The 130,210-nt window shown below is 38.5% G+C and overlaps 6 protein-coding genes across 8 annotated transcripts; 3 read left to right on the top strand and 3 right to left on the bottom strand.

Annotated features, from left to right (window-relative positions):
• Positions 1 to 6,692: 6,692 nt before the first annotated feature.
• On the bottom strand, positions 6,693 to 24,258 carry clic5b (chloride intracellular channel 5b). The gene is made up of 6 exons (XM_041976733.1): positions 23,595 to 24,258; positions 13,078 to 13,187; positions 12,854 to 12,979; positions 12,292 to 12,398; positions 11,862 to 12,043; positions 6,693 to 8,268 (listed from the first exon to the last, which is right to left on the bottom strand). The coding sequence occupies exons 1-6, from the start codon at positions 24,168 to 24,170 to the stop codon at positions 8,104 to 8,106; spliced, it is 1,266 nt and encodes a 421-aa protein (XP_041832667.1). The 5' UTR covers positions 24,171 to 24,258; the 3' UTR covers positions 6,693 to 8,103.
• Positions 24,259 to 25,547: 1,289 nt separating this feature from the next.
• On the bottom strand, positions 25,548 to 32,961 carry enpp5 (ectonucleotide pyrophosphatase/phosphodiesterase 5). Its single transcript, XM_041976732.1, has 4 exons — positions 32,704 to 32,961; positions 29,947 to 30,819; positions 29,557 to 29,733; positions 25,548 to 28,568 (listed from the first exon to the last, which is right to left on the bottom strand). Exons 2-4 carry the CDS (start codon positions 30,794 to 30,796, stop codon positions 28,150 to 28,152), a joined length of 1,446 nt encoding a protein of 481 aa, XP_041832666.1. The 5' UTR covers positions 30,797 to 30,819; positions 32,704 to 32,961; the 3' UTR covers positions 25,548 to 28,149.
• A 5,722-nt stretch (positions 32,962 to 38,683) lies between these two features.
• Positions 38,684 to 47,808, top strand: hmgn3 (high mobility group nucleosomal binding domain 3). Of its 3 annotated transcripts, none has more exons than XM_041976734.1 (6): positions 38,687 to 38,858; positions 41,144 to 41,194; positions 41,440 to 41,472; positions 44,186 to 44,236; positions 44,640 to 44,738; positions 46,937 to 47,808. In XM_041976734.1, exons 1-6 carry the CDS (start codon positions 38,844 to 38,846, stop codon positions 46,976 to 46,978), a joined length of 291 nt encoding a protein of 96 aa, XP_041832668.1. In that variant the 5' UTR covers positions 38,687 to 38,843; the 3' UTR covers positions 46,979 to 47,808. The 3 variants fall into 3 exon arrangements, with proteins under 3 accessions (XP_041832671.1, XP_041832668.1, XP_041832670.1); XM_041976736.1 differs by having other exon boundaries at positions 38,689 to 38,858; positions 41,443 to 41,472; XM_041976737.1 differs by lacking the exon at positions 41,440 to 41,472 and having other exon boundaries at positions 38,684 to 38,858.
• A 6,128-nt stretch (positions 47,809 to 53,936) lies between these two features.
• Positions 53,937 to 94,061, top strand: LOC121633577 (pleckstrin homology domain interacting protein). Its single transcript, XM_041975692.1, has 40 exons — positions 53,937 to 54,099; positions 54,213 to 54,271; positions 54,359 to 54,388; positions 54,542 to 54,601; positions 57,947 to 58,097; positions 58,179 to 58,277; positions 58,405 to 58,565; positions 62,318 to 62,539; positions 64,277 to 64,377; positions 64,581 to 64,651; positions 67,054 to 67,154; positions 67,401 to 67,441; positions 67,935 to 68,033; positions 69,055 to 69,211; positions 69,612 to 69,746; positions 72,806 to 72,934; positions 73,047 to 73,272; positions 73,782 to 73,916; positions 76,420 to 76,603; positions 76,685 to 76,787; positions 76,905 to 77,042; positions 77,344 to 77,441; positions 77,548 to 77,755; positions 77,910 to 78,020; positions 78,268 to 78,375; positions 80,214 to 80,338; positions 80,729 to 80,811; positions 80,961 to 81,072; positions 83,251 to 83,312; positions 83,397 to 83,552; positions 84,212 to 84,332; positions 84,416 to 84,541; positions 84,851 to 84,926; positions 85,223 to 85,282; positions 85,936 to 86,088; positions 88,776 to 88,928; positions 89,233 to 89,444; positions 89,529 to 89,761; positions 89,891 to 90,034; positions 90,127 to 94,061. Exons 1-40 carry the CDS (start codon positions 54,060 to 54,062, stop codon positions 90,834 to 90,836), a joined length of 5,493 nt encoding a protein of 1,830 aa, XP_041831626.1. The 5' UTR covers positions 53,937 to 54,059; the 3' UTR covers positions 90,837 to 94,061.
• A 295-nt stretch (positions 94,062 to 94,356) lies between these two features.
• Positions 94,357 to 97,737, top strand: si:dkey-261l7.2. Its single transcript, XM_041975694.1, has 7 exons — positions 94,357 to 94,506; positions 94,924 to 95,065; positions 95,216 to 95,305; positions 95,399 to 95,493; positions 96,716 to 96,876; positions 96,968 to 97,084; positions 97,165 to 97,737. Exons 2-7 carry the CDS (start codon positions 94,941 to 94,943, stop codon positions 97,273 to 97,275), a joined length of 699 nt encoding a protein of 232 aa, XP_041831628.1. The 5' UTR covers positions 94,357 to 94,506; positions 94,924 to 94,940; the 3' UTR covers positions 97,276 to 97,737.
• Positions 97,652 to 99,139, bottom strand: irak1bp1 (interleukin-1 receptor-associated kinase 1 binding protein 1). Its single transcript, XM_041975693.1, has 4 exons — positions 98,790 to 99,139; positions 98,320 to 98,401; positions 98,105 to 98,235; positions 97,652 to 98,003 (listed from the first exon to the last, which is right to left on the bottom strand). The coding sequence occupies exons 1-4, from the start codon at positions 99,062 to 99,064 to the stop codon at positions 97,745 to 97,747; spliced, it is 747 nt and encodes a 248-aa protein (XP_041831627.1). The 5' UTR covers positions 99,065 to 99,139; the 3' UTR covers positions 97,652 to 97,744.
• Positions 99,140 to 130,210: the final 31,071 nt, after the last annotated feature.

Below are 130,210 nucleotides of genomic sequence, written 5' to 3'. Positions count from 1 at the left end.
TATTGCAACAAATGTCACCTCACGGTACTTTAAAGAGAAAGTAAATAAGTTCAATACGAATCCAGTTTAATTAACAGTTAGTATTAGGTATTGATATAAAAATAAGATTAAGATAATCTAATTCCACCTAACTTATTGTCATGATATTATAATCAAAATTAGCCCAATTCATTTCTTCCAATTCAACTAAATTCATTTTAATCTGGTTAATCCAAAGTCATTGTAGTCCAATACAATAATTATTTCAGTAAAGTTCATTGTAACCAAAAAGCAATCCAGTTTAGCCCAAATAATTTAATCCAATTAAGCATTATGTAATTCATCCAAATGCATGATAGTCCAATTCAATAAATATTTTGATACAGGTCATTGTAACTAAATAAAAATCCAGTTGAGCTCAGTTTATTTCATCCAGTTCAATCTAATTCATTATATTCAGGCATGTCCAGTTTCTTCTAGTCCCGTTCATTCCAGTTTATTCTTCAGTTCTTCATTTTACAATACTTTACAATCCAATTCAGTCTAGTTTATAAAATTCCAGTTTAATTCAAGTCATCATAATCCAATTAGTTGGAATTCATAACAGTTCACTTTCATCAATTTTTAAATCCAAAATGCATTATAGCCCAATTTGATTTAAGTTATAATAAGTTCAACTGAATATTATCTATAATCAAATTCAATGCAACCTGTTATTGTCCACTTTAATTTCTCACAATTCATAGTGAATTGTGAGATCATGCTGGGACTTTTTGTGAAATTATGTGATCATAGCTAAGTGGGGCTACTAGGCATAAAAGAAAATAAAGGATGCCCTCCATTGTGTCTGGTTCTGCTTAAAACATTCATCCTCTCCATCTCCAATGATCGTAGCTCATGTTAGAGGCAGGTTTTATGTTTTATGACTGGAAAATAAAATGCTATGTGTTTCCTGCAGGCAAAGCCCTGATTTACAACTATGAATGATAAAGTGAGCGCCTGCCTGCCAGTGAGGATGTGTGAGGGCTGCTGAGGATCCAGACATGTCCGACATGTGGATGTGAGTGTGGCGGCATAGTGAGTGTGGTCACCTCCATGCAGTTACATACACTGGAACACAGCTTAGGGGGAAAGGTTTTGGCTCACAAGTAGGTATCAATACCTGACATCATCATCTCCCATAATTATCACAATGTCCACATCCTTTTCCAGCAGCCAAGGATTATTTCATGTGGTTCACAACTGGAACAAAACCCCTAACCAGTAAATCTAACCAAGAGCAAAAGTACCTCTGGGCTCTGCTGTCTACAAACATGGTTACTCGCTCCAGCAATTCCTCTCCAAAATAACATCTAATTGTGTTTACTACTGTTTTCTGCCTAACTTTGGCATAACTATTTAAGTACCTAGAAAATGTCTTGATCACCTGAATCCAAGCTGATGTAGTCCATTCTTCACGCCACAGCAGGCCAGTCTCAGCCTATGCAAATGATCTAAGACAGGGGCCGGTGTGTGCCAAGAACTCTCTCTGGTGAGGTCGTCAGTCTTTTGCCGAAACCGCAGGCGCGCGCCAGGCAGATCAATAATCCCCATCAAGCTTCACCACAAGCCACTCAAACCTCTGAGGATAGGCAAGCAGATGAGGGTTGGGGGACCTACAGAGAATTTGATATTCTCTTAGATGCTCTCTGTCTCAGAGAGGAAGAAATGAGGACTCGTCTTTGGCAGCTCTGTCTCTCTTTTAAACACAATCTCCTGTTACAACATAGTTCCTGTGCTGGTTAGACATTTCAGGGAGTTCAGATGTCCCAGATGTCAGACATTAACAAACATGGAGAATCACAGGAGATGATGAATGGAATAAGTGTTTTAGTAGCAAAGAAAATTATTGAATTTCTGCTCCTAGATCATATTTTATTTTAGTTTATTGTGTAAAAATAGTGCCTGCTTTCTATTATCATTGCACTCTGTCTCACAGAAAAGTATTTAACCGTCTGAAAAATTAATACTAACTGAAAAAACGCAGATGATCACATGAGTTTCTTTTGTCTCCAGTATCGCCAAGTGTTTGCTCAAATACACATTTTCAAAAATTTCTAGATATAATGGGGCAATGGCTGCACCTGAATGTCTCTAGAAACTGTCAATCTATCCTACATATCAGTTTGGAAGTATTTCTGCCCATTCTTCTGTTCAGATAAACTTAGTCTCTGGGATGTTCAGTTTCCTGGCATGTACTGCTTACTTTAGGTCTTTCCGCAACATCTCTGTTGAATTAAGGTTCAAGACTATAGTTTTAATACACTGAATTCTTCCTCTTTAACAATATTTGGTAGGCCCGGTGTTCTGCTGAAACGTGCTACCTTATCAAAACGTGCCACTGCAGGATCTGTCGATCTGTTCTACCCTATCAGAACAGAAAATTGTACATATTTTTCATATAATTCTGTTTTTTGTGATCAAAAATAGTTTAAAGATCATAAATCCACATATTTGTGAATTAATGATCATTAAACAAATTGAAGTATCCTTTAAGTATGATCTTATCATGGTTGTTTAAAAATTAAACTTTAAATTAATTAATGAAGGTAGAATGTCTCAGCAGTATAAATTATACTATAAAAGTACTTTACCTTATGCAATCTATGTTGTAGATTAGTGAATGTATTCACTATGTAATCAAACACTCAAAATAGTTGAAAGAATTTGTAGTATACAATTTCCATGAACATGCATATAAATAAACAAAAATTAAGTTAATTTCACAACGAGAAAATGTCACAACACGGAGGTACAGCTGTGACATCTTGATAGTATAAAATAATCCATGAGAGTAAGCTACCTATATATTTAGGATGATCAGTGCAAATTACCCCCATAAAAATGTGCTACGTTATACAGTAGACTGTATTTTCGTGCAGATAGGATGCCACAACAGTATAAATTAATGAAAGCTTCTATTGTCAGGCTTTCACAATAATTAAAAACTGAAATTACTTTAAATATAGGTCTACAATTTATATGAAAATACATAAAATACATATACTGAATTAAAGTTGTTTTTTTTTCACGGGGTACAGCTGAAGAGAGCCTCATAACACATAGGTACGAAGAGAAAGACTTTGAGGGTAGCATGGATTGATGGGCATGTCCTTACAGCACATTGAAATTACATTTTTGTGTTGTGTGCATGTGCGGAAGGCATAGGTAGCACATCTTGATGGGTAGGATGAAATGTTATAACACTGGTCTTCCCAGGTGTCAGGCAGGCCTCTGCGCAGGGACGTTGGGTGGGTCTCTGAATCGAGGAGCTCTGGGTCCTGCCTTTCACTTATGCTTGGATGGCTGTTGTCTGGCAGGACCAGTGGGCCTGCATCTCTGACCCACTGGGACCCATGCTCTGTGGCTGTGGGGGCTCTGGCTGGGGCATTCCTCTGTTGTCTTCTGGGTGGGAAGGTGCTTGTGTCTGTGTGGACTGCCTAGGTCCCATGATCCACAGTGACTACTGGTTGCTCGGGTCTTGTAGCCTTCTATGTCTGCTTCAGATACTTGAAAGGGTAACGGTTGCAAACGGTTGTAAATTTCAGATATTTTGTACTCATACTCTAACTCACACAGACACACACATTCTCATTCACTAGCATGCATGCTTATACAGTTATTGTGTTATCCTGCAGGTTTAATCACCAATAACTACAGTTATTCATATTCTTGCTGCCGTGGTTTTTGCTGTACTCAGTTTGGCGTGTTATAGGTGCTACTAATGATTCTCTCTCTTTCTCTTAAGGTGGCCTTAGGATGTTTTCTCTTAAGTTTCTTTACATGTGTAGCAGCTGGTCTGGTTTTTCTTTTCGGGTTTGATTGTACCATTGTTGCCTTTTGTTATCTTTTGCATGTTCATCTCATTTTTCTCCTCTTCAATCTTTCTTTTTCCCTTCTGTTTACTTTCCCTTTTTTATTTTGTCCCCCCTAACAGGTTTTACTATTAATATGTAATTCAGTAATGACAAAAAGAATAAATAAAAAATAAAATTTAAGTTTCAAGGGCAACCTACATCCACAAAGCTTTATTCCATTTATATCCATAAACCTCATATTAGCAAAGTAGAGTACAATGCGAGAGCCAGAGCATCATTCTGGTCATGAGGTTGGACAGGAAAGTGTTAAAAAAAATTTTAATATATTAATAAAACAAAAATAGATTGGTTTTTGGCTTCTGATTGTAGTTTGACTGAATATCCCATTTACCTTTAGAATTCAGGGCAATAATTTAGGATTCATTGTTCCATAATTTATTTTAAATGGCCCAGATGCCCCGATGATACCACCAGCATGTGTCACAGCTGGAATAAAGTTTATATTTAGAGGTGATTTTCTTTTTTACAATAACAGTCCTCTGACTTGTCCACATGATTTTTAGCTATTAAACTGCTGACAGGCAGCTTTTTTTTTATTTTTTTGTTTTTTTTCCAGAAAAGCTTTAGCCTTCTCCTTGCAGCTCTGCCATGCATACCACTATCTCGTTATCTGGGCTGCTGGCTGTTAGAGAGGCCTTTAGCTGTGTAGAAGTTAAGTGACCCTACTCTCAGAGTAGCTGATAGAAAACTCGACTGGCTATTTTACTGTCAAATATGTACCTTTCCTTTCAGTGAAAAAACTTAAAACACAAGCTATATGAATGAGCTATATTTAACCCAGGGGTGGCCAACGTCGGTCCTAAAGAGCCACAATCCTGCATGTTTTCCATGCATCCATGCACCAACACACCTGACTCAAATTAAATGGATGCAACAGCCTATAAGGATTTGCACAATGACTCATTAGTTTCAGTCAGGTGTGTCGGTGTAGGGATGCATGGAAAACCTGCAGGATTGTGGCTCTCGAGGACCGACGCTGGCCACCCCTGATTTAATCAATATTTATTTTTTGTGAGGGCATAGCAATGCTGACTCAACAGCAAAGTTGAGCTAATTACACAAAGTACTGGAGGCAACATAGTGTTTTAGTGTTGATGAGAATTTTCTGCCAATAGCAAAGCAAAAGAAAAAAAACTTAACAAAAGCATTTTGACTTTCCACTTCTGAGGTACAGTGAAATCAGCATGATGTGAAGTTGAAGTTGGGTGGGGATAAAAATGGGGAGGCTGGGTAATTCCACTCTAAGCTGAGTCTCTGGCATAAAAATCCCCTCCAAATTTGGACCACTCACTGAATAACATGTTTTTCAAAGCTAAGGGACCACAAACAAAGCGTGTGGATTGTGTTTTTTCAGTCTTTTAAAAGTCAATAGTGACTGTCGACATCCAAATATATCCTCTCAAGCACAGATTTTTTTTTTCCCCATGATTCAGCATGTTCCTTTGAAATATGTGTAAGATTTTCCAGACAAGTCTTTTTCCAAAGTCCTTAAAAATCTTCTTTGTTTGCACCATGATATCAGGCTTTGAAGAGTCTATGTCATTTTACCTTAGAATATGTAATATTGGTTACCTTGCTGAACAATTAGAATGAAGTACTATCTACTTTGAGAATGCATGAAATTCAAAAAACGTTCAAGAAAATATTTACTATAAATAGTCAAACATTAATGTACTCACGTATTACAAGCTGGAAGGAGGTTATTTTCATTGCATTTGTCAGAAATAACTCATTTTAAACAACAATTCACCATGGAAATGTTTGTGTTTGGTTATAAAAACACAAGTTCTTTCTAAAGTTTGAAACACGTAGCATGTGTCTTTTCAAGGGGCAATATCTATAGTAAGCAGCAGCTACATTGGAATTGCTGTTGCAAGGAGCACTGACACCTCTGTGGCAGTATTTCTTAAACTATGGCTCTGGCTCTTAATTGGATCACAGGGTTGTTTCTGGTAGGTCCTCAAACGTCAAACTCACCAGTTTGTTTTAATCAGCTCAGGTCTCAAAGCAAGACTCAATTTACCCAATGTATGCCTGAACTGAAAAGGTTTACTAAACCTGGCTATAAAAGTGCACAGTGTGTGAGTCCCCATCAGCCTATATGGTGGCTAAGCCAAGGCCAGCGACTGGTAGATCCACTGGGAGTGTAATAACAGATTAATGTGGCGTGCCAGGCCCCATGACCAGACGTGTTTGACGTTAATGCTCCACTGTATATTATCCAGCTTGCAGAAATGTTGGATGTGAGCGATGGGATCCAAGGACAGGGATGTTTAGGTACTAATTACCAAACAGCAAGGCACAAGTCTCGCTCCATATTTCCTTACTCCTGTGGAAACACTAGGCAGGCTCCATTTATTTTCTTTGACTGTTGTTTCTGGCAAGGCCGCGTCTCAGTAAACACCACTCGCCCACCATTGTAAATCCGACAGGCGCAGATCTTTCAAGTTAGACTCCTTTGAGGAAAAATGGAGACAGATCGGATGGCGGCGCTCGGGTTTTCCGTCTTAATGAGAGAGTGGAGAAGAGGGATGGCGTTTGATCCCTGGCATGGAAGCCTCTATTTAAGCCTGTCAGCGGTCATCACTCTCTCTGTGTTATGGATAAAGAAACAAACCTGCACCACTGGATTTGATCAGCTCAGTCAGACACACTTAACCCTTTTGAGGAACAGGCTCGTGTGGCGCCGTTGCTATCACAGAGAGAGACCTCTCACCCCAACGTTCCTGACAACCTGCAAGATCAGTGTTGATTGATCACGTCGCTGGAAAAGAAAAGAAAAGGCACAAGCAAATCTGTGAAAATATTATTTTATTTGTAGAGCTTTGCAATGAGCAGCCCTCTCAGTCATCATGCTCCAATTTCATATCATATGTTTGTCCAAACCACACAAGAACCTTATGGCTCTTTGAGGAAGTCTTACTGTAATTGCAGCCAAAGACGATAAGCCCCAAGACAAGTTTCCATTATTTTTCTGGGTGGACAGTGAAACTTTTAAACTTTAACTTTTAGGCTGCAGATGTCGATAGACCTATAAGAAAAGAGGAAATATCGTTCTGTTGAAGAGCTGGAGGGCAAGGCTCATGACCGTTGTGGACCTGGCCTGGAAGTTGCTTTTCATCGCAGCACTTATGGCTCTACCTAATCAGGCCTGATTGGGGCTGCTAAATAAATAGTCTCTCCATTTATAATATCATGTGGTAACTTAAGACAAAATCAATACCCAGACTGAACACTAATAGCTAGAGGTGAAACAAACGTCTTGTTCTGGCTGCAATACATTTGTCAGAATGAGTTCATCAGTGACATTGGCATGGATTTTTGATTCTTCCTAACAAAGGCACCTAGTTGAGGAGTTTTCACATTTCAAAAGCTTCTATATCAGCTTTAATTACAACAGATCTATGCATGCAAGCAATTCAGACACAAACCGTGTAAAAGCCTTCACTCATCAGAAAACATTTTACAATTATTTTCTGCAGGGACTAGTCTAAGGTTAGGGTTAGGGTTATATATATTTAAACTTAAAGAAACAGGAGTGAATCTCAAGACACACATAGGCCTGTGGAAAATCTACAGCAACACCTACGGTAATGAATGACAATCGAAATGAAACTGCAGATTGGAACAGCCGAGTTTGGCAAAACATTTTGCATTAATCATCAATCACATATGAAACAAGGTGTCTCCCCAGGAGCCAGAGCTTGATAATAAACACTGGAGGCAGACTACACTTCTGTGGGCTTGGGAATAAATAGAGTGAACGACCTTGACATCAGCTGCGAGTAAAATGTTTGGCCCTGTGGTGGAGTGTGTATGAAAGAGAGCTTTGTGTTATGAGAAATAAATGTAGACAGACACAATCACATTTGAGTGAAAAGGGTTATGTCAGAACTTTCACAGCAGAAAACTGCTTTTGAATCAAGTTAAATGAGTTTGATTCATCCTTTGCTCCACTTGTTTTGCCATGTCTGCCCATGTGATTGAAATACAATATAAGCTGAGCGCTAAAGAACTACAATTCCACCTATATGTAAAGAGACAGCTGAGCTGTTTGCTATGACAGACAAAGATCTTAGGTTTATGAAAATGTCACTGGAGATGACACAAACGGACAGGAACATACACAGTGTTCATATGTGATGGGGTTCTTTTGAAAGTTGTGTGCTGTTAGTTTATTTTGTTGGAGCTCAGCTCAGTTGGCGAGTTACTTATCCAGTGTCCTCGCCACGTCTTTATAGGCGAGCTCAATCTCTAAGTCAGAAGCGCAGGTGGTGATGAATTCGTCTCGTGCATAGGCGTTCTTCAAGTACCTCCATACCCCTGTCATCTGTGATGGGATGTCATAGTTGCGGTACTTCTTAGCGACAATCTACAAAAAAAAAGACGAAGTTGTAAGCACACAAACTGAAACAACACCCCTGAAGAACAGTGACACATCATCTGCAAGGGTCAGTGGCCTCTTGCAGGAATTTTTGATGTATGGTATCTTTCTAAACACCTAAAATGTGTCAAAAGCTGCGTTTACATGGAGCATTTTTAACTCGATTGAACATCCAATCAAAATAAAATGTGTCATGTAAACTTGTCAGCTGATCCAATCAGCCTCGATCTGAAAGAATTTTCCGACCATCAAGGTTTAAACCTTTTCACAATCAGATCAGCAGGAAAAAATAACCTTGTATACGCTCATTCCGAGTTTTGTAATGTAAATTTTGTAATTTATGTTGTTTCTGATGTGACGTAATGACTTTCAGGGAAGACTTGAAAATGGCAGCAGCAAACCAACAGGACTGTGGCGGATACAACGTTTTTGTTAGAAACTTAAAGATTTAAGGATGTATGACATGCCATGGAATAGTGTTCATGGGAAACGTATTGATAGTACTGGCAGGACAAATAACCAACATGATTTACTTCATTAATCACCTGCCAAACTGGCCGGTAAAACTTCATTCATACCTGCCAAAATTCCTTTTAACCTGCATTTGGTGGGTTGGCAGATGTTATTAACAACCATGGCAGCCTTAAATTTAAAAACTTAAAGAGTTAAGGATTACTGAGAATTTGATGATCAAAAGGTTCAAAATAAAAAAAAAAGCCTTCTTCTTACAAACTAGCATATCAAAAGCGTTACAATCGTAATAAGTCTGTCCATCGTGTAAATACAACTGCTCAAATCACTTAATCTTGCATTCATGTAAACGTGTCAGCTGGAATCTCTGATCAGATTGATTTCAGACAGATAGATGGAGTGTTTGATGTAAACATAGCTAATGAATCATCTTTGCTTTATAAGTCAATGGGGTAGTTACCGCAAGTAACGCTGTTGAGACAGGATTTGGGGTAGGCTGCCATGCTTGTTAATAATATCTGCCAACCCACCAAATGCGGGTTAAAAGGAATTTTGGCTGGTATGAATGAAATTTTATCAGCCAGTTCGGCAGGTAATTAATTAAATAAATCATGTTGGTTATTTGTTCTGCCAATACTATCACTACATTTCCCATGAACACTATTCCGTGGCATGTCATGCATCCTTAAATCTTTAAGTTTCTAACAGAACTTAAAGATTTGAGCTGGAAGAAACGTGCATGTTGGAATAAGATCTTTTTGTTTCAGTTCTGAGGGACTGATTCAAGACCTTAAAAGATGTACTAGAAATAATCTGAAGAAATACTATCATGTACATTCATTAAGAATGATGCTTGAGTAAATTTGAGTACTTCCATTTATGCAGCTGTTTATGTTACATGTTAATTTGACAGCTTTTGTTGCTTATTCTTTTTAATATTAAAGTTTTATACAGAAAATATGAAGAGTTGTTACAATACCTTGTTTTAGATTAAAACATTAAAACAGTGGACCCAAATAACTTTGGCTTCTAAATATGAACGGTTAACACAAATTTATGTGTAGTTTCAGACAGTGATGCTGAAATAAAGGTTGGGGTTCTGAACAGAAATGGACACAGAATGGGTATTACAGCAGCTTTGCTTTGAAGCTCTGCAAGATGGTTCCCTGGACAAGACTAAGGTTATTTTTTTTATCTTCTATTGATGTGATCCATAGTATGACATGTCTCAAATACCCCATGCTGTGCAGCATGCAGCTGATTCAGAGACCCCTCCTCCTCCTTTAAAGACAGTCCGTGATGAATAGCTTCCAGCGGAGATGTCCTGATAATTCTGCAAGGAGCCTAGATAGATTTCGGTTTGTGGTCTTTTTCTGTTCTTTTGTACTTTCTATTTGGTTTTCTTGATTTCATGCTGTAGTTTCTAAGGTTCATGACTTGCATTTCGTTTCAGTCCTCTAAGTGGTCTTTGTTCATTGAATGTGAGGATTTCGTGCTCTGGTTTAGTTAACATTTAATCAACAAGCTTCCGGTTTTATTTGGTAGAGTTTGCCTGCTTAATGTCACACCAGCTCCTCAGTTGTTGATTATCAAATCTGTTCCATATTTAGTCGTCCCCTCAGTATAAATACTCCTTGGTTTCCTTTGCTCATTGCCAGATCCATGTCTATCCTGTCCTGGATTGTCTTTATATTTTCCTGTGTTTACTTTGTCATTAGTCTGTTTTGAATTTTGTTATTTAGTTTTGGATTTTAATTAAACTTGACACAAAAAGTACAAAAACTTGTACTTGGTTGATTATTTCACCGCTTTAATAATTTACCAACTGGTGTTGTATTATACATCATTGGAAAGCCTGATTCAATGTCTTTTAAAGCATAACTCAAAAGGATTGTGCTTCCGTGGAATGAGCAACATACCGAAAAATGAGCGAAAATATTTTCATGTTCACCTGGTATTCACTATATTTTTCACTTTGTCAATTGTATACTATCAGAGGCTTCAGTGATATGTGAAAAATCAATAACAAAAATCAATAACCAACTGTTGGTTTGGCACCTCCTCCTCAAGCTGGTCATCAGCCTGGTCACATTTTGCTGTGGGATAACATCCCAGAGTTGGTGGAGGTTAACCAAGAATAAAATACAGCATGTACTGCACGACCAAGCAGTGTTCAGTTGGGTTGAGGTGCACTTCTATCCTCTCCATTCCCAGATTTTGGAGGCACTCTGTGGTTTTGGCTTTTTGGGGCACAGTATTGTCATCCTGGGGGATGTTGTTGGTTCCCAGATTCTGGAAATACGGAGTTAGTCTCTTCCCGATATGTCTATCAATTATGCACCAATCAGACGCCAGTTACTGGCATACACCTGGCAGCACTTGAATCTCTAAAAAAGAATAAACACCAACATATTGCAGGGGATTTTGCCACATTTTTGGGGGGGACTACCCACACATTTAGCTGTGTTGCTTGTTCCACAGAAGCATGATCCTTACAAGTTATACCTCATTGTACAGGTGACTAATCAGGCTTTCCAACAGTATATAATATAAGCATAACTGGTATTATTTAAGGGGAGTACTAATCAACCAAACACCAATTTCCTTACATTTTGTACAAAGTTCATTTATTTGCTACGTAAAAATGTATAGGGCTTGAATATTTTTACATTTCTTTTTTAATATTGAGTCAAGGAATTAAATATGCTTACTGAGTTTACTACAGTTTTCTCTATATGCTGACATGACTAAACCTAAATAAAGTAATTTTGATAGCAAAACAAGGAAATCAGAAATCAGAAATAACGGCCTCCTAAATTTGACTGAGAAAAGTTGCTTTATTAAAAGTTTCCCTGTAGCTCAAGAATCTTTCCAGTAACCTTCACAGCAAATGATATATTTGAGCCCTGAATGGTGTTTCATCAAATATTTCGCTAGCTTATATTAGCCAGCCTTATATTTGAGTATTCTGTTTTATTGTGATTTTGTTTGTCTGATATACAGCAACAGTTAGATAAATGTCACAAATATCCCAGTAAATGACCAATAATTAGCAAATAAACATTTAAGTGTGTTAGTCTAACAGCATTAACAATTACTTTCCTCCTTACCTTGAGTATGTGTAGTTTGGGCAGCAGGTTGCAGTCTGCTAAAGTGAGCTGGTCCCCATCTAGAAAGCTTCGGTTGGAGCTCTTCTCCTCCTCCATACTATTAGCATCAATCTCCTCTGGCAAGGGGGTGTTAAGATAGTCATCAAGCTTCTTCAGGGCCTTGGTTAAAGCTTTTTCCAAAGCTAAATGCACAAATAACAAATATAAATACAGGCAAGGATTGATAAAGCTATGTTGACAGGTGAAAGTGTTGAGAGATCTGTTGCAATATCACTAGGTGGCAGCAAAACAAACTATAGTCTGAGTGAACTCCTTAAATAATGGACTCTGCTACAACCTAGTGGAGAAACATAGTAATAACTGTCATGTAATTGTTCCATCTTGCTCTGTTGTGCATGTGAGTGCAAATTTCACAAAATGAGCAGCCCACCAGCATTGGCCTGAGGGCTGGTGTTCCTAATGTATGCAGAGAACTTGGCGAAGATGTCATTTCCAGCTGTATTGGACTGTCTCTGCCTGGCAGCCAGTCTGGGATACCTGAGCAGACATAAGACAGAGGCAAGAGACGTAGAGTCAAACCAAACCATCTGGATGGCATTAACACCTGGACTGAAGCTCAACTCAAACATAGAACATGTTACACACTCACAAAGTGTTGGCCACTCGCCCTGAACCTCTCTCACTCTAAGGTCTGTTTATAATGTAAAAAACTTTACAGACAATAAAAAAGATTTTCTTAATCTAAAATGTTTTTCTGCAACTACTCATACATCAGTTTTGAGTTTTTAACTACACTTTTCTCAGCTTTGGTTTGTACAAAAGCAACTGAGACGCAAACATATGAAATTAACGTAATATTTATAGCACCTAAAATAAACAATCTTCCTGTTCTTTTAGTGATGTTGCAGAAGAGAAATAAATGTAACCAAAAGCAGGAAGTCTCATGCATGATACAGCACACCCTTTGTCATAAAATCTTCCATCTGAATTACTTTGGAGGGCAGAGCATGTCCTCAAGAAACTCTTCAATCTTGGTAATATCTGTCTTAACCTCTCCATTGAAAGTAAGGAAAGGCGGGTGCGTTCCCGGGGCCAGGTTGTGCACATCAGCTGGCTTTCTGTCAAGGACACAGAGAAAGCAGACCATCGTGAGCAAAATAGTTCGCACATGAAGAAAATGTTTGTGCTTTCAAGCTTGCATCTCTCATGTGCTGACCTCTTGAGGTCAACAGTCGTGACGTTGAACACAACTCCTTTGAGCCAGAGGATCATGAAGAGACGATGGGAGAAAGGACAGTTGCCAACGGTTTCTCCATCACTGCCTGCCTGCATGCAAACACAGGATGACAGAAAAAAAATGTCACATTGATGACTTATGACATTCAGGAAAATATAGCCTATAAAAGGCAGTATGCAGTCTAACCATCCCACTTTCCATTCTTCAAACTGCGTAGTCCATTGCAGGGTTGGAGTGGCAGCAAGGGGAGCAGAGACATCCCGGCCTCCCACCCACAGTAAATGCACGGCAAAATTGAAATACTGTCAATTACACTAATTTTATATGGTTATCAAACTTGTGATTTATTTCCTCAAGAAATAAAGAGTGCAGGTATTTCTTTTAACGTGTACTGTAAAACATTAATGCCCTTTTGGTTTATTGGAGTAGTATTGTTGCATTAGCAGTTAATTGAAACAGTACAGGCCAGAGCCAGATTTTTTCAAACTATGAGTCATGCCTGGCGGGGGTTCCCAAATCATTTCAAGGGAAGCTCACTAAATTCAGATGAGAAAATATTATATTAGTTATCATAAAAGTAAAATAAATGTTTAATGCAGTTGAAGTTAAAAAAAAAAAAATTTGCTTTTAGGTTACATACTTGAATGCAAAATCTTAGAATACTTATTTCCACATTGGTCAAATAAGGACAGGTCACATCATATGACTTGTTTCTGAAAATAAACTATACAGAATGACTTCCATACAACTCTTGTACACATGCAGTGATATCGTGTGTCGGCATGTGGAGCACCAACAGTGTCACCTGATCCACTGGCTCAGCTGAATTATACATATTGATTCCATGACCTGGTTCACTGGCCACTGGGGCACAGAGTGCAGGACCTGACCTGCTGGCCTGCAGTCACACAAATGCCCACAATAGAATAGGTGCACTGACCTCATGTTTTACTTGGCTGTTATTACATCATGAGAGAATACTATAGAGAGGTGGATGTCTCTTTGCCATTCAGGTCATTGGTCCATTTGTATGCAGCACAGAGCAAGAACCAGAAAAATGAGCTGTCAGTCTGAAAGCAGCTGAGCCAACTGTATGTACGCCAGCCATTGATGCCGTCAGTGCTGCCTGTGTGCATGTGATGTTTCTGTCTAAGCATTGTTATAGCTAGGCTCCCTTGCATGAAGGAAACACAATACATAGCCTGCAGATAATGGCCAATCAGCATCTAGAACATAGAGGACAAAAGCTGTCGTGCACAACTAGACCTGTAGGCACGGGGAATGTGAGTGTATGGAGTCACTGAGAGATCTGGTGTTGAGAGGGGTGTCCTGGAGACAAAGCTGCTCCATATGATCCATCAAATACTACATTTAAAGACATTCTAAACATTTAGTTAGAATAAATACCAATGTTAAACATATATAAAACTATTTTTCACACTTCCAGGTCATTTAGTTTTACATTTCCACAAAGTTGTGGATTTGGATCATGCACATCCCATGATACAATAGTTATTTTACTATTGGGGCCCCACTACCTGGTGAACATCCAAACGTTTCCCAGTTTCAGGAACTTTCTAGCATGGGACACTTTGTGTTTAAGGTAATGAGAGGGAAAATAATCTCATTTTTATCACATAAGAAAAAGGAGAGTGAGAACATCTGAACTGGAGCAAAGAATTAAATCACTAGAAGATGCCTACAGGCTTCTCCAGAAGAACACATGCTGAACAGTATAAGGAAAGCTAAATTTGAGAGGAATGAAATAATTGACTAGAAAATACTGTTTTTGCTGCAAAGACTTTGCTTGGAGAACTTTCAACATAACAAATCTGGAAGATTCCTGGCTAACCATTTAAAAGCAAACAAGGAGAAAACAACCATCTCCTCTGTAATTGATTCAGCGAGAAAAATTTCACCTATGATCCTGACAGAATAAATAAAACCTTTACGAATTTCTATAAAACCTTATATTCATCTCAAATTGATTCACCAGACAATAGCATTGAAGAATTCATTAACTTTGTTAAAAAGCATGCCTAAACCAACCACAATTACAACAAGGAACAAGGAATGGTTCTGGATTCATCCATCTCGATGGGTGAACTCCATGAACTCCAGTGCATGTCCAGCAATGAAATCCTAGGTCCAGATGGTCTTCCAGCATAATTTTATAAAGAATTTTGGACTATGCTGGCACCAACATTCCACAAAATGGTTTCAAGAAATTAAGGAAAATGGTAAAATGCCTCAAAACATGGCTTTGGCTAATATTAGAGTACTATGAAAACCAGGAAAAGACCCCACACTCCCATTCAGTTACCGTCCAATATCATTAATAAATGTAGACCTCATAACAATCAGCAAAGCGCTCACCAGAACATTAGAAAAGTAACTCCTCTTATCATACATCCTAACCAAACAGGCTTTATGCACAACCTGGAAACCACAATAATCTGTCTAGATGCAAAGAAAGCATTTGACCGGGTAAACTGGAAATTTTTATTTGCAACATTAAACAAATTTGGATTTGGCTCATCTTTTATTGACTTGATAAAGATATTATATAGTAATACAAATGCATGTGTTAGGACAAATGATCAAACTTCCCCAAGCATCAGTCTGCAGAGTGGGACCAGACAAGGCTGTTTACTCTCCTCTCATTTTTTTCAATGTTTATTGAACCCTAAGCAGCAAGGAGTAGTCAAACTAAAGAAATTAAAGGTATCGTCGACAGAAATAGAGCATAAAACAAGTCTTTACGCTGATGATGTATTACTTTTTCTCCAAAACTCACAATCATCTCTTTGTCAGACAATTACAGTCAATAATAAATTCTCATCAATCTCTGACCACTCCATTACTTGGTCTAAAACTGCTGTTTTACCCATTAACTGCACTTTCCAGAATATATGTCTAGCTTCTAAAAACAGTTGAGGATGATGTCACATGGTGGAAATCCTTGCCCATATCACTCATGGGGAGAGTTGCCACTAATAAAATGATGATTCTACCAAAAGTCAAGTATCTATTTCCAGTGATTCCCAATAAACTTTGGTTAAGAAATAATAATAATAATTAAAGCCGCAAGCGGCATCCATCGGGTCCGAGCGGCCTGGACCCCGCCACCCGTCTCATACACCTGTTCCTAGCATGGTAGGTAACCTGGTAACATGGAAGGTAAAATGGCAAAACACCCAGCTGAAAATCTGAAATGTTGATATACTTAGTAAGCATTTTTTGCTTGCATGCTAATTCTGCTAGCTAACATGCTATGTTGCCATGACAACAGGTGGTGTAATGCGTCAAGGACCGAACAAGTATGAATCCTGTCAAGTTTGGTGCAGTTCCAATGTATTCCTATGAAGATATGGGCAAACCGTGTATCATGGCGAGAAGGCTTTTTTCCATGGTTGCCACGGCAACATGCTTTCTCCTATTAGAGAGATTTGAATAGCGTTTGGTCCCCAACTTGTCAGGAAGGTTCCCACCATGTTTGGAGTCAATTGCATGAATCCCCTCAGACTAGTTAGTTCAAATGGCAGTGAAATCCAAGATGGCGGTCACCCCGTTGCCATGACAACATGTGTTGGATTGACTTCTTTGGTGGACTTGGGGTGTCACCAGTATGAATACTGTCAAGTTTGGTGCAGATCCCAGCTATTTCTATGGAGATATGAGCAAACCGTGTTTCATGGCGAGAAGGCTTTTTCCGTCGGTTGCCACTGTTACACGCTTTCTCCTATTAGAAAGATTCGAATAGCGTTTGTTCCCCAACTTGTCAGGAAGGTTCCCACCAAGTTTGGAGTCGGTCGCACGAATCCCCTCAGACTAGTTCGTTCAAATGGCAGTGAAATCCAAGATGGCGGGCACGCCGTTGTCACGGCAACAGGTGTTTGATAGACTTCTTTGCTGGACTTGGGGTGTGACACGTATGAATACTGTCAAGTTTGGTGCAGATCCCATGTATTTCTAAGGAGATATGAGCAATCCGTGTTTCATGGCGAGAAGGTCATTTTCTGTCGGTTGCCACGGTAACACGCTTTCTGCTATTAGAAAGATTTCAATAGCGTTTGGTCCCCAACTTGTCAGGAAGCTTCCCACCAAGTTTGGAGTCAGTCGCACGAATCCCCTCAGACTAGTTCGTTCAAATACGATGTGTGTAAAGTGCAAAAAAGGGCAAAAAAATGGCCTCACACGCCAAGATGGCGGGCACCCCGTTGCCATGGCAACATGTTTTCAATTGACTTTTCTGCTCAACTCGGGGTGTTACACGTGTGTGCCAAGTTTCGTCTTCCTACGTTGAAGTAGACGCTGGGGTCCCCATTCATTTTGGGGAATTTTTTTTTCCTAGGGGGCGCTGTTGAGCCAATTTTGCATTGAAGTGTATGCGGACCTTATAATATCCGAGTTACGCCGGTCTGTGCCAAGTTTCACAACTTTTCATGGGTGTTTAGGGGGTCAAATTTGGGATCGAAACGCTTAGAAGAAGAAAAATAAACATTACAACCACAATAGGGTCCTTCCATACTTCGTATGGCTCGGACCCTAATAAAAAAGGGGGCATCTTGACATTTATAACTGGGGCGCTTATATATACCTAAATAGATTGTGCTCAATCCCTGAATATATAAATCCCATGATTTGTTTTTGTCATGTGGTTCAAAGAATGCATTAATAATTCCAGATATTTAGTTTTAGAAATTCAAAGTCTACTTCTGCTCAGTGTACAGCTGGTGTTTAGCATCACAGGACATCTCACTGTCCAGCTAGGTCACATCTCAGATGACAGCAGCAGGAAAAGACTAATATTAGGATTGCAGCTACTGGAAACCACTCTACATTCTATATATAGGTTAGTTCATCCGATCTAACACACAACAAAATGTGTCCAGCTCCACAACTTTGCTTTCTAGAACTATTCATAAAAACAAAGCAGGAACTTTAAAGGCACAGCCTATGGTTTATGATCTTGTCTTGTTATCTGCATCAGTGAACTTACAGTTACCTAGTTGTCTGGTTTCCTAGGAGGTGGACTAACTGAGGTCTGCCTTCACTCATCAGCTCAGTGCATCCTCATCCAAGCTTTGCCACCTACTTCCACCTCATCTGCTTTTAGCTTTACTCATCTGCCTCAATCAGTTCTCAGGGGACCTGATGTGCATCTAGTTGACGATAAAACACTGCTGCTTTTTCACTATGGCATTTCTGAAATAAGTCTTCTAACAAAATGCATGTTGACTCAAAGTGATGCCTTTTTTTCTTAGGATTCTGATCCCTGCAATGACTTAAATCAATTATATTAAAGCTAATTAAAGCTAATAAGGCAGTCCATCCTGTAACAAAAGATCTGCTGGAGTCATGATAACCGTGCAGTGGCTGACAGGAGCTTCCCAAAATCCGCACTCAGCTTCAGTATGATTGTCACAACAATCCAGGATCAACACACAGAGCAGTGTGCTGCTGTAACTCTACCCCTGCTATTGGGTTGCACAAGTTTTCTATGTCACACAGTGATGCCCAGCTAATAATTCTGCTTATATACTGTCTGAAAACTGAAAAAAAAAACACACAAATTGTTATTATTGTTCTATCTTACCTTGACAAAAAGTTCAATATCAGGGTCTCTGTCTTCACTATTTGTGGACATGGCACTTGGCTCTGGATGTCACCTTGAGTCTTGAGATTTTATTTTCGGTTTAAATTACTCTTATCTTTGTAGGTCTACATCCTCTATTAAAAAGTAAAAAAGGGGAAAAGATATCCTCTCTTAGGTTATCCTCTCTCTTTAGGAGTGATGTCTCACACCTTTGGAAATAATCCTCCCTTTCAGTTCCTGCTCCTGATTCCAGACAATCACCACTACTTGATCCAATGAGGGCAGTTTCTCCCTTAATTGTATCTTCTGGGTGACCCCAAGAACCAGCCGAGGTGTTAGTTAGAGCCTCGTGCTCTGATTTAGACACAGATGGCGAGCAGAGCAAGATCTCACTGACACTAAGTGGAAAACAGGTGTCAGGATAAGCCAGCGGGGGTGGAGCTCCATCCTTTTCTTCCCACCACTGCAACCAAGCTCCCAGTGATAAAACACACCACTAAAAGCACTTACTCTCTTACCTGTTACACTTTTCCAAAACCTTATCATTTTCATTTTTGTGTTACCCATTGATACACATGTTCTGCTTCATTTGTTTAGGTAAATAAAAAACACAAAGACAAAAAGAACACATCCCATAACATTTCCAAAAATAGGATATTTCTGACCCTTCAAGTCTCTGTGGATGTCACTCCGTAGATTTTATGAGTGTTGGAGCGAAGGCATCCATATTTAATTCATGCAGGTTTTTAAGCAAGCAGCAGACCTGGAGTAGATTCTTCTGTGAATTATTGATGCCTTACTCTGGCTTAAAGGCAGGAAGTAGCCTTGTTATACAGAGAGGGGCTTTGTAGGACAACAAAAGATAAATGCAAACAATGTGTAAATGTGTCATGATTACTAGAAAAGGCACAGTGCTCAGAGGTGTTACCAAAGTGGGAAAAAATTCTACCTGAAAGTGAGATGAAAGAAGGGAGCCAGATGGAGTAGATGGGGATTTTTTTTAACTGTCACTATTTATAGAGCAGCTCCCTCTCCTGGCTGACACACTAAGAGACAGTGCAAACCAAATACTGGGACATATTGAGGAAGAAGGTGATTATAATCAGTGTTTATTAGGGAATCAGAGCTATTGGGTCTTTCAGACACATTTCTGCAATCACATTTTGATATTTTTGTTGAGTTTTGTGATTTGATACAAATGGAAGTGACTGTGTTAAATCAGCATGTTGTCTCATATCGATCGATCGAAACAATTTCTATTGAATTGTTTCAAGGTGGAATTTGTGATATGCGCAACAAACATGAAATTGTTATCCACTGAAACTTATTTAACCCTGTATCGTGATTAAACCCGTGGTTTATACCACTACTAATGGAGTCTTGAGATGAAGTTCTTTCACTGAACAATCTGACCGTCAGGTGAACTGGCTCAAATGTCTGCTTCTGGGAAGATTGGGAACTGTTTAGACTGTTTTCTTTGACTGAAAATGTCCTTATAACCCTTCCCAGAATGATGGGCAACAACAGTAGCTTCTATACGATTACTGCTAAAATCTTCCCTCCATGGCATTGCTTTAATATGATCATGATCAATAACTCCAGTGAAATGTTTAGCAGCACCTGCTGTAACTCCTATGGAAGTAGTTAAGCTTTAGTTTTTCACTGCTGCACTCAGGCTTAGTTTTTGTGAATGAAGTAATCACATGGTGTAATATTTCTGAGGTTTTAGTTGCCTAATTTTACACCTTTTACAGAATCATAATCATGAAAATTTATAAAGTGCTTTTATAAAGGCACCCAAAGTGCTTTACATAAAATCCATTCTTCATCCGCTCCACATTCACACGCTGGTGGTGATAAGCTACATTTGTAGCCTCAGCTACTCTGGGGCAGACAGATTGTGTGGCACCACTGGCCACTCCAACCACCACCAAATATCCATACACATTCACACATCCAGGGGAGTGAAGTTGCTTTCCCAAAACTCACAATGATGGTTTGACCATGATGAAGCAGGACTCAAACCTCCAACCTTCTGGTTATTGGACGACCTGCTGGACTGACTGAAAAAACTCTCAGATCTGCTTGTTAACTGTAAGAATGAGCAGCTGATTAGCTCATAAGGTGCTTATAAAGGTTTGAAAAACCTGTTGGAATAATCAGCTCTATTAAGATAAACAAACAAATGTCCTGGCACCTAATTTTCTTCTTCACCTTACTACTTATTATTTTTGTTATTGTTATTGTTATTACTGATGCTATTGCTATATGTTACATAGTATAATAATCTTAGTGGCACTGTTTCTCCATTACAGTTCTCTGTTTTTAAAATATAATGACATATTTGATTAAAAAATGGTTTTAAACTAATGATAATGATCTAGAAAGATGGATTTTACAACCAGTAGGTTAAACTTACCATGCAGACACAACAGCTTTATTTTTTTCATCCAACTTTTCATGTAATGCAATAACATTTTTCTTAAGTTGATTAACCCTTTTGGCATCTCCATGAAATGTTTTTTTCCCCTCTAGAGTCAAATGGAAGCTCAAACCACTGACTTCTTGGGCTAATCATTCATTATTCATTATCAAACAGTAACTCACACTTCTGTCTTTGCAGAGCCAAGGTGAAGGGGAGGGTTTGATTTTTTTTCTTGTGTTGTTACACACTCACATAATGTGCTTAACCACACACTTTTATATTGATTATCTTACTTTTTAAGTCATGATATGAGCTGTCAGCAATAATCGACACTGTGAATGTGGACTTCTGGCCAGCCAATCTTGTGTAATTAACATTATCTTTAAAACAAGCCACAGCATTAAAAAAAAAAAAAAAAGCATTGATAGCGTGTTTTGCAGAAGAGGAGTCACATTAGCTGTCAGCACAAGCAATGTCCTAACTCTCCTCCCTACTTTTATAGCAGCGCTTAGTTTAATTTAAAGCAGTCATTGAAGATTAAGCTGTTGGAAAATGTTAACACACGCTGGATTTGCTCAGATAGGGAGGTCAGATAGAGAGGAGAGGGTGGGGCGATGTAAGGAGAACGGGCCGAAGATGCTGTCATTTCCATGATAGGTTATGGCCCAAGTTTATCTTCTGTTGTGATATAAACACACCAAGATAGCATTGGTTCAAAATGTGTTCTTTTATCTGTCTGAGCTGTACAAATGTTCACTTTTGACCTCTGTGATAGCAGTGTTATGCTCTGCTATTATATTCATGAGAAATTTCTCTTGATAATCCTATTGTTTTGCATTTTATTTCATAAAGCCTGTAACAGTGAATATTTAGTATGTTATTTGCAGTGTTTCTGAATGTGGACTCTGGTGTGTGCTCAAACTATTTGGCAAAGTGTTTCTGATCATTTCAAGAGTTTATCATCCAGATCAGAAAGCTGCAGTCACTTCACCAGTTTCCGTGTCATTTTTGGCTATTGTCCAATGTAAAGACAATTTATGCATATTTTATGTCTTAATTACCTTTTTACAACAAAGCCTTTACTAAGCTCTCTGAGTCCAGCTGACTGCTTCGATCTCAGCAACACAATTAGCAAAGTGACCCCTGCATTAGCTGATAGCACACTCCACAGACCAGCTATCACACGAGAAAGCAAAACACAGGATGATTTGCAGAAGCATGGAGTTTACCCCGGTTACTATGGCCTTACAGCAAACGGATTACTTATTAGATCAGACGCCTTCAGATTAAAGTGACAGACAAAAGTTCTGCCACGTTGTTGCTACACATGTCTAAAATTAATACTTTAGATCAGTGGTTCCCAACCTTTTTTCCTTGAGGACCTCTTTCATTAAAAAAAGCTATGGACCCACTGCCCCACCCATGCTGAAACCATGCTTGGTTTCATGCTTTCAAAAGGGAGATTTTCACCATAAATACTGTATTCTGTCTGAGTCTTGTCCTTCGATAAAGCCAAAGTTAAATGAACAACGAACACTTTTACTGCTTTGTTTTAAAATAAAGACAATGTGTGGACATTAATCACAATGGCTCTGAATGTTCAAAGCCTCTGGGAACCCCTGTGTTCTTTGAGTGACCCCCATAAGGGCTCTCGGACTCCAGGTTGGGAACCACTGCTTTAGATACAAAAACATTTCTGATAATGATAAAATATTACTACTTGATTAACATATAATTAGTCAAGCTCTTTCATAAAAAATATCTAACTGTGGCTTTACAGATAAGATTTATTATATTGCAGTAATTTCATGCTGGCCCAGATTAGGCAGTTACTAAAATATTAAGATTGTATACAATTTTGTATTTATGAAATTTATTTTATTAATACATTTTTAAATATTTTTGCAATCACTTCTTATTTGCAATTATTTTATATAATCATAAGAAAAGAAGATTTAATTAAATTATTCGTTTATGCAATTCACTTTATTTTAAACCTTTAAACTGTTTCATGTTGTACAATTAGAAGATATGAAGTCTATTAAATTATTTAGGTTTTTTTTTTTAAATCTGTTAAACCCTTTTAAAGACATATAGATTTTAAATTTGTATTTATTTCAGACAATAAAAAAATATGTGTGCATACAGACTAAACTTTATGGAAAACATCCTGAAAACAAAACTGTAATTTTTTTATGCTCATGGGCTGATCTTTGAAAAATCCAGTATTTATTAATGCCAGATATCACAATGCTGCTGGTTTATCAATTATCTCTGGTACATCTTTTTTTTTTATATATTCCAGAGGGAATCTTCTGGCCTTTTATTGTGACAGATCATGCCAGTTGATTCTTGTTTTTAGTGGGAAATCTGGTGTTTATTTCCTTTTTCAATAATGCCTTGAGTTAAACGTTCAGGGTGAGGCCTGCTGTAGGTCAAACCTCCAGAGACTTCCACTGATCTATTTCTTACCTTGACGAATACATGGATGCTGGGTTGGCTGGGTTCATCCAGAGTGACAGTCTCCATAGTTTTGAGGACGAGGTCCACCGACTCCACAGGCTCCTGGGTGTCCACCATCTCATCCTCGGAGCTACTCTCATCCTGGATTGCCTGCTGGATTGGCGGGTCGTCGCACGGGTCTCCGTGGGAAGAAGAGGATTGTGAGGAGACGGATGAGCGCCTGGATGAGTCGTGCGCCTCGCTGCTCACCTCCTCGATCATCACCATAGGTACATCTACCATTTTCATGATTTCCTCTACCACTACTGCCGCTTCCTCAGCTTTGGACTCTTCATCGTCGCTGGATGATGAGGAGGACGAGGAGGACGAGGAGTTGTGCTGGTCCGAGCTCCTGACTTCCATGTAATCCGGAGAGTCGCGCCCTCCCTCCGCAGAGGAGTGGACCTGCACCTCGCTGAGCAGCTGCTCCCTCTCCTCACCTGTGTTCTCGTATTTTGGCTCTCGGTCGGGGTTGTCGGCTCGCGCAGGCTCCCAGGGATCGGCCTGCGCGTTATCCTGATCGACGGTGTCATAGAAGTTGTCCATATTTGCTCGCTTTGCGTTGGGGCTGTTTTTTAAGGTGAGGAAGAGCTATGTGGTGGCACACAGTCAGTCAGAGGCAGGTGGACAGAGTGCCTGGGCAAACTCCAGAGATAACTCATAACAGACCTTTGATCCTGCAAGTTAACAAATGAACAAGGCCAAAAGCTAACCATGTACCTTCAAGGGCATTGAGGCAGGGTAAGAGAAATGCCACCAAGTGTTACAGACTTTAAAAAAGAAGATACAGATTAAAACTTTAAAACCTTCCTGCTGTTCTGTGCCACAGCAAAAATTAATACATCTAAACTCATTTGTGTTAACTGTGTTTGTTCACTTATTTTACTCTTTGCTTTAATTTTAAGACACTTTGACCCTTTGCCACATATTATTAAATACTAATCACGATAATCAGCTCCTGTATTTACAACCTTGTATGGGCAGATTAGGAAAACGTATTGCTTTTATGTTGCACCATTATTTATTTAAAGGATCGACGGGTCAACAGAGGCAAACAGGTCCTTGGTGAGTGACCAGACCAAAAGCAGTTTTGTACACCTGGACACCAGGGCTTCCTCCTCTGGACCTGAGCTCGATGGTGAGCGCCTGCTGACCAGGCCTGCACCCATGGGGTTCAGCCGGTCATAGTCTGAAGAGGCAACAGGGGTCCCCTTTACATTGGCTCACCACCCGAGAAAGGAACCAAGGTGTGGGTTTGCCAGTGGCCAAAGGCAGGGGCCTTGGAGGTCCAGTCCTCAGCTAAAAAGCTGGTCCAGGACTGGATGCTTTGAGCAAATTCTCCAAAACTCAACAGAAATAGCAGGAGCTACATCCCAGACTCTACTGGCCTCAGTTAGCATTTTATACATTAAAATTATTGACAGCACAAGAGAAATACCGAACAAGTATGGCCTATATGTAAGAGTTTGCCAGGAGAAAATCCTCATCTCTTTAAAGGATATTGTTTGAGAGGTTTTGAGGTGTGTTCAAGTGTAACTTTACAAACATAAGGTAAGCCGCCATGGTCTTTTTTTTTTAAGAGAGAAAACCAAAGGAGACTTGGTCACAATGCACAGACCCACATTTGGATATAACCAAACAATATATCAGGAGAAATAGCTCATATAATTGTCATGCATGGTGGTGGAGAGGTCATGATTTGGGCTTGTTTTACTGTCCAAGGGCAAGGGTTTTAAAGTCAAATAAAACCATCTGTCCAACACCTATAACTTAACAATTATGATGTTCTATTTAACTAATCTTAAAAACATTAAAGGAATAAGTGATTTCTTTAAGTCCCGGTAAGAGAGTGTTTCATTATTTTAAATCAGATTTTACTACACAACTACACAAAAAAATCAAAAACTCCCAGTGCAGTTTTTTTATAAGTCCCTTTATTTTCAGAAGACTCTTTAATTGCACCAACATGGCAAATATAGTGAATTTGTCAGTCATATTAAACATCCACATTTCAAATCCAAGGCAATTATAATAAAACTGATATTTATTCTTTTCAAACTATTTTAAAAGAATGATATTGAAATATAGTCTGGATATATTTTATTTACCAAGTCTGGGGAAATTATCAGACAACACATTTTTTTTTACTAAAACATTTAAAATGATCAGAAAATTAGCAATTTCTTTATAAACCTTTTGAATTTATGAATTTCAATCTCTTAAAAAGTATATTTCACAGTGATGTCTGTCATTTCATTTTTGGCCATGAGTTTCACTTAATGCATCAAAAAAGCAAAACAGAGAAAATTAAACCAATTCTTTCTTTTTTAGTCAATAAGGTGCTGAAAAAATTAATTCATTTGGATTTAACATCTTCTATTTCATTCTATAATTATACTAATTAAAAAAAAAAAAGCTTATAAGCAAGAGGCACCAACCTCTATTTCTTTTAGTTATTTCAAATAGCAACTAAAAATAATGGAGTGCAAATTAGAAGCTACATGTTCTATAACTATCCAACGACTGCCCCTTCGTCCGCCACCATTTCAGTCCTGTAGTGCAAATTAGGGGATCAGTTCTTGCAAGTCGTGCCATTAAAAAAATCTTCTCAACCAAACAACGATAAAACCTAAAATCTCTAAGACAATATACTGACCAATAGCAATTGCACTTCACATTTCACCAACAATATGGCAATGGTTATGACAGTCAACACATGAATAGTAGGGCAGTGAGCAGTCATCTATACAGAAAAAAGGCTACATAAACAGACTGACACACGAACAAATGGAGTCTTTCAAGATGTGTTTTCTGTTAAGTTTAAAGGCAAATGGTAGCAGACTAATGAAGAGCAAGGTAGTGATGTGATTTAGCTCATGAAATGAACTACACACACAAGAAGTAGCCTGACATCGAGTGAATCTTATAATCGAAGATCTTCTTTCAGGTTAACATTCAAAAGTAACAGTAACAGCGGCCGTTTTCCTGAAACTTCAAGAGGCGATTGAATGCTTCAGAATAATCACAGCATTTATAGATTAAAGTAACATCTTATTCGGTGCTCAGACCACAAGAAGAACAAGTGGTGGGAAATTCTAACACGACTTTGGTCCTTCTTGATTTCGTGACACACAAATCTGTTTTGCATAGATTTGAAAATGTCGATTAAATCAAACTGACTGCTGCCGTCAGGGTGCGAAGGTGTCGGTATGCCCCAAAACAGCCTTTGTTAACTTTCGATCATGTTCTCCGGAAATCAAACACTGACAGCAGATGAACATTAGTGGAGTAAGTCAGTAGCCCAGGAATAAAACTGTGCAATGATATTTCAGCTGCTTTTTGTCATTTGATACAAAAAGAAGTTGACTGTGCTGAATCAGAATGAAATATTGTCTAATAACAATCACTTGCCACTGAATAAAGTCATATCAAATTAAAAAAAAATTTATGGGTGAAATTTTTAAGGCTGCCAAACAATCAATCCATTAAACTGATATATTATGATCAAAACTGTGATTTGCATTTGATGCATGTGCAGATGCAAAGCATGCAGTACAGCTAGAAGAGCTTATTTGCTCTTTGTAGCGGATGATAGAGTGAAAACATGAGATGAAAATAACATCATGAGCTCCCTTGTCACCTAAAATCTTTTCAGGAACTGATTTAAGAGGATGGTTAAAGTGAAATAAGTGAAAGTTCAACCTATTTGTTTAGTGGAAAAAATCTTTTTATTTTCAAATCCAATCGGCTCAGAGCATGGGCACCTAAGGAATGAGGTCGAAAAGTGCGGTCTCTCCACTTTTTACTCTCCTTTTTTCTTTTGTTCACTCTCCGTTTTTTCACCCCATCGCTCAGGTCCAGCATTAATATATAAATTCAGCAAAAAGCAATTTATAATAATAAATAATACTTAAGTTTCAAGAGAATCTTTATATCCATAAAAGCGCCTCTTGGAAAAACAAATTTGTTCAGCACAACACGTCAGACCATCATTCAGCTTGCTATGAAGCTGTCCAAACAGCCATAAAAAGATCTGACACTCGCTGTTGTGGGGTAACCACATATAGGAAAAATTTTACTGCACATGGACCTCTACAAAAGGGTCAACAAGGATTTTTTTGGAGCATACTGACACCTTGATAAGTCGTAGTTTTGGCCACCAGTTTATACTTGTCACAATCACAGGATAGAATCTCCATTTCTTAAGTGACAATGTAAATGCTGAAATGATGAGGCAAAATTCACAATCAAAGCAAAGCCACTAAAAAAACCCTTGTTAAGGTTTATTATTTTGATTAAGCCTGCACCAGAAGCAAACCCTACAAATCTTTCCTTACACGTGATAATTACGTATCGCTACACATGATTAGGAGGCTTGATTAGACTCCTTTCATCTCCGATCAATAAAAAGAGCAGCTCAACTGCATTTAATAGTGTAAGGGAGGAGTTGCTTCTGGACAGTGCAGTACCTTGGGGAGCAATACCTCCTCTTCTTTTATATCCGCCATCCATTTTGTTCCTTCGGCTACAGATGAAGGTCCTCTTGCAGTAAAGGCTGTGACATCTCCCAGCTTCTGTGTTTCGGCACAGGTCGCTGTTTGAGAGTCACCAGTATGATATAGACCACCAGGAAGCACAGAACCATAACCACACCGATGAATGAACCCACGACCGGAGCGTAGGAGTATCCATTGACGTTAGGAGGAATAGGTGAATGGGATGGAGTGGGCGTGGCAGCAGTTGGCTCTGAGGACAGGAGGTCCTGAATGTTAAGGAGGGAGCCGTTGTTTGGTAGAGGCTGAATAGACAGGATGTGGCACATGAGAGGGTAAAGGTCAACGGAGCGAATGGAGTCCTTGACATAATTCTGCCGAAAGGCCGGACCACGGGCCACAAACACAGGCTGCATGTTCCGTAAAGTGTTATCATAGCCATGGTTTCCCACTGAAAGGAAAAAAAAACAGTTAATATATTCCTAAAATAATTTCTTTCCTTTATTTTCACCTTTACAAACATATAGAAAATCCTTCAAAGGCAATGAACCACTGGACCAATGGGTCAATGCCTGAACCTTAAGAGCCAATGGATATCAGCAAAAGATAGTATCCTAAGGGTTTAAAGATGAATCAGTATTAAATGGAATCTGATTAGAACATTAATGATGTAATTTTTGGCATGTGGATCCCTGTATTGAATAAAAAGTGCTATGAATCAGTCAATAGTCGGATTCTACCATTTAAAATCAGCTTAATAAACTTTTACTACAAATCCTACACAGGTTCAAAGCAGGACTTTAAATGCAATTTAAGAGAGAAACATAAGAATGGATCCAAATTATCACTACATAATTACAGCTGTAATTCATAAAGTCTTTCTCTGAATTTAACTGTAATACCACAAAAAGTGCCTACCTTTAAATACTTCCATATTTAGCTGCATTTCTCTACTAAATTCATGTAGATCTAAATTATTATCTGTCCAACAATAATCCTTAAACCACTGAAAAATAACAAGACACTAACAGCTATGATCTCATTAAGATCAAACTTCACATTTAAACAGAAAGACCAAAAAAAACTGCCTCAAGAAAATATAGCTAAACCTTGCATTACGTTATCAGAGATAATGATCTCCTTCCAGCTGCAGACTACATCTGCTAATTTTACTTATTAACAAGCTTTCAACCAGGGAGAAATAATTAAGAAACACAGTCTCTCTGATAGATACTCTGAAGCTTCAGATGTGAAAATAAGCCCCTGATCTCTATAAAACTAAGAAAAGAGAAGTGCATTTCTAGTCAATGCAAAAAAAAAAAAAAAGACACATTTTTTCAGATTTGAGGACTAAAATAAACCTTCAGCTAAGCTATTTTTAGAACAGACAAAGCTGCCGAGCCACAGACCAGAATAACATATGGGGCCTGAAAACTTACACATGAAATGTCCGGTCCTGTTCTGCATGATGGTCCAGCCCTCCTTGGCTTCTAAGAGGATGGGCATGATCCTGATATTGTGTTGATAATGAAAGCGTTCGGGGATGTTCTCCTTCTTGTATGCAATCATGTTTGGGTTTGCATCCATGAGCAGACCATACACTTCATCCAGCTTTCCTACAAGATAGAAGACATGAGAAGCTGCACACTTTCAAAACCTTATGGTTAATGTCCAAAATTCTTCAGCCAGCTTTAATTTATTTGTATATTGCCAGAAAAATAGGTAATAAATAAGGCTTTGCTCATTTCTGCCATTAATATGGAGCTAAAGTCAGCGGTCCATTATTAGAACTTTAAGTAATTAATTTTCCAAAATATTTCCCCCATTACCTTCTTTGGGCAGGATTCCAACCACTGGACTCTTATCCACCCAGGTGTACAAGTCTCTGTCCACATACTCATCTAGTTCTATGATCTTTTCGGGGGAAAGCTGTGCCATCCCGTGGTCACTGGTCACAATAAGGTTTACTTTCTCAAACAACCCAGCCTTCTTCAGCTCATTCATGAGAAAACCGAGCTTCTCATCAATTCCCGCAATTACCTCATCCATGAGGGGGCTTTGAGGTCCCAGCAAGTGTCCACTTTCATCCGGCTCCTCCCAATAAAGAACTCCAAAATCCACCGCTTCTCCATTGGGAGCAGAAAACCACTCAATAATCCGCTGCACCCTGGTTTCGAAAGACACGGAGGCATTGTATTCAAGGTACTGAGAGGGAAACATGCCATGGATCTTCACATCAGACCCCGGCCACATTGCTGCTCCGCTCCGCCCTCCTGCTTTCTGAATGGTCACCCAGAGAGGCACAGCCTCATCCCACCACCTTGAATCATAAATGCTGTCCGTCTCCATAGAAAAGGACAGGTTTAGAGCAGGGTCGTACATCTCATTGGCCACGATGCCATGTGTCTCAGCATTCAGCCCCGTCACCAAACTGTAATGATTGGGGAAGGTTTTAGTAATGTAAGCATTCTCCACGTACTCCACCTTCACCCCCTCATCCATGATGCTACGGAAGTTAGGTGTCGGGACACGGTCAATGTAGTCCCAGCGGAAGCCATCGAAGGACACGAGCAGCAGCTTGGTTCGGTGGTTCAGACGATGTGAGGAGACCAGGGGCAGAAGCAACACCCAGAGGCAAAAAATAGGACGACAGCTTCTATGTTGTGAGCAGCCCAGCATGGTGTGATGTGTAATGATCCAACCTGCAAAAAACAGACACAAAACCAGCTCAATAAGGGTGGGGCCATCCAGATTCTTATCAACACACAGTTCAAAAGCAATCATCCCCTGATGGTTTCGGGGAAACATTAGTGCACACGGCATTGCTTACTTGCACATCTGTGAAGGTATAATTAAGGGAAGGATTTAAAAACATCACTTTTGCTTTGCTTGAGAGTAAATATTTTGATGTTTGGAGCCATTATGAAGTCAGAAAACACAAGCAAGGCATGTTTGTGCTGCCTTGGTATGAAAATATCTCATTTGGGGAGCAGTTAAGATTTGAAGGTCAGAGTAGAAATTATTAAGATTCTTCATCCACTTTAAACTTCACATAATGTTGCATTGGCTGTACCGTAAAAATAAGAAGTAGAAATTCTTTTGCTATGGTGTTTTGCTTTGCCATTAACAGAAAATTCTCATCAGTAGTTATGCTGAATTAAATAAGCTAATGAAGTTTATGCAGAATAATGCTCAGTAGTATGTTTAACATTTAACATTCAAACTAGAAAATGCAACTTCTATTTTTTACTTTCTTCTCAGAGAATGATTATTCATTATTATTATTCTAATATTAAACAAACCTTTATGTGTCTTTGTGTGACTCCTTTCACATAAACCAATCAGCTGACCAAACACAGAATCCCACATGATACCTACTACCACATTTACCCAATTCTTTAACTATGGCAACTCAAAATTATCCTCTTTTATCAACCCAGACTGAATAAGAAACCATTTGATGCATTTGGTATTTAAATATGTCCACTAAAAATGGATACAAGCAATGGGAATACTGACCCATGCCACCTTCAGAATATACATAAATTTAACCAGTTTCCCCAATGCACATCTCCAAAAACAATGTTGAGCACTCACTGCATAAATTGTCATTCATATGCTACACACCATTTCTTTTACACTTTAAATCTAATCTCATTCAGGTTTACATTTCACAATGTCCCAGTTTTTTTTTTTTTTTTTTTTGTTTTTTTTTTGTGTGGTATTACTCTCAGGATTAGTTACTCAAATAAAATTGATTTTACTTAAATAATCAGAAAATAGGAAAACAATGTCCACTGCAGCACCCCTCACCATAGTTTTCAAATGAGATATTCAATCATTTGATCAAAGTAAAGCATCCTAATTATTTGATAAGTTGTCCATATATATTTCATCACACTACTCATTAACAGGATATTTTCAACAAACTATGCATCTATAAGGTGATAAGTACTTTGAAGAAATTCTGAAACTTTTATTCACAACACATGAGGAGCTAAAATATACTTCGTTGGGCTTTGGGGGCTTGCATCACATAATTATTGATTAAAAATAAACCAAGCTGAATAATAAATAATAAAATTTGTTGCTGCTGTAGCCTGGACATGACAATGAAGCATGAGTTAGAAATATTTAAATTAAAAAGAAGTAACATTTGGTCTTTTAGTGACATTTAATTAACATCCAGAATCTAACCTTATGGCAGGAATTTGGTACGTGAACGCACCATCGTTAAATAGAGTACAGCAATGATGTCATTGGGAATTTGTCAAACTAAGGTTACACCGGCTGCAATGCACCAGTGAGAGCGACACGATTCCACATTAACTAAAATAACATTCATATGAGAAACACATTAATGAGGAAGCAGACGCTGTTTTTGCATCTGTGCTGCAGTGCTAACAGCTAAAAGGCGCAGTTCTGCCTGCAACAACATCCACGAACAGCAGCGAGTCCAGCTCACACAGATCAGCGGCTGCAGCTTTATTCAAAGATTATTATACTCGTAATAAATTAATTTTAAAAAGCAACACAAATGCACGAATTCAACATGCATTATACTGAGCAGCTGTCAACAAGCTTACCTTGTAATCAAACCCAACACTATTGGCTCGATCCCTGCGCTGCTTCACGCGGAGAGATAAACAGCCCGGACCGGTTTCGGTTGTGCTCGGAGGAAGTCCCGCCTTTCAACCTGTAGTGTTTGGGCCCTTTATGCCAGTTTATTTTAAGTCATCATCAGACCTGAGCGGAATCATGTGAAAACAAATGCTCTGAGCTGTGTTCCCTTTCTGCAGGTGCATGCTCCGTCTCATGAGGAGCTGCACCGCTCCAAAGCAAGTGCTTGGGTCTCAATGACGTAATGTGGATGGGTGGAAGTGATGGGTGGGAGCACGAGATAAAGGGGGAGGATGAACAAGCACAACAGACATCTTAGTGTATGACAAGTATAGTTGTGTTTAATTTACACTAATTTTCTTGGCTAAAAATTAACATTTAAAAAAAAGGAGTAAAATTAGAGTGAAGTGTGGCTTCAAGCTCTTAATCAGTTTTCCATGATGTTCAAACAATGACAGTTAAAAATACCCTCATAATCATGACAAAAACTGTCCACAAGGTGTCAGTCAAAGCCTGTCTAATAGATTTTAAAATGTAGGCTACCCTTTTTGTGTCCTAACATTGCGTTTGAGACAAATGACAGCTCAATAATGTTGCGGCAGTCTGAGGGATTAGACGAATTTCCATCTCAGCTATGCATAAATAAATAATTATATATCTCCTATTTAGAGCTGATCAATTTTTCAACACTTCTTAAAGTTTAATACAATCGGTAGCTTTGTTTACAAAACTCATCAGCAGCTAAATTTATTAATATCAGATTAATTAAAATCTGTCCTTTTTCTGCTGCGACATCCTGGACAATAACCTTTTATTGCAATTATTTGATAAAATGCCACTTCATTCAGGTACAATGTATGTGTGAGCTCATGTTAACTGGAATTTGTCTCACTGGCCACTTTATTAGGTCCACATTGCTAATACCAGGTTGAACCTGCTTTTGCATCTGCTAAGAAGTGCCCTAATTCTAAATGGCATAGATTCAACAAGTTGTTGGAAACATTCTTTAGAGATTTTGGACCATTTTGATTTAATAGCATCTCACAGTTGCTGTAGATTTGGGCACCATTTGGCATGTCATGTTCAAAGGAACTTAAATAACCTTTTTCCCTATTTTGATGCTCAGTTTGAACTTCTTGAACATGTCTAAATGCATTAAGTCACTGCCATATGGTTGGCTGATTAGCTATCTGTGTTAACAAGCAATTGAACTGGTGGAACTTATAAAGTGGCCAGTGAGTGTATAATGTCATCTGCTGTCCAAAAGGTCAAAAATCAATATTTTATTTACTCAGAGAACAAGACTTGAAAGCTTTGGTGTAGCAATGGCTCATTGGAGCATTATTGAGCTCATGTAGACATCTAAGAAGTGGGTGAAAAATTACAGAACAAATACAGAAAAGGCAAAAAAAATAAATAAAAAAAAAAATCTAATTGAGTAACAGTCCTGTTATATCTGTTGCTTTTTTGTTTTTCCAAAATTGGTTAAAATTAAATTATGCCTTAACAAAGATGGGTCTGATTCCTATTTATCAGAGTATAACTCATGTGACTTGTGTATGTTGCTCACAGTTGAGTATTTGGTGTCTAATAAATTATTCAAAGCCTGACATTTTTTACCATACTTTTATTACCTTATAAACAGTATAAACTTAAGATCTGTCATGTGTTTTAGGCCCCAAGCGTCTTACAAATAAAGTTTTTCCAAGAGAACTAATACAACTTTACTATCATACAGCCAGATTTTTGGACTTATTGCTGACAACAGTCTGAATGTCTCTTTGTGGCTTTGATTCAGACCATGTGTCATCCATTTCTTCCAAAAAAGATATGGAATACTGATTGGTCTGTCCACAACAATTCTTTTATTGTCCAATCTAGATGCGTTAGGCATTATAAAGAGAGAACCATACAAATCCTTTCAAATCTATCCTTTTTTACTAGCCCTGAATCTCCCTACATCCCCCTAACATTTCTGAAGAGCATTAGAGGAATGAAATGCAAAAATTTGTGGATTTTACAAATAAAAGGATATCGCACTCGCTCTGCACTTACAACACTACACAGTCATCAAGTTGTAATTTCCACTGGGTTTTTTGTTAAAATCAACATGTTCATGTGGTTTATATATAAATATCAGGCATTTTCTGGCATATTTTTCAGATCTTCTGAGCACATTTGAAGAATTTTGTGTCTTTTTACACTGTTAGGATACCACGTGGTTAAATTTAAGACAGACAGGGTAGGATATGATGTCAAGTTTTAAAAAAATACTGGGAACTGGGAATGGTAACACCTGAGCTGAGAGTGCTGCAGTTGTAGGTCAGAAAACTGCTACCATCACTAATCTGATTGACTATTATTAGTAATACAAGATGATAACAACACATTACTTTACACTTTGCAAATGCTAGCACCACTTAAAAAAAGTGTTAATAAACAGCTTATTACTGGAATTTTCCAAACTTTTTATGCACTGGGCAGCCATGCTGGATTTTGAAGTAGGGGCTGTTGAGGTTCCTCCAACTTCAAGGTGAGTTTCAGTTCATTTTTCTGAATGATGCTCACGGTTCAAAGAGTCTTTATAATCCCCGTGGGGTTACTTGATGAGCAGCAAGCAGTAAAACAATCAGTCGCTGCAACAATCGCACAGAAACAACAATAAATAGCAAAAGGACAATGATAAATACATAAAAACAGAAAATAGAGCTATTTGTTCAGAGAAATGACAGTAGGAACAAAAGAATACTTGTATCTGTTAGTCCTTCCAGATAAGTTCATCGGTAAGTATTTAAGCATACTATTGTTAGCATTTAGCTACAAAATGAATGTCCCCTATGGCTTGCCTCACATATCAGACCTGGTAACTCCTGATCTTGTATTATTAGTATATTTGTAGTTCACTGATTCTCGAGAGTTGATCATCTGAATGTTAAAAATCAGGAAATCTACAGAGAACAAACAATTCTGTATTTACAAGAGCTGTGTATACCCAGGTTAACATTTTTTTCTCACATATTTTTACATTAACACTTGATTTTTAAAAGATTTGCATAGATAGATAGATAGATAGATAGATAGATAGATAGATAGATAGATAGATAGATAGATAGATAGATAGATAGATAGATAGATAGATAGATAGATAGATAGATAGATAGATAGATAGTCTTTTGGCTCTTTAAGTTAAATATATTTTAGTTGCACTGAATTAGAAAATACAACACACACACACACACACACTCTCACACACACACACAGATGACAAACCACCAAACACCTCCAGCTGAAAGACAGCTGGTATACTTGAAGCGGTGCCTCTCGTACTGTATATGTAAATGTACAGTTCTTTGTCACGTTTTTCAACCATTTAGCTGACCGTATGAACTGGAACAGTGAAGCATCCATCAAGCTACCTGCTCCTGTGTGTTCTGGGTTGACTTTTAAAACAACTGTGTATTTAGATCTATGTAGAAAAGGTGGGCTTTGTTTGTGGGAGCAGGAAAGCTCTGTCTATTGTGAGATTTCTATCTCTCTCTCTGTTTCTTTGTGTTTTGTCATGTTGCTCCAAGAGTGTAGAGGGAGCTTTTGTTGTCTTCTGCACAGTGTTTTTATGGTAATTGTTTGTTTAAAACAGTGTGATATATGCTGGGGTGTATGCATTTGAATATTGTAAATCACTGGGAAAATCCTTGTTTCGTAGAAGAGGTTCTGGATGTTTATTGTTCAGAAGCTCAAAATTGATTGATTATACTGTGAGAATGAGCTGCTCAGGTAGATGACATAATTCCTCTGGTTATTATCAAAGTTTAAGCATGTATTTGACTTTTTTAATTATCTATCACCTTACTGGATTTTTTTATTCAAGTCTTCCTTGGAATTGCTGTAAAACACCTTGCGCAATGAGACATAGCAAGAAATATTCAGACAGAAGAAGACAAAGTGAGTCACATAACGCAAACAAACATCATCGATGTACACAGTCAAGAAAACAGACTGAAAAGAAACACACCCCAGCTTCACTAAAAATGGTGGCAAATAAAAAAGTTTTAACGGCACAAATGTTTAGAGCATATTTCAGGTTTTTTTGGTTCCAGACATTAGGAGTATAAAAACACTGATTCTCCTTGTATGGTTCAGACTCTCACGATGGAAAGAAAACTTGACCCAGATTATCTTAAGCTCCTATTGGCTGGACCAAATGGTTCTGGACAAAAATAAGTATCAGCAGATAATATATATATATATATATATATTTTAACCCAGAACCATTCAGCGCCCTGTACAGTAGCAAACTTTTAAATCAATTCTTTGGATGACAAGAAGCCAGAGTAAAAATCTAAGAATCAGAGTGATATATTTTTCCTTTCTTGGTCTTTATAAGGACCACAGCAGCATTCTGGATTAGCTGTAGTTGTGATTTCTTAGAGAGGCCTGGAAAAACTCTATTACAGTAGAAGCTTGAAAACACATGCATGAGTAGGTCAGCAGCAGATCAACAGCTGATTTTCGGACATTTATCAAATGCAAACCCTCCCTGGAATCAGCTTCGTATGGTGACCTTGTCATAAAGCAAACTGAAATGATTAGTTCAATTTTTTTGTATTTTCTTCGCTCATTACAATCCAAGAACATGATTTTTTTTTTTTTTTTTTTTTTTACTTTTGTTTAACCAGGGAGGTCAATAGAGAACCAGTTCTTATTTACAATGACAACCTGGGCCAAAGGATACAGTAAGACTTAATCACTTAGATCTTTTTCTTTCTTTCTTTCTTTCTCAGTCAAAGAATTAGCAAATGCTATTATTATCATAAACAATCATATAGTTGTCATGACAACCTCTTGCTGATTTAGCATAACAAACACATTTGCTCACCAAAGATTTTCCCATGTTGCCCTTCTAATAAATCAAATACTTATTGTTTTTAACACAGCAAAAGGAGTCATTTGTAGCTTGTAATTGGCCCGTTTGTCAAACACTACTTTATCTGAAGAAAACTGGGTCCTCTATCATAAGTTTCAGTAGCTTTGTTGGGTTGATCCTTTTGTGCTGTCTACTGTAGATGCTGAATTTCACATTCATTATGTGTGTGTGTAAATAAACTACACGAAACCATGCAAACACAGTGGTTCTATGCATAGGAAAATAATTTTAATTTGTTCTGCACCTGGTTCTAAAGTTGATCATTTGGACAAACCAGAAATTAGAATCGACTTCAGAAATAGGAGCCTCCATTGCCCGAGCAAAGGTGTCTCAAAAGATCCGAAAAGGCTCGACTCCATGCAAAAAAGCTTGAAGTACAGAAAAGTCCCATTTTGACATCCTGTTTACAAAGAACAAAACAAAACTAACAACAGCCTGGTTAGTTCTGTCCTGGTTCTGAAGCATTGTTTATTAATAACATGTCCATAATGAATGCAGAATGTTGGTGGACTTGCTTTTATTAAAAACACTGTGTCCTAGTGACTCAAATTAAAACAGGCATGAGCAGGTGTGTTCATCAGCCTGTTCATTGTCTTATTCAGCATGTCCTACACGGGTGGGTGCCTTTGCTCTACCAGTATATATATTTTTTTTAAATGCCCACAATGACACAAGACACAATGCCCACGAGCTTTTCTGGAGAACGTTTATGGTCGATTGTGCCCGTTTTTTTTCTGTTCCATTGCATTTCATTTACATCGATCTCCCTCTCTCTTTCTTTCTCACGTCCTACATTACCCAGATCCACCGAGAGCAGGCCCCGCTTCTATTGGCCTGTCTACACTTTCCCTCTCAGCCTTCGCCATCTAGTGGGATCTGCGCACAAAGCGCGCTTAGCCAATCACAGGCTGACTCTATCCAATGTCGGCCAATGTCCGCGAATATCTTATTTACATAGAGACCAGCCGAGCCAATCGGGAGTCAGCACAGCGCAGGATTTTGACCCCTCTACCCAATGGCTGTGTGAGGTACATAGTTTTGGGGAGTGCATATAATCAACATATTATCGAAGGTGCTTAGATATTGATCCAGTATTTCGAGGTAGTTCAAATTCACCTCCCTTGGCGCTTTGGGTTTGACCTCAATTTCCCCGAGCTTGGTTGAGAATAACTGACGCGTAAAATGCCGAAGAGAAAGGTGAGTTTCGTCGCTGCCATCCGGCACACTTCACTGTAGTTTTCCAGCTCTCGCATTTGAAGGGAAAATAGCGGTGCGCGATTTCTGTGGCGACGTCGAGGCAGGTGAGGCGATGCCAAAGTTTGAGGAAGCGTATTTCGCCTCGCAAACCTTTTCAGTTGCTTTTTTTAAGCGCACTATTTTGCTCACATGACAAATACATTGGACGTCATTTTCTGTCTTTATCCTCCCCACACTAGAAACCCTACTGGTTTCATCTCCATTGCCATTTTTGTGGTCGTTTTATTTGCCACTTCCCTGTCCACAGTGCGCACTGGTGAATGTCAGACAGATTCGCCGGATGGATAGACGCGTGAATTCCTAAATAAACGTGTGGGCTCGTTTCCGGCATACAAGATACTTCTCCTTTTCTAAAAAACGTTTGATGTAATATTGAAGGGAAGATGAGGGGGGGGGGGCAGGGAGCGCATTCCTGTCTAATTTTGCTCCTGTGGTGATAAATGGCAGACGGCAAGCCGAACGAACAAAACATAAACCCTGATGAAGAGAAAGGAAGAAAGAAAGAATCAGAGACAATTGCCTGTGTGTTAAAAGAGGCCGTGACACTATCTAAAGAGCATTACACGTCGAACTCCAGCGCATTGTATCAGTGCGTACATGGAAACTGGCTTTTCTGCCACCTAAAATCTGCTATTGTCTGCGCAGATTCTCCTTTGAGGACAGAGAATGGTGGGGCCTCCTGGGGCGGAGGTCGCACACATGCAAATGATGCGATTGCCAACCTGCAGGCTAAAAGCAACATTTTTTTCCCTCCACGGTGGGGTGGACTCTCCTGTGCGCCGTACCTGCAGCCGGTATAAACTGTAATGGACGAAACCCGCGTTCTTAGTTAATAACCGCGTTTGAATCGAGATTTGCAGCATTCATCAGGGAGGTCACTTGTGTGGACTGTAAGCAAAATACCTCGGTTATTAAAATGGAAACTACCAGAGGGATTCCAGCTTCACCTTAATATTATCATCACGTTGGGAAATTACAGTTTTGGACCTGAAATATTACAAAATTGTGGGTAACCAAGCTAATTAGGTACAACTTCTGACAGTAGATCTTAGTAATGATGCTACATTAATACCTATTAAAAAAAATAATAAGAATCATTATCAGTATTGTAATGATTTGGCCTAACTTGAAGGCATTTAGAGTTTTATATTAGGACATTTTAATACCCTTAATTTAAGAATAATACACAGTCACATACTTTTATTGCAATATAAGAAGCTATATTAATGGTGAATCGCTAAGGATGAAGTTTAACGTCTCCACGTTCCTGTGTAGTCCTTCGTTTGTATGATTTTACCATTTTTAACTAACCTGTTGAATTTCTTTAAGTAAAATACAGAAACATTGCTATTGTTAACAGCTTTACTATGGGTAATTAACCATTTCACAACCATTTCTAGATAAAAATGACTGGTCAGCACAATGTGGACAGAATAACAACCAAATGATTCTGCCATTACTTTTATTTAACCCACAGTCTAAAACCCTAAAATGTACAATTTAATGCCATAAGAAAAATGAAAATGAAATAATGTTAAAAAAAATCAAATAATTGAATTAAATAGAGCATGGAAATTGTTTCAATTAAATTTTAATTTGATAGATAGATAGATAGATAGATAGATAGATAGATAGATAGATAGATAGATAGGTGAACTCTGGTAGGATTTTGTATGCAATCACTTCATTTAGACACTTTTTTAACACTTCAATATCCATTTCTTGACATTTAGTTTACAAGCACAACATAAAAAGTTGCACAATAAGAAATTATAGTAAAGTGATCACATCCAAGTAACCTAAATATTTCAGTACAGTATTTATTATTGTATCTAAGCAAAGCCATTGAAAGGATGCATTTTAAAGAGAGCTCCTTGTATAGAGTGTATCTCAGCCATTTCAGTTTAAGGTATTGTATGACCTGATTAAGACACTTTGATTGCTTTTTTTATTCATTTGTCTCTTGTCTTCTCATGATGTGATAGTTATATATAAATGCTATTTAAAATCCTTCTGGAAACTTGCATACAACTACCTGCACAGCTGTGTGTGCTGTGCAACATGTGCTGCAGAAAGTGCTTTTATTAGAAAATCATTTGGCAAAACAAACAGGTCTACACCAATTCATCCACGATAGAACATTGGCCTACAGATATGTTGGTTGGGCTCTTGTTTAGTGATGATAATTAAGGAAATTTTCAACACTGATGTTTAATTTCCTATAGTCTCCAGAGGGTCCTGAGGGGAAGGAAGCCCCCAAAGTCACAAAGCAAGAGGTAAACGTTTCATGTGCACACGTGTGCTGTGTGTTGCTGTGCAGATGTGTGTTAAAATGCTGTGTATTTTGTTTTCTTATTTTCCACGACAAGTGTGTATTTGAGTGAGAGAATAGGCACATGATAGGTTAATCATTTATTTCAGTCACTAGCTAGATCAGCTTAAGATCAGCCCTCAAAGGTACAACTGATATCTCTCTCTGTCACAATTTCTCTACCTCTGTCTTGATCATCCTTTGCTCCAGCAGCCCACCAGAAGGTCAGAAAGATTGTCAGCGGTAAGTTTCGTTCTCCCCTCCCTGTCCTCACCTCTGTTGCTGTCCTTTCTTTTCTCTCCTAGTCCCTCATCATAGTGTCATATTATCACCGTGATTCAGAGTAAAGTCCTCACCCAGTTTATGGTTTGATCAAGGCAATCAGCATTTACAAATTCCATAAACATGCTCCCAGAGGATTGGATCTGGCTTGGTCTGTGTGTTTTTTCTCTGTTCTCTGTGGCCTGCTTCAACACAGGGCTGCATGCTGTAAAAATAATCTGGCATAAATGGATGCAAAGCATGTTGTCACATCTGTAATAATAAAGTAGTTTAATTTTGATGAAAGATGAGATTTACCTGAAATGTTTTTATAAAACAGATCTATTGATTATGGATGGTAACCATGCCAATACCGTCAAACAAATGCATCATCAGCATGTTAGTCAACTTGTGTTATTATACTGTGATCATGCAGCTCTGTCGTACAGGCCACATGTTTCTATGTGTGTTGCACTTTGCATGTTCAACCGCCTGTTCAATCCTTGATTCTTTGCAAGTATTTGTACATTTGCATGTCTGCTTCAGATAAAAAGATAGATACTTTATTAATCTTTGAGATTAATTAAGCTTGTATAGCAGAATCTACCGCTATCGGGGGGATAGCGTGATATTTTGGGAAAATTTTATTGTCTCCTACTTGTCATATGTTTTATTAGAGAATCATTACTGGTAAAGCTTTTATTGAGGCAACCATGTTGGAAACACCTGTTGACATGGTGTGATTAAAACCAAATCCGATTCCCGATTTTAATTGATTTTTTTCCCCCCGTTTCTCTCTTAAAAACATATAAAACTTATTAAAAACAATATTAAACTTAAAGCTTGCATGCAAAATGTGTTTATTTATTTATGTGTATGAATGAATGACAGCAGAGAACCCTAACCATAACTTCTCCTTAAACGGCTTCATACCTTACATAGAGTTATGCAAAACAACTGCATCCGCGATCTCTTTCCATGTGGATCCTTATCATACAGGATCCACTGTGGAAATAGTTCACCTGATGTAGGTCATCTCTTAATGAGAGTTTATGGGCTGAAGATGTCTTCTGCATCTCAAAGACAGCAGCATTTCCCACTGCGGTTATACGCACAGCTAAATTCCAGGCATTGATGACGGCTCACTTCACTGTAAATCTGTTAGTCTGCTTTCAGACAAACACCATTCTGTTGCTGAGGGAGGGCTGAGGCTGCTGCAAGCTATGGAAGCCCAAGGAGTGTTTGTGATGCATATAAAAGACGGAAAGATTTTCAGATTTTCGTGAAGATAAATTGTCAAAAACCAGTCTATCTGGAATAGTTACCCCACAGTTACATAAGATGATTCTGCTCATATTGAAAATACCTTCGCTGAGGTCGGCATTAAAAAGACTTTGCAAAGAGATTTCTCTGAACTATGTGGGAATTAAGTTCCTATAATGCAGAAGAAAAAAAAAAAACAGGAGGCTATTTTCTGTGATACCTATAAGATTTGTTAAAAAGTTTCTGGGTATTCAAAGTAGGTACTAGCTAACAGTTAGCCTCAGTGTTGCTAACAGTTAGCCTCAGTGTTGCTAACTTCATGATTTTGTTTCCTTAACTATGTTTCAGACAGTCAACAAGCCGTTTTAAAACTGTCTGAACTGTTTGCAGCTGTCTTGTCATATAAGTAACGGACAGCAGATTCCTCATACGAGTTCTCACTTTTGAATTATTTTTATGAACTACTCCAGAATATTTTTAAAAGTAAAGCAGGAGGAAAATCAGGATTTTGGGGGAAAAAATATGTTTTTGTTTACTGCACACCAAGGGTGACAAACAATGGTTTTTCCTGATTAAAAACAATATTTATGATTATTTAAGGGTAAAACATGTATTTACGTACTCCGTGTAATGTGACCGCATGCTATCAGTAGCTTTTAGCATGTTATGCTCTGAGTAGCAGCTTCTTTTAACAGCTAACCAGCACTGATACATTATTTCGAGTTTACTGTTGCATTTGTAATAAGGTGAAACAATATTATTTTCTAACTAACCTTTCTCCATTTTTTAAGCTCTATTAAAATATTGGTTATTTCCTATATTTGACTGTAAGTGTTATTAAGCCCCAGCACGGCTTATCTTGGCCTAATATTCTGGCTTTCAGTTTAGATCTCATGTTCAGTGTAAGAGTTTCTAAAGATACTCTCAGAAACAAAAATCACATGACTTAATTTTGTGACAGCAGTGTTACTGTAGCTTGTAGCTTCAGGGTAACGTGGTTCACTCTCAACAGCCTGGAAAATCTCTACAGCAAACTCTCTTAAAGTGAGCGGCTAGGATTCATACTCCCAATCTGATAAAAGTCATTTCAGTGTGATTAAAGTTTGCTATTAGAGGATGCAGATATTTACAACAACTTAGCATGAGATTATTGTCAGAGCCAGTTGCTTAGGGAATAAAGTCCAAGCACTTCATCATATTTACAGTGAAATCCAGGGCAGACATTCCAATCCTCCAGGAGTGCCATGTTCATCAGAATGAATTTGCTAAGCAGCTCTTGTGGCTAAAGCAATATTATTTTTAACAGTACTAAAATCACTCAGCCAGTGAGGAGAGGAGGGGGGACTAAATATAAACTATTATTTCTCTAACAGCTATGAACTCTGAAAGCACTCTTAACAGTTTGTTTGTTTGTTTTATGTGTAATTTGTAGAAACCTGCTCCTCCCAAGCCTGAGGCCAAACCCAAGAAGGCCATCGTGAAGGTAAAAACATCACCGTCAAACACGAGATTGTGCAATACTTCACCATCTGTGTACATTGGGAGACATTTACAAGAATCAGAAACACTTAAACTCCTTGCATGCATCCTTATTTTACAGACTTGTACATTATTTAAGATTTATTTTCCATCTTAAAAAAATCTGTGAATTCTGTTGTATTTATTCTAATTTAATGTATTGAAAGTAGAGTCTAAGAGCAAAATTTGTATATTTTTTCTTGTTGTTTGCGTGAACGTTTTAGTTGAATATGAAATTTAAAAAGAAAGTAAAGGTGGATCATAGCACACATAGTATGTGATTTAGTTGACAGAGAACTTTTAGCACAAACAATGTGCTTCATTTTTTAGTTTCCATGCAATGTATGGTTTTATTTTTGTCTGTGCAGAAGGTGGTGGATGATAAGGCGGCAAAGCCAAAGAAAGGTGGTGCCAAGGGGAAAAAAGAAGATGGTCCTGCCCAGAATGGAGAGACTAAGGCCAATGAGGTACACAGAGTAAAATTAAAGATTGATGCAGAAACAGATAATAATTATTTCTGTTCCCAAAATTTGTCAATGTGTGTGCAAATGTGAACATTCCCGTGCATTAACTATACCTTCATTCCTCCATATCCCACTTCACAATTACATCTGCTTCATGCTCACATCACACACACACACACACACACACACAGATCTATGTGTCTCGTCCATCTGTTAGCGTGTCTTCCATCAGAAGCATGGCTCCCTCCTTGATGTCAGTGAGAGGGCAGAGTGTGACAGTCAGAGTTAAGGGTATCGTTGAATGTTTCTAATTGCTACCTGGTTTGTGTGTGTTTTGCCACTAACAGCTAATTTATCTTAACAGAAGAAAAATTCATGTGTGCTGTGGAGTGCTGTGTTTATCAGTGGGTTTTTTTTAAGAGCAATGCAGGGTGTAGAAACCGCAGTGGGTGAACAAAAAGGTGAGGATGTCTTCTCTGCTGCGCAGTGAAGTGGGCCAAGGACAACTTTTTACTATAGCAGAAAGGTTTGCTGCATCTCACAGAGCTGGCGTGTGAAATGTGACTGGCTCACTGTGTTCATAGACCCTTGCTCCACCAGTAGCCAGACAGAGGAAGTAGTAAGATTTCACAATGGACAGATTTTATTCTCTTGTCAAGACTAATGTTTAATCATGAGCTGGCACAAGTCTTTACCTGGGCTTTGTAGATCTTAAATTAAAGTGGAGCTAAATCAAATAAGTTTACTGACAGTACTGGGTTAAAAAATCAGCCACTCAGAGAGATGAATGAGTAAATGTGAGGTTTTGTTTGGAAAGTGAATTAAACCATTAAGAAATAGCTTCACATTTGGGGGTAATGTATGTTTGCTTTCTGTTTTTGACAGAAGATTTATTTCATTGATTGATTTTTGGACAAATTAAATTAGCTCCCAGAGGCATTTAGCATAATTTCTTTTAAAGAAAAACTGGCAGAAACACCTTGCTGATAAGAATGCAAGCAATAGAGGGATTAGGGGTCACTGACTTGGACTTTTATAAACATTGTATACCAGTTTTAGGCTCATTTTACACATAATGTCATATTTTTTGCTTGTTTCATCACTAAGTATAATTTGCCATATTAAATGACAGAATAATTTTTAAAAATTCCAGCTTCAACTCAGTCCAACACTCACCCTTTCACTGCAAAAATGTCAACCTTTCTGGATCCTTACTTGGCATGTTTCATACAAAATTTCACATGTTTGTTTGGTCCTGGTGAAATAAAGCCAGTGGTCACAATTGCATAGTTTGGTGGTGGATTTGAGGTGTTTTTATGCTAACCTAATGCCTACCTTCTTTGATTGAGACACAAGCTGAGGCGTTTTAACAGCTTAGATTAGATGAGTGTGCCATGAAAAATAAGAAAGCTTAAAAAACAGTAAATATTTGGATTTATCAGGGCTGGAAATTATCATTGGAGGAAATATTTGAGAAATATTTATGAATGCATGTTGCCTTAAATATCTATCAGTTGCATGGAGCGAGGATGAATTGGGATAATAAGCATAGATAAACAAAATACTGTTTAAAGGGATATTCAGAGTTTTTCAAAGTGTACTTCTGTGACTGACTTGTGGGCAGTGATTGCATATCCTTCAGTAGACAGCGGTCAGAGACTAAGAACACTCTGACTTCACACTCAAATTGTTCTCTAAATTGAACTCTAAAAGCTTCTCATAATGAGGTCATTAGAAATGAGAATTTTAACCAACAGCATGTGATTTATTTTTTCAGTTATTTTAGGCGGTTAAAAAAAAGAAAAATACATTCCTATGTTCAAAACAGAAGGCTCTTCTTTCTCCTGCAGACTATATACTGATCACACAATTACAATACACTTAGATATAAAAAAAAAGGAAGCAAAATCTTGTCAAAAGCTTGGTCCTGTGTGGATTTAGTCAGTATAACTCCTTAAAATAATCCCACTTCTAGGAAAATTTAGAATGAGAAGACTAGATATGGCCGAATCAAGCTGTGCTGTGCAGAGTGAATTTGGCTTCAACAGAAAACTACTGAGTCTTGAAAGGCCCAATTAAGTCGAGACTAAGTTGCTGTGTGGGATTTCTAGGATATTTGATCCCATTCTGTTTGCCGTGGAGTGAGTGATGATTACAGCTGTATCTTTGTCTTTAAGTTTTCCATCTCTTCTTCCCTGTAGGTAACTGAAGCAGCAGAGGAGGCGACTGAGGAGAAGGCGTAAAAAGTGGCGCATCCATCGACTCGTCCCCTCCGACTCCATGGCAGCAAGGCATCTTTTTTACTGACGATTTTTGTACCATGCTGATTTTTTATTATTATTATTATTTTTTTTAGACTTGTGATAGTAGAGATGGACGACCAGCAGGCCCGCCCCATTTCTTTACCCTCTTTTTAACTTGTTTTTTGCTCGATTCGCCACCTTCCTCCATCCCGTACGGCTATAGAGTACAGTATGCCTCTTCGAAGCAGAAAGGCAGAATGACGTGGTTTTATCAGATGACTGCAGATGTTCTTTGTTTTGCCTGAAGGGGGGCCATTAACTTGACTGTTACGATCTTTAAACCAGCTCTGCCTTTGTTTATAATTAATCTCCTCTTTAAAAGATGATCACCACAATTGGCAAGCTGCCATTAATGGGGAAAAGCTCTGATTCTTCTCCCCTCTGATGGTTATGTTGAAGGCTTTTGGGCATGTATCAACAGTTAAAATGCAGAGCAACGAGAAACCAGTCTGACGGTCGGCATGGGGAACATCTGCAGCTTTTTAAAAATCCTAGTTTTTAGAATCACCACTACTGTTTATCACATTGCTCCTTTTGTATGTGTGTGCTGGAGTGAAAGTGTTTGTGGGTCTCTGTGTTTGACTTTGTTCATTTTGTCCACCCCCGCCCCACTCCCTCCCCATTAACGCCTTGTCCTACAGCAGAGTGACATAGCAATAATGAGTGGTGCTTCTGTTCTAGACGGCTCTATTGGCTTTGGACCCTCTGGGCTTCTCTGAGTTTCATCCTGTTAGGGGAACATTTTGAAATAAAAGAAGAAGTTGATGTCATGTGTGGGTCTGTTTTTCACTGTCTCTTCACATAACTGTGAATAAAACATGTTTATTTTCCTTCAACGTTGGTTCTTTGGAGTTGCGCACGTATGCTCGGAGTACATGTTCCCGCTCATGTTCGAGGGCTCCTTTTCAATGTGTTCAGGTTTACAAGTACTTTTTAAAACCCACACAAAGCCACCGCTGTGTCTGTGTATCATCTTTGTGTGTGTGTGGGAGGTCGCCAGGGGCACGTGGCTGTATTAAATACAACTGCTGTGTCAGGAAGTGAAAGGTCAGCATTTGCCAAAGTGGTGGGACCTGTGAAACCATTTGGTCTCTTCATTGAGGGATGATCTGCCACTCATAGTCATAAACCAATGGCCGTTTCTTTTATTTAGCATGTAAAAGTGTGGAGTGATGATGTATGAATTCCACTTCAGAGGCCTCTGTCAACTACATGATGCTTTCATAGTCACTGCAATCTACTAGCTACATTAATCCCAAAAATGAGTACAATTCAAATGTTGGCACACTAGAAATATCAAAACTATGAAGAGTAGCAGAACTGCACCTGCTGCACAAGCACTACTGATGAGTAATAACTTGCATTGCAACAATTGCATAAAGAGAGGAAAACGAATAACTGGCTGTGACTTCTCAGAAAGGAAAGGACTTGAATGTAATTAAATAAAACCACTTTTCAGCATTCAGTATGTACAGGATAAAGAGGCATTGAGTTGATTTCAGTACTGAAATAATCTCAGTGGAAATTGAACTGTTGCAGTGTGCAAATATGCCAACAGAAAAAGTACAAATAATGAGGGAGGTCGATTGCGCTTTTCAGCTTAAGTGAGTGGAAACAAAAGGAAGTCGTTTAAAAGTCGATGTATTTGATCAAGGCAAATGCAAATTAAGTGTATTTACTCAAAATGACTAAATATTGTATGTTAGAAAGAAATAGCTTTGGTTCAGTGATCAAAATAGGAAAATAAGTTGTGCAAATAATCATTTTTCTGTCCTGTGCTGTTAACCTTTGATTCTTCTGTGGCCCCAGAATCAGCTGAGTGGCACAGGATGAGGTTGCCTCCTTGTGGTTATGTCAGCCCTCACAATTACACATGTGCTAGAGGATCCAGAGTGACGAATAGAAGTCACCCACGAGACTTGAAGACACAAATTTCAGGGAAGGCAACTTGTTGATCACCAGTACTCGTGGTTACACTAAAATCAGTAAAGTTCAAGAACTTAAAAGATTAAGTTTATATGATTCGGTGCAAAAATCAAATGTATGATGCAAAGAAATCCTAATTCAATTAACTGCTAAAAGAGCCTGCTTGTTCTCAGGCAACACATCAACATAGTTTGACGTCTTTGCTCTCTAGCTAACCAGCATTGCTCTAAGTAAAATGTGGATTTCTTTTTACTGAGACTTGACTTTTGTTTGGTGATTCTTCTTTTGGCTGACCTCAGGGAGGCCTATCCACAATGACTTTGTCACTGTGTGAGCTCTGAGTGTTGCACATGCTTTACACACAGTGTGTGATGGTGGCTGCTTGATAATTGTACAGCTCAGTAATGTCCTAACAGCGTCATGGATTCAAGAAAAATTGTCCATCTGCGTAGTCAAAGGGGGTTTAATTACTGCAGAGAAGCAATTTTGAGAAATTTCTTTTTTAAAATTCTTTAACTTTCATGACACAAATCAATAAACAATTTAAGTGTTTGCAGTTAACTACAAACGAAATGCTAAAAAAAAAATTATTCAGTGGATGTCTCAGAATTTAGTAGGAATACTAACAAGCTATCAGATATGCAGTAAAGCTTCTGGTTTAATTACATGTACTTTACTACTTCCCAACACCGGTGGGTAGCTGGTGTACATTAGTGGATGTAAAAATGCTAAAAGATGATGACTTCCTTTCCCCAAAGTAAATACTACACTCATATCTGCACCTGACACTGAAAAAAAATCTTTGATTTAGATTTAGTGTGCCCAAGTCCGGTCCTAGAGATCTACTTTCCTGCAATTCTTATATGCAAACCTTCTCCAACACACCTGAATTAAATGAATGACTCGTTACCAGGTGTCTGCAAAGCTGACTGACATGCGGATGAGAGAATTCATGCATTTGATTCAGGTGTGTTAGAGAAGGTTACATCAAAAAGTTGCAGGGTATAGATCTAGAGGACCAAACATGAGCACGCCTGATTCAGATGGTGAGATGCTAGGTTCTAGTCTATCTGATATACTTTCTACGTTAGCCTTTGTGTGTTGGCATCGTGAGGAAAAATCCATAATGCTTGACTAAAACAAAATTCCAGCCTCATTTTCAGATAAGTAAGGAAATTTTCCTTAAAAAGAAGATGTGATAAAATTGTGATTTATTAATCTTTTTAGAATCTCTTAATCTATTTAGAAAATATAAACAAAATTGAAAAAAAACACACATGAAAAAAAACAAAAGAAAAGTCAGGTGAGAGGCAAATGAAGAGAAAAGTATATTGTCTGTACAGTGAACAATCAGCAGAGTAGTTATTCATGGGTAAGGGTACCAGGAGTGGGTATGTAAGGAGAATAATATGTAAGTGTGTGTGTGTGTGTTTGTGTATATATATATATATATATATATATATATATATATATATATATATATATATATATATATATATATTATATGTCATCCTCATAAAGTAAAAACAGTTTGGACAGACAAAAATCACCACTGTAGGAAGTTGGTGAGATGAGGCTGTATGAATGCTGGGTTATAATAAAAAACAAGGTAGCGCTGTCATAGAACAGAGAAATTCATTACATACTGCCTCACATGCTTCAATTACCATTTGAAGACACTAGAAATCATTAATTTGGACTTCTGTCTTAAATGAGCTAATAAAGTACACATTAAGGTTTGTTGCATCTATTGCTAAACTTTCTGGCATTGTGTTCATGTAAAATAAAAAATAAAAAACAAAAAAACTTTATTTACCCCATGAGGGAAATTTAAAATTTTTTAAAAAGTAATGTTTACACTCAGCATTGGACTGACATTTCTCTGATTCATATAGCACAGGGGTGCCCAAAGTTGGTCCTCGAGGGCCGCTGTCCTGCAGATTTTCCAATGTTTCCTGCTTCAACACACCTGACTAAAATTAAATAGATCCAACAGCCTATTAAGTTTTGTACAGTGACTCATCAATTTGAGTCAGGAGGTTTTGGAGCAGGGATACATCAAAAACCTGCAGGATTGTGGCCCTTGAGGACCAGAGCTGGGCACCCCTGATATAGCAAAATGTTAAGTGTGTTTTGACAACCCAAATTTGACTGCATTTCTTCTAAAATAAAAAAGAGAGAGAGAATGAGAGAAAAAACATTTAATGTGCATTAATTTCAGCCATTATTTATAATATGTATTTATCTCATTTCCGCTCTCTAAGCTACAAAGTGGGAGAGACTTAAGGAAGTCCCAGTTTAAAGGCTATAAAACACAATAGTTTCTTCTACATGACTGTTTATTTGATTTTAAATAACACAATACAATTTAAAGTTAATATTCTAAAATATATTATGCAGCAGCTAACATAACATAATTATTGAACACATCTATTTTTATCTCAGTAAATATATTTCTAATGGGGCTATTGTAATGCTTATTGAAATGTATTTAGTTCACACAACTATCTTTTTTTGATGACAGCTTCAAGGTGCCTCCTGAATGGAGAAACTAGTCAGATGTGTTGCTCAGATGTGATTTTGATCCATTTCTCCACACAGTCTTCAAATCGTGAAGGTTCTGTAGGCCTTTTCTGTGAACTCTGATCTTTTGTTCTTTCAATATTTGTTGGATTCTAGTCAATAAATTGGCTGGGCCGTGCTTGCAGCTTAGGTTCTTTTCACTGATATCAATTAAATGTCCTTGGCTGGGTGTTTAGAAACAGTCTTGCTGAAAAGTCCACCCTTGTATAACCACCATCATCCTGGTAGATGGCAGCAGATTTTTATCAAGAATGCCTCTGCATACTTTTCCATTCACGCTTCCTGTACCATTTACTGAAAAACAACCCCATACCATGGTGTTACCACCTACAAACCTAACTGTTATGTGGTGATTTTGGGGTGGTGTGCAATGCCATTTGTCCTCCAGACATGGTGTGCATTATGGCATCAAAAAAGTTTAATTTTGGTCTCATCTGAACAGACTATTATCTCCCAGTATTTTCCAGGTTTGTCCAAATGTTATGTTGCAAACTTTAAAATGAGCTTCAACATGTTTTTTTTTTTTTAGCAATGGAGTCTTGCAAGGTGAGTGTGTTAAGTACATTACTTATTATCGTAAAAACAAATTTATCTACTAATTTCAAGTCTTTCTAAAGCTCTCCACAAAGTTGCCCTTGCCTCTTGGACAACTCTTCTTTTCATTCCTGTAACTTAGTGGTGTCTGGTTTATGGTGAAATGATGTTCTTCACTTCCTGGTACATATGTGCCCACCACTGTTGGGACAAGAGTGCTCAATGGAACATTCAGAAGTTTAGAAAGGCTTCTGTAACAAATGCCATCAATTCTGAATCAGTAAGTTTGTGAAAGGTCTTGAGAGAGCTCTTTGCTTTTATCATGTTTCCTGTATTAAGGCATCCTGTCATAGGCCATCAGTTGGGAATGAACCAGATGATGCTCATAGATTTCAACCGCTGACTTAACTTTCCATGTTTGTTTGTTTTTTGGCACCTTACTTTCTTCTTGTGTTAAATACTTTCCCCCTGTTATTCAATTAATTTTTGTACTTATTTGATCTTGTTCCTTTGTATGTATGGATTACTTCGACCATTTGGTTAAAAAATATCTGTCAACAGCACCACAACAAAAATATTTACTGAGAAAAAAGTTGACGCATTCAGTACTTATTTTATCGGCTGTTAAAGTTTAGAGGTCTAACAGGTAGATCTATACACCTGTGCTGTAATTAAAAAAAAAAATAACAAAAAAAAAACTTACTCATAGCTACATAAATATTTCACTTTAAATTCTTTGTTGCAGGTTCCCACACTACGTTAGTTTATGCAAAGAAAAGGTTGTTTTAAAAATAGCAAAACAATGCCTCAGGTATATATATATATATATATATATTAAACGAGCCAATTTGTAAGTGATCTAACTTCTTACATCTAAAATAACATACACTTTACAAGGTATCTAAAAAGAGACAAGTGCATTGTTTTAGTTAACTGTTGTTTTGTTAAAATTATATGCAGTCTTTAAACATTATAAATTTACGGTCAAAACTAACAGATGAGTTGTTCCTTGATATTCTCAGTTGTTAAGTGTTGAGAGTCTGTGTGCTTTATGCATCTCCTTGATAATCTTCCATGATGGCCTATCTTGCATCAGTGTCTCGTAGCCATTAAATTGCTGTAACTCAGGGGGTTTCATTCATTAAGCTGCATTCCCCTTCTTTCTCCAACCCTTCCCCCATTTTACTGCCTGGCAATATTTGGAAGAGAAATGGACGACTTCCCCACCAAACGGCTCACGGACAGAGTGGGTGTGTTATCTACACATCGTGTTACACAAGACGAGTCAAAACAAGCGAGACCAACGTGGACACTCGGCTTTAATACAATTAACTAGCTGTTTTGTTAAACTAAACCTCGCTGAAACAGATCGGTTGTAAATCCCTCACAAACACGGGAGCCATATTCTACACCCACAGATACACATTTAGAAAAAAAAAATGTAGTAGAAGCTACGTTTTGCCAATCCACTACGAGCTTTAAATTAAATAAGGGTAAAACACCTGTAACCATTTAGTTTACAAAATACTGTAAATGTAGTCTTGATACAAAGTAACAGCCATGCTGCAGCAATGTATCCACTCCTTTAGCAGGCTGCCATTTCTTCCTCCCCTCAACAGGGGCGGGCGTGAGACATGTATGCTTCCGCAAAGGACTTATGCTTTGAGGGGGAGGGGGTGCAAACAAACATACCCCTACAACAGCCTAAACGCAACTGAAATTCAACCTGAATAACATTCGGTAGAATTATATTTTAACAGTTCGATCTCTGCCGTAGGAAGACCGTGTTTTCATGGGTAAACTATACAGCGCGCACTAATTGTCGCTTCGCGGAGGAATAGTCGACGCAGCCGGGACTATGTGTGAGCGAGGCTGAATGGAGGCAGCCTCTTCCTGGTGGATAAACAGTGACAGCTACAGGGCAGCCACCTAGACCCAGCACGCAGGCTCTGGCGCTGCCCTGGCAAACAACACCAAAATGGCTTCAGACAGTACACACATCGCGCAGTTGACTTCTGGTGAGTAAAGGAGAACGGAAAATATGTCATGGTTGTTTTAATATCCCCCCAATTTCCTCGGTGCCCTCTTCTAACGCAGCTCCTGTCCTCTTCTCCCCCTCCAACCATACTAGAACTGTACTTCCTAATAGCCCGATTTCTAGAAGCTGGACCGTGCCAAAAAGCAGCCGAGGTTGGTGTTTTTGCATTTTAGAATAATTTATAATATGTCCGAAATTGTCACGAGGTGTAATTTGTGTATTTTTTATCCTATTTTCAGACCCTGATAAGGGAGGTGGAGGAGAAGGAGGTAAGCAGTCAGCACTACGAGAGAGAGATGCATTTCTCCACACTGTACTTTGTGATGTTGCTTTTACTCTGATTTATCATTTACTCTTTTAAAACATCACTTGATACATACATGAACTGGATGATCACAGTCGACACTATTTTTCCATCTCAGCTGCTTCCCAAAAGGCTGGACTGGACAGGGCTGGAACACCCCGGGACATACGAAAATTTGGTAAGGGTGCTCTATAACTGAGGAAAAAGTTTTTAGAGAGCAAAATAAAAAATTGAATTTCCCGCAATTTTTAAATCAGGTGGTGGCGAAAAAAACTCCAAAAGACTCGCAAGGCGAGTTGGCAGTAGGTTTGGGGGTTGTTTCGCAGTACCGAGGAGGTCAGGTCCCAACCTCCTGTGCGGCATGGTGTGCGAGTTTGGTGCCATGCAAGTCCTAAAGGTTTAATAGTTGTTGAAAAATTGTGTGTGAAATGTTGATACGTCATGAGTGTTGTGGTGTAAGAGCGCCAGGATCCGGAGGAGGGACTCCCTGCGCCACAAGCCTGAGAGAGATGGAGGCGCTCTTGTCCTGCAAGAAGCATAATTTGTGTGCACGGGTTGAAAACACACAGGGGGGCACGAGTAAAGAAACAAACGGGACTTTTAGAGGGGAATATAAACAGTAGATTGAGTAAAGCTGGAGTTACATCTCTCATTTGAGGCTCTGCTGCTGCCCTGTTGCTGTAGATGGATTTATTTAACATTTTATTATTTTTTTCCGAGCACTTCTGGGAAATTGCTGCAAACTCGTGTGGAAGGAAAGAGGGAGATCAGTACACGCGGAGATGATAGGTAACTTTAAGCTATCTACAATCGCGCTATTAATTGACGTGCTAATTTTCACGTAAACAAACAGGGGCTCGGCTGGAAAAAAACGTCGTTTACGCATGGGGGCGTGGAGAGAATTCATCATAGCTTACACATTTGCTTCTTAGCCAGACTGCTTAAGCCGCGCGATGCCTTTTATCTATTTTTTGCTATTTTATAAGTTGAATTTTAACAGTAATATAAGAGATGATGACACGTGGTTCGCTCGAGCCTTAAAATAACGCATTATATATATACAATTTCGTGTTCGGAACCACAAACCTAAACCGACGACTATCCACGATGGCACGAGCTTGAGTAGCATGTTAATATAAAGGTTTTAAAAATTATTGACGGCGTCTTTCTGCCCTGCTGCGTCTCTGTTTTTTTTCTCGCCCCTCTCTCTTCCTGCTCGGCTCGTTGGGCTATCCGTTCCTCCTCCCATCCCCAGCCCTTCAAGCCTACCTCCTGTTTGTGCATAATTTCTCGTATTAGAAAAATGACACAAATAAAACAGCGGATGGGGGTTTTATTTATTATGCTAAAAGGAAACAGGGAGTTGAGTAGAAGCCCCGGGGTCTCGGTTATTTATTTATTATTTTTTTTTTATCCGCGCTTGTAGTTAGATCTGTCGGCCGCTTACAGAAGGGGGTTGGGCCGCATGCAGGAATAAACGCTGACTTCAATGATATTGTTGTAATTAGCAACATTAATTGTGGCTAATTAATTAAGGCTGATTAATTAGATGTTTTTGTTTTTATTTAGCATTTAAAAATCGAACAGGACCACAACACGATATATGAAATATGGTTTTTTTTCTTTTTTGTGAAAGGAGAAAGTTATTAGAAAAAATATTTACAACGTTTTATTAATTTCTGATCGCTGGCTTTATTTAATAATTTTAACATGGCAGGGCATTTCAGTTAACATATTGAATTAAAGGCTGTGTTGTTGTTTTTTTTATTAGGTAAAATAAATTTAACAGTGTATTAGAAAGCAAGGCGATATTTAAGACAGATTGTAAGTTGCAGTGGTGTGTGTGTGTGTGTAGCACCATGTGCACTGTGGTGGTGCAGTTGTGGCTGCAGGAGTGTCATCCATTATCTTTCAGAAGCAAAGAAAACAGAACAAATTTATCTAGGAATCATTTATATATAGGTATTTCTGTGTTTTGCTCTTGAGATGTGGCTTGTGCATGCACTTATTAACACTGATCACGTCTCCTAGTCAGCAAGGATGTTGAAAGCAATTAAGGGGTCATTAATTTTGTGTGTGTATGTGGAACAGAGAAGGAGAATAAGAGTTATTGTCAACACTTGGATGAAGAAAAGAAAAATTCAGGCGTGGAAAGATCAGATGTGACTGATGCAGAGCTGATTGCAGCATGTTTATGAGCACATTTAAAGTGATCCTGCTTCCTAAAATAAGCGCACACACACACTGCTGCATTCTTTTCCTTTTCATCCTGTGGTGTATCGTGTGCTCTTCAAATAATTCAGACAAGTGTGTGTATATTTCCAAAGTAGGCCATGTAGGAGTCTCACCCCATGTGTCAGTGGAATCAGTGACACACTGTGTTTATAACAGTGTGGGTTTCTTTCTGCCTCATGCTTATTTTGCGTGCCACACCCCCCCGCTCCCTGCTGCTGTCATCTGCATCTGTAGTCATGTAGAGAGGGGGAATATAGATTCCCCATGTTTTTATTTATTTATATATATATATATATATATATATATATATATATATATATATATATATATATATATATATATATATATATATAATTCACGCATTTAAATGTTGTTCTTTTTAAAAGCTTTACTTACACCACTTTCATGCAAATGGCATGTAATCAACATGTGCAACAAATAAAGAAGAAATAATTTAAAGAAAGGTCACTTTCTCTTTCTCTCTTTTTTTCCTTTTTCTCTCCTGCTGTCTCCTCATCACTACATCACTTTAATTTATATATTATCTTATTTGTAGATCTCTTCCGTTTAGATCTCTTCATATTTCTCATTTCTGGCCACAGCAAGGATGCAGTTTCAGCTTCTAATTTGGCTTGAAAAAGTTTTGTATAAGTGTAAAGCTTTAAAGTCAGTTGTTTACCATTAGAATTAAAGACACAATAGTCTTGAGTGTGAAATAATATTTTCAGCTGTTTGAAATAGTTTTTAAAGGAGTTTGTCTTCCCTACAAAATCATTAAAATAATTTGTTTCTTTTCTAGCAGATCTGCTAAAATCATTTCTGTGTTTTACCTTTTAATTCCCCTTTTTCTCATAAATCGTAATGAATCTGTAGGACAGTGGAATGATCTGTTCAATAAATGTTTCCATAGTTAATGATTAATAACCTTAAATAATCATGATCTTGATAATGACTAAAACATTTTAATAAAGCAGTTCTTCTGCAGGCCATAGTTAATTGTCCATTGTTAGCTTTTTTTAAGCTTTAAACTCACAATGTCAAATATTTAATTCATTAAAAGATAATTTTCTGTTTGCAGCTGTAGTGCTGATGATCTGGTTCCATTTTAATCTTTTCAGGAAGCTTTTTCTCACCACTTCCAACAGGGTTTAGTTTCAACAAAAAAGCTTATTTAAAACATTTTTTCCCTTATCCCTCCAGTTTCCTTTCTAACCAATCTGCTGACCATGATTGCTGTTTTCTGATCAGCCTGACTGCAGACTTACCCAGGGTGTATGCCTCTGTTCAGGTCAAACTCTACAGACACATCAGCCCAGACCACCTGCTGCAGGTGTGCACCAGAGTCTGTCCCCTGCTGGAAAGGGAGGTCCCTGCCAGCGTGCCTGGACTCACCAGTCTTTTGGGGGCCGGCCGACAGAATCTCCTCCGCACCAGCAAGAGTGAGTGGATATGCAGTTTTATGCAATCACACTAGTGCACGTGCAACAATATGAATGTTTGTGCATCTCGTCTTATTCCAGGTTGCAAGCATGTCGTGTGGAAGGGTTCAGCACTGGCCGCTCTGCATTGTGGAAGACCACCCGAGCCTCCTATTATTTATGGGAGCCCCCCCAACATAGGTAAAAAGAACAATCAGAGTGGGAGCGAAAACATTTATATGTAGTCTAAGCTTTCAGCATGTCAGACAGATTTTCTCTGCATACTTAAAAATAAAGTTGTCACTGTGTTTGTTTACTCTGCGTGCAGTGGAGACGAGCTACAGCCGCCGGCTGAACGGCTCCTACCGTCTGCGGCAGCTGGTGCCCACGGCTGTGTACCAACACATGAAGATGCACAAGAGGATCTTGGGACATCTGTCGTCAGTGTACTGTGTGACGTTTGACCGGACGGGGCGACGCATCTTCACCGTAAGGCTGCAGTTTTTGTGTGTGATTTTTAATGGTGTCTGCTGAGTCTGAATTTAGTGGTGCTAAGTTGTGCTGATTGTGTTGTTTCCTTAAAGGGACATTGTGCAACATTTTCTGTTGTTTACTGGCCAAAATCATTGTATGCATATGTATGTGTTATCATTGGTGTATTATGACCTCCGCTAATGTCTGATACATTCTTGTAAATGAAGAATTTTAGATTTGTTCATATATATGATGGGTATGCCGGTAGGAAAGGAGCCATTTTCACCATCGGGCTAATCTTCCCCAGGTGGAAGTTGCTCAAGAAGGAGAAAGGTTTTAAAAAGGATGTTGAAGTTGCCAGCTTTCTACTCGACAAGTAATTCAACGGTACTGCCTAAATTAGCCTAAAACTAGCTTTGGTTTTGTTTGACGCTGTTGCTCGTTAACATGGGCAGCATAACAGTAGTTTCTGCTAAAAATACACCAGCCTCGTAGGCACAGACGTGTATGTTTACGTGGTTTCAGCCGCTTTCATAGTCACTGTAAACGCTGGCTTCCAGTCAAAGCCGGACGAAAAGCTAGTGGGAAGGTTTTATAAGCTGGCTTTTACGGTGACACAAAGCCGGTGCAGTGTCGAGGCCAGTTTCCACGTCAAGATCCGTTCCCCCCTGTGAGAACCATTCTCTCTTCTAAACACAGAGGAACCATATCTGACAGTTTTATGGGATGCAGTTTGCAATATTATTGAAATCAGAAACCTCTTCACCTGAGTGAACACTCCAGATGGCATGCTTTTATTTGTGTTATCAAGGCTTTCTGACACACTGCGGCTACTGTTGTTGCAATACATCTGAGAAGTAAGACGCTAGTATATCCTACACGTGACAATGCAATACACAATTCTAACATTAGATGAAAGTAATTCTTACACATTGTTCCTTTAAGTCACCTCCTATGTGCTGTTTGTGTTTGATTGTTGCACAATGTGTTTAGCTTAGCTCGGCATTTAAACGACTGTATGCCATGCTGTAACAGTTCTGGTAGGAGGTAATTAGTGTTTATCTGACAGAGATGGGACACTGTTCTCTGACTCACAGCTTTAAGATGTAAGAGAAAGTGATCACACAGCTTTGTAGTAATGATTGTGTTTTAAAAAAAAAGATGGAAACCGAACTTTTACTTCTTTATGCTTGTTGTCTGCATGTGCAAAGCAGCTTTTTTGTGTGATTTATTTAACAAACAATAAGACAATGTTGGTGTGATGTTGCCATCATTCTGTTTGGATCCTTGAGTCAAACATTGCCTGCTGCTCTACACCATTTTCAGCTTTCACTCCTTAAATCTCCAAAAATGGCTGGCTGCTGTGAGGGAGGGAAGGGGGGGGTGTCTCTCAGATTGACTCTTTGAGTCTCTCTTTCTGTTATCTCTCCCTCTTTTTCCTTATCCCGTGTTGCTCCTCCTTTTGTTCCCTTCCCTCTCTCACCCCTTCCCTCTTCATGCTATTTCTCATCATAACTGAAGAAAATGTTTCCTCTGAGGCGCTGGCTAAGTGCCAGTATTAAAATTCATTCTTGGTCTCTGTCACTTTCTCTTTCTCTCTCTTTTTTTTTTTCTTTCTTTTTTTCCCTTTTCTCTCCTGCTGTCTCCTCATCACTACATCACTTTTATTTATATATTATCTTATTTTTAGATCTCTTCAGTCTTCTCGCTGAGGTTTTGGTGCAGCTGCATTTTGATATTTTGATTGATTTTTGTGCAGCTTAAACATTCTCTGTGATCATTGCGTTTAATGAGCACATGCATGTGGGTTTGGTTTAGCCATCATTGATCGGCTATATCGATTTGCATAATATAGCTGAGTAGGAGTTCATTATCACGGTCATTGGAAATGACAAATTGAGACTACTTGGTATGGATTAAGGGTCTCCTACTGCAGTTAACATCACCTCTACAGTGGGACGGTCAATTCTTTTCTTTTCTAAACCTGGAACCTTATTCAGGACCAGCTATCATTTAGTTTGCCGCTCCAGTCATGCTATCAAATAGAAACTATGCAGACACTGTGGCTTTTTCCTAAAATGCTTTGCAGATATAAAAGAATGCAATTTTTTAATTAAGACATCACAATCTGAATTGTGTGTACAGTAACCTGTTGGGTTGGAGAATTATTTTGAGATTTTAATCAAGGCACAGATGGGTAGATGGCACCATGTCGAATCACAAAACATTTGAAGCCCCCAACAAGCTGGATTCCAGCCAGGAATTCTTAGCTGAGTGCTCAAAGGCAGGTTTTGAGTCTTAACTGAGCTCTTGATCTTCAACAGAGACTTAACAAATGTTTGAGCTTGCTCTACGCTACCGTCTTTTCTCCCTCTCTCTCTTTAAATGTTGGATCTACATTTTTGGTAATTTTTCTTTTAGCTTTTTTAAAAAGTTTTATGTGTAAATTTGATTTCTGTTGCTTCAGTTTTTTCTTTTTCTTTTATCCAAATGAGATGTCCTCTGACTTCTTTGCCCCTGTTGTTCCTCCACTGTCTTAGATTACTCTGTTTTCTTGGGTTCACTTCTGTTTTCTTTCATTGGGCTGAACAATATCCAGAAAATGGGCAGACTAGCCCATCTTGCACTGGTATGAAAAATCCAGTTAAGCCAGCACCTTTTTGTTTTTCCCACTATTCATGTTGAAATATTTATCTGCACACTCCAGCTCTGTGAACGACTGAACAGTTGTATAGTTTGAGGGCAGGAGTCTGACTTTTAACAACAACTCCAAATTAGACGAGCTGTTAAAATTACAGGTATTCCACAGTTTATTAAGAGGATATCATTACGATAAAGGAAGACAAAAGATCTCTGCTAGAAGCACTCAAAGTTGTTTCCTCTAATTTAGCTAAACTGCAGCTTGTGTATAGAAATACAGCTTTTAGTACTTACGTGTATGCACAGTAAATCAAACAATCTATTGAGTTTGATTTAATCCTTATTTATAATTCAGAACAGAAATAATAATCTGAGTACTTTTACAGAAAATGTACATAAGTTCAATTTAAGTCCAACTAAATGAAGTTTCATAAAATCTAGTTCAATTAATCCGGTTCAGTTCACTATTTTATACTTAAGGCAAAGTATCAAATTACATGTTTAATTTATCAGTGTTTGCTGTTTCCAAAGCCAGTTAAAGCATTAGTCTTTTTTTTTATTACGGTAATAATCGGTTTAGTAGGTTAGTTGGTCACTCTAAATTCTCCCTAGGAGTGAGTGTGAGTATTTCTTGAAATTTATGTGCATTAGTTATCTGTGTGCTTATTGAAAATAAAAAATGTGTTGTTAGTGCTTTGCCTGGTAAAATAAATGTTAAAGAAAAGCATGGGTGGTTGTTTGTCTCTCTGGGTTGGCCCTGCGATGGCCCTGGTGTCCAGGGTGTACCTGCCTCCCGTCTGCTAATTGCTGGGATGGGCTCCAGCTTCCCCACAACGCTGAACTGGAATAAGTGATTTAGAAAATGGATAGGTTTAAGTTCATGGAGATAAATGCATTGAAAGTGAAGTACCTTGGAATAAATGTCACACAATGAATCATGAATCTCATTCCTGTTTTGTTTGTCTTCAACAGCTGAAAGCTTAAGTGCACCTAGATATTTAATATTTGAAGTCTTTTTGAAACTGACGTGTAATTTATATTTTTTTAACACACCACATCTCAGTTTGTCTCAAATTCTTGTAGTCTCCCGCATTTCAGTCATGTTGGCATGCTCTCTGTCTCTCAAGGGCTCAGACGACTGCCTCGTGAAGATCTGGGGTACAGACCATGGGCGTCTGCTGGCAACCCTGCGTGGCCACGCCGCTGAGATTTCTGACATGGCCGTCAGCTATGAGAACACCATGATTGCTGCAGGATCCTGTGACAAGACCATCAGAGTGTGGTGTTTACAGACCTGCGCCCCTTTGGCGGTACTGGAGGGACACGCAGCGTCCATCACCTCGCTGCAGGTACGAAGTGCTTTGGTTTGGAGGCTTGTCTGTGTCTGTTTACCTACCAACTCTGTAAAGCTGATTTGAAATGGTACATCACGGCTTGTTGAAGCATACATTTACACGATTGGGAATAATGTTACATTGTTTGGCACAACAGCTAGGAAGTCTGATAGGAAGCCATTGCATGATCATGTGACCTTTTTCCTTTTTGTTTTTGTTTTTTCTTTCAGAATGAAATAATTTTGCCAAGTAGAAAGGGTTCAGGGTTTAAAATCATCAGTCTGGTGTTTGTTCTATAGCTCCCAAAGCATAGTCTTTTCTTGGAGTTACTGAAGAACTTGTATGTTAATATTTTCTGTGGTACATTGCCCCTTGGAAAGTGAGAAAATAAATATTAGCATAATTTTACCTCTGGATGTACATGTTTTGAAGATTTGAAGTAGTGTTTACAAGAACTATGCGACAATATACTTATTTGATATCCATTATGTAGTACAAATAATATTTGCTTCAGTAGGCTGAAAATTCAGTGAATACAACAGAAGGTGATGGAGTCTGTTGTGTTTATGAAAGCAGACAAAGTTAAAATGAAATCAAACCTAAATAAACTTGTGTTTATTTAAATTAAGCTCACCTGGTGCAGCAGCTGCCTCACATACAGAGGCTACAGCTCCTCAACCCAGCTGGTTTGAATCCTGGCCAGGGAAATTTTTGCTGCTTGTCACCCCCCCGTACCCTTCCCTCTCTGACCACCTTTCCTGTCAAGCAAATTTATATAGAAACAAAAAAAAACCACAAATAAACTTTAATGGCCATCACCAAGATCAATAGTGTTGTTAATTCATAGCTGGAACACCGTGGGAGGCTCAAGACCTCGCTTTAGCTTAGCTTTATTTTATTTATTTATACATAAATATATTTTGTATTTAGTCTATTTTTTTTTAAATCATTTTACTGTCTTTTGCTTATTTATTTATGTACCTATTTTATGTTTAGTTTTTGTGATTCTTATTTGTTGTTGTTTTTAGGTTTATTTTGATCTTGTTCTTACTCTTTAACTGTTTTTTTTTCTCATGTAGATCCTCCACATCAGGGGCTATGCCTACCCGATCTGTAGGTCATTACTGTAGAGATCACCCTGGTCGGGGAGGTTGGGGGACCCTGCACTGCAGCCTTGGCTGTGGTTTGGTCCCCGGCCTGCCTTGATCTGGGCAGTTTCCTGTGGTGACGCCCTCTGTAGACCTTGGTGAGGTGGCTTCTGATGTGGATGGATCCCCACGATATTGTTTCCTCACCTCAGTTTCAAGCCAGATGTTTATCTCCAGTTATGCATTTATATTGATGTTTTAGTTAAAGAGACAGAAACTCAAAGCCAAAAATTTGTTTGTTCAAAGAACAGCGTGTGTGTGCGTGTTTTTATTTTCAGCCATGTGTTTTTGTGCTTTGACATTTTATACTTAAGTGTGTGAAGGTTTTTTTATATATATATATATAATCTCAATAAAGTTTGATTTGGGATAAGCTGGTTGTACATTTTGATGTTAATTGATGATTAAACATTTGTTAACATGCCGCCTTTTTTATTAGTTTTTTTTTTTTTTTAATCTGTGCCCCTGTGTATTATAAGCCTACATATTTTATAATGAACATTTTACAAATTCATATAAATAAATTGTCCATTAATTTCAATGCAGCGATTTTATTTCATTGCTCCCTATGCTCATTTTAACCTCTATCTGCTTGTGTTTGCAGTTCTCGCCTCTTTGTAGTGGCTCCAAGCGCTACCTGTCCTCCACCGGAGCCGATGGCACCATCTGCTTCTGGCAGTGGGATGCTCGTACGCTCAAGTTTGGGTGAGAAAAATTAACAAGACATAGTATGCACACTGTCTCACCTGTGACTTTCACACGTTTTGCATCAAGCGACTTGTCATCACATTACTTAAGAAGTAAGAATAATATATGGACATTCATATGTTGACACTAATAAGTATTATTAGTCTTATCTATACATTTATTTTAACTGTATGCTGGTTTGATATTCTTTGTGTGTCCAGCCAGAGGCCCAGTAAATTCACAGAGCGCTCCAGGCCTGGTGTCCAGATGATCTGCTCCTCCTTCAGTGCAGGTGAACACAACTCACTTTGATTTTCATGGTCAGTTTAAAACCACTGAGGAGAAATGGCCAAATAACGTGAAGGCGTGTGCATAGTTTGCACAGATTAAAAGGAAGATTTAGAATAGCAGGCAGCTACACTCAAAAGCGCTCCCAGCTTTTCAGTATATATTCAATATAAATTCTCGAGGACAAACACCACCCAGCCCATACACTGTTCCAGGTGGTGGAGTCAGATTACAACCTGAGGCACCGCAGGCCTGAGAGCGTCAGCACTCACAGGACCCGCTTCCACAACAGCTTTTTTATAGGTTCTGTAAGGCTAGTGGCTCAGGACATCAAAGAAGGAAAATCTCACTTTCTCACTCAGACACTGAACAATTAATTCCCCTTGCTGGACAATTTGTGCAAGAGCCTACACTACTTTAAAGCAAGGTAGTGTAGCCTCAAAGTGTGCAATATCTGTGCAACCATTTCGGCCAAATCCAGTTCTGTGTGTGTATACCTGCTTTTATTACTGTTTTTTAATTCGTTAGTGCTGTTTTATTGTTTTATTTAGAATGTGTAGTTTATTTATAATGTTTAGTTTCTTTACCTTATGCACCTTCCTGTCTTGAATGCAGTGTTTTTGTTTGCTACTCAACTCAGGGACATGCACAAGAATTCCACTGTTCCTGTTTTTAACTGTACAAATGGCAATAAACTTCTATTCTATTCTATATACAGACCCCATCAGTTTACCTGTGTGAAGTTGAACCCTTACAACACAAAGACCAAAAGATTTAGTAAGCTTTGTAAAATGTAAACAATAAAAAAAAAAAAAAAAAAAAAAAATTTAGGATTTGGTAAAGTCATAAACCCCCTTTTTTTTCCCAACAGACAATAAACAACATATCAGATGTTTAAATTGAGGCCTTTTACGATTTCTTGCAAATGGTAGCATTGGGACTGTGGATGCAAATTAGCTTGTTAGCTATAATCTGGCATGCTTGCATCTGTTGTTACTGGATGTTCAAAAAACACTCAGAAATGAAAATGAGATGAAAATATTAGCTGATTTTGAATATGGTTGTGTAGTTGCTGGAGAAGATTGTTATCCATTTTTGTCTGATGCAGGCTTCTAGTTGTTCGACTGCCCTGGACCTTCGTTGCTGGATAATTTCATGATGCTTCACATGTTTGCTGTTGTTGAAAGGTCTGGACTGCAGGCAGGCCAGTTCAGCTCTTTTCTCCTGAAAAGCCATGCTGTTGTGATGGATGCGGCATGTGGTTTAGCATTATCTTGCTAAAACATGCAAGGTCTCCACTGAAAGAGATGTTGTGTGGATTGGAGCAGATGTTGCTCTAAAACTTCCATGTACCTTTCAGCATTGACAGATATGTAAGCTGCCTATGCCACAGACACTAATGCAACCCAATATCTGCATCAGAAATGCAGACTTGAACTGTTCACTGGTAACAAGGTCACAAGCTGTGGACCAGAGATGATGGCTGTGCGTCTGTATCAAGTATGGTTTCTTTTTTGCATAATAGAGAATTAACATTTGTGGATTTCAGGGTGAACGGTGTTCACATACAGTGGTTTCTGGATGTGTTCCTGAGCCAATGCAGTGGTTTCCAGTAGAGAACCATGTTTGTTAAGTGCCACTTAAGGGCCTGACTCACAAACATCCAGTTTTGCCCTTTGGTCTTGTTCCTTGCACACAGAGATTCCTCCTGATTTTCTGAATCTTTTGATGATATTGTACACTGTAGATAGTAGGACCTGCAAAGTCTTTGCAATTTTACATTGCAGAACATTTTTCTAACATTTTTCCAAAAGAACCTCTGCCCATCGTTACATGTGAGAGACTCTGCCTCTCTAAAATGCTCCTTTTTTATACCCAGTGTTACTGATCTGTTGGGAACTAATGAGGTTAACTGACTATTTTTTATCCATTTTGTTTTTAATTTGTGTCCATTGTTTTTACTCCTTTTTTTTTATGTCCCTTTTCCAATTTTTCCGAGATGTGTTTCTGTCACCAAATTCAAGATGACTTAATATTTTATATTAAATTCTACAATTTCTCGGTTTCAGCATCTGATATGTTGTTTATGTTTTATTAGGAATAAAATGAATTTTTGAGATTTTCAAAACATTGGATTCTGTTGGTTACATTTTACGCAGCGTCCCAGCTTTTATGGAAGTAGAGTTAGAGTAAATTCATTAAATGTTTTGCACATTTTGCTCTTGAACTCATTTGAAAGCTTCTGAAAAATGTAAACTTAATATAAAACAATTCAGACATCACTGCTTATATGATTTTTTTTTTAATATGCATGGAAATCTAATATTTTCTTTTTTTTAAATAAAGATTGATGTCAGCAATAGCAACTCCAGCATTAATCTGGTTCCCTTGTGCGTTTGTGTCCAGGTGGGATGTTCCTCGCCACAGGAAGCACTGATCACATCATCAGGGTGTACTACTTTGGGTCGGGTCAACCAGAAAAGATTTCTGAGCTTGAATCCCACACTGTGAGTCGCCATAAATGTTCATTTTTATTTGTAGCTTAAAACTACTTAATGTTCACATTTCTATTTAGTCTGTTGCAGACTTTTTGATCTTTTTTTTTTTTTTTTTTTTTTTTTTTTACTAAAGTCATTTGTCATGGAGTTTTTTTTTTTTTAATTATTATTATTATAGAAAAATACCTATATTGTGTCATGATTGTACAGGTAGGGGAAATTGATATAATTTTTCTTTTTTGTTTTTCCTACCAGGACAAAGTTGACAGCATCCAATTTTCACATTGCAGCGACAGGTAAGTTTTCAAAGGTTGAATTTATCCGTGTGTGTAGGAGAGCTATATAGTAAGTGTAGTTAATTTTTGTCTTGTGCGCCAGCGTTGCATAGCTTGTTTTTAATAGAACCTCAGGGTGCTGCGATGTGACGTGATTGTGTCAGCAGAAACACCACCTTTACTTGATGTCTGAAACATGCTTTAACACACAATTTCTCACACTTACACATGTTGTGTGCTCTGAGTGCTGAGTTGTGTGCTCGTCGATGGTGTTTGCAGGAAAATTTGGCTCAGCTGTAATTCCCAGTGGTTTGTGTAATCTAAAGCAGTGAAGACGGATCAGTCTATGCAGAAAGAAGGAGAGTTAGAGGGGGACACAGAGGGGGGCATATACAATCATTAGTGTATGGTGATGTGCAAAGGAAACCATTATATTGTAGTTAGCCGAACGAGAACTAAGTGTTTATATTTGGTTGCATGAATCTGTGCCCCTGTGTGTGTCTCTGTGTTGTAGGTTTGTGAGCGGCAGCAGGGATGGTACAGCTCGAATCTGGCAGCTGCAGCCTCAGGGTTGGAGGAGCGTTCTGCTGGACATGCAGACCAAATTACCGGGGTATGTGTGTGTATGCAGGAGTGTGTGTGTGTGTGTGCTGTTGAGCTCCAGCCTGTCAGTTTAAATTCTTACCAACAAACAAAAAAAATAAAATAAAAACTGTTTTTGCAACTTAATAAAATGAGTTTTACACTTAAATTTAGTATAAAGATTTTTGTGTGTTTTAAACCTTTTTATAAAGCTTTTTATGTCATTCCTACTTGAATGAATCCAACAGACTTGAAATAAATTAACTAAAAAGAACAACTCTAAAACATATCTGTATTGATGATTAAAAAAGGTTAGTCAGGTTAGTTTGTATTTAAGCTTAGATACTTGTTTCTTGGAAATATTTTAATGACTTGATGCTTCAGAGATTGAGATGCATTAACTGATTTAAGATGTTAATGAGACCGATCTAACTTAAATGAAGATTGTTGGTGCATTTTGATATTTAAAAAGCCTGTGGTTTCTTCTTTTTATTTTGTTAAGGTGCTAAAATAATCTCCCTGCATATTCTCTGAAGTTTAAAGGGCCTTGTACACCAAAACAACAGTTGGAGCAACAACTGTACTGTGGGAAGCGTCAGTGTTTCTTTGGCAGATACCGCATATTGAATTGGTTTTGGGTTTACCAGCCGGTGATATGATTCCAAAAAGCTTATCAAAACTGCTGGAGAATCCACAATATCACCCATGTGTTTCATCTCTGCTTTTTCTTACTTCTCCCATAATCACCCTTTCTTCCTTCCAACCAGGAACAAGTTTTCTTTGGTAAAATTTTCTCCTCTCTGAAACAACCCTCCAAAATGTGCCAGATCTTGGAAGGTTCCTGCTGTTGAAATGCGTTTTCCAAAACTATCAGATTGAATTTGCACTTCATTAATAATGCAAAAACTTAAAAAAAAAAAAAACGTGTGAATAGAATGAGTTGGTTGAATGGTTATTTACTCATTAAATTAAATCTTTTTTCATTTGTCATTTATCATCAGTAAACTCATTGTCTTGTTCTTGTATTGAATTCTTCTTCGTCTTCCCCTCAGGAAGTACAACCCCCCTCCACTTGAAGACAAGGTGACTAAGCTGAAAGTTACCATGGTAGCATGGGATCGCCATGACAGTACAGTGATCACAGCAGCCAATAATCTGACGCTGAAGGTGTGGAACTCCATCACAGGGAACTTGGTCCATGTGTTAATGGTGCGTAGCAGCTGGACATCCAGACGCTGATGTATTCTAAGATGAAATGGGTTAAAGAACATTGCTAATTGTTCCATCCTGATGTCTCTTCTAACTTTAACCAGCGCCACAATCAGGACAAAATTCCAGTTGGTTCAGCATTTTTGTCTTTGACCAGATACATTTCTGTAACACAACTGACTTATCTGTATTTGTGTAAAGACAAAACAAAAGTTAAATTTGAATAGTAGTAAAAAGAAATTGTGCTGCTTCTCCAGTTAAATGGCTTGTGGTTTGTTGGCCAATAAGTTGCTATCTTGGACCTCACATAACCATTTAATACATTTTAAGAAAGAACACATTATCATTATTATTAGTATGTCTAATTTTAAGAGTTTGTTGTCGTCCTGTTTGTTGACAGGGTCATGAGGATGAGGTATTCGTCCTGGAGCCGCATCCTTTTGATCCAAGAATCCTGTTCTCTGCTGGGCATGATGGGAATTGCATCGTGTGGGACCTGGCCAGAGGAGTAAAGATCCGCTCATACTTCAACATGGTGAGGTTTTAGACTGTTGCTCTGTTACTGAAGTAACAGCTTACCAGATCCTGATATTTGTGCCCTGGTTGTGTAAGACAGATGTCATGCTGGCTTGAAGAATCTGCAAAAGATGAATTTATTGTTCTACTTTTTTCTAAGACTGCGCAAATGTGTGCTTAGAAGAAATATTCAAACGTTAGAAGAAATTCTCAACCGTTTGCTGCTTTCCCACTACACATTCTTTTCTCATTCTTTCACCAGTGTTGGCCTTTGTCTGACATTCTTTCCCTTTCACCCACTATTACTCTCACTCTCCTTCGCTTTTACTTTCCTTTTTAGTTTTCACACTGTTTTTCCTCTTTTATTTTTCCATTTCTGTCACAAAAGGCGTTTAGTGTTTTTATAAGTGTGCGCACACAAGCTCAACATGTAGTAAAATATCAGGGGGGGAAGTACATATGCGGGTGTGTATATTCATCTAGTGTGTTAATCATTTATTGTATTTCCTGTCTTTGTCTCTATGGCAACCAAGGACAGTGATAATCACAGTCTCAGATTATGATTCATCAGGGAGCTGGTCATTTGGCCAAATTGGGGTGTCGATCGTTGTGCTGTTGAACAGTGCTGTGTGGGAGTTGAGAGTGGAAAAGGCCTAGTTTGAAAAGGGTTGTGAGATTCTGTGCGTTTTGCTAAGTAGCAGCTCCTGAGGACATGAACGAACAAGTAGCAAGTACAGGATAATTCATCTAAATGTTGCTAATGTTAGTACACCATGCTCTGAACAGGAACTGAACTTTTGAACCTTGACTTGGTTGTTTTCATACCACCTCGATATGAGCCATCTTGGATCACATCAGTCAACGTAAGTCACTGGACATACCAGAGAAAGTAAGATCTTAGCTGTAAACAGATCACGTAGAAGTGAATATGTGACGAACACTGCTGTAATCTGTTTTTTCTACTTTAATAAACTGAAGCCAAAATATCATATGAATGAGTGCTGCCATCTGTCAGCATGTGCTAATGTTTTGATTTTGCATCTTCTCACACTCATTCATTTTTTTGCCGTGTTTATTAATAGTCTGTGCATTTGATGTCATGACATGCAGCTGAGTGAAAACAAATGCACAGTACCTGCACAAGCCTGCAGCGCATTAGGCTTGTTTGATAAGCTGTGTGCTAGCTAAGTTCAGAATTCTGGTTATCTTAGTAAAAGCGACTGTGACACTGACCCCACCCCCACCCCCAACCCCACCACAATCAAGCTAAAAATTGAAAAAGTTTCAGTTTCTGCAGATGGTGTTCTGTGTGACTAGTTTTCATAGCAGATGTTTATTTCAGCAAAAGGTTTTCAGCAACTTTTATTTTCATATATATGTTTTGTGTCAATGGAGCCAGATTTTGTCTGGGCTTAAAGTATTTTAAACTTTCTGAATGTCTTCCACTTTTTTTTTTTTTTTTTTGTTTTGTTTTTTTTTGGACATTTTTGCATATTCTTACTCCAGTCCTTGTACTTGACCATTTTCAGATATATACGGGAGTATTTCCCTATCTTTAATCAAGAGCATAATTGTTTTATTTGAGAGCAAGGTTTCTTGTTTTCATGCTCGAATATATTGCTGATATTTGAGGGTGAAAACAAGAAATCTTGCACTTAAATCGAACATATTGACAGACAGCTCATTCAGCAACCCAAGAGAGAGGAAAAAATATCCAAGAGCAGAAGTTTTGAGAGTGCAGAGAGTACATAGAAGTGTGAGGGGAGCAGAGTGCTCGAGTGCAGGAGATTTGGACCTGCAACACTAAACTTGAGAAGAGGAGCAGAGTTTTGAAAGGAAGGACAATATATTTGAGAGGAAGAAGGGACCTTTTGAGTGTGAGAGCAGAGTTTTGAGAGGGAGCAATATGATATTTGAGCTTAAAAACTCTCAAATCAAACTCTCACACTATTGATTATAGATGAGGAAATAACCCCCATAGATATGTTTTACTTGTTAAACCACTTAAAACTCATCTGTGAATAATTCAAGCATGAATGAAAAACCTAACTCAGAAGGAATCATTTGTGTGTGTACACATTGGTGCAGGATCTAAGAAATGCATCCGACCCTTTAGTTGATGCATCTACTGTTCACTGAAACCTCATCAGAAATGGTCTCCATGAAAGGGTGCCTGTCAAAAGCCATTTTTAAGAATGGGAAACGGAGAAAAGGCTAAATGACACAAGAATTGGACTGAAAATCAGTGGCAACAGGTCTGATGGAGCGATCAGCCCTCCTCGAAGCCGTGTGGGATCATCTGAATAGAGAACATAACAATAAGACAGCCAATATTCAAATAAGAGCTTTGGATTGAATCCTGAAAAGTACTTAAATATTCCAACTTGTCCTGAGAGGGTTCACACTGTTGAAAAATAAAGGTGATCATACCAAATATTGACTTTAAGGCTCATTAAGATAAGATAAAATAATACTTTATTTACTCTGTAGATTGAGAAATACAGTGGAAGTATTAATATTTAAATTTCCAGCATAAAATGTAAAATAATAGAATATAAAATGTAATAAAATAGATCACAAATAGCAGGAATTTGAAAATATTTCAGGGATAGACTAATTTAGTGAGATGTATAAAGTGTGCATTATGGCCTGACTAACATAGTCAAAGTACAATGTTTCTGTATGTTTGGTTCAAAACAATAGTGTCCTCAGACTAATTTTTTGCCTTTTTATATACCAGATTTACTTTTATTTTTGCATGTTTCAGCAGATTGCTGCATTTATTTGTTTTCTATAAGTAAATGGAGGATGTCCAAAGAGCTTTAGAAGAGCTTGTCGTCCTGCTCACTGTCATGGTTTGACATTTAGTGGAAGCAAAATAAAATTTACTAAATATTTTAGTTACTGCTGTAGAAAACCATTTCCTATCAAATATTATTTGTATGTGCCATGGTTGGTGCACTACTGGATTAGTTGTCTTTACTGTACAGTTGCTACCATTTCCTGCAATTTTCTGTACTGGAATTAAATCATCATTTACAGCTTGCACCCTTTCCCTGTCTCCCTCTCTGTGGATAGATTGAGGGCCAAGGGCATGGAGCATTATTTGACTGCAAATGCAGCCCTGATGGGCAGCACTTTGCAGCCACAGATTCCCACGGTCACCTGCTCATCTTTGGCTTTGGCTCCAGCAGCAAGTATGATAAGGTATGCCACCAGGTTCATCTTTAATATGTATAGACATGCCCAATAAGTCATGTAACTGAGTGTTCCTGCTAACAAAAATGCCCTCTACCTCCTAATTTTAAACCCAATTCAGATTGCAGACCAGATGTTCTTCCACACTGACTACCGGCCACTTATCCGAGACGCCAACAATTATGTGCTGGATGAGCAAACTCAGCAGGCTCCACACCTAATGCCTCCTCCCTTCCTGGTAGATGTGGATGGGAATCCTCACCCCCCGAGATACCAGCGACTGGTGCCCGGCAGGGAGGGCTGCAGAGATGAGCAGCTGATTCCTCAGATGGGGGTCACTTCTTCTGGTACATAGGCTGAGATCAGACTGTTATGTACATGTCTTCTTCTTTATGGCCCGAGGGCACAAACTCGGTTGTATTTCCACTCTGCCCTCATCTGCTTGTACTCGTCAGATCAGACCTATGCCTGCAGGTGTTGCTGTCGTTTTCTGACTCATCAGAGCCCATCTGTCAGCTAATCAAGATAACTTATTTTCAAGCTGATCATTCTGCTCTTGTCACCTGGGAATAGCAATGACAATCCTCAAATGTGTACAAAGGGGGGCTTTAATAAAGCTGTTTTAGCACCCTTGAAGGAATGTAAACAGAAATAATTAGTATTTAATAAAAGGTATCATATAACACAGTGGAAACTGAAGAATGCACGAACTGAAGAACCTTTTGCTGCTTTTACTTCTTCAATGTAAATTATAGAGGATTTTAATATGCAGTGTTGCACTGTGGAAGCTTCTCTTTTATTTCTTCTTTCATATTTCATGTTTCTGTCTTTCTTCTGCTGCTGTGCGGTCTGTCAGGCCTGAACCAAGTGGTGAGCGAGCAGGCGGTGGATGGGCCCAGTCCTCTGGACACCATGATTCAGAGGCTGCAGCAGGAACAGGACCAAAGGCTGGGAACCAACGATGCCTCTGCTTCCACTAGGGCTACCAGAGGTAAGATACTACCGCAGTGTGATGGTTCATATGCTTTTCAGATGATTTTTATTATCTGCTGCATCTGCCTCTTGTTAAGACAGACATGTTGTGGCTTTATGAGTCTACTAATGCAGGTTAAAACAGGATCATGTTGATCCACATATGACTTTTATAATTTCATTTTTATTGTGCAAATTATTACCAACTTATTATTGCTTACTCAGTAAAAGTTGTGCCTATGGGAATCATGTAAAATGTTAAAGATGGCTACCAGAAAGATAAACATACAGTGGGACAGATATAATTACTGTACAACTTATATAAAACTAAACAAGGCTAAAAAAATAATAATAAAAAATACTGTGTCTTAGTATTTGTTTGCAGTCTTGTAGAAAAATCGATGCTCCCCTCTTACAGTATGCATTGAAGAACATTATGGCCTAGGGGAACAAAAAACTATATTTTTTTCATATAGGAAACAGGAAACATACAGAAAATGTATTTAAAGTTAGCATTTGGACAGGAAGCATAGAAAAGTTCAATAACTGAGAAAAAGCAGACAAACTTAAACTGACATTGATTTCCCCTCTTTGACTCTTAATGCTAAGAGTCATCAAAAGCAAATTCAGTGATATTCTCATAACTGAATTCATCCGCATTCATCCAGACACATTTAGGTCCCATATTTCCGGACTAAAAGCTGCACTTTTTTCATAGTTTGGCTGGTTCTGCAACTTAATAAATTTTTCTGGTTCTGATTCTGATAAAATTTAACATGTTAATTACTGACACGAACCACAGAGTTACCATTACTGTCCACAGCTGCGAGAGGGCGCTCTAGGTTTGCGATAACTACGGCATGTTTCTCCTGTACCACTGAAAAAAATAACTGAAGCATTAACTTAATGTGCAAACGTTAACTTAATACAATGAGACAACGGAGAAAGACTGAACACACACAAAGTGCACCTGACAGAACATCCTTTTCTGCAGTTTACAAACTGCAGGTAGTAAAATATGCAGCTGAAAATATGGTAATTTAATTCTTACGTGTGGTTTAAGGATAATGTTCCAATTATTTTAGTTCAGTTTACGCAGAACTTTCCCCCAGTGGAGCTCCTGATAATTTCCCATGCTTCTTCCATTTCAAGTCAAAATGGCTGCCATGAAACGTTCAACACCTTACCATTACTAAACTGTCAAAAACAGTCAATACTGTATAGTATATGTAGCAAAATGTGTAAAATAAGGAAAAGGAAAACCTGTAGGTCTTACCCAAAAGCCAGATTTACTGCTGCTGATTAGCCACCTCTGGGATATCATTAAAAGCTCAGAAAAATGGCAACATGTGGGTAAAAAAAACTGTTAATGATTTAACAAAAAACATAAAATATAAATGGTTGCACAGATTGTTGATGCAACAGTTGTGCTGTGACTCTTTAGTTAGAAGGATTCAGACTTCCTGCAGTCAGTTAAGAATAAAATAACTGTTTTCTCTCTGGTAACTCCTTCTGGCACGCTTCCCCTTCACAAACTCACATTTACATCTTCTGTGCAGTACCAGTCAAAGCTGAATCAAGTATAAAATTGAAGTAGTGCTTTTATTCTGTGGTAAATAATGATGCAGTTTGTAGTGAGCTGAGCACAAAACTTCCTAAATAAGTCCAAGTGATTTCATTGAAGGAATCTCTTCCTTGATTTTGAACTCCAGTAGTGAAAATCAGGACATCTGGATCAGGGCTCAATAACAAGATCCATGTGACCACGCTTTTCAGGCATTATTCAGTGGTATTTTCCTGATGCTAAAACAGAGTTTGCACCAGTCACAAAGCAATAGTAAATCTGTCATTCAGTCTGGTAAAATCCTGTCTGAGTATTAAAATTCAGATTGGCTGTAAGATTAAGACTATCAGTGCAAACTGATCGGTTTCCATCAGATGGTGCAGAGAACACATAAGTGTTCTGGATTTAAGTGATGCAGAAGATCTGAGTCATGTGCTCTGAGGCTCCATACTAACATGTAAGCATGCAGGATGTTAGACAGCTACGCAGAGCAGGCTTAATTTAAAGGAAAGAAATGTCCTAATAAAAGTTGTTATTAGATAAGCTATGGATTCTATTAAGTTTCCCAGCTCAAGTTTTTAACTCAGTAACTGACTCGGTTAAATCAAATTATTTTTACTTGAGTTTTCCAGTGAAAAACAGAGTTTCCAGTCTGACTGCGATAAGGCTGAAGCAGTTTATTAATGAATTGATCAGAGAGTAAATAATCAAATTGGCTTTTTTGTGGGCTTTAGGAATATTTGGGATTTTTTTTTATTCCCATTTGCCTTATATACACACTGACATTTGAAAGATTTTTTGTGTTATTTTCTATTATATTTGTATTTGGGCTCACTTTTTGGATTATTTTAAACCTTCCTTTTTGTAGGAATATCAGTGTCCTTCAACAGGTGTTTTTCTTTGATATTTCTGACAAAGTGCAGGAAGTTGTTCCTTAAACTATGCATTTTTCTCTCAGGATCTGTAGGTTCACCCACAGAGGTACACTCCCCACCCAATGTTGGTCTCCGACGCAGCGGACAGATTGAGGGTGTCCGACAGATGCACAGCAACGCCCCTCGCAGCCAGATGGCCACAGAGGGAGACCTGGTGGCCTGGAGCCGCAGAGTGCTGGTCCCTGAACTGGAGGACGCCTCAGTCAGGTATCTTCCCCTCACAGATACTTGCCGTACATCGAGTTACACTAAACAGAACTGTAAGTTATAATCTGTGCATGTTTGCAGGAGGCAGGTGACCTGGCGCGAAGCTAAAGGAGAAGAGGAGATCAATATTTATCAGTCAGAAAGGAGGAGACGTACAATCCACTCTCTCCCCAAAGAGAGCAGGGTGTGTGAGATGCAGCTCGCAACAGGAGCTGCTGTTGTAACTTTCAACCTTTTTTTTTTAACCCACAAACATGGTGCTTTGTTTCCACTCAGCCTCCATCACTGTCTGCTTTTGCAGGTTCATCCAACATCAGAATGCGTTGTGGAGGAAGGGAGGAAGAGCCAGGGGAACCACGGCTATCACACTCGAGCAACCATGGAAGAGACCAGCCGTCAGAGTGCTGAGGGTGCTGATGACGATGAAAGCACCTCAGAGGTAGATAGCGCACTTCTTTGTTTTTAGCTTCAGGCTTTAGTTTTCTCTCTGGAATTTAAAACACATGATTTGTTTTTTTTTTTTTGTTTTTTTTTTTTTTTATTTCTATTAGGGTTACTTTTATTAAAAAAAAAAAAATTATTTTTATTCCCCTTTCTTTCTTTCTTCTTCTTCTTTTTTTTTTTTTTTTTTTTACATGTTTTACACGACACCAGCTTTAGATTGATTCTGTTTTTGATTTTCATCTATTTATTTATTTATTTTATTTGGCTTGCTGACATAAAATATTGTGCATCTGAAGGGTGAAGTGGAGGTTCGTCAAATTAACGGACACTCCTCAGAGGATGAGAAGGATGAGGAAGAAAAGGAGCCCTGGCCAGATGACCACAGCAGTTCAAGGTAAGATTCATACATCCTATGACATCCTGCACATACATGTGGATAAAATATGGAAATTAAAAAGTAGCACGAGTTGACTCTTTAAATCTGTGTTTTAAATCTACAGCGATTACTCCAGCGATTATTCTGACTGGACCGCGGATGCAGGGATCAACCTGGAGCCACCCAAGAAGAGCGTCAAGGTGAAAAAGAAAAGCAGTGGCTCTGAGGAGGATGCAGAGAAGAAGAGGGAGGGGAAGAAGGAGAAGAAGAAAGACAAACCAGACAAAGATGGTGCATTGCCAAAGAAGAAAAAGCCAAAGGAGAAGAGGAAGGTTTGTTATCAGTAATTCATGAATTTCTAACTGCCGCGGTTTCAGTTACAGGAAGACTGACGTGAAGTCACTATATGATTCAGTTATTCCTGTTAGTTTCCATTGGTGAGTCACCACAGAGTGTGCAGTTTTTATCCTGTTGTGTGTCTTTCAGAGGACTGAGTTTCAGGAGCAAGGTCTAACCCTGGAAGAATGGCTTCCCTCTGCCTGGATCACAGACACAGTCCCCAGGAGATGCCCTTACATACCCCAGATGGGAGACGAGGTACACAGCATCACACGTACACCACATTTCTGCTCATCCCAAAACACTGGCTTCTATTTTACATCAGCACTCTAAAACTTTAATGTTCATACAACACACAAAAAAGAGCCAGTTATAAATGTTGTTTCATGTGTGTGATAAACATGTTTTCTGTCTTTAATTAGCCTTTGGTCAAGACTTGTAAGATAAATAGTGTACAAGCTGCAGTTAAAGAAATGATCTGTTTCATATTTGGGATTGTGTGCAGGTGTACTACTTCCGACAGGGTCATGAAGCTTATGTGGAAATGGCCAAACAAAAAAAGATTTTCAGCATCAACCCTAAGAAACAGCCATGGCACAAGATGGAACTACGGGTGAGAAACAGTTTTGACAATGATGGATCTAACGCTCTCTAAAGAGGGACTTGTTTCTTCCCCCCCCCCCCCCGTTTAGTTGCCTTGTATATTTATTGTCTCTTTATTTGTGGGCCCACGACCATTGAGTAGAAGTACAGGAAAATAACAGAGTGTAGAGAGAGGAAGTACATGCGGTCAGATCTAATCACTAAGACGTCTAATCACTAGAGCTGGAAACCTAAAGTGAAAACTTCCCCTTAGTATAAAATATGCATCAGCTGTAAACCATGTGCCATTTGAGATCTAACATTTTCGGTGACATTTCTCTGTTAAGAACTCTGACTGCATATAATAATGATTAAAAGGTGAGCCCAAAAAGAGTGGGGAAAAAATTATACCATGTTCCTGAGAATGTATTTCACTTCCTAGAAATTTGTGTACAGCTACAGCCTGCAAGCTTATCATTTTTCCTGCACACCTCATCGTGGTGTGTCGTTGTCTGATTTCACTATTATGGGGAGGTTATATGTCCTAAAAATGTCTCTACACTGATAGAACAATTTTGGCTGTGTAAGTCTCATCCTTGTACAAGAAGAATCCATATACTCATGTTGAAATGGCAATTTCTATGCATGCAGCAGAAATGAAAGCATCCATTGTGGCAACACTATAGCTCCTGTGAGAATCTGAAAAACTATCCCAACCTCCACACAACCTAAACATACATGAATTTGGTTTTTCCTTTTAAAAAAAATCGCAGCAACATAACACTGCACATAAGACAAAGTTTGAAATATCTGGAAAAAAAAAAATCTTAAATTTGCTGATAGAAGCTGGTCTTTGCTGTGTTTACCACTGTGTAGCATCACCTCCTCAACCCTTTAAACATATTTCTACTTCTCAACAGGACAAAGACAATTAGTGGATGTAGTTGGAAAGCCTGTAATGTTTTATATGTATTGTAACACAGTTGTCATGTATTGCTTTTCCTGAATAAAAAAAACATAAACAAAACAATACATATAACAAACATTACAGGCTTTCCAGCTGCATCCACTGATTGTCTCTGTCCTCCTGCTGAGAAGTAGAAAAATTGGATGAATTTTTTTTTCTAATTCAAATGAACCATCATATAGTTGTAAATTGTCCAGTTTGCAGTCCAGGTGCAGTCTGAATGGGATCATATGTTGCTCTAAAATCTCTACATTTCAGCATTCACAGTGCCTATAAAGATGTGAAACACTAATACCCTTGACCCTTATACCGTCAGAGTTTTTCACTTAACACTTTTTTAAATTAACCACAGATTGTCCTTCTTCCCCTTTTAGTTCACAGTTCACAGCAAAAATCATGTGTCTGACCACAAAACATTTTTCTGCTTTGCCTCAGACCATTTTAAATAGGCTTTGGCCCAGAGAAGGTGATAGATCATGTTCATATATAGTTTCTTGTTTGCACGATAAAGCTTTAACCTGCAGTTGTGGATGGCATCGTGAACGTTAATGTTCTATAATTGCTCCACAACTTTATAGAAGCAGTTTTTGCAGATTGTTTAACCTCTGTCTATCTCTACTTCTGAGAGACTCTGCCTCCTAAGATGCTCTTTTTTTTATACACAATGATGTGACAGACTTGTTCTTAATTTAGCCAAATAGGTGCACCATGTCTCTGTAGCTGTTTCTTCTTAGTATTTTTTTTTTCCTGAGTTCATATTTTTAAAATGATAAGGTGTTCTGTTTTCAACTCTTTTTGTATTGGGTTTGAACATCACTGAAATAACTAGATGCCAGATTATATTAATGAGCTTTCTGTTATGATCACTTATATTTTCTTTTTTGTATTTTTGGGATGTTTAGGAGCAGGAGTTGATGAAGATAGTTGGCATCAAGTATGAGGTTGGTTTGCCCACTCTGTGCTGTCTGAAGCTTGCTTTTTTGGACCCTGACTCTGGCAAACTGACAGGTGGATCATTCTCCATGAAGTAAGCATCTCATTGTGCACAAGAACAAATGTTGCTGCAAATTAATGTGCTGTAGAGAGATATAGCAATTACTTTTCACTTTTTTAAGATTAAGCGATGACCCTTTACTAATATGACATATTAAATTATAATATGACACATCTTGTGCTTAATTAAGCTGTTGGTGCCACCAAAGTTGAGAATTCACCTTCAAGGGAATCTATAGAACTCAAATAGAACTCAAATCCAGCTAAATTAAAAGAACACATACTTTTTCTCAGTAATTCAGTTTCATAGGGCAAGATATTTTTTTTATAAACGCTGAAACAAAAAAATTATTGTGACAAGTACACCGTTGTGGTGTTAAAGTGTGTCTTCTGGACTATTAGACTGCATTCTGTGTTCTTGCAGGTACCACGACATGCCGGATGTAATTGACTTCCTGGTTTTGCGGCAGCAGTTTGACAACGCCAGAAAGAGGCAGTGGAGTATAGGTTGGACCATTTAACTTTTTATAAACTTCACTGGAATCTGCTATTAAATACCAAATGTGTTAGACATGTTGTGTAACTCAGTTCACGAAGTCTTTTTCTTTTTTTTTTGTTGGTAAAGACCTTAAAATTTCTTTGTTGTGTGTGCATAGGTGACAGGTTTAGGTCAGTGATTGATGATGCCTGGTGGTTTGGGACCATTGAGAGCCAGGAGCCCTACCAGTCCCAGTATCCTGACAGCTTGTTCCAGTGCTATAATGTCTGGTATGCCCACAGCTTGGATTATGTCCATTCAGTCTAATTTTTGACATGTTGAAACACTTGTATTTTCAATAGTATTAAGCCAACAAATGAAAGTACTAAATTCCCGTGATGACATGCTGAGCTCAAGCAGAAAGGATTAGAAATGAAAATGTGGTGTGTTTCATGGGAGCAAAGAAAAATGCCTGATGAGGGACAAATAAAAGACCTGAATAAATCAGGTTGAGAATGTGGAGAACAAGAAGGTAGAATAAGGAGGGACATTTTCTGTTATGAGACGTTATGCCTACTGTATGAGTAGTCAGTGTATATAGTAGGTATAAAAGATGTGCATACCCTTGTTAAAATGCCAACATTATTAAATTAATTAAACAAAATCTGTTGGAGATTGAGGATGAAATAGTGTGTGTTTGATTTGATTACAGCATTCAACATTGTATGAGGGTGCAGTCCGCCAGAGATTTTCAATTGTATGGGTGTCCAACTTTGGTCCTCAAGGTCTTTAAGGTGGATTTTAGATGTTGCCCTGTTCCAACACACCTGATTCAAATTAAATGGCTCTCCTCAACAGCTTGTTGTCCAGTGATGAAGACAAAACAAACCAGGAATCTGGTGTGAACAACAAAAATTTATGGTCTTGAGTTTTGTAGACAAACCAATTGATCTGATTGGGGTGTGCTGCTGCAGGAAACATCCAAAACCTGCAGGATAGCAGTGTTTGAGGACCAACTTTGGACACCCCTGGTCTATTGCATTTAGGTCTGGACTCTGGCTGGGTCATTCTAAAACTTTCTGTTTCTTCTTGTGAAGCTGTTTTTTGTTGATTTGGATGCATGCTTGGGGTCATTGTCATATAGAAAGGTGCAATTCATCTTCAGCTTGGAATTGTTCATAATTCCCTCCACCTTGACTGAAGCACTAGTTTGAACTGGAAAAAAAGCAACCCCAGCACATGACACTACCACCACCGTGCTTTACTGTGTGTATGGTTTTCTTTTGGTAGTGCAAAGTGGGTTTTTTGCTCCAGACATACCTTGAATTTTGGCTTAAAAGTACATTTTTTAACTCATCAGATGATACGGCATCCTAAATAAAATGACCCTACATGCATTTTCTATCTTAGTCGTTTTTTTCTTTTTAAATTGTAGCTTGGTTTGGATTTTTGTTTCATAGTCAGAAAAAGTTTTTGTCTTGCAACCCAGACTCATATGGAGAATACAGGAGATTGTCATATTTAATGCACAACTAGTACTTGTCAGAAATTCCTGCTGCTTTTTCAGTGTTGCTGTAGTTCTTGGCAGCATCTCTGAAAAGTTTTTGTCTGGTTTCTCATCAGTTTTCAGGGAAAAGTCCAGTTCTTTGCAGTGTCATTGTTGTCCCAAATTTTCTCTACTTTATAATGGATTTATTTATAAGATTCCATGGTATATCCACTGCTAAAGAAATTTTTAATATCCCTTCTTTTGAGATCCCTTCAGTGGTTTTGCTGGAGCAGCAACTGAGTACATGCCAGGAAAATCCTAATAGGAAAAGTGAATTTATTTGCAATTTTTTTTTTAAAGACTCTTTAATTGATGGTAAGTTTTAGCAAATCTGTTTAAAAACAATTGGCCAAGTTATAGGATGCTTAAAAATGGGAAAAGTTTTTGAATTATATAATGGGGTTTCATATTTTTTTACATCACAAAACCCTGTAATTTTAACATGGGTGTTTACACTTTTTATATACACATTACTAGCAGTGTTATACCATAGATATTACAAACCCTTTTTTTCTCAACATCACCGAGTCTAGTGAAAAACTGATTTGCTATTTTATCAACTTTGGATCTGGCATTGTGGGATAAATATTCATAATGTCTCCTGCTTGTTTAATTTAATGACACTGTGGTCTGACATTTACAGACCATTTTAATTCATATGAATTACATGTAACACTCCATTTCAAGGAAATGCATTGAAATAGTTTATTGGGATTATGTTGCTGGGATGTCCTCCTATAAGCCTCATTACCCACAGAAATGTGTCATGATTCATCAGTACAAACTAAGGCTGCCTTTTGTTTCCAGTGTTAGTGATATTTGAGCCAACTTGTTCACAAAATTTTAAATAAATGGTTTAAAAAAAACAAAAACAAAGTATTGATGCTGAGATATAGTGTTGGTTTTGCTTTCTATCCAGCTGGGATAATGGAGACACAGAGAAGATGAGTCCTTGGGACATGGAGCTCATCCCTGATGATGGTGGGTATAAGATGCAGCCATACTAAGGCATTTGTTTAGACCCTTCCTCTCTTTAAAACAAAACGTTCTCTTCTGTCTCTGCAGCCACATTTCCTGATGAGTTGGGCCTGAGCGTCCCGCTGACTGAGGAGGAGCAGAAGGAGCTGCTGTACGTCCCTCTGGATGGAGAATGGGGCTGCCGCATGCGCTCAGAAGAGTGTGAACGCATCATCAAGGCCATCGACCAGCTTTGTACACTTGGTATGTCATCAAGCCCCGTTTAAAAAATAATATAGAAATGCTGTGTGAACAGGGATGTGAAGTTGAGTCACTGAGGCACATTTCCCATAAATGAGCAGCAGCAGCAGTGTTGCTTCTCATAACATGAGTCAGCACTCTGAACTCATCAGCATGAGCCTGGATCTCATGTTTAAAGGGATACGCTGCTAACACACTGAGCTAAATATTGAGTGGTGTGTCTTCCCATTACGTGATGTCATATCATTTTAGACAAAGACTTTGGTTTACTGCAATCCTTTCAGTGTTAGAAAACCAGTCTGAAGACTCCCTCTAGTGGACGTTTGGGGTATTAAAAACACATCCAGCTCACTGAAAATCTCTCAAGTAACACCTATGCTTTGAGCTGCAGTTGGCTGACAGAACAGAATGATATTGAAGCTTTTTGGTTATTTCTGAATTCTGCATTTTTTCGTTTTGAATTTAGACTAAAGTAACCTCTCCTTTAGCTGCCATGGATTAAACATAGACCCTCACACCTTCCTGCCATTTTGTTGTAGACTTTATGCCACAAAAAGGAGCTCATTTCACTTTTTCTTTTGTTTTCTTAAACCTGAAATTCCCCAGTAATCCCTTTTTTCTGTAATTATCTTCCAACTAATAAACAAACTGGGCAACTTTAGATGTGGCAGCACCATTTTCCTTCCCGGTGGACCTTCAGGCTTACCCGACATACTGCACTGTGGTGGCCTATGTCACTGACCTCAGCACCATACGCCAAAGGCTGGTGAATCGCTTCTACAGGTATCTCACCTCATCTTAAGGTAACTGCAGCATGTGTTATGTGAAAGGGGAGAGATATTAACACAGCTGTATCATAATTTCAGACGGCTTTCCTCTCTGATGTGGGAGGTGCGTTACATAGAACACAACGCACAGACGTTCAACGAGCCGGGATCTTTCATCGTCACCACCGCTAAGTTCTGCTCTGACCTCATGCTGGCGTTCATCAAGTGAGTTTGTTACATGTGGAGTGTCATTACACAAATGTCTATGTTGTTTATGAGGTAATGTGGACTTCTTAACGGGGTAGATTTCTAAAATGCATCTTGTTTTAACTAAAAAAGGTCAAACTTGCTGTTTTATGTGTTAGATGTAAGTTTGAAGCTTGTTGTTATTATTAATTAAACTTATGAATTTAGAAACCCATATAGCACGAGTGAATGTGGAACTGTTTCACTTTGATTTCCTTTTTTATTACCAAAACTTGGATCATGGATTGCCTCCTGACCCCTTTCTCCTCTTCCTTACTTCCCCCACAGGGACCAAAGTCTAACAGACCTCATGCCTCTCCACAAAACTATGAAGAAGGCCACCTTCTCGGACTCTGAAGATGAGGTGTGTTTCCATGTACACTGAGCATCTTTACACTGCATTATCATTACATATGAAAACATATGGCTTCCCTTCTCTATGCCATTGTTCCTTCATAAAGATGCATTTGACTACATCTAATGCATAACAATGTCTGATAATGTGCACTAGCCCTGTTTTATGAACAATGATGCTAAAAGGTTTATGTTTGATGTGGAAGCTAAGATTCCAGAAGGCAACAACATTTTATTGCAGAACAGCAATGCATAACCTTTAGTAGATAAGTGTTGACTTTACATACATATTTTTCCCCTACGTAGGATGATGAAGAAGAGGATGAAGACATTAATACTCCTGGAACATCCACAAGAAACAATAAGGTGACATATCTGACAGCTGCTATGTCTCTTTGTCCAAAGGCTCATTTCTGCTTGACACGAAAGACTGATACGCAGACATACGGGCAGTTTGGTCCTTCTTCTGCATTTATTACGCATAATTTGGTCTGTTTTCAGGGAGCTTAGCTATCCGTCGCTTGACGCAGAAAACGGAGCAATACCAGTTCGTTAGGGCAGTGCTGAGCAGAATAGCTGACATGTGACCAGTGGATAAAAAAAAGAAACAGAGAAGAAGAAGAGAAACAGGAGAGGAAAAAAGCATAAGAAGAATGAAGACGAGAACAACTGTAGAAATTGAGCAAGCTTTTGAATAAAGACTGTATGCGACTGTTTAGGGTGTCTGAAACTTGCGTCTGCTAGTGGGAGTAAACTCTGAACTCAGCACTGCTTACTAGAGGAGGAACTGACAACCATGGCAACACAAAAGGTGCATGAAAGGATGAGGATGGTGACATATGACAATGTTTGAAACTGATGTCGCTATTTACGTACGTAAGGGAGCATAATGGGCCTTAAGATGGTTGCTTACGAAGGGAAACAAAAGAACCTTTATGATCTCTAACAAATAATCCAAATATCACACATCGCAGTTTCTTTTATTTACTTGTGGTTTTTTGTGTGTTTTTTGTGTCTAGGGCCGTCGACCCATGCAACGCCAACTGCGAACTCGTCCTCCACTGTACGATCCTCATGCCTGGAGAGGACGCTGTAAAGAGTTGTTGGATCTCATTTTTCAGTGTGAAGATTCTGAGCCCTTCAGAGAACCTGTGGACCTACAAGAATACCCGGTACCTATGGGACAAAAACTTGATTCATATAATGACTTGCATCCACATTGCATGTGTGTTTATATGCAAGTTGACAGAAAGTCTATTTAGTCATATTGGAATCCCTAAAATCCCACAAATGTCTTCCTAATTTTACTTTTTTATTAATTCCCTTCTTGTCTGGAACTAATTTAAACAATCTTAAAAATAAAGATTGAAATGGATTTCAGAAGAAACAGGAAAATGAATATACATAGGACGCATTAACACCAGCCTTTTTGATTCGAATCCAAGTCCGTTTGCTCGGAAAGTCTGCTTCATTTGGGGTATTGTGAACTTGCAAACAAATTTTGATTTGAATCAAAGCAGGGCATTCGGTCCACCTACAAACGCAGGTTTCGGCTGCTTAAAGTGGACCAAATACATGAAATGGACTACAAAACAAAGTGCATTCAGTGCACTGTTCAGCGCATGGCATTGTGTGTATACACCAATGACGTGTGGTCAGGGGAGGCAGGTGAGGCAGAAAAAAACATACATACAATAAAAACATACAATAAATATTAAAATTTTCCACTGATCTAATTTTTCATATTTTCAGTATGACTCTAACACGTTTTTGACAGTTAAGTAAATATTGCGTAATTTGAGTATTTCCCAATCAAATCCAGTGCAGAAACCCTGGTGGAGGTATGGGCGAGCTGTGCCTCAGCTCTGACTGTGCCATCCAACACAAACTGGGTTGCATGACACGCGCTGTTTTCTGTTCCTCAGCATATCGCCAATATGAACTTTACAGAAATATTTGTTATACATCATGACTCTCTACAGTCTGTGTAATGTATTTAATGTATTTGTGAGAGAAATATTCCCGTTTATCGTACAATAAAGTGCAGAGAAAAGTCAGCAGGTCAGGCAAACAGTACTCTGCCTCACCTCAAGGGAGCACGTTAGAGTGTTACCTCTAAAGACAAATCTAGCGACTTTTTCAGTATTGGAGACTTTTGTAGACTGACGTATGTGAAAGTAGTTTATTCTTCACAATGAAGAGTGGGTGCTGTTGCGCAGGCCCCTCTCCTGTCCAAAAGCAATCAGAAGAGGCTTCTGGCAGCAGCAGTAGCTGCATTCAGAGCAGGAGATGATCACCTGTTTCATGACCAGGCTGAAAATGAAACACTCAAAGCGGCTGCAGGATTATTTCGCGCTGGTTTACCGTCAGATATTAATGTCTATTAATGAACAGTGTGGAGAAAAACAAGTGCTGTGAAATGTTGCAGCCTCCTAATTAGAAAACAACCTACAGTACACTTAATAAAATTAAACTAGAATATAAGAAAATATTAACCAAAGAATTTTTTATTTTTATTAGTTTTGCCTTTTTAAACATTTTTAAGCTTGTCTTTTCATCCATTTTTGCCTTTTCCATGACATTCCTCTCCACAACAGCCTCCATTACTATGTACCGAGCTATTATGCCCATTAGATGATGTCATTTAGCAAATTCTAGCAACTTTTAGGACAGCCAGTAGCTACTTTTCTCACTGAAGAGTTAGTAACAGTGGGTGTGTGAGTGTAATTAAAAGAGGAATGCTGATAGGATATGAAGCATTAACAGTTGCATGCTGTTGAATGAATATTGAAATAAGATGCTCTTTTCAGTTCTTACAATTGTAAATCAGTGCCTCACCAACCATAAACTTCACTGCACGTCACTGGTATACACAACCAAAACATACATGGGTGTGGGATGATAGGCGGCTTTGGATGGGAGAAATGGCTCATAGTCAGACATGGAAGATTTTGGGAAAAGTTTTGTTAGACACATAATCAACCCAGGTCCGCTGGGATCTGATACAGCTTAATATTTAGCTGTTATGTACTAGAAAACAAAGCTGTTCTGCATTAAGCAATAGATGAATGACTTTTCTTCTTCATTGTGTCTCATTTTCTCTTTCAGTAATTCTTGGTGCAGTGCCGCCACTGGCAGAGAGTGAAACACGTTATTTAAAAGGTCCAATTCGTTTGTGTAGTGCAGCATAAATGCCATCTTGATCTGAAATAATATTACACCCCCAACTGAACCAGCCCCCAATTTTACCAAGTCTAGCTGACAATCCTAGTGTAAATGCACTCATAGAAAACAAGGTGGAGAAACTATGAGCTTAGAAGTAAACTGATCACATAAACTTCATAGTTGGGACTTCGAAACACTGATATTTATCATTACTACAGAGAATGCAAAGTGATACACGTCTTTAGCATATTTCACTAAATGACCAACCTCTTTTACCTTTCCTGTCCCTTTTGTATAAGTGTCATTCCGTCACTGTAATTCCATGTGCGTGTTCCATAATGTGGTTCAAGTGTTGGCCAGGGAGGAGTTTTAACAATGGCCTCTCTGTGAGGAGTTTTTTTTTCTCCTTGTGTATGCGTGGGTGCTCTGCAGGTACTCAGTCTTCCTCCCACCGACCAAAGATGTGCATATTTGGTTAATTGGTCATTCTAAATTTTCCCTAATAATGAGTGTGTCCAGGGTGTACCCTGCCCCTTGCCTGTTAATTGCCAGGATAGAAGAAGAATGACGATAGAAAGTATTTTAATCCATCCAAAAAGAGGTCCACTTTACATGAAATCTGGTAAATCTCTCACCTTTTATCACTCTGTTTTATTTTGTTTGGTTCTTCTCTGCTTCCTTCTACTTCTCCAAGGACTACCTGCAAATAGTCGACTCACCAATGGACTTTGGGACGGTTCTTAAAACGCTGACTGAAGGAAAGTACCAGTCTCCCATTGAGCTCTGCAAAGATGTCAGGCTCATTTTTAGCAATTCCAAAGCTTACACGCCCAGTAAGAAGTCCCGGGTAAGAGCAAAACATGCACAGATAAATACTGACATACATACTAAAATTAGTCAACACTTTTTAATGATCATTACATGTGTAACATTTTTATTTTTGTTCACACTGTCCTGTCCAAATGATAGAAATAATGTTGATATTGCTGATAGTGTGGATATTGATGTTGTATATGTTCTGTCTTTACTTTTGCACTCTTGTGCTGCTGAAACAAATTTCCCCCACTGTGGGATTAATAAAGTCCTATTTTATTTTATCTGTTTCCTTTGCACAGCAGTTGCTGTAATTATGATTTATCTTGTTTCTCCAGATATACAGCATGAGTCTGAGGCTTTCTGCACTGTTCGAGGAGCATGTAAGCTCCATCCTAGCTGACTACAAGGCCATCCATGGCCTGACAGATAAACTGACCAGACAGGGCACAGACAGACAGACACGACACACTGCAGACAGACAAACACGGCACGCAATGAAGAGGAGGAGGAGGAGGAGCGAGTCCCCTGCCAGCAGCAATGCATCCAGGTAAAAGAATGTTTTCATAAGTTGTTGGAACTCAGCAAAAATCAAGATGAGTCTTATCAGCACTTCTTTCTTGTCCTTTTGTAGCCCAGAGAGGAAGAGGCGGGTATCGTCCAGGGTGACTGGAAAGAGGGAGCCATCCCCAGCTCCTTCACGGCCCTCCTCTTCAAGACAGAGCGTCCCACAGAAAACACCACCTCAGCTGGTCAACGGCAGGGTGGATACACCAGCTTCAGGGCGTACACGTAGCGCTGCACGCCAGCATACGAACTCTTCCCCATCATCAAATACCATCACAAACAACACGCCGAGCACAGCAGGTCAGATTGAAAACACCTAATACCTAAACAGTTTGACTTTTTCTAGTCTCATGAACTAGTTGTTTCAATCCTAGCATCATGCTAAGCTAACCAGCTGCACAACAATTTATCTTTTTTTTTTTTCATCAGAATCTTCTCGCACGTTGCGGGCTCATAATTCTGTGTCAGCTTCAGCTCCCCCGGCTCCTGAAAAGCAGACACTCTCCCAACCCACAGAGAGTAGTGGTGGAAGCACTCGCCGGAAACTCAGGACGCCTGTGCGACACACACCTGGTTAGTGATGATGAGGCAATGCAAGACTTTAAAGTCACTGAACAAAGTTGAAACTTTCTTCATTTTGTCCTGTCAATCATTTCCTCTTTCAGGCTCTCCTGTCAACCCATCGTCTCAGAGCACAGTCCACCTGAACGGCCACAGTAGCCATGTGACGCTAGGTGTAGGGAGAAGGGGACGGAAGTCCAGAGTGGACTCGCCGGCGAGCCCCCAAGAAGTCACGTCCCCACCCAGCCCTTCCAGACCCCGAGGTCGCCCACCCGGCAAGAAGAGAGGCAGAAAGAGCAAGCAGGACCTCGGAGAGATGAGGCAAAGCAGCAATCGTAGGAGCTCCACTCCTGACGATGAGCTCGACCACTCCACAGGTGATGAAGGAGGCGCGTCCTCCACGCAGGAAACTTCACTGCTGTCAGACTCTGGTGCAACATCAACGCCCAGGCGGCGAGGTCGTCCCCGAGCAGTAAGAACTGAGAAAGCTGCCCCTCCTGCAGAGTCCCCTGAGCCTTCACCGCTGAGGAGGAGCAGCAGGAGAGCCAACGAGGAAGTCACGCCTCCTCTCCAGGCTGTCTCTCAACGATCCAATCGGAAAGAGCCCACAAAGGAGGAGGCAGGGGAGGGGGGAGTTGGGTCCATGCGCACACGTAACCAGGGACGACGGTCAGCCTGGTACATGGAGGAGGATTCTGAGGAGGAGCAGAGGCAGCTGCTGTTTGAGGACTCATCAATAACCTTTGGCACCTCCTCAAAGGGGCGTGTCCGCAAACTGACAGAAAAGGCCAAAGCCAACCTCATAGGCTGGTAACAGAACAGATGCACAAGCCTGAGCGCTTGGCGAGAGAATAAAACTGAGATTTCTGAGCTGACGCTGCAGAGGAGTCAAAGAATCCGTGTTGTATGGGTTTCTGTGTGCATATATGTCTGTGAGCATGTGGGAAGCCACCGGTACAGCTAATTCACGCCGTGGAGAGAAACTCTGCCTCTGACCCCACCCCCCTCCCTGCCCAGTAAGCAAATCAACACGGCATGTTCACTTGTTCCAACTCCTCCTATGTTATTGATCCATGTTGGATCCCACAGGAGCTTGTGGAGTCTCATGTTGGTGGCGGTGTGCCTCACCTCTGTCCAGTGAACACCTCTTAAACACAGTTTGCTGTCAGATTGTGTGAAAGAGAAGTGAAACAGACTTGCAGTACTTGAAAAAAATCACAAGGAATCACAAGGAGACCAGATCTTATTTCAATCTTAATATTTTTGAGGACCTTTCAAGTGTCTCCACTGGGAAGGTGAAAGATGCCCATGGAGCTGAAATTGTTAGGTCAGGGATTGACTACAGACCCCCAGACTAACAGCATCCTTCATTGTTCCTGCTCTCTGTTTTTCTGTTTCCTTTTATACAACCTGCTCTCTGCTCTGCTTTTTCTAATATTTGTACGTGATGATCAGCTCTGTTTCTGAAGGTCTTACACGTTGGCTGACCTGAGTGTGTCTGTCTGCGCTAAAATACCAAATGGTGTACCTTTGTTGGTACTGTAGATCTGTTGATTTTTCTTTTTCTTTTGCATGTTAATTACTTTTATTTCTTTACAGAAGCTGTTTTTACTGTAAGGAAGAGCAAAAGGATGCATGGGTGAAGAGTCATTTACAGTATGTCTCTATAGATCATGTTTCAGTGCGTCTTCAACATTAGCAATACCTTGTGCCTTTATGTCTATCGTAAATGTGTGTGCTTGCGTGCGTGCATGGCCTCTCCATGTGCCTGTCTGTGTATGAATGCAAGTTGCGACTATAACGAGTGTGTGTCATTGAAGAAGTTGTGTGAGTGTGTGTGTGTGCTTTTTATAACACAAGTGAGCGTGACATTCACTTGGAGCGTACAAACAGTGGCATACAGTTTGATCGTTGTGAAACCTCTCAAAGAAATGTATTTATAGCAGCCCAAAAAGAATTTACCGTTGTTGTAAGCATACCATTATTCATGTGGATATATCGTCCTATAACCAACCTTTTTTTCCTCAGTTTCTACCTAAGGTACAGAGAGTGGAGCTTTTGGGTAATTAGCTTTGAGATGTACTTAACCACAGACCGGTTATCACCGCAGTCCGAGGGGAGCAACTTTGTTTTGTTTTTTTTTTCTTAGTTTGTTTGTTTTTTTTTTATATAAGCTTTTAAAATGTTGTGGTGACACGTGCACACATATTACACAAACAGTTCGGTTTTGCATGCTCTAGCCTTTTCTCACGCCTGAAGGAAATGGGATGGAGTCAGATCGAGCTGGATGTGGTTGGAAAGCTAACTGGAGAAAGCCTAGTCTTAGATTCACCTGTCTGATTGTGTGCCTTTGCTATTCTGGCATATTGAATTTATTTTATTTTTTTTATTTTTTTCTCACTTTGGAGTCTTTTTTTTTGTTTTGTTTTTTTTTTTTGTTTCTTTGTTTTTGGACTTCCTGGTTCAGAGAACTGGATTTTGGGGACCCAACCGGACCTTACATGCATGTACTAAGGGGCTAACAGAGGAGAGAAAAGACAGAAATTTCTAATCTGACAGGGGATGGAAGAATTATGTCACTTTGTTCACACAAACTTTATAGATAGTTTATAAAGATAGCTGCATCCTGTTCTTTTTCTCTTTTTTTCCTGATCCCCAGCGCAGAGCACATGAATGCCAAATTCTGAGAGTTTAATCGTTTTGTAGGGCTGACTGGGGGAGAACTGGATGGTAGCATCTATATACACCTGGTTCATCTCATAGGTCACACATTACTAAACATATATCTCATCTGTTTATTATTGTTCGTGTTGTTTTTGTAATGGATTTTTTTTTTTGTCAATGCCAAATTCTGTCTTTGGGCACTGAAGTTTTAGAACATGGCTTTTGAATGTCTTTGTTTTCTTAAAGAGTTTTATCGTCTCCATAGTGGGTGTTCCTTTACATATAACGTGTTTGTTTTCTGTCTCTGCCATACAAGATAATATATCAGTGTCTAGATATGTGGAAATTAATGGTGGGTTTTCTCTGCTACACGTTTCAAGAAATGATTCACAACACTTTGTTTATAATGTGTACATGAAGAGTTTATTTTCCACCTCAATTGTTTTAAAGGACTCTCTCCTTCCTCTGAACGACAGATGTGAAAGTACATTTTATTGTTATTAAGGCTGATATCTTTACCAATGGAAAATATTTATTTTGTGGGCAGCATTTTGTTGGTTTTACTGTTTGTTCTAAACTCTAAACTCTTCATATGCACATAAAGACTTTTCATTGGGTTGTTTATATTCCACTAAAACAAAAAAGACATTTATACATTATATATGCACAGATGATCATGAGTAGGAAACAAAATTGTTGAGCCAGGCTTCTTAAATTTGAGGTATAAATTTATTCTAAAGAAGTTTACATAAGCTCATATAAAAATGAATTATATAATTGATTGGTAAATGGCACCTTTTGGCTCATTAGATCAAATTAATTTTAATCAGCAACATGTGCCTACATTTTTTTACAGGATTTCCATCGTTCTTTTATTAAATTTAAGATTCATTTTATTTAAAAAGTTTTAATGAAAAGGTCTAGCAATTAAGAACGGCACTTCTACAGCATTTTGGAGTTCACAAAACCATTAAAACCATTTATTCTCTTTATTTATGTGGCAGAGTTGTTGGTTGTGGCCCCTGACTGAACATTTCAGTGTTTGGTAAGAGGTTAAAGGTCACTGCATGTGTGTGTGAGTGTGAGAGAGAGAGAGTGTGTGAAGTGGGCTGCATGTGATCCACCAGAAAGGAGTTTGGGATTTTTAAGGAGGCACAGGATGGGATATGAGGAACAGGAAGGGAGGGGAATGGGGTCCGTCTTGTGTGAACTGATTGACGAAGTTGTCTTTGTTAGTTTGGATACTTTTTTATATATAAAGGAATTAATGCAAAAAAGAAGCATAAAACCTAGAATGTATGTGTAGGGGAGTTCTGCTGTCCTGTTAGTTCATACCGATATTTTAAGTAAATAAACCGTTGTGTTTCCATATCTACTTTCACTTCCTGGTCTTCTTTAATTTTATTTAAATTAAAATGTTTCATTTATTTCTGAGGTCAAACCACGTGTCTATGGGTCAGACCTGTTTACATTCATGTGGATTGGCTGAAGAAACTAAAAAAAACTGCCTCCTTGTGTTTTGAAAGCGCAACTGCAACTTCCCAAATCCGGACTTTCACGCGCTCGACGCTTCCTGACGTGGCGAGCCGCTAATGGTCCGTAAGTCCCTCCGTGGGCCGTTGCGATTGGGCGGACTATCTGTTTATCAATCTTTCTGAAAAATGTAAATACACAGGTGTCTGCGGCGCACGTCGGCGGGTGGTTTATGTAAATAAAACAGAAGTGAAACCGGGTCGTTCTGCTCTGGTTTTCCAGGCGCAACACACTCAAACACAATGTTCAGCAGATAGCTGAGTAAAGAGTTTGGATTTCACACAGAGGTAAGGCTCATACGAGTTGCTTTTTACTTTTCTTTTTTTCTTGCAAAGTATGTGAAGTATGTTGTGATGATCTGCCAAGGGACTACAGATGAAAATGTTCAAACTGGCCCGATTACATTTTAAATCCAAATTTAAATGTTGATTAATGTGCATTGCTCCTTTTTAAATGAACTGAATAAATAAAAGGCTCCGACGGGTTATATCTAAAATAATAGCGTGACTTATATTTGCTTAAGTATTGTTAGTTTATCTTTTTATTTTTGTAGCGCTATTTTTAATTAAGGTATGAACAGTAGCGACTTTAAACAAATAGAGCCGTAACAGATATTGAGGCTCTGGATTTTTTTTTTTTTCTCTTAAATTGTGGAGTTGGTTCCACATCTGCTGCGTGCACCTGACGCGCCTATTTACCCCCAGGTGGCAGCTGCGCACTCATGCCTCAGCTTAACGCCGCCGCCGCGCTGCAGATCGCGTTGCTGCTCTCAGCGGTGCCCGCGCAGTACTTCATATCCAGGTGGTGCGGCTCCTCGGTGGCGCAGCGTTACCACGCGACCACACGGTAGGGCACGTGCGTAAAACTCTCTCAAATCATATTGTTTTTATGCTATGATTTTTTTAAGGAAAAATGTTGGTAAATATAACAGCTTTGTTGAATAGTCTATGTGGGATTATTAGAGTGACAGATTATTGTGAAGATGCTGCGTTACAGATTGCTTCGCATATGGAAGGACTGGAGAATGTCATACCTCAATGGCACTGCATGGATGGACTGGACAAACCAACTGTTGTCCAAAGTCAAGTGAGGGCTGATTTTTATTTATTTTTTTTTAATAACAAGACAACAATCCCCACAGCTCAACTATATATGGACAAGAAACATTTTCTCCTGCAGGTCTCTGGTTGGTTTGGGACAGGAAGGTCAAACAGACGTAGTGACACCCCCCATAGAGACCATGCTTTATGACAACGACGAGGGATTTTTTGGAGGTTTGTGGAATGTAGCTTTCTGGATTAAAGTTACTGACTTGCAAGACTGTTCTCATATCTTTATTTCCTTCATGTCAGATCTTTCAGCAGCTTTTGAGTCCTGCAAGGTGCACAGTTTACTACAATGCTGTGCAAAAGTCACGAGCACACCTCATTTCTTTAACATCGGGAAGTAAGATTAGCAAATTTCTAAAATATGCAAACGGAAATAGAAATATTGTAAATAAAGGAAAACCAAAAGGTTTGTTTAACTGATGAACTTAAAAGTCAACATTTGGTGTGAGTGCTGTTATTCTTTAAAACAGTCTGAACCCTCTTAGACAAACTTTCCTGTAATCTTCAGATAGTTCTTCAGCTTTCTTAGAAAGGCTTTAAATGTTTACTGCCTTTTGTTCAGTTTTCTGTCGAGATGATCCGACGCTGCTTCAGTAGTTGAGGTCTGTCAGGGCTTTGGAAAGGATTCATCACTTCATCAGACCTGTTGCCACTGACGGTTTTCAGTCCAGTTATGTCATTTGTCATACCCCAGCCTTCGGTTTCTCTTCCCTTCTCTGTTTCCCTTCCTTTTAAAAATGGCTTCTTGACTCTTTCATGGAAACCATTTCTGATAAGACTTCAGTGAACAGATTAATTGATTAACTCAAATGCATCTCTCATGGCCTGGACTACACCTACTACACACACTACAGATATGGCAACTTTTCAGCAGGTACCTGTTAGGGAATCACCTTGTTGGTGCAAAAATAAACTAAATTTATTTAATGTTTGTTTTATCTTTTGCATTTTTTAATTTTGAGTCCTTCAGAAAATCTGGAAAGCTGTTGCTCAAGACCACTTTAAAAGATTTTTTTAAAAAAAGTCTGACATCATGAAGGGAAAGAAGTAATGAGAGGTTAATGACTTTTGCACAGTTCTGTATACTGACATGTTTTCAACATTTTCTCAGTTAATTGTTAGATATTTTAATATTAAAGCTGTTTTTCTGCAACTTCTTACCATCACTTCTAAGAAGAAAGCAATCAGCTTAACAGTGTCATAGATAGGAGGCTCCAGCTTTCCTCTCATCACTTTGATTGCACTGTCTTTAGACAGATAGGTGTTTGTTGTGAAATGTTCCATTTTATCTCTTTGTTGTTTAGCTAAAAGATCTCACATGTGAACATTCGATGTTTTAGCTATGCAGCATAGCTAAAAGAAAAAAAAAAGCTTTTTGTTCCTCCAGCCTCCAAAATGGTCCGCAGCCCTCGTCCCCCTTTTGTCTTCCTGCGTGTCGGTGAAGTGGTGATGGAGAGAAAGGGCCACATGGTGGGGGTTGTGGTGAGTTGGGACCCTGAAATGCGAGCTCCTCAGGAATGGGTCAACAGAGTGTATTCTAGCTCAGAGGTTAGCAGCTACAGCTCTTCACCTTCAGTATCCTTCTTTCAACTGAAAACTTATGGTTTTTGATGAGATCACCTTTTGTGGTTTTGTGTAGGACATGAAAGCAGAGAAGACGCCACATTACAAGGTGCTCTTCAGCGGACCTGGACCCTCTTCTCTGATGGTTGCATACTTACCTCAAACGCAACTGGAGCGCATCACTGGGATGAGGGTGAATATTGAAAATCACAGCACACAAACTATCTGTCACACACATTCCACATTTTGGGACTCATGGTTGTATGGTTCTAGCCAGACATTCCTACCCTGGAGAATTACTTCACACATTTTGATGGGACACGGTTCGTCATGCAGCCATGGCTCAGAGAGCTCTTCCCAGAGGACGAGGATGAGGAGACTTGACCGCTCAATCAGACCAACCCAGACTCAAGAGACTTATTTTATCTTCTTCCTGAGGCTACTTTCAGGTTGCAGTGAATGGATACAAAACACCCCTTCCTCAGGCATGGTTTTTGACCACCTCAAGTGCCAATGCTTGTGTAGATCAGGGAAAATACTGAAAACCTTTACGGGACTCGTTTTGAGAATGTAAATTGGGGATTTGGTGCCCAGTAAATTAGACAAACAAATAAATGTGATTAAGCTCACCACTTATCACATTATAATCATGAATGTGCAAAATAAACAGTTTTTCATTTATCGTGTGGAGATAATTTAAATATTTGAAGCTTTCAAGATGCTTGAAATATCTTTTCATTTATAGGACCTATAGATTCAGTAAAGAGAAAATTTTGCACTTTTATTCAAGCATTTCCACAGTGAAATAAAGTGTTGAACACAATAAAATCCACTGTCTGCTTTCAACATGTCTTTAAAGTTTTTTCCTGCTTCTGTCTCTGAAGCTGAAGGAGACTGACACCTGTGAGGAGGCAGTGACTGTAGGTATGTGGGGAAGGTGTGCAGAAGCCTGTTCCCTGACTCCACCCTCCTCTTCGTCCTCCTTGCTTTTCCACTCCTTGGTTTCTTCCTCTCTAACAAGCAAGGGAGGTCCCAAACTTTGTCCCAAGAGCTGACTGACTTTGCTGGCCTTCTGCTGAGCATTTTCCACGGCTAACACACAAGCACGCTGCCTAGAAAATACAGATACACAACTGGTTAAATCAGCTGCATCTGATTAAATAGGAGAACGTCTGTACAGATGCAAATGAGCTATTTCTGAGCTTTTAAATACCTCAGCTGACTCAAGGATTCAGGACTGTGGTAGAATCGGGGTGTCCCCACACAAACGCTCTTGTCCAGCTTTTCCAGCAGGATGCTACATATCTGCTCCATCTTCTCAAAATCTGAGAAGGCGATCATGACCTATGGGGACAATATGTAACAGTCATATGCATTTCTTCACTTGTATGTTGCCTGTACTCGGTGGTGCCAGTCCAAATACCTGACCTCTGCATCCATGTGATACACATCAGCTTCATGGTGGAGAAATCTCCTCAGAGAGGTGTCTTCATCCCTGATGCCATGTTGTCTGAGCACAGTGAATCAAAAGACATTCAAATGCAGATTAGTGCTAGCTTCTGTGGTTGAATGTAACAAACAAAATTAATTTTATTTAAGGCGGTTATGCGGTTATGCCTCTTTTTTCGAGTTAACATACAACATAGATTCTTGAAAATAATACTGCTAATACTATCATTCACGTCAAAGTATTAATGTCTATTTCCAGTACTGACTACTATTCTTTTTGTTAGCCTAATGCTTCTGTAAAATCTTATTAATCAAAGACTTGTATTTATAGTGGATCAATCACATTGAAGTAGCATTATATTTTGGGTTGCAATCACAGATGGAGATAGCCTAGCCAGCTATCATTACAGGAGTTGTTCCTTTACAAAATTTAGCGCCGCTGTTTTCACCTGAGAGTCTGTAAAATGTATTCGAGTCTCCGGGAAACGCTGTTGGTCACCTCGTTGACAGACTCCTTGGTGTTGCTCACACTGATCCGTAAAGACGCTCGGTCCGCCGAGGAAGAAACCTCCGCTACCCCGGTGACTTGGACCTCCCTCGGCCGTGTAGTGGAGCTTTCTCTATGACCTGTTCTTACCTCCAGGCCCTGCTCTTTTTCATTACCGGAATATTCCCGTCCGACAGCCGGTGGTATCACGGTGAAAACTCGACTCGGGATGTTCATGTTTGAGGTAGGCGGAAAACTTCCCGCTGCTATAGCAATAGGCGATATGCTCCTCGGGATTTGTAGGCTGCTTCCGCGAGTGAACTACAAACGTGGCGTTCAGTTATTTATTTTTTTTTCATTGAAAAATGAATGTATTTTCAACGTCCATAACAAAACGAGCAAAAATGACCAAAGTTATTAACACACTGTTAAAAAAAAAAAATAGAAACATAGACAGATGAAATTCTAAAACAAAGATATAAAACAACAAAGGGTTGAACCCTGTCTTTTTTGCGAATGAAAACAATAAATATAGCTATAAAAAAATATACAGTAGAGAGATATTACCCCCCCCCCCCCCCCCCCCCCCCCCCCCCCCAAAAAAAACAAAAACAAAATGTGTGATATATTTTAAAATAAATCAAATAAAAAAATAACTAGCCCACTGAATTCAAAAGCTGGGACACAGTATACAGTCAATTTTCTGGGGTTCAGGTCTTCAGGTAGCACAACATCAAAAGCGGGTGTGATGTAGTCATATCATGTAGAAATCAACACATTTTTTTTTGTCTCACTGGTAGTTGAGGCGTTACAGGTGGGATAGTTAGTATATTACTAAATATTATTTTGGTTTGTCAGCAGCCACGTTTGGTCAGGAGGTGGCAGCAAAGTATAAACAGTGATCACAGGAAGAAAAATAAATTTAAAAAAAAGATTAAGAAACTGGCCTTTACTTGGACCCTGTAATACAGTTCTACCTACTTTTGAACACACCTCTGAATCCCAATTCATAACCTGGGTTTAAATATTATTATTGCAGTGTTTTGTGAGCAGATGTTTCAATAGCTCAATAATGGAATGATAGTTTTTTTTTAATATTTGGTGAAAAATAAGCTTTTAAGTGATACTACTTAACATGTAAAGAAGTTATTGCTTTGCATAAGTAGAGGATGTTTATTTAAATGTATGTCCTACAAATCTGTCATGGTGGATCATAAACTCTCCATATATTGTACATACCCTGCTTTTTCACTTTTCAGGATGAGGCAGCAGAGATTTGATCCAGTTCTGAATGCTGGTTTCTTCACAGCAAAGTTTGTTTTGTTTCCCTAGGGCATTAAACTGTGAAATGAGCGTTATAATCACAACCTAAAAATACAAGACCATATTTGTTGTCATTGTCTCTGGTTTCCCCGGTCCCCTGGTATGCTCTGTGAAACCCCACATCTGATGCGAAGCTCCGGCCAAGAGAGATGCAGCACAGTATGATAGGGTGTTTTCATGCTGGAGAGAATGAAGAAGAAAAAAAAAGACCCTGACTGTTAGATTTGCCTAGAAGTTTTTTCTTCAAGGGTCCTGCGCTGTTTTTATGTATCTGCCAGTTATCTGTAGCTCTAATCAGTTAAAAAATGCACCTCTTCTCATTTTACTGTCTCGGTTTCTCCTCCTCCACCTCTCAGGGTTGAATAATGGCTCACTAACAGTGATGTTAAACGCTCCAGGTAACATGGGTGCTGTGATGTTGTGGTAAACAGATATGGTGGTAAATTATTTATTCACTTGGCAGTCATTAAAAGGTACCAACTGCTTATATAAACAACAAACCATTTTACTATCTAAAGCATTAAGTTCTTCTTTCCCAATGTTTATCTAAAGACCATCACTGTAATAGTACTTACATTTAGGCCTCCCATGAAATTAGGTTGTAAAGATTTATGTAAATAAAAAAGCTTGGTACACTGAATCTCAGAGGTTTCGCCCTCCTCTGTGCCCCTGCTTGCTGGGTGAAATGGGGAAGGGGTCTGTTGATGGAGACTGTGGCCACTTAGGGAAAAAGATTTCCATGTAATGGTCTCTGAATCTGTTGATGTGTGTCTCCTATTCTCCTGCGCTCTCTGAGATGAAGTAATAAAGTTAGCAGTGTTGGAGTCCCTCCATGTCTCTCCATAGACCACAATCAGGGCCCGTGCAGTTTTATAGCAGTTTTATTTTCATATTGTCCAAAAAATCTCCAGACTCCCTTCTGTGCCCGTTGCAGTAAATCGTACATTTTGACTGAATTTCTTCCCTTCTGCATACTTTTTTTTCTTTTTTTTATTTACGGCTGAAGGCGATAAAACATACAGCTTGCACTCTGTGTGTCCACAGCTGTCATCTGTCTAGGGCTTTTTAGTAATAGGGAGGTTAAAAAAAAAGAAGTTACATTTTTTTTCCCTCTTCACAAATATTCTTCCCTGTTAAAAACAGATGCTAATAGAATGAGAAAACCCAATAAACGGAGATTTTCATTGTTTTTGTCTCCAGACTCTTCCGATGAACACTTTTATTGGTTGTAAAACCAGCTGTAATCAGCTCAGTTTAGCATTAGGTTCAGGTGGTGATCGCTGTTTCATCAGCAGGAGGTGCTTAGTACCTGCAGACTTAAAGTTAAATCCAACTGCAAAAAAAAAAAGCCTCATTACCCAGATTAATGATTTGAAATGTTTCAGTATGTCATAATTTGAATGACAGGCATTGGTTTAAAGCTGTTTAATGATAGCTTCAAGAGGTTCTTACACATTTTCATGTGGGTTTTCTAATTGTAAATGACCACAGCCCACAACATACCTTACACTCAAATCTTGAAGGATGTCAGACTTTATAGGAATTTATAAAATCATTTTGACAGTTTGAGTTAATCCAGTTATACCAGCAAGTCCTGGGAGACGAGCAAGGAGTCAGTTTCACTGCTGAGTTCTCTGCATGTCGGTATATTATCAGAGGAATTTACTCATGCTGTCACTCAGCTCCACAGCGTCCATCTCTGTAAACAGCTCATAGTCAAATAAACAATCCTGCCCACGAATCTTCTCCTCTCCCATCACTGAACAGGCCCTCACATCAGCAGAGAGTTTGACATGTCATAACATGGAAAACACACAAATAATTTGATGACATTTATAATAATAATAATAGGGCATTCTGTTCATGGATGTGGCCTTGTCATGCTGATACACTGGTTTGACTCTAGACAGTTAAATGCAACTGAGCCATTATGAAAGTTTTTAGTAGCTAATCAACAAGAAAACTTATCTTCATCAGATAAAAATTTGGATAAAACTCCTCTGGTTTCCAGAGAAATTTCTTTGATGGGTTAAAACTCTTCTTGTTAGTAATCGTAGCAACCCATAAAATTATGATGCCAAAGCAATAACTGAGTTTCTCCACATTTACGTTTCCTGTCCATTTCCATTTTTGGGCCGTTTTATGTCCCACTGATGAGAGGTTTCCATATTAGGCCCATCAGGGAGACTTGATGGGCCTACACACACACACACACACACACACACACACACACACACACACACGCATACACACATGCTGAACCTGTTGTAAAGACCTCATAAAGACTCAACATCTGTTTATTGCAAAGCATGCCAGAAGGTTTTGCAACAGAAACACCCACTCTGGTAAATACCTACCAACTTCAACACCCACACAGAGAGGTCTGCATGTTCCAATTATTGTGTCCAGGCAGATATAGACACAGGTGCAAGTTCTAAATAGTGCCCAGATTGTGTTTAAAAAAAGAAGAAAAAAAAAGAAAAATTTGCTATTAAAGAATTTGCAAAAAATATATATTTTTCAGAAAAATTGGGATATTTTGTAATATGCAATCAAAAAAGTTTCCCCTAAAAATAAATGTTATTTTAAAATTCATCCCAACCTTTAACAAAAACCGATGTTTTTTTTATGTCTTTTCAACAACTTTATTATACTTATAAAATATAAATAAATTTGACATTTGATGACAGAAACTTACTAAAAAAAAGTTTTAAGAGAGGCAGAATAGACATAAGAATGTATTTACTATAAAAAAATGAAACTACATTGAAAGAGTCTTCTATCAGCTGAGTAAAGGCCCATTTATGTTGACGCAGAAGACTGACACACAGACTGATGGACAGTTTCACCCGTCGTCTGCATCAGTTATGCGCGTAATTTGGTCCATTTTCGCAGAAGACGAAGCAATACAACCGGAAATCGCGGGGGCAGTATTGAACTAACACGCAACCAGTGAAGGGAACAAGCCAGAAAAGAAGAGGAGCAGGAAGAAGATGATGCAGAACTGTCAAATAAAAAGCACCTGAAGAAGGAGACACAGTCAAGGAAGTTGAGAAAAACAACATTCACATTTACAGACGACTGTAGACATGGACGGTTGTAAGCACCTTTATAGCAGTGCATTACCACTACCAACCGTTACCAACAAAACGCAGAAGTGAACTTTGAACTTGGCACTGCCCACTTGTGGATGAACTTACTTATTACCCATGAAAATGTAAAAGACACATGGAAGCATGAGGGCAGCAATGTATGACGAAACTACCGGTCAGTCTGCGTATTCGTCTTCTGCGTCAAACATAAATAAGCCTTAAAACTGGCAGGTGAGGGTGCCACAATTGGGTATAAATCCACCAAAAAAGTCTTTCCAAGCAAGGGTCAGTCATGATTTTCTGCTTCACTTCCCACCACAAAAGTAAGCGTGAAACAAACACAACATTGCCGTTCAGTTCATAGTTCAGTTGGACATTGGAAAGATAATAGGAAAAGGATGCTTGCAAACAGCAGTAAGGTCTGGTTGTACAATGCGGCATGTATCGACCGAACAAAGAACCAAAGGCCAAACAGAACTAAAACAAACTGCTGGGTGGCCTCCATTGCTGTTTGTAGTGTCATGTTTGTTGTTGCATTAGTATGATGCCACATTGGACGTTTGGTCTAAACCCTGCATACCCAGTGCCAGTCCAGCTTGCAGTGGGAATGCTCACCTGAATTGGCTGGAACACCCGAACCACTCAGTGGAAACAGGACTATAAACACAGACTGTGTGTTTGACTGGCCTGACTATAGCACAGATCTAACTCTTATTGAAAATGCATAAAGCACTAAGAGAAAGATCAGCAACAGCAAGCACAGAGAGCTTAGCAATAAAAATGTAGTACATAGCAAGACTGAACATAGATTCCTCTTGCAAAACTTATAAATGATAGTACTGTAAATTCCCAAATAAAAAGCAATTAAAAGAGGGGATGTAAAACAATTGTAAACATTCTCATCTAAACTTTTTTTTTTTTTTTTTAGTATTGACACTGAAAATAAAGTCTATATTTGAGAAAATGTTTTAACTTCTGGACAGAGCTTTCATTTTTCTTGGTATACCAGTAATTTACCAGTGAAATCACTTTATGTAGCATAGTGTGCTTCACTGCGATTAATGGTGTCTATTTGCCTAATGCTGTGTTTTTATACATTACAGACCAGCAAGGCTTCACGATTTGATTTGACAAAGTAAATCAATATGCAAATTTTAAAACGGTTAAAATGACCGTCTCTGCTGTTCTTGTGTTTACGCTGCAGAAGAAACTGAAAATGCTGGTAATTCTAGTGTTATTTTAATATACGGCTACTTTAACTTCAGTCAACTGTTTCAATGCACATGTGTTGTTGGGTCAAGGCTGTCTCTTTGGTTACTTGACAAATAAATAAGTTTATATATATATATATATATATATATATATATATATATATAGATAGATAGAGAGAGAGAGAGAGAGAGAGAGAGAGAGAGAGAGAGAGAGAGAGAGAGAGAGAGAGAGAGAGAGAGAGAGAAACTGCTATTTATTCTTAAATCATCTTTGAGTATTACTGCCAAAAATTGAATTCCTACACAAGCACATCTCATTCTGCTTTAAGAAGACAATAAAACTACAGTCTGGCAGAGGGCAAAAAAACAATTGTGAACTGAAAAGGATGACAACAAACTCAACACACAAGAACCATAGGCTGACATCAAGTGATCAACAAACACAGTGCTAAATTGTGATTGGGATGAAGTGCACAGCAAGAATACATGGAAACAGGGTCCCACAGACTGGACTGGAGTCATGCAAAACTCACCTTAATCAGCGAGAAGCAAGGACCGGCTGAGGTTTGAATAAGACCACAAGAACTGGACAGTTGAAGACTGGAGTAAGGTAGTCTTCTCTGAATCCAATTTTCAGCTTTGCCCAACACCTAGTCATTTGATGGTTAGATAGAGACCTGAAGAGACCTACACTGTCTCGCACTAACTGTTGCATATAGAGGAGGATCAGTGATGATCACTGGGTCTTTGTGAATGATGTAATAATAAAGCCACATACAAGATTATTCTAGAAAAACATTTACTTCCTTATGCTAAGATGTACTGCACAACTCAGAGGACAATCCTCCATGCCACACCACCAGGGGAATCAAAGTCTGGATGGAGGATCATCTGTTAAAAACCTCTAGAATGACATCAAAAGAACGGCTGAGTTTGTTAATAGGACAGTCAGGAAAAAGTGACACTCTGTGCACACAGGGCCTCTGCACTTTTATTTGGGCCAAAATCAATGTAGCTCTTTTTTATTTTTTTTTATTTTTAAGTAGCTGTTAATACAGGCTTTAATGCCACTTGCATACATTTTGTGAAATGATTTTGTTTTTGCTGCCACTTCTCCCGTTTTCTCTCCATTTTGTCATCTCCTGCAGATCTGTGTTTTTTAAGGCCTAGTTGGGTTTCAGGGCTCTATTAAAAGTTCAAAGGCAGCGTTTACTACTGTAACTGGAGCTAGTCGGCACTGAGGCTTTTCACTAATGAGTTCACAGCATACACTCCATACATTTGAAAGGCAAAGGACACACACATGCACACACATATCTGGAGTCAGACAACATGTGTTGCACTCATGGAGGCTGCACCAATATTCCTCATCATTAGTCCAACAATATTTTTTTTTTGTTTTTTTTTGGGGGGGGGGGGCAAATGATCTATCAGAAATCTAACTGACTTTATAAACCTTTTAGCACCACATTCCTGCACCCTAACCAGATTAATGTCTGTGTCTAGTATTTAATTCAGTCGTCTACTAAAATACATTGAAATAAAAAAAAATATGCTTTTTGGTATAATTATTGTTATAAAATAAAAATGTGTTTAATTGAAATTAATTAATTACTAAGCCTCTAATTAATTAGATAATATTTTTTATTAAGTCCTACCCCTTATATATATATATATATATATATATATATATATATATATATATATATATATATATATATATATATATATATATATATATATATATATATATATATATATATTCTGTTTATAGATATTAAGCTTTTTTCTAGAAATGTTTATATTTCAGTATACAAATTGTAAAACAACTGAGCTATAATTCAACTACACAACCTATAAAATAACAACATGCCATGGAAGCTTGCTGTTTTTCTAAGCATACTATAACCATCAAGTGTATGTGTACTTTAGATTTAAAGTGGACATGCTCCCAAAGCACATAAAGACCTTTTAAGGATACTCAAATAACCAGAAAAATTGCTAATGGTTTCACTACACTGCTTTCCACAAACCTTTTACAACAAATTAGAATTTAATAATGTTTGTTGAGCCTTTGGAGCTTTGCAGTTTTGACCTTCCTCTCTGCTGCGTCTTCGGATGTCTGACATTCCAGAGTAAACACAAAAACAAACAAGCCAGACCGGGAGGCCCGTGGTTAGTCTGGTACCAACTCTCTATGTGTAGACAAATCTGTGAGATCTATCATTGTACTGCTTCATTTTTTATTTTTTGTTTTTAATTCCTATTAAAGTGAGGCTTTTCTGTAGTTTGCATGATTTATTATTTTATTTATTACATTCGTAATCACTTAATAAACTGGATACCTTGTACTAAACAGTAAATATTTTTTATTAAGCAGATAACTTCTAATCTAAAGTAGTTTTGTTTTTCATTTAATAAAATTTTGCAAGAATTACATTATGAATGTGAGAGCTTATCTTTAGATCATTTTCCGATTTGATTCTGTGGTTTAAAGATGCATTAGTGAAGTGAATTAGATTTCATTGAATTAAAATGTGAACTCAAAACATTTATATTGTAATTGAGCTTGAACTGTCATGGCAATGTTGGTTCTTCCTGTAACAGAACATTGGACCAGTGACTTGATGGTCCATTTAGTTAAAAAAAAGTGCCAAATACCAAATTGTGTTTAACAAAATTATAAGCACACACACACACACACACACACACACACACACACACACACACACACACACACACACACACACACACACACACACACAAAATAAATTAATAAATAAAAAATAACAAGGTCACGTTTTCTGTACTTGTCTCATCATCCAGCTAAAAAATGCTTTTTTGCAAAGTTGGTTGAGGCAGGTGTTTGTGGATTTTATTTTGGGAAACCATAGTTTAGATCCTGTGACTAGCCACTGTTTATTAGCTTAAACCCTTTTTAAACTGGTAAATAAATAAATAATCTACAAAAGTAAAACAAACAAAAAGACATTCTAACATCTTCCTTTTGAGCACAGTGTAATAATATTTAATTGGCACTGAACACAGCACCTGTGTGCATTTTCACTGAAGATACTGCATTCATGACCATGAGAGTCAGCACACACACATTTGTTGCACAAGCTCAAGTTTATCATCCACAGCATCTCACGTGGATAGTCTGAAAATGACAGCAGCAACTTGGGGACAAAAAATAGATCTGATCTGCTTTTTCCAGTCTGCAAGACAGCTGGAAGCTCCCCTCAGTCCCACTATGTGGGGCTGGCAGCCAAAATCCGTTAAAAAAAGAACTTGTCTTATTAGTTGTGTTCATTAAAAACTGAGGTCCAGCTCAGCCTGAAGGATACAGTGTAATGCCATCTGTTCAAGCTGTTCTTGCTGACAAGCTTGACTGATGGTAGGAAGTGTTCCTGGACCGATTCTGAAAACACTGTAGCCTCCAAAACATTTTCATTCACACTAACTTTGGGTCAGGTTTAGGCACTAATGTTTTTGTAAGGTTTAGGTAACATAAGCGTTTGGTTAGGATGAGGAAAAAAGAAATATGGGTTGTTGAAGAATATTTGTAATCATTCCTTGATAACCATCATTCATACATGTCTTCACCTGCACCTAAGAAACAAAGACACAAAACTGTCAGTCCCAAAAAAGGGAAATTTCTGGCAATGAGTGTGTTTGGTACATGAGCTGAAGTCGTACGGAGGTACGGAGTGTTGGAGCAAACGTTTATTATTACCAATGTCTGTCACAGGCTTGCCTTCAGGGGAAACTCTACAATAGTAACCCTTGACTTTTCTGCTTAACTCCCTCTTCCCCCTGTCTTCCTGGTCGTGTTCCTGCCTCAGAAATGTTGAAAGGAGAATAAAAGAATACAGCGGAACAATATTTGAGGTCATCTGAGCTGACGCCACCAATCTGGGAACATTGGATTTTCCTGAGGCAATATTCTTTTATTCTTTTATGATGGCAGAGAATGAGAGACGATTGAAAAGCATACTTCACAGCTTTTTTAATCCAAGAAAAGATCCAGGGTGATAAAAATCTATGCTCCTCCAAAGTTTTACAGCTTACCATACTCCTTTACATTTCTTTGCTCCATTCGTCCCACATTCCTTCATTCTCCTCCTACTCTTCTTTCCTTCTCTATCGTTGCTCTTAACGCTTGGGAGCGACAGGAATCTGCTGCCCGTTGGCACTGCGGATAATAAACACCCCACCGCACCACCCTTCTGCACCTTGGGGCAGGAAACCCCACACTTAACGCACCTGCATGTGCTGCTATGACAACGAGGACCATCTGTCCATCAGACCAATGTCTGAAAGGACCTGTTCTAAGCCATATGCAGGAGGACAAGCACACATACACACTTGCAGACAAACAGTGGATCTGGGTCAAAGGTTAAAGTACCCCCTTTCCTGTCCAGACAGACGAGCCCTCCTCTCAGTTCCACTCAGTTTCTCTCTTGTTCTTTCCTTCTCACCCCTCCTTCTCTTTCTGAGTGCAGCATTCACTGGAATGCATAAGAACAAAGCTTTTGATGTGATTGAAAATGTGTTTGTGGTGGCAGCCTCAACTTAGTTGCCCCAGCTCGTCCTAGAAATTATTAAGGAACTCTTTTTTTTTTTTCCTTACAGGTGCCCTTTAAGCCAGACCAAAGGCTGATTCAATATCGAACAATGTGGCATACGCAAATCACTTAAAGTTCCCGCTTTGGTCTCAGGAGCTTCATTAAAAGGGCATGATCTTATGTTACACCAATTTGAACGGAATTTGACAAAAGATTGTTGTTAGTCTCTATTGAAAACAGTTCCTTAACACAACTGAAACTGTTTATTAAATCAGCATCTGTGTCTCTCATAAGGCTTTTAAAGCACCTTCAGTTGAATGTAACTAGATATGTTTCATGCATTTGAATAATTTATCCTTAGAACTGGATGCATCTCTTGCAAATCCAGATGAATCAAGCACGACTTTGTGTGTTTTTTAAGCATGCAGAATATATTTGACAATAATTTTGCTCACGTCTGCGTCTGAGTGAGCCTCTGTGGTGCGCGGCTGGTTTGGTAATAGCCTGTGTGCTCTGCTGCCTGAGATTAATGTGAAGACTTATTGATGTAATGATGGAGCCTTGAAAGAGCACTCTGGGTCGTGGTTTGGGCCCAACACATGATCCTAATGGACTCTGTGTGTGTGTTTGCGTACGTGTGTTGCGTATGGAAGTGTGTATATGTGTGTGAGAATGTGGTTTTAGATTGAAACAGATGAAATTAATTGAGAGGTTTTGCATAAATAAGAGATGTTAAAAAAAAGGAGTTTGTACTTCTACGAATGCACTGCTCATAGAAAATACCTGATTCAAGTGAATGCTGATATGTTAGCACGTCACAGTGGCATTGGAGGCCAGTTTGTGCCTTCATGTCTCTTCTCATATTTATGTTTTGCAGCCTGGTCCTCATCTGCCTGGCGGTTTCTTCAGTGAAAGGGCAGAGCAGCTCATGCTGACACTGCAGGGCAGAATGGTTGGAGGCGACAAAGAAGGAGGCTGTGTAAATATGACCAAAATGAAAATGGTATCTACACAGACCAGTGGCCTGTGGTGTGTTTATGAGTGTATGGATGCATCTGTGTCTCTGCAGATTAGCTGATGAGGCCCAGCAGGTGCTGACAGGAACCCCCCCTTCATCTTTCCAGTCCCCACTCCGAACCTCATTTTTTTGTGTGTTTGTGTGCCAGCAGGCTTGATCTGCTCAGTGTGGATCTGATGTTGAAGTGATTGACAGTCGAGCAGTCACAGGGGTGATTGAGAGCAGTTGTGGGAATAGAGGGACCTTACAGCCTCCCTGCTTTCAGCCCTGAGGGGGACAGAGAGACAAAGACGGAGAGAGGGGGAAGAGACAGTCTAAACAGATTAATATGATACACAGAAATGGAGACTGCATGAAATGGGCAGAAAACAGTTGCAAAATAAATGACGTCCTGGTTGGCTCTCAGAGGGACCTGTTTGTTGGCTGGACAGAAATGAACAAGATAAAACTGAACTTACTGCTGATAAAAAGCTGTCTTGCTTCTTGGTAATCGCCCTGTCTATTCCCTGATCTCATGGGTGGGAAACCCTGGGGACTGTGGAGGTTTATGGGAAATGGCTCATACTCACGGAGTGATGTCATGTGTCGGAGACAGACCAAGCTCTCCCTGGCTGATACGGTGAAGGGAGGGCAAGTATGATTTGCACGACCTATAACACTAAAGACGTCCTAATTAAGCTGAGCTGTCTTTCAGGCCTTTTCTAATCCCCAAAGTTCTCATTGTTAGTTCATACTCAACAGAGCTCAGAGAAAGCTATGCCATATTTCTAAATCATATCATTGAGAAACAAAATCATTTGGCTTGATTCTTGTGGTTGAACTAGGTTTGCATGTTATTAAAATGTCTAATAAAACCAAAATTCCCCACTAAAATAATCATTCAAAGTTTGAATCGTTTATTTACTTGAATTTGTTTTGTATGACCGCCATGCAACCTCTTCATGTGCTACGGGTGGCCAGAGATGAATTTTGAAGGAGAGTGAAATAAAACAAATAAAACAGAAGGATATATATTCACAGAGATACAATAAATGAATAAAATAGCCTTTTTATAAGTTTTTTTTTTTCCATTTATGTGTCCAGGTGAGACAACCACAGCATCCCAGCCAGTGCTGCACAGCCGAGAGCAGGCCAGTGGCCATCTGGGTTTAAAGGTGTCTTAAAAATGCAGAGGTGTAAATCTACTGCCCATGTGCTGCAGGGGATGTTCGTTTCTCTCTGGGCTGCAGACCCACTCACAGATCAATAAAGTTAACTTAAAACATTCACACTCTGCCATCTGAAATCAACCATTTAATGAGTTGCTGTTCCTGTAAAAGTGGAAAAGGCCCCTTCAGATTTATTAGAATGGAGAGAGAGAGTAGAATTCCAGAGAGGAAGAAGAAGTAGAAGAGAAGGAGGACAAAAGCAAGCAGAACTCTGGTGTTTTTGTTTGGATTCATTTCTATGCATTTAATAGCCACAGAGTGAATCTCTGTGGAGCACAGAAAATAATGAAAGTGGCTTCTTGATCCGGGTTTTATGAGAGACCATACTTAAATATGACTGGATGTTTTTTTATTTATTTTTTTACAGTGGTAAGCATGGAAAATCTCTAGACTATAAAACAGTCAAAGTCATGTCATTTCACATAGAATACAGAAGGTAATCCAAACCAGGGTCTGATTTCACACAACAAAATTGCCAAAAGCAAAATGGCTCTTCAAAATGACCATAAACTTTTTACAAACAAGACCAAATGCTGAACAAAAGACTGAGTTACCTCTACAGTATTTCCACAGGCCTGCAAAATAACGCCCACTCCTGATGATGTGTGAAAGAAATTCTGGCAAAGTGTTCTTACATTTACAAAGAGCATGAGACGTGTCTTTCTTTGCATCTACTGGTTTTGTAAAAAGGAAAGAAAACACACATCCCTGTGCTTTCTATTGCCTTTGAGTGAAATTAAGAATTTGTGACAGCACACCCCCTCCCTTCTTTCCATGTTTTGGTCCCTTCCTTTTTTAAGAGGTCCTGAGTCTTGGCTGCTAAACTCACTGTACATGCCCCATAATCTCATGTTTATGTAAACCATGGAGTTTACCGAAAAATCATCTGATGATCGTTTTATCCTGATGGAGTGCATACTGAACATTCCATTCACGTTTTACTTCGCCTAATCTCTCACCCTCAACTTCTGGCCAGGAATCCTCCAGGGGCCACATGGGAAGTAGAAAAGAGATGCATGTCCATTTTACGCGGACGTTTTACTTTTGGGGTTTACATTACTACATTAAGGGGTAAATCCCTCCAGCAGCTGCCAGAAAGAGCATAGACTGGTGAGATTGTGTTACCTACACACTCGTCTTTATGGTGGTTGCAAAGAAAATCCTACAAGTTAACGAGTGCGCATGGAAAGAATTAAAGTGTGGACTCCGTGCTGCGTCTCATCAGGTGTGACGTTATGGGGCTAAATCTGCGATCCCTCCGGATGCACAGGGTGACAGGCGCTGACAGTTGAAGGCACAGGTCATGCGCACATGCCGCATGGGGCAGTTTGTGACATTTACCTCAGTGTGGAGATATGTCTCGCTTAGTGAGCACGATTATTTGAAGAGTCTTGCACACACTGAGCAGGAGGGGTAGTTAAACATGCGTGAGGCACATGCGTGTTTGTGCTGGTAATGGGTTGTTTGTGCGAGTGTGTGTGAGCCTGTATGTTTATGCTGCTAATGGGGGTTTAATTTGATAAGCGGCTGGCGGATTTGTCAGCGCTCAGCTGGGCTGGAGGGAACAGGGCTCTGTATATTTTGGATAAACAAGGATAAATTCACTCCAGGTTTCCACTCTTTCTCCTCCTGCCTGTACGTATATATCCTATTAGTTTGCTAGACAAATATGTCACTGTGTATCTAAAAACATTTTTTTCTTTAACAAAATAGTTCCAGCAGTTTGGGAAAACGCGTTATCATTACACTGATGGCTTAGAGTAAAAGGACAGAAATACCTGCGCTTTTAGCTTATTAGCTTAGCATAGGAACTGTTTTGTCCAAAGTTCAACTTTGCACAAACCAACATTTTATAAACTACCAGTTAACATTTTGCATTATTTCGATTAGTTTTTGTAAACGCAAATATGCAAAAACAGCAAATTAAATTAATCATTTTAAATATTGATGCATCCTGTGTTCAACCATTATTCCCTAAGGGATAGTGATGATGATGATAGGGTGTAAATCACTGCATCCAACTGTATAATTTTGATAACAGATTTAATTCTTGAGTTACATGCAATGTTGCATTATGCAACTTTAAAATGTACATTTTCAAAGACATGCACACACAAGAAATAACAGTAAACCATTAGGCTGAATATACATGTGGAGTATACTTGCTTTTTAACCAGTCAGTATGTCATGAGCAAAGGTATTCCAATACTTGCTTGTGTACTGCGCTTATTATCGGAGGAATCCACTAGAGGACACATTAGGGATCTCAGACTGGACAGCGTTGCCAGATTTATCGGGTGTAAACAAAACTATGAACATGGTAACAATAGAGGATGTTAGTATTTGGTTAATTTTGAGATCATGGCAGAAAAAAACACAGCAACAGTAACATAGATGGTATGTAAGGCCCCTTAAACAAGCATGCTGTGTCTTATCTTCTAAAATTTCTGACATTTTTACCATTGTCGACTTTGTGACTTTACAGGTTAAATGGTTCCTACATTGCTCCCACCGGTATCACACTTATTGCAGCTTGCAAGTGGCATTAATTTCTGAGGATATGTACAAATGACATTTGAAATAAATGCAAATTGTGTGAGGCAGGCATGATAAACACACAGATTAAATGTAATTAACAGGAAGTATGTTCTTTGCCTGAGGTACTTCCTGTAATATGCTAACTTGTTAAATAGCTTCTGCTCTAGAGAAAATATTTTATATTACAACTAGCTGAGATTTCTGTAGAGGAACATGGCTGCATGTCTCTAGAAGACATATTTTTTTAAGCATGACTGACTACAGATTGCTGGTATTATTTTTATGGTATTACTTCAGCTTGATTTTGGTTACACTTGTATTATTTTTCCAGAATCATACGAATTAACTACAAAAGTACTATAATGTATAAAATTCATTCCATAAGTGCAGCATTGTATCACTGCATAATTATATAAGAGATATAAGAGATGAAGGCTATACAAGCTTTTACATAAGCTAGCCTGCATTTAACCAGCAAGATATTAAATTAAATGAAAAAAACTTTATTTATCCCATTGGGAAATTTCAATGTTGTAGTAATTATTTATTTATTTTAAATAAAACATTCATAATTAATTAGAAGATCGAGAAGATATTGCCTTGTTCTGGAGGGTGATGACTGCTGGCAGGAATGGAATCTCTGGTACCTTTCTGTCTTTAATTGGAGTTGAAGAAGTCTCTCTCTGAAAACAGTCTCTTGTTTCTTCACTGTGTTGTGTAGATGATGTGAGGAATCTTCCATTATTTTCAGCAGCTTATGCGGCATTCTTTTCTGGACAGCCAGCTCCAGCAGCTCCAGAGTTATCCCCAGCACAAAACCAGCCTTTTTTATCAGTTTGTTCAGTCTCTTTAAATCTCTGGTTCTGATGCTGCTGCCCTAGCAGATGGCTGCAAAGCGGATTGCACTTTCCACAACAGACTTATAGAAGGTATGCATCATCTTGGTGCAGACATTAAATGATCTTAGCTTGCTTTAGAAGTAGAGTCTGCTCTGCCCCTTCTTCTAGATGCCTCTGTGTTGCATTTCCAGTCTAATCTGTTGTCTAGATGATCTCCAAGGTACTTGTATTCCTCAACTACCTCTACCCATTCTCCCAGGATGTAAAAGTGTTTTGTTTTCTCTTCTTTCTTTTGTTTTGTTTGTGTTCAAGGTGAGGTGTTTTTTTTCCCCCCACCTTCTAAAAAAATTGACAGTTCTCTGTACTTTCTTCATAAATCTTTCCATACTATATTTCTATATACTATATCTTTCTGTAAGGGTTTTGGTTTATCTCTATTGTCGCTACTGATAATTTAACCTAAATACTTATTCTCCCTGCCATCGAATCCTTGCTTCAAATTGAGATTGACAATATAAGTGCACTATGTGAACACAGGCAGCAAATCATTGCACTTGGAACAGCTAACATGCTAACTGCTAAAGTTAGCTTGCTTTTGGAATTACACTTGTGTATGTGTATATATATATAAATATATATATATATATATATATATATATATATATGTACAGAAGACCTTTTTAATCTCTGACATAAATTTCAGTAATACAACGGACATTGAAAACAATGAGTATGGAAAAGTCCTGAAATGACTGAGTCAAAAATCCCATAGCACTCTTATGTTGCCGGGTTTCATCAGAACTTCGCTGACTAATCATGAACACAGAAGAGAATGTGTGTATAGGTTGTTTAGATGTGACTAATAATTCCGAGTATGGGGAGAAAAGGTAAAATTTAACAAAGCTTTTTGGTCTAGAATATAGAAAAGCATCACTGTTTTTGTCCTGAGTTTTTCCAAAACCTAATGTGTTTAATTATAATCCAGAACAGGGACTCGTTCAAATCTCGAAGGTTTAACCCTGTTCATTCGTTTGGACCTGTGAGGCGGGTTGAATATGGGAGACATATGGAGTTGGGGGTGGTGATGGAGCTGTAATGTAGTCACAACAGAGGGTTCAGAGCCAAAGGAAACAGGGGTCTCTCTTTTCTAAACAGGATGAGAGGACGAGACCACACGCACGGCACACTGTACGTTGTATATGTATCTACATATAGATCAAACAGCCTCATACTTTTCCAATATATTAGCTTTTTGTACCTATTCTGTTATTTTTGGTTGATCCTGAAGTTCCTTTTGCTGCTTTTCTTTCAAAGAGACACAGAATGTTCCTCCCTGTTCAAAGCTCCATATTTTCCAACACTATGAATGGTTCCACTGTTTTTCCCCTTATCTTTTTAGTCCTCCAGCTCCTCTTCTTCCTTCTCCTCCGCCTCCAGAGCAGGATGGGCTTTATCTTTAGAGATATAGTAGGCGTCCTAACTCAGTCCTGCATGTGCACAAAAACACAAACATTTAGATGCAGATGTGGTTTGTCTGCTTCATGCCATGTTCATTCCTCAACACATTTCAAAACACTATCATCTTTCTGTTTTTTCCCACTATGCTGTCTAGCTTAGCTTTGGTCTCCGAAGCCTTCTGCCTGCCATTTGGCAGAAAGAGAAATCATGTTAAAGAGAAGGTGAAAGACAGGTCATAAGACCAAAGTAAACTCATAAACTTTTCCCTGACTGTTACGTTTTTATGTGGTGTTGTCCAAAAACCTGCAGTGCACTGAAAATCTCTGTTGAAATGTCATAAAGGATGAAATATACAGACATCACACTTATCTTTATCATTAATCAGCATAATGATGCAGCCATGTCGAACACAACAGTCCTGTTGTGTGACTTTTTGATGGTTATCTTGGCACTTCAACTGTGCAATGACTGGTGTGTGTGCCGGGGTGTGTATATGTTTTTGAGGTGTTATTCCAGGTGCTTGGTCAAACATGGTATGTGTAAATCAGCTGGAGACCGGAGAAAAGAAGAGTTACCATCCTTCATCACCATGCGTCATCTGTGTGTGTGCACGTGTGTGTTAATGTGTATTTCGGAGGGAGAGAGAGATATAAAGGGAGTATGTTGGCTGAGGAAGTGAAGGCGGATTTTTATATTCACAGACACCCAGTGATGCTTTGATATATTATATGAAGAAGCAGAGGGAGACGGGAGCCATAGCCGGCAGTGTTGTGTGTACGGTGTGCACTTTAGTAGTGCAAGTGTGTAAACACTCTTCTCTTCCCTGCTGTGCTGTCCAGCTATGGCACAGTGTAGTGAGGTGCCCCCACTATGCTACAACCACACCGAGCAACAGGAAATCCTCTGTATGTTAGTGTTTGTGCCTGTCAGCATCACATATAACCATAATATTCAGCTGTGAGGCCTGATGGAAGTCACAGTAACTAAAAGCTGCTGTGAAACTCAACTTAAACACCATATTCAGTATCACTTTACAGGCTGCTCAATCAATTCATCCTCGACAAGACTGTTAGAAATCAATTCAGTGTTAAAAGCCTTCATTTAAATGTGATTTATATTGTATTAGATACTTTAATGGACATTCAACCAGTGGTGGGAAGTTAGAGCCAAATATTGCTGGAAACCTTATAAATTCTGTATACAATAGAGATGATGCCAATGCAGAGTAATTTGTTCATTAAATCACCTCTTAATTCTGTTATTTCTAATGAGAACACTGTTAAAAAAGAAACACATGTATTCTCTAAGTATTGCTTTGTGAATTTATGTCACACTGTTACCAAATGCACAGATAAGGTTAGTAAAGAGGTGTTAGTTAATTTTTTCATATACAACTGATGAATTATTTATCCAATGGCCCATAAATGACCTAATCATATATAATTTGCTAAGGACTTCAAGACATATCATGCTTTCAGGAAAAAGTCACACATGGGTTTAGAACTGTTAAAGTAAACTGTTTTAGCCTTGACTATGAAATCTCTCTGGGAAAACAATTCCTTATGAATATATAAATCCAAATACTATGTTGAAAATATAGACCAAAAACTTAGAACAAACAAAAAGTGGATGCACATACAATAACTTATGGACCAGTAAACCCATTTTACACTAACAAGCTAAAATCTGTGTATAAAGTGTTTAGTTGGCATTCAGTCCTACATCAAAATGAAAGCACTAGATGTCATATTCAGCTGAACTTAGCTTAAATGGAAACACAACCTCTGTGTGTACATGTTAATTTTCTCTGAGGATGCTGTGGTACGAGCAAAAACATGGGCACAACTCACTTTTTATTGAGGCCTACAGAGACACACATCCGACATGATAAATATCTTACATGGAGGCTGTTAAATCGCTTGTGAACAAAAATATGAGACGAATCAGTTTATGTATTTATATTTTGTTTTGCCTAGATGGAACATTTTTCTCTGTGCTGCCATGGCCCCTTAAAAAGTAAAAAAACAAACAAACAAACAAACAAACAAACAAAAAAAAAACTAGCCTGGACATATCAAAGAGTTGTGATTATCAGAAACAGAGCAATGTGAAACTATGCAATGTTATCCCTTCATGTTGTTGTTACACATCAGCGTTACTGCTTTAGGACCCCTTTCAATTGACCTTGAGTTGTTGAGAAAACCTTTAGAAATAAATAGTTTTCAATGAAAAATAGACCAACAATTTGTGCATGTCCAGGACATCACAGTAACATTTGACCAAGCTGTTTCACAACTGTGTCGAAGGCAAGAAACTGTCACGAGATCACCTGTCAATCCTTCCAAAGAAGCTGCATGCACACAGTGTCTGTGTTTTATATGAACAAACATTTTTTGACCACATAGAAAAGCCGAAAAACAGCCGTTCTGTTTGCTTCTGAATGATAGCATTACAGTGTAACAGGAAGCTGTAAATAGCTATTTAACTTTTAGTAGCTAATAATGAACTAAAACTCCTAAAGTTTTAGGTGAAGATTGACTCAATTTAGTTTTTAAAAGACATTTTCTTGTCTTTTTTTTTTTAGCCATTACATTCTCATCTGCTACCTTTCCTGCTTTTGCTGAGCACCACAACAAAGATGCAGAGCCTGACTGATCGTCTTGAATGCATTCCGATTTGCTCACATATGGAACATGATAGAACCTTTGATTATTAAAACTTAAACTTAAAAACACCCAACCTAGAAACAAAAAGGTAGAAAACCCAAGAACAGTAATAAGTCTGAAAAGTAAGTAGATCAGTGGCACCGTCTTTAGGGGAACACCCATATGTTAAGTGTATAGCTGTGTGTGGTTTTGGATGTGCCATGGTCCAGTGCACACACAAAATCACCACAGTCAGCAAGTCTGGTTTTCAGACTCAAAGGGATTAAAGAAAGATTCTGGTACAATGGACACAATGAAAGAGGTGTGTCACAACTTTTAACTCAAGAGGGAAAAAAATAAGTGAAGGAACAATTAAAAGCACAGGATGAAAGTTGAAGGAGATCTTGACATTTTGATGCTAGAGAAATATTGCTGAACATAATTCAAGTTAAATAACATACTTAATGCATCTGCTTTCAGTTTTTACTTGACTTCATCAACCCTGTCATTAGAACCTGAGAAGAGATGTTTGTTTCTGATTGCACCACTTGATTATTTTTACTTGCTCCTATAACCTCTATTACATCACATAATAATTTAGACTAGTATGACATTAACAGATGTTTTATAGCCTATAAAAGTGGTATTATGAGTAAATTAGTATGGCAAACTGCTGTGGTTGATGTATTAGTGCAGAGTGCTGTAGGTACCATGACTCAGTTCAGCAGTCCAATGTGGTTCCCCTTTGACCTCAGAACTGTCGTTAAGGGAAGTGACACCATTTGCTGCTTATCCTTTAGCTTCTGATGACCCTGCAGGACCTCAGCCTCCACCACACATGGAGACTCCACAATGTGATCTTAAAAGTAGTTGAAGTATTTATCAGAAACATCAGTAACACATGAAAAATCCAGTGAAGTAAATCTCCACTCTGCAGAGCCACTTGAATAAAGAGGTTATTATGTTATGTTCTAATGCAACGGTTCAAACTGTGATGTGCTTTACGTATAGCCTCACACCTCAACACTGTGGACTCAGAGCCTTTGAAGCAAGTGAAGACACACACACTGACAGCAGAGGCTATAGAGGGCTGTATCTCACTGTGACTCCAGGAAACCCTGCACTCACTTCCACCTTTTGCAGGATGAAAGAAGTTCAGGGAGCTAGAGTTCCACTCCCTACAGCGTGTGAGTGTGTGTTTGTGTGAGTGTGTGGGAGTATAACACAGCTTTTGGAGCCCCTATCTCCTGTCTTTGCAGTTCCAGCATAAGCACATTACAAATTCACACATGCCCCTACCAACATCCCCATACTTCAAACCTCTATTGCTCTACATTTGATACAATCACAACATGGCTACAAAGAGGCTGCCAGACAGGGGGTACCGGTGACTGTGTGTGTAAGCTTTTTGTGTGTGTTCCCAGTTCTATTCATGGGACAGGATGCAGGTTTTTGGCCTCGTGCTATAAAATGGTGAGAAAAATCCCTTAAACTCGAAGACTTGTGTGCACACATGGACATAATACAGTAGCCTTCCTTTATCTTTCTCTGTTTTGACATATTTTAAACACGCAATCTGAAACCCTTACACAGCCAATTATGTTTTTTACTCCTTTTTTTAGCGTCTTCTTCCTCTCCAATTAAAAGAGTGCTAATTAAATTTCTTTTAATCTGTCCATATAACATACTATAAGTAAAGATTCAAGGCATTCATTACATTTAATTAAAAAGTAAACTAATGGATGCTTTATTATCGCCGCAATTCTCATATTAAAATATTAACTGGCCAAACTGCAAACATTCAAATGTGTGCTGGGAATCTGTTTATCATTTCAATATTGCTTCATGTTTAATAGAGGATAGACATGACTCGGAGTGCTTTTAAATGCATAAACCTTATCGCCCCAAAAAATTAAGAAAAGTTATAAAATGTAATTAAAAATTTAAATCTATAATCAGTTAGGTTGTTTGAACCATTATTTAACAAACACAGTGATTTCAATAATTTCACTTCAACTTAATTGTATTTAAATGTATAAGCACATTTAAATCTTGATGCTAGGACCAGATATTAAACAACCACTCAGAATAGAGAACATAAAAATAAAGAAATACAACAAGGTTTATTGAATATACAGATAACATCATTCTGGAAGATTATTCAATCAGCAGCTGCAGGTAAGGGTGTCAGGGTTAGGTATAAAAGGTGCATTCAGCAAGGCTTAGTATATACAAGCCAATTTGCCAAGAGTTAAAATGATATCTCTGAATGCTGGATTCCACTGATCTTTTTAAAAAAATCTGCAGAACAGAACTTTGTAAAAAAAAAAAAAAAAAGTAGGAAAATCTCAGTGTGTAAAGGCCAACAACAGTCACCACTGTTGGAAGTGCATGACCATTGAGTCCTCATGTGGCACTGCATTTGAAACCACATGGCCTCAGAAGTATTTTGTAAAATCATTTTTAATCATCAGATTCTACTGCATCCAGAAATATAACCAAACACTTTATTATTTAGGCAGAAAGCCATTTATTAGCTCAGCAGAATGATGCACAATTTTTCTAGACACATAGCTCACTTCACATCCATGTTTCAGCGGCTTTAGTCTCTATATGTGTCAAAATTAAAAGATCATTCAGGCTGTTATCAGCAAAAAGTGCTAAAACCATACTGTACATGCTGGTTTTCATTGTCTAAGTACAATGAATTCGGACTGTGAACACTGAAAATAACTTCTTTGTGCAAGTTATTATTATTATTTTTAATAACAATTCTCTATTTACATTTTCACTGTATTGCAGAAAAATTTCTACCCTTTTTGGAAATGTGATTTTTAGATTGAATCAATAAAATGGTGGTCACAGAGTCAATAATGGGGAGTGCGGGAGGTTCCTATTATTAACATTAAAGTTTAATCTAAAATTAGAAATAAGCTACCAGATGGCGTCTTGAGGATGACTTGAAAGTCATTCACATTTTCAAGAAAAAAAAGCCTCTTTATGGCTGCACAGCAAGTCAGGAATGCTCCCTGGGATGTAGGCGGACAAATTTCCCCCTCAGTGAGCTAGGAAAGACTTGACCAGGAGCAGGACCTCAGAGGATTGACCACAACATGCACGATCCTCTTTAACCCTAAAAAAAGAGAGAAAACATCCAAAAAGAAAGTTGTAAAGTTCTGGGATAAATCTTGAAGACAGATGAGATTAAAATCAGCTTCTTTCTAAACGTTGGAAACAGGAAACTAAAAAGAAAAATACACTTAACTGGTAGCTTGGTATTTAATGCTCACAAAAACACTTCCTTTTCTTCCCATTTTTTTCTCTTCTCACCATTTGGCTTAAGTACATATACACACACAATTATTTTTGACTTCTAAATGGCAGATTCACTATGACATAAAATGTAAGCATGCCCAAAGACACTTGATTGACACACAGTTAACTCAAAAACAATTAAGTCTGTACCACACCCACCAGCTCTAACCCACCCTCCAGCCCACAGCTCCACCCACACCTATAAGCTGTGTGTGTGTGTGTCATTGTGTAAGATTGACACACAGTAAAGTTTTACAGGTGCGCTGAAGCGGATAATTTGCCTGTTAGCTGTGACTAATGAAATCTCCACTGCTGTGCCCTCCACTGCTGCAGGGGCAGAGGCCACTTTCCTGTTTGGATAGGCAACGCTTTAAAGCTGAGCAGAGGGGAGCCTGCCGAATGTGGGTGTGTGCTGTGTGTGACAGAGAGCTGGAATATGGGTGTGCTTGCAGCCAAATGCAGGATGAAAGCAGGGAAGGCTGACAGGATTCAGCTGACTTAGAGGGCAGAGGGCAGGTGGACATTTTCACTTCAAGGCTTTTGGTTGTACCTAAAATTACTCCCTGATTAAAAAAATAAAATAAAATAAATAAATAAAATAAAAAATGTTCCCCATAATAATCACACATTAGCAAAGATAAAGAAAAGAAGGATTAAAAATCTTTTCTGAAATAATGAAAGCTGTATTTAAAAATTGATAAGTTAACTTTTAATACATTTGTTTATTTTTCTGAATTAATGAGAACTTTTTTCCATAGAAATAAAAGTTTTAAATTTGAATGAATTTATTAAAACATTTTTATTTATAAAAACTTGTTTGTTTTAATGAATTTATAACAGATTTAATTTTGTTCAAAAATGCATTTCGTCTTTTTTTTTGCTGAGCTAACTTCTAAATTCTACAAGAAACAATTAGCCATGTTGTGATATTCAGCAAAATTGATAACAGAAGGATTCTTTAGCAATTGACTCGTTTTCCTTTTATTGTAGACCTACAATTCATGTGCAGTAAGAAATGACTGCTTGGCAAGTTCCTGCAGCACTGAAGACTGCAGTTTAAGGACCATGGCTGCAGTCTCAGAACCCTTCTTTTCAACATCACTTCTTAGCACTTTTCTGGCATTCTTTAAACACATTTCATGTTTTACTGTGTCATTTCAAGTTGTTAAATGGTTAGGGGAAAAGTGCAGGGTTGTTATTCTCTCACATTACATTGTGTGAAGTCTTTATCATTACTTTAAATAATTTGTATTTCCATAAACATTGTGAAAAAGTTCTGTCCTAATACTGCTTTCCTGAAGAAGCCTCCTCCAATATTACAAAAAAAAAAAAAAAAAAAATCTAATTAATTCAGGAAAAACAGACATGAAAATAGTTTTATATATATAAAAAATGTATTTGAATCAGACATTTTTTTAATGAGAAAATATATAATTTATAAAACATCGTTTTCATTATCTCATTATTCCAGAAAAACAGAGCTTTAAATTTTTTTCAGGTGAAAGCAACATGGTTCCAAAGTTACTGAAGCTCTCTGATAAAAACAAGAAATGAAACAGAAATCTGAAACATCTGTGCATAATTTACATAATATTGACATATCAACAGAGTTTTAAAAAAGGAAAAAAATATGGTAACTTATTTTAATGATGTACAGAAGAAAAGAAGTTTTACTTTCCTTTTTAATGTTTTAAGGTAACTGAATGGAAAAAAAGGCCTTTTGCCACCAGAACTCTCTCCAAGTGGTCTGTTTTTTGCAAGCCTGTGTGGATTCATATTCCACTGCTCCAACCTCAACACTCTTTTGCGTCACTTAACTAGAATAAGTGGTCAACAAGTGTGTGTATGTGTGTGTGTGGGTGAGATTAGTCACCCCAGGAGGGCTGATGAGGGGCTGCATGCAGCTCACCTCTGACCCTTACGCCACTTCAGGGGCTGGAATGTGCACACATACATATATGTGCACTTGCAAGAACACACTAAAGCACACTAGAAGTGCTCTCTTCTGCTTCAGCCAGCTGCTGACAGAGCTTCTTGTTGCAGTGACATGGCCTGACACTGGAAGCTGATTGATGATTGGCTGAAGGAGCAATCAGCAGAGTGTCAGTGGGCCCTAACACTGACCTGTAACCTCTGACCTGCAACCCAGGACGGTGGCATGTTTTAGTGATAACCATGTTACACACAAGGCCTTCAACTGTAGATTGCATCCTCTTCTTTCAGATTGATGCAATTAAATCAATCTAAAAAAGAAGCCTGCTGTGCATCATCAAAGCTTTATTAAAACAATGTCACATGTTCATGGGACATTGTCACACTGACATGGGACACATTAAAAGCACATTCAGCCCATAAAATCGGCTAGCTTGATTCCTTAAACACTCTTCTGTTGTGAACATATTTTTCAGTTCAACTAGTGTGAGTGCGTGTGTGAGAGATGATACATCAGTGTGGGGGGCCATGCAGCTCTCTAGGTGGTGTTGGGTGTTAAAGGCCACCATCCAAGTGAATGTAATGAGGTGGCAAGATGTTGCCTCCGGGGTGGCTTATGTCATGCTTGTGTGTCCTCATGTCACCAACTGATGCAACTTCTGCTTTAGTCATCACTGCCGTCACCTTTGCGACACTTTGTTGTACCCTTAACAACCACGTGAAACGATCTTAATGAAGCACTGTCACCTAAAAAAAAGAGTCTTATTCTGTTAGTTTCCATATGTTGCCTAAGCTGCCAACGCACACGTATACTGCTGCAGTCTTCTTGTAGTGAGAAATGCATGTTGGGTCATTAAAGTCTTTGTTCTCAGATGGAGCCTTTGAGTGATGAATAGTTGTCAGTTTGGCTGCTGAGATGGATGCACATATAGAAATTTGCTGAAACTCTTCTGTTGTCATTAAATTAGATTTGCAGTGAAGAAGTGGCTCCAAAAGTCTCAGTTTTAAAAATGGAAGTAAACACCATTTTTTTTCCATTTAATAAAGAGAATAGTGTGTGACCTATAGATGAAGGAATGGAGAGCGAGGCAGAAGAACAAAGGAGGAAACCAACGAGAGGCAATGATGATGGAGCTTTACGATGTAAAAGTTCTGATGGGAAATTCAGCTGCTGGACCTAAAGAACAAAGCAGATGTATGTGTGTGTGTATGTGTGTGTGTATGAGTGTGCACATGCAAGCCTGCCTCTGATGTGTGTATATAAGAGATTGAGAGAGTGTTCAGGTGCCTTTTCACTGTTCTCCCTCCAAGGAACAGTAATTGTGATCCATGCTCTGTTAAAATCTAGAGCCCACTGAGACCAACATGAAGACATCTCACACGTACATGCACAAACTGGACCAAAAAAGACATCACACACATGCACTAGGGCTGTCACTTCACCTGCCCTTGCAACCCTTCTATTTTACTCCCCCACATCTGGATCACTCTTTCCTTTCCCCCTCTTGTCTCACAGAAAAAAATGATGTGCAATACTAAGGCAGGCCTCAGGGTGGGGCCCTTACTTATGTCAATAGAGGGTACAGATGCTTGGCTTTATTACAAGCAAATTAAACTTATTTATTTCTTTTTTCAAATCAGATTTCTTAAGGTTAATAGATTTGTTTTTTGATGGGGGAAACTCCCCATTTAATTTTAAAGTTACATCTGGCTTTTAAAGACTTTTGGATCTGACAGAGGCATTTTTTTTAAACAACAGAAAACAGCATTGTCCCCTACAGCTCATAAAAGTTTATATTTTAGAATTTTAAACACACACTAAAAAAATGTGCAAATGCCTTGAAAAAAGTTGCAAGCTTTGCAATTTGGAGCTAGGTTATATATAATTTTCTTGTTTATATTTCCCTCCTTATAATGTAAGAATTTAAAAACAACATGCAGTGTCTTAGGTGTGAATCCCTGCAGTCATGTCACCTCACCATGTTTTTAAAGATTCCCCCCATTTTAGCCTAATTTTGTTCTTAAATAAACTGGGGTGGTGATTCACGGACTTGATGACTGCTAAATGTGGTTTTATGTTTTAGTTTTAAAAAGCGCAGTTATAAGCTAATCTATTTAAGGCCAATCTCAATTCTGTCTGTTAATTAAATTCAACAGAGAGCTTACTTCCTTTGAAGAGAGGCCATTAAAATGTTTGGGATATTTCCTCCGCATTTGCTTGCAAAAATAACCAAACCCCGAAACCACAGTCAACATAAAGTTTCACCCTCAAGAAACATGAAAACGTTTTGAAGAGACGTGGAAGGAAACAATCAAGATAAATCTGAAGCCCAGTACGGTTAAAGTGCACACACACAAACACACATGCACACACACTCATTGCTTGGCAGGGTTTTGAGGCTGGTGCTATGAGTTGCATTTCATGTTTTATGTTCATGTATACAGGGTAACCATGAGGAGGGAAAATAAACCAAATGCTATTTTGACTGTCAGCACATTTCAGCAAGTCTCTGCCCAATAAGGAAACAATCACCAGACTCGACATATTATGCATTTTAAGAGGACAGGAGACTGACTTAATAGTTATTGTTTCAAGTGGTTCAGCTGATGTGATGATTTCCACTTTGTAGTTGTGTTGACTTCAAATTTGTTTATTTTGTGAACTTTTGTTTTCCAAGAATTACACAGAATGTCTGTGTGCATTCCTCTACAATCATCACTACTTTAAACACTGGCACATAAATTCCTCTGAGTCAGTAAAGGGAGGAGAATGGTGCAGCAATTTGACAAATGAGACTATGATGAGATGATTGATGCCACTTTTAAGTCTTTACATTTACTAAATAGAGCAAGATGGGTGGCGAGGAAGTACAGTGTGCAGCAGGCAGGACGCTTAAATATTTCCTCCAATAAAAATCAAGTTACATGTCCGTAAAAAGGTTTTGTCTGTGTTACAAACATATGAACATTTTAGAGAGCTCGGAAAGCTTGTATATTCTAGGTAGAACATTGGAAGAAGTGATCCTGACAACTTGCAGAGTGGAGCTTTACAGCTTTGTATGCATTGTAATGAACTGTTGAAATTAAGCTAGAACAAACAAGGAAGAAACCCTTTCAGAGCAGGTGTTAGCATCTATGGCTGCTACAGCATTGGCTGTAAACATGCATACTAAACTTAATTAATGTAGAATGATAACATATTCACTTTGAGTTGCTTTAAGCAATATTAGAAATTCACCATTGCTAGCATCCACCTCAGAGCTAACAAGAACTACCTTATCCACAGTGCTAAGGTAGCTATTCTACTTGCTAAGCAGACTACCCCAGCTAGCAGGCTGGCCAATGAAATGCAAGGTTTTTAATAGTATTGAAAGCAACAGAAAGCGACATACTGACACTTGTACTTGCATGCCAACTTGTGTAATGTAGTATCCTGTTCTTGGGAATAGCTCAACAATAGCAGTTAAATTCCATTTATAAACAAAACTTCAACAAGAACAACAGAGATGCTTCCCTCTTTAAAAGATGGACACAATTCCCTTTGTTTTTAGGTACTGAGATATAGGTACTGCAGGATGTAGTTTTGATGGCTGATATTAGCGGTTACATAAATTATATAATAACAACAGGTTTATCCAGAGCATCAAGTCCAGCTTTGAGTCTTCTATTGGATCTTAGTGGAATGATGGCTCTTTCCCATCTGTCCATCTTGGGGGCTGCTTTGTGTTATAACGCTTAAAGACAGACACTTATAGGTCTGTTAGGGATGGTGGTTTGTGTGTGTATGAGAGGAAACATGATGAAGTGTGTGTCATATTTTTCATCTGCCATTTCTGATAAGCTCCGTAATGGAAAAACCAGGACATAGCTTGGAGGTAGGAAAAAATGAATTTTCACTTTCAGTTTTAAATGCGTTCATTGTGCCATTATTCTAGTCCACGTGCTTAAAATGTACCTAGACATAGGCACCTAGTGTGACATATCCAGCAGATGTGATTGTTACACTATATGACAGCTGGGCAAGAACTCTCAACCATAACACAGTTTAAAGGTTTGTGACATGACTTAACAGCCTTTTAATGGAAAAAATGTAAAAGACTTAGTTATATTGCAGCAGATATAGAGAACAGTATTGGTGATTGTTATATCAGCATCACTTTTTCTCTCCTTTCTTTAAATATTTTTAAAAGGTGATCATTTATATCAGTCTAAATTAAGTAAGCCAAGACTGTATTGCAGGAAATGAACAGGCGTATGTTTATTTTCTCTCTAACTTCATTGGTGCAGACTGACTGGTGGTCGAAGCTGTCTATGAGTATCCAATTACTTAAAAGAAACATAATGGAATAATAATCATTTGAATTAAACATGCAAATTAATGCAGATTTGATCAATAGTTTTCACACATACTTTTCCCATGGTATAAGCCAAAGGTAATATGATCTTAGTTTAATCTCTAAATGGCAACATGGCTTCTCTGACCATAGTCCTGTTTCATCTGGCAGACATTCTTCTGCATTACAGCCTCTCACTGTCTCCCTGTTCCCCTACTTTCCTCTCCTCAGCCTCCTCCAAGATTATCTTAACCTGCATATAGCATAAAATACAAAAGATGAAAACTAGATTTAAGTTTAACTACGGAGGATCATCTGGTTCATGATGTTCATTTTTGCTTGTACTGGTGTTACAATGTTAAAGTGGTACTGAAAAGGTATGCAAAAACCTGTTGCTAGGCTACACCAACAAATACAGGAGTCATGTTTAGTGTTGTTCCTCCTGTCTTTCTGTGAACGTATTCTACTCTGTGACTTATGAAATGCAGGCTGGGCAGCTTTCTGACACGGCTGGACGATACAACCTCAAATCAATATCATGATTAATAGAACATGTCACCTTGATTACAATTAATTAGTGATTATTTTAGTATCATTTTATTGGTATCCCTCCTAACTAAATTAAAGTTTTTGTTGCAAATATTTTTAGAATTGAAGAGCTGAAATTGATTTTATAAGTAAAAAGAAGCACACATTGTTTAACTATACATGGTTATGTAATGAATATTTTAAAAAATTTGTTTAAGAGATCATTTAAACAATTGACATGAGCAAGATTACATCAATTATTGCATCTAAATGTTGGTTTCAATTAATTTTCGAGGTCATTGCCTAATCAATAAATGACCTGAACCAGTTGATTCTGGTCTTAATTTTACCCCCCCACTGACTCTTTCCCTTAATTCAGTATATATTTTAAATTATATACAATATAGATAACACTTTTAGGCTTCCATAATGTCAAGCTATACACTACAACAGTTGTGACATGACTAGAGGTATTTAATGAGAAATCTTAGTTTTTAAATACCAAACAGCTCTGTCTCTTAAAAATTTGTCTGTGTTGTATTTTACCTGACTGACATGCTGACCTCAGAAAAATAGGGCTTTAAAGTAGTTTTATTCCCACAGGTGCTATTTCAGCATATTTCAGTTCTAGTGGCAGCACTTTGTTCAGTCACATTGTTTTTTCCTCTCAGTGGATTTAGAGCTGTAGGATTCTTCTGCAATTTCTCCCTCTTATTTCCCTCCTACACCAAATCCTGCACAGTTTCTTGATGAATCTGGGGTCCAAACAAAACTGGTGACATCGTATGTTGATGGTTATGATGATGATGATGGTGATAGCTAGTGTTGAGTTGGGAATGGCCAGATGTTGCTGTGTTGGTTAGAAAAAGGCTCTGACATCATTATAGCCAGATTTGAGTATTTTAAGAAATCTGATGATAAAACCAGTCATACATTCAGTCAAATACACACACACATGCAGACACACACCCTCCAATGGATTGCACAGTCAAACACAGACCAAAATCCTCACATATCTCCCACAGTCTCACAGGGCGTCCGCTTTTTGGAGCTCATTTGATGAATTTCCAAAAGAAATCATCTGAAAAGCTAAAAAGAAAATGTACCAAGTTGTTTTTCCATTTCCTTTTCTCTTTCATTTGTCATTTCTGAGAAGGGGTAAAAGGAGAACCTTTTCATTAACAACTTGAGGACATGATGATGGACAAAAAAGAAAAAGAGATCTAGTTAGTAAGCGTGTCTGCTTTAGATCTAAAATTATATGTATCAGGTAGGGGATAGACAAGGAGAAGCAAGCGATAAAATAGCCTAGAAAGTTTTTTTTAAAATGTTTAATAACTGTTGTACATGTCGCTTTCCTGCTGCTGCCATTTC

This window comes from Melanotaenia boesemani, chromosome 22 (assembly GCF_017639745.1).
Source record: "Melanotaenia boesemani isolate fMelBoe1 chromosome 22, fMelBoe1.pri, whole genome shotgun sequence".
Classification (NCBI taxonomy): Eukaryota; Metazoa; Chordata; class Actinopteri; order Atheriniformes; family Melanotaeniidae; genus Melanotaenia; species Melanotaenia boesemani.
Note: the sequence above shows the minus strand (reverse complement) of the source record. Positions and strands in the feature narration are given on the sequence as shown.

Excerpts from the sequence above, each read along its gene's own strand:
- clic5b (XM_041976733.1), bottom strand. The coding sequence starts at position 24,170 with ATGGACAACTTCTATGACACCGTCGATCAGGATAACGCGCAGGCCGAT. Across the intron at positions 13,188-23,594 it reads GCATCCATGTATTCGTCAAG|GCAGGCAGTGATGGAGAAAC; the intron begins GTAAGAAATAGA and ends GTTTGCATGCAG. Across the intron at positions 12,399-12,853 it reads GACATGCTCTGCCCTCCAAA|GTATCCCAGACTGGCTGCCA; the intron begins GTAATTCAGATG and ends ATGTCTGCTCAG.
- enpp5 (XM_041976732.1), bottom strand. The coding sequence starts at position 30,796 with ATGCTGGGCTGCTCACAACATAGAAGCTGTCGTCCTATTTTTTGCCTC. Across the intron at positions 29,734-29,946 it reads TGGAATCCTGCCCAAAGAAG|GAAAGCTGGATGAAGTGTAT; the intron begins GTAATGGGGGAA and ends TCTATCTTGTAG. Across the intron at positions 28,569-29,556 it reads CAGGACCGGACATTTCATGT|TGGGAAACCATGGCTATGAT; the intron begins GTAAGTTTTCAG and ends TTTTCCTTTCAG.
- hmgn3 (XM_041976734.1), top strand. Across the intron at positions 41,473-44,185 it reads GGTCAGAAAGATTGTCAGCG|AAACCTGCTCCTCCCAAGCC; the intron begins GTAAGTTTCGTT and ends TGTAATTTGTAG. Across the intron at positions 44,237-44,639 it reads CCAAGAAGGCCATCGTGAAG|AAGGTGGTGGATGATAAGGC; the intron begins GTAAAAACATCA and ends TTGTCTGTGCAG.
- LOC121633577 (XM_041975692.1), top strand. The coding sequence starts at position 54,060 with ATGGCTTCAGACAGTACACACATCGCGCAGTTGACTTCTG. Across the intron at positions 58,098-58,178 it reads TCTCCTCCGCACCAGCAAGA|GTTGCAAGCATGTCGTGTGG; the intron begins GTGAGTGGATAT and ends GTCTTATTCCAG. Across the intron at positions 58,566-62,317 it reads CGGGGCGACGCATCTTCACC|GGCTCAGACGACTGCCTCGT; the intron begins GTAAGGCTGCAG and ends CTGTCTCTCAAG.
- si:dkey-261l7.2 (XM_041975694.1), top strand. The coding sequence starts at position 94,941 with ATGCCTCAGCTTAACGCCGCCGCCGCGCTGCAGATCGCGTTGCTGCTC. Across the intron at positions 95,066-95,215 it reads CGTTACCACGCGACCACACG|ATTGCTTCGCATATGGAAGG; the intron begins GTAGGGCACGTG and ends GCTGCGTTACAG. Across the intron at positions 96,877-96,967 it reads GAGTGTATTCTAGCTCAGAG|GACATGAAAGCAGAGAAGAC; the intron begins GTTAGCAGCTAC and ends GGTTTTGTGTAG.
- irak1bp1 (XM_041975693.1), bottom strand. The coding sequence starts at position 99,064 with ATGAACATCCCGAGTCGAGTTTTCACCGTGATACCACCGGCTGTCGGA. Across the intron at positions 98,402-98,789 it reads TACATTTTACAGACTCTCAG|ACAACATGGCATCAGGGATG; the intron begins GTGAAAACAGCG and ends CACTGTGCTCAG. Across the intron at positions 98,004-98,104 it reads GAATCCTTGAGTCAGCTGAG|GCAGCGTGCTTGTGTGTTAG; the intron begins GTATTTAAAAGC and ends TGTATTTTCTAG.